This window comes from Oryza glaberrima, chromosome 6, assembly GCF_000147395.1.
Source record: "Oryza glaberrima chromosome 6, OglaRS2, whole genome shotgun sequence".
In the NCBI taxonomy this organism is placed as follows: domain Eukaryota; kingdom Viridiplantae; phylum Streptophyta; class Magnoliopsida; order Poales; family Poaceae; genus Oryza; species Oryza glaberrima.
In genome coordinates this window covers 17472539-17616103 of record NC_068331.1, presented here as the reverse complement: position 1 = coordinate 17616103, position 143565 = coordinate 17472539, and the positions used below count along the sequence as shown (strand labels likewise).

General features: G+C 42.7%; 11 protein-coding genes and 1 pseudogene across 12 annotated transcripts; 7 read left to right on the top strand and 5 right to left on the bottom strand.

The window, feature by feature from the left end:
* Positions 1 to 1658: 1658 nt before the first annotated feature.
* On the top strand, positions 1659 to 2504 carry LOC127775740 (probable CCR4-associated factor 1 homolog 11). Its single transcript, XM_052302029.1, has one exon. It carries the CDS (start codon positions 1659 to 1661, stop codon positions 2502 to 2504), a length of 846 nt encoding a protein of 281 aa, XP_052157989.1.
* Positions 2505 to 3489: 985 nt separating this feature from the next.
* On the top strand, positions 3490 to 4254 carry LOC127777999 (probable CCR4-associated factor 1 homolog 11; annotated as a pseudogene).
* An 18370-nt stretch (positions 4255 to 22624) lies between these two features.
* On the top strand, positions 22625 to 23437 carry LOC127776950 (probable CCR4-associated factor 1 homolog 11). The gene is made up of 2 exons (XM_052303500.1): positions 22625 to 22977; positions 23068 to 23437. Exons 1-2 carry the CDS (start codon positions 22625 to 22627, stop codon positions 23435 to 23437), a joined length of 723 nt encoding a protein of 240 aa, XP_052159460.1.
* Positions 23438 to 50167: 26730 nt separating this feature from the next.
* LOC127777686 (aluminum-activated malate transporter 10-like) lies at positions 50168 to 52413 on the top strand. Its single transcript, XM_052304295.1, has one exon. It carries the CDS (start codon positions 50225 to 50227, stop codon positions 52250 to 52252), a length of 2028 nt encoding a protein of 675 aa, XP_052160255.1. The 5' UTR covers positions 50168 to 50224; the 3' UTR covers positions 52253 to 52413.
* A 16167-nt stretch (positions 52414 to 68580) lies between these two features.
* Positions 68581 to 76692, top strand: LOC127776292 (TOM1-like protein 9). Its single transcript, XM_052302652.1, has 10 exons — positions 68581 to 68850; positions 69899 to 69977; positions 71431 to 71529; positions 71601 to 71714; positions 71991 to 72151; positions 72643 to 72724; positions 72869 to 72954; positions 74461 to 74640; positions 74811 to 75322; positions 75743 to 76692. The coding sequence occupies exons 1-10, from the start codon at positions 68747 to 68749 to the stop codon at positions 76375 to 76377; spliced, it is 2052 nt and encodes a 683-aa protein (XP_052158612.1). The 5' UTR covers positions 68581 to 68746; the 3' UTR covers positions 76378 to 76692.
* Positions 76693 to 77991: 1299 nt separating this feature from the next.
* Positions 77992 to 80827, bottom strand: LOC127776293 (uncharacterized). The gene is made up of 3 exons (XM_052302653.1): positions 80637 to 80827; positions 80430 to 80548; positions 77992 to 78311 (listed from the first exon to the last, which is right to left on the bottom strand). The coding sequence occupies exons 1-3, from the start codon at positions 80768 to 80770 to the stop codon at positions 78292 to 78294; spliced, it is 273 nt and encodes a 90-aa protein (XP_052158613.1). The 5' UTR covers positions 80771 to 80827; the 3' UTR covers positions 77992 to 78291.
* A 2305-nt stretch (positions 80828 to 83132) lies between these two features.
* Positions 83133 to 87369, top strand: LOC127777180 (protein FERTILITY RESTORER RF2, mitochondrial-like). Of its 2 annotated transcripts, none has more exons than XM_052303721.1 (5): positions 83133 to 83318; positions 83582 to 83673; positions 85484 to 85560; positions 86733 to 86814; positions 86918 to 87369. In XM_052303721.1, exons 2-5 carry the CDS (start codon positions 83604 to 83606, stop codon positions 87145 to 87147), a joined length of 459 nt encoding a protein of 152 aa, XP_052159681.1. In that variant the 5' UTR covers positions 83133 to 83318; positions 83582 to 83603; the 3' UTR covers positions 87148 to 87369. The 2 variants fall into 2 exon arrangements, with proteins under 2 accessions (XP_052159681.1, XP_052159680.1); XM_052303720.1 differs by having other exon boundaries at positions 83136 to 83318; positions 85484 to 85584.
* A 98-nt stretch (positions 87370 to 87467) lies between these two features.
* On the bottom strand, positions 87468 to 94915 carry LOC127777179 (protein tesmin/TSO1-like CXC 7). The gene is made up of 8 exons (XM_052303719.1): positions 94323 to 94915; positions 93502 to 93585; positions 92759 to 92936; positions 91241 to 91597; positions 90932 to 91023; positions 90219 to 90322; positions 89165 to 89479; positions 87468 to 88321 (listed from the first exon to the last, which is right to left on the bottom strand). The coding sequence occupies exons 1-8, from the start codon at positions 94517 to 94519 to the stop codon at positions 88146 to 88148; spliced, it is 1503 nt and encodes a 500-aa protein (XP_052159679.1). The 5' UTR covers positions 94520 to 94915; the 3' UTR covers positions 87468 to 88145.
* A 7148-nt stretch (positions 94916 to 102063) lies between these two features.
* LOC127775783 (protein BUNDLE SHEATH DEFECTIVE 2, chloroplastic) lies at positions 102064 to 104089 on the bottom strand. The gene is made up of 4 exons (XM_052302079.1): positions 103876 to 104089; positions 103124 to 103199; positions 102492 to 102588; positions 102064 to 102384 (listed from the first exon to the last, which is right to left on the bottom strand). The coding sequence occupies exons 1-4, from the start codon at positions 104008 to 104010 to the stop codon at positions 102297 to 102299; spliced, it is 396 nt and encodes a 131-aa protein (XP_052158039.1). The 5' UTR covers positions 104011 to 104089; the 3' UTR covers positions 102064 to 102296.
* A 2716-nt stretch (positions 104090 to 106805) lies between these two features.
* On the bottom strand, positions 106806 to 111565 carry LOC127776718 (uncharacterized). The gene is made up of 3 exons (XM_052303242.1): positions 111026 to 111565; positions 107799 to 108084; positions 106806 to 107693 (listed from the first exon to the last, which is right to left on the bottom strand). Exons 1-3 carry the CDS (start codon positions 111528 to 111530, stop codon positions 107006 to 107008), a joined length of 1479 nt encoding a protein of 492 aa, XP_052159202.1. The 5' UTR covers positions 111531 to 111565; the 3' UTR covers positions 106806 to 107005.
* A 9907-nt stretch (positions 111566 to 121472) lies between these two features.
* Positions 121473 to 123935, bottom strand: LOC127776949 (uncharacterized). The gene is made up of 5 exons (XM_052303499.1): positions 123349 to 123935; positions 122811 to 123064; positions 122476 to 122690; positions 122260 to 122403; positions 121473 to 122153 (listed from the first exon to the last, which is right to left on the bottom strand). The coding sequence occupies exons 1-5, from the start codon at positions 123933 to 123935 to the stop codon at positions 121473 to 121475; spliced, it is 1881 nt and encodes a 626-aa protein (XP_052159459.1).
* Positions 123936 to 136645: 12710 nt separating this feature from the next.
* LOC127775381 (agamous-like MADS-box protein AGL61) lies at positions 136646 to 137362 on the top strand. The gene has a single exon (XM_052301606.1). The coding sequence runs from the start codon at positions 136646 to 136648 to the stop codon at positions 137360 to 137362; it is 717 nt and encodes a 238-aa protein (XP_052157566.1).
* The last annotated feature ends 6203 nt before the right edge of the window (positions 137363 to 143565 follow it).

Genomic DNA, 143565 nt, shown 5'->3' with positions numbered 1-143565 from the left:
GATAGTATTTTTGCTAGTGGTTGTTTTAGCATGCTGCTTGCGAAACTCGATTTTCGCTGGCGGTCGACTAGCCGCTAGTGAATATGCATTATTTTCACTGGCCTTTGGTCGCTGGAGGCACCGCCGACCGCCAGCGAAAATATATTTTAATTTGGCCACGAGCAAAAATAATTTTTTAGTACTGCGTTCATAATTTCGTTGTGTTTACTAAGGAGCCCCTACTCATAAGTCATCATAATTTTTTCGCAAAAACTAATCGACAAGGCCTCTCGATATTGTCTTATCGTGCGACGCTGCTTAGATTTGTCAAATCACGCACGCTGCGTCATAGCCGTTCGATCATGGGAATGGTGGAGAAGCCAACTACACATGCATGCCTTTTTCTATTAGACATGCATATCTTTTTCCCCTTCTTGTAAAGTTTTCTTTCAAATTACTTTTCCGATCTACAATCTGATTACACTATTGTGTTCGTTGCAATTAAATCTTCACAACAAGATCTTACATGATTATATTACGATGAAAAATATTTATAAATTACTTTTATTATATATGTAAGTTACTTTTACCATATACTCTCTATATAAATTACTTTTAGATTTGATTAAATTACTTCTTATGCATTCATAATGCTCTAAGTTGATTATTTTTTATTATTGGTTTTAGTCAATTCTATAATTTATGGACTTTAAATTTAATTATTATATAGACCATATTTTTCTCCATACAAGGAATTCACTTCTAATGTTGTAACAATTTACTTCCATTTTGTGCTAAGTTACTTTTATGATTTATGTAAATTACCTTTAGACTTTATTGAATTTAATTTCATAAATATATTTACTTGAAAATCTTCTCTACACTTTGCTTATGAATTTACTTCACATAGTTTCTTATTTTAACTCAGTCACAATGTAATTACTTTTCATGCTATAGGGAAGTTACTTCTATAATTTAAATAAATTACTTTTAAACTAATATGTTTTTAATATATTCAACATGCATCTCATTTTGTCACATATTTTGAGCAGGGTACAATGATGCAAATAGATTTTAAAAATAATATATGATTTAAAAGATATAAGTCATTACATAGGTTAAAAAAGTAATGCACCATTGTATTTTTTTTAAGCTAAAGAGAGATTTATATGTGTATGAAGTGGTTGATGATTAAAACATAAATCAGCGAACGGCCGCTCCCTAGTCTAGTCGCGTCCTAATTTTTTAGTTCCTCACGTACATGTACAAAAACCATTTAATCCGACTGGTTCAGAGAGTGCAAAACGGACTACGAAACTTGGATCTAATTACAATCAAAGTCATCAACCATGTCAATTAACGAAATAAACGCGACTTCCGACCCGAGTCCGTTCCGGACAGGCGGCCGGCCGCGCACCACGTCACCTGAACACATCTTCCCTATATATATTCCCCACGTTACGTCCAGTAGCCTGCACGTACGACACAATCATTGCGCCCGTGCTCCATTAACTATTTTAGACGCCACGCTGCCACGCCGCCGCCGCCTGTCTTCGATCGATCGTGCGCCAAGCCTAGCTAGCTTTGTCTCCAACCTTTTTTGCAGACTTCGAGTAGCCAGCCCACCTGCAGGTGTCCCAACTCTTGCTGCCGCTTCGGTTTGTGCACGTGCGCTCGCCATGAACGCCGCCGCCGCAGCCCCAGCGCCGACCACGAACTTCGCCGACATCCACTCGGTATGGCACGGCAACTTTGACGCCGAATCAGCCCAGCTCCTCGCCGTCGCGCCGCGCGCTGTCCACGTCGCGGTGAGCGTCCAGTACCCCGGATGCGCCGTCGCCCAGGCGGGCACCGGTGGCCGGAAAAAGTACGGGAGTCTCACCGCCGAGGAGCGCTATGACATGGTCAAGGCTAACATCGACGAGCTCCACCCCATTCAGGTCGGTCTTGCCATCCGTGCCAACGACGACGACGGCGGCAGCGGCGAGCTCGTTGTATTCGAGTTCAATCTCCGGGGCTTCGACATCAACAACCCGGCTGACCTGAGGGACCCGGCCTCCATCGCACACCTCCGAGGCCGCGGCGTTGACTTCGGCAGGCTCCCGTGCGCCGGCGTCGAGCCGCACAGGCTCCGGTTGCTGCTCCTCGGCTCCGGCCTGCTCCAAGCGCGGCCGTCATGGGCGATGTTCACTGGCGCGTACCATGTCGGGTACCTGATGAAGATCCTGACGGGGGCCGAGCTCCCGTCCGGCCTCGACGCCTTCACGGCCATGGCGACCGGGACCCTCGGGGAGGGCGTCTACGACGTGAAGCGACTGGCGGCGGAGGTGAACACAGCGTGCGGGTTCTCGCTCAGGGAGATCGCTGCGTGCGTCGGCGTGGTGCCGGTGGCGGCCCAACATGGGATGGTCGCCGGTGCCGGCGCCGTCTCGACGCTGCAATGCTTCGAGGCGTTGAGGGAGCGCCTCGGTGAGGCCCGGGTGGCGATGCACGGCCACCAGCTATGTGGGTTCCGCGCTTATTGATCTTTTTTCAATTTCGATCATCTGCGGTGATTCGAGGCTTCTGCCCTTCGGTTTAACGGCCGATGTGATTAGGAGTTTTTTTTCTATGTAATATAATTCCATTCTTTTAGTTACTTAGTAGCAATGTTAGATGAATATATATGGATTATTTCTTTTAGACAATGCGACTTTGTATTAACACAAGTTATTCCATGTCTCGATTACACATCAATAATTGTAATGAATCGTATTTGCTGTGTTCTCTTTTATTAGCAATAGAAACTCTGCAATGCAAAAATGTTCTCATGGTGCTTGCTTTACTGCATAACTTTTTCTAAAGTGGTCTAGATAACTTGAGCAATTACCAAATGAGGTATGCTCATGAAATGTTTTTTTAAAAAAGATTGTAGTATTAGTTAGACGTGTTATAAACTTGGGTTTCCTGTGTTTAAAAAGGATTGAAATAATTTATACAGATTTCTTGTGTTTAAAAATAGTCGAATAAGTATGGCGAACAAATCATATGGCTCAAATGGGTAAACAACAAGCAAAACATTCTACCACGCTTAAAGCAGTCATTGTCCAAAATAGTTTGAAACTCAAAATTACAATGGATATAATTTCCCGTATTTAACTGATACTAGCGTAGTGTCCGGCTGTCCGCTCGGTACAATGGAAAAACTAAATTAGGAGAAAACTACACATCGGACGTCTGATAACTTAAAAAATTGGGCGGCCAAATGTTTCAGTTGATCAACGAATGAAACATTAAGTTATATATGATAGAAAAAATAATAATTGAAATATTTAAATACGCGGGAAAAGGGTTTTATGTAGTAGTGCGTTCATTATTTCTTTCTTGTTACTATAAAGGAGCCCTTACTCATAGCCCATCATAATTTCTTAGTTCTTCATGTACATGTACAAAAACCAATTAATCCGATTGGTTCAGATCAGAGTGCAAAACGGACTACGAAATTAACTTGGATCTAATTAACATCAATTAATGGACGCCGCCGCCGTGCAGTCGGTGTGGCAGGACAACTTCAAGGCCGAGTCCGACATCCTACGCTCCGTCGCGCGGCGCGCCCGCCACGTCGCGCTTATATTAACGTGCAATACCCCGGCTGCCCCGTCCCCGGCGGCGAGCCGAGGCCGTTCGAGCAGCTCACCGCCGAGCAGCGGTACGGGGTGCTCAAGGCGAACGTCGACGCGCTCAGGGCCATCCAGGTCGGCCTCGCCATCCGCACCGGCGATGGCGGCGGCGAGGCGTTCGTCTTCGAGTCCAACCTGAACGGCTTCGACGTCGGCAACCCGGACTTGCCACGCCAGAGGGACGCCAGGTCCATCGCGCACCTGCGATGCGAGCCCGCGGCGTCGACTTCGCCAGAGGCTGCCGCGCGGCGGCGTCGATTGGTACAGGCTACGGCGTGGCTGCTCTGGGACTCCGGCCTGATCCGGCGGGCGCGGCCGTCGTCGTAGGCGACGTTCGCTGGCGGCTACCACGTGGCCTACGCCGTCAAGTTGCTCACCGGAAGGGATCGAGCTCCCGGCCAGCTCGACGGCTTCACGCGGCTGGTGGCCTCCATCTTCGTGCGCCGCGTCTACGACGTCAAGAGGATCGCGAGGGAGCATGAGCCGGTGCACGTCGGCGCGCTCACCAGCCTTGCCGAGCGGCTCGGTGTTTTCATCGTATACCTATACGGCATATATATCCGACTGGGTATGGGGTGCCATGCATAGATAGAATATCTTTAAAGGGACTCGGGTTAAATTTCAAACATCTGCTCCGCAAGGAAATACCCGGGATCCTAGTCGGTTACGATTGTATCATATCTGTAACTACCTATTCCGTTAGGCATATGGGCTGTACTTTGTAATACGGACCCCTTCCCTTATATCAGGAGGGGTCCGGGTGCATCTTGGTACACGATTCCTAGATCATACGATCAATAATATACTCGACGGATTAATCCCTTAATCCCCGGACAGGAGTAGGTTATTAATTCTTATTAAGAAGGCCTGAACCTGTATAAAATTTCTTGTCTCTCAACCCATCCACTTTTCCAGCTTGATAGCCACCCCTTTTAGTATTGCCGAAATCTTGTTTCGACAGTTAGCGCGCCAGGTAGGGGTAGCGTCAAGTTCTTCGCCGACTAGTGTGATGGGTTTCGTCTCCGGCATCGACGACTTCGTCTTCCCTCCCGGGCAGGCGTTCCGGTTCGGCAGCCTCGACTTCATCACCAATGACTTTGGCAAGATTTCTCTCCTCGACTCGGATTCGAACCAGTCGGGGAGGGGTCAGGTCTCCGCCCCATTCGGTATCCCGAACTCGGCCGAGATCTACTCCAGGATCATCTCAACCGAGTCGGCTTCAAACCACTCGGGCGAGATCCCATCAACTCTAACACAACCCAATCAAGACGACGGGGCCTATCCCCCAATCCTGATGAAACTCCTCGACGATTTGGCTGCCGTATTCACCACAAGGGCGTCCTCTCCCCGTAGGCCTAGGCGGGATCCGGCCTCGGCCCTGATCCAGTCTAGCTCCAGGGAAGTCGACGTCATACTCCAACCTCTCGGGACGGTTTCGACGGAACAATTGGATGGCTACCTCAGCTCCCCCGGTGTCGACTCTCGACCGACGGAGATCGTAGAGTACGACGACTTCGGCTACCACTATGACTACCGCAACCTCGACGACTTCGACGAAGGCTACGAAGACAACTACACGCCTCTCTACTTCGGTGTTTTCATGGCCGACAACGAGACGGAAGAACAGCGTCAAGCCCGAGAAGCAGAAGAACAGCGCATACGACAAGAAGCCGAACGTCGCCGACTGGAGGAGGAGCGTCAAGCACAAGAGCAAGAACGGCTGCAGCGTGAGCAGCAGGAGCGCGAACGGGCTGCAAAGGGGGCTGAGGACCGGCGACAGCGCGTTTAGAGGTCGGGCGACGAGCACGAGAACTTATCGGGCAACAAGACGTGGAGGGGACGGCGGTTTTTTGCACCCCCCAGCAGAATGCGGTTGCAGCGATTACCCTTCTCGACACCCTCCTTAAGGAAGACGCACTCATTCAGGCTAATCACGCCGTCAACATCTTAAACCAGACCAAGATCATGATCGCCGCTTCGGTCCCGGTGAACTCCGCAAGCGTCCGCACGCCGACTGGTAGCCGAGTCCTGCCTCTTCGATCTCAAGACTATCACCAACCAAGCCTCAGTGTCATCGGCGTGGGATCTAGCCGCAGGAGCAGGGATCACGGCGAACGATCTGTCCACTCGCCTCCTGACCGACACAGGGAGTGTCGAGCCGAACAGCCTCGCTCCCCTCGTCGCAGGCATCCCGTCGATCTTCGCGAAACTATCAACCAGTGCCGCGCGGCGAGAGGCTACATCCCCCACCATTCTCCGGATCATTACGATGACGATGTGGATGGAGTTGCTACTTTCACAAATGACCTGCGTCGAGTGGATTGGCCGGCCGGCTTCAAATCGTCTGGAATCGAGAAGTATGATGGCACGACAAATCCCGAGTCTTGGCTCACCGTCTACAGTCTCGTGATCCGTGCAGCAGGAGGAGACAGCAAAGCCATGGCAAATTATCTGCCCGTGGCCCTAGCAGACTCTGCCCGGTCCTGGCTTCACGGGCTACCCCATGGCACAATTCGATCCTGGGCGGAGCTTCACGACCACTTCATCGCCAACTTCCAAGGCACTTTTGAACACCATGGTACTCAGTTTGATCTTTATAACGTTGTCCAGAAATCTGGGGAATCCCTCCGAGATTACATCCGACGTTTTTCCGAGCAACGTAACAAGATCTTCGATATCACCGATGACGTCACCATCGCCGCCTTCACCAAGGGCATTCGCCATGAACTCTTAATCGGCAAGTTTGGCCGCAAACCTCCCAGGACAGTCAAGCAGATATTTGAAAAAGCCAATGAGTACGCATAAGCCGAAGACGCCGTCACCGCATCCAAGCAGTCGGGCACCACCTGGAAGCCAAAGAAAGATACGCCGACCATAGGGGGGAGTGGAAGTACCAATCACAAGGATCGCAAGCGTAAGCCCGAGGAGCTTGTGGCAACTACTACACCGTCCTCCCGACAGTGCTCGCGTGTCAACACTTTCGACAAGATCATGAACTCCCAATGCCCGCATCATCCGAATTCAAATCACGCAGCCAAAAATTGCTTCGTGTACAAATAGTTCGTAGAGCAATACGCCAAGAACGCATGCAAGCCAACTGACGGAGATCAGAGCATGTCAAAGAAGAAGGATGATGAAGATGATGCCCCGACTGGTTTCCAAGACCCTCGCAAGGAACTCAACCATATCTTTGGCGGACCCCTGGCTTATGAATCTAAGTGAAAGCAAAAGCTGGCCGAGCGGGAGATCAATGCTGTTCAGCCCGATATGCCCCAATATCTTCAGTGGTCAGAGATAGCTATCAAGTTTGACCGCTCAGATCATCCTGACCGAGTGGTCCACCCGGGGCAGTACCCCCTAGTACTAGACCCAGTGGTTCGCAACGTTAAGCTCCGACGATCCCTCATCGATGGTGGCAGTTAGGGATGAAAATGGAGCGGATAGTTTCCGTTCGCTCCGGATAAAAATGGATACGGATACCTTTCGGATCGGATAATTCTCGGATATTTCGGATACGGATACGAATACGGATATTTTCTCCCGGATACGAATACGAATATGGTATCAGGGTTTCCGTCGGATACGGATAATAATTCGGATATCCGGTGAACAGTGCTATTCGGATATCCGCAGGACCCATGAGACATACCCCATTTCTTTCTAACTCTATAACCTTCAATATACCTTTATAGATTTTAATAGTAGTTTATCTCTTAACACTAGTCCATACTATTAATATTATTTAAATTTTAAAAAATATTTATAAATTATACCTCATTTTATATAAAATGAGCTAATTATATATGTTGATATTTATTTCTATTAGAAGTTGAGTTGGTTTTCGTGTTCCGAGAAAAAATTGTTTCCGTATTCGTGTCCGATCATATTCGATTCTTATTCGTATTCGAGATAATCCGTATTTGTTTCCGTATTCGAGCTATTCGTATTCGTTTTCGTATCCGGTAAAAAATATGAAAACGAATATGGTATGAGCATTATCCATCCGTATCCGCTCCGTTTTCATCCCTAGTGGCAGTGCACTCAATATCCTTTTTGCCAAGACTCTGGACGACATGCATATTCCTCGCACAGAATTGAAGCCGAGTAATGCGCCCTTCCATGGAGTCATCCTAGGGCTATCTTCTACCCCACTCGGCCAGATCACTTTGTCGGTTACTTTCAGCACTCGGGAGAACTTTTACACAGAGAACATTTGCTGTGAAGTTGCTGATTTCCAGACAGCGTATCATGCTATACTCGGACGCCCGACGTTAGCCAAGTTTATGGCCGTCCCGCACTATACCTACATGATGATGAAGATGCCAGGACCTCGGGGAGTCATATCCCTGCGGAGCGACATCAAGCAAGCCGTCACCTGCGACAAGGAAAGCTGCGAGATGGCCCAGACCCGCGAGATTACGCTCGCTCGAGAGGAAATCCGACTGGCTGCATCCATAGCAACCGAAGGAGAAGTGCCTGCAACCAAGATGCCAAAAAGCGGAGAAGGCGATGCCAAGACCAAGAAAATTCCTCTAGATCCCTCCGATCCCACTAAGACTGCTGTAATAGGTGCTGAGTTAGATTGTAAATAGGAAAGCACGCTCATCACCTTTCTTCAAAATAATAAAGATATCTTTGCGTGGAAACCATCTGATATGCCTGGTATTCCTAGAGAGGTGATTGAGCACTCTTTACATGTTAAGGAAGACACTAAACCCATTAAACAACGACTCCGCCGTTTCGCACAGGATAGGAAGGATGTGATCAAGGAGGAATTGACCAAGCTGTTAGCAGCAGGCTTCATCAAAGAAGTCTTACATCCCGACTGGCTGGCAAATCCGGTCCTGGTTCGGAAGAAGACGGTACAATGGTGTATGTGTGTTGATTACACCGATCTCAACAAATCTTGTCCCAAAGATCCCTTCGGGTTACCTCGCATTGACCAGGTAGTTGACTCAACGGCCGGCTGCGAGCTACTCAGCTTTTTGGATTGCTACTCAGGATATCATCAGATCCGTTTAAAGGAGTCCGACTGCTTGAAGACTTCATTCATCACGCCCTTTGGGGCCTACTGCTACATCACCATGCCTTTCGGACTAAAGAACGCAGGAGCAACTTATCAACGCATGATCCAGAGATGCTTTTCAACTCAGATTGGTCACAACGTTGAAGCTTATGTTGATGATGTAGTTGTCAAGACCAAGCAGAAGGATGATTTGATTGCGGATCTAGAAGAAACCTTTGCGAGCATCCGCGCCTTCAGGATGAAATTAAACCCTGAAAAGTGCATCTTCGGAGTACCATCAGGGAAGTTGCTTGGCTTTATGGTATCCCATAAGGGCATACAAGCCAACCCGGAGAAAATTAACGCCATCCTCAACATGAAACCGCCGAGCTCCCAAAAAGATGTTCAAAAGTTAACTAGATGCATGGTGGTGCTCAGCCGGTTCGTCTCACGACTCGGCGAGCGGGGATGCCCTTTTTCAAGTTGCTAAAGAAAACCGACAATTTCCAGTGGGGACCTGAAGCACAAAAAGCCTTTGAAGACTTCAAGAAACTTCTCACCACTCCACCGGTCTTAGCTTCACCATATCCGCAAGAACCGCTGTTGTTATACGTGTCGGCAACATCTCAGGTTGTGAGCACGGTCCTAGTTGTCGAGCGTGAAGAAGATGGCCATGTTCAAAAAGTCCAACGACCAATCTATTTCGTCAGCGAGGTTTTGGCCGACTCCAAGACGAGATATCCTCAGGTGCAAAAGCTGTTATGTGGTGTTTTAATTACCGTTAGGAAATTATCTCACTATTTTCAAGGTCACTCGGTCACGGTGGTCACATCGTTTCCACTCGGGGACATGCTTCATAACCGCGAGGCAAATGGGCGAATTGCAAAGTGGGCCTTAGAATTGATGTCTTTGGATCTATCCTTCAAGCCACGAACTTCGATCAAGTCCCAAGCTTTAGCAGACTTCGTCGCCGAGTGGACTGAGTGCCAAGAAGACACGCTTGTAGAGAAGATGGAGTATTGGACTATGCATTTTGATGGGTCAAAGAGGCTCTCAGGCACCGAAGCCGGAGTTGTCCTAATTTTCCCGACTGGAGAAAGGCTGAGCTACGTATTGTGGATACATTTTCCTGCGTCCCATAACGTGGCGGAATATGAGGCGCTCCTTCATGGATTAAGGATTGCGATATCTTTGGGAATTTGGCGTCTGATAGTTCGTGGAGATTCTCAGTTGGTTGTTAATCAGGTCATGAAAGAGTGGTCCTGCCTTGATGATAATATCACTGCTTATCGGCAGGAGGTATGCAAGCTAGAAGATAAGTTCGATGGCCTTGAGCTAACCCATGTTCTTCGACATAACAATGAGGCAGCCGACAGACTGGCCAATTTCGGTTCAAAACAAGAAGCAGCTCCTTCCGATGTGTTTGTTGAACATCTTTATGAACCAACCATACCAAGGAAAGAAACAGCCGAGGCTACAGACACTCAAGAAGTAAGCATGATCGAAGCCGACTGGAGAGAGCCCCTCATCAAATTTTTGACCAAGCAAGAACTCCCTCAAGATAAAGACGAAGCCGAGCGGATCTCTAGGCGCAGCAAACTTTACGTCATACATGAGACCGAGCTGTACAAGAAAAGTCCATCAGGGATTCTGCAACGTTGTGTGTCTTTGGAAGAAGGAAGGCAATTGCTAAGAGATATACACTCAGGCATCTGTGGCATTCACGCTGCCGCACGAACCATTGTTGGCAAGGCCTATCGGCAGGGTTTTTTCTGGCCTACTGCTGTATCCGATGCTGACAAAATTGTGCGAACATGTAAGGGTTGTCAGTTTTTTGCCTGACAGATTCATCTACCAGCTCAGGAGTTGCAAACCATCCCGTTATCCTGGCCGTTCGCGGTTTGGGGGATCGACATGGTTAGCCCATTCAAATAGGCTACCGGTGGTTATACTCATCTCTTTGTAGCTGTTGACAAATTCTCCAAGTGGATCGAAGCCAAACCAATCGTCACAGTTACAGCAGACAAGGTTAGAGATTTTTTCATCAACATTGTGCACAAGTTTGGAGTACCCAATCGGATCATCACTGATAATGGCACTCAGTTCACTGGCGGAGTATTTAAAGATTTCTGTGAAGACTTTGGCATCAAAATTTGTTATGCCTCCGTAGCGCATCCCATGAGCAATGGACAAGTCAAATGCGCCAATGGTATGGTACTTCAAGGAATAAAAGCACGAGTTTTCGACCGATTGCATCCCTATGCTGGCAAATGGGTAGATCAGCTGCCGTCTGTACTTTGATCCCTGCGCACTACACCCAGTCGGGCTACGGGCCAGTCACCGTTTTTCCTGGTCTATGGTGCGGAAGCAATGCTGCCAAGCAAGGTGGAATTTGAATCTTTGTGATTTCGCAACTTCAAGGAGGAGCACTACGGAGAAGACCGAGTGGATGATCTCAACCGACTGGAGGAAGCCCGTGAAGCAGTCTTAATCCAGTCGGCTCGGTATTTACAAGGGATGCGACGTTATCACAACCGCAATATTCGATCGCGAGCTTTCTTAGTCGGAGACCTGGTTTTGAGGAAAATCCAAACTACACGAGATCGGCACAAGTTATCTCCCTTATGGGAAGGACCGTTCATAATTTTTGAAATTACTCGGCCAGGTTCTTACCGACTCAAGCGTGAAGACGGTACTCATGTTAACAACTCTTGGAATATTGAGCACCTTCGTCGTTTTTATGCTTAGGCATTACTTTTGTACCTTCCTCTTTGACTGCTAACATCAAGTTACTCCTTGAGTTATCAGTCGGGGGCTACTATAATAATAATGGAGTGTGATTCTTATCAATTCAATTTGCTTACTGATTTATCATTGCTCTGTTCGATTTTTTGAACTGAAAGTTTTTAAGAACTTTTGCGGGTTTTAGGCTCAATAAGGTTTGACAAAAACTTTTAAGAAATCAGGAGCTGAGTTTAAATCATCAAGCACAGCATAAATGCATCAGTATTGTACAAATTGTGCCTCCATCATCATCAGAATACAATGTCAATCAGTTTCAGTTTTTTCATCATCAGAGTTATCAGACCCAGCCGGCTTGAGATTGTTGTCCTGGAACCTCTCAACTACATCAGCGTCTATCTTGTCAGCAACTTTTTGTGCATCATTGATGAGGCCAAGGGCGGCTTCTTCACTTGTCTCGTCTGCAAAGCCGTCAACATCATCAATATCAATCTTCGGGTACAAGGACTTGGTCATTGCCAATGCTAGACTCGCCCCCATACTTCCAGCTTCTTTGATGTTCTTAAAATATGTATCCGGAGCAGTTCTCAGCTTGTCGAAGATTTCAACAGCATCAATTGAACTTGGACCATTGTTATTGAAAAACATGGCTTGGATGAGTGGTGTAGCGGCATTGGTGATTTCATCCCTAGCTCCTTCAAGCTTCTTGATTTTGTTGACCAAGACGTCGAATTGAGCCTGAGATTTGATTTTGCGATCTGCACAAATGGTTCACATCAATGACTGGGCATGAAGACAAGAATGGTTTTGAAATTTCACCTACAAGTACCTTCGACGTCTTTTAGAGCCGAGTCCCTTTGTTTGGTCAATTCACTCTTGTCTTTTTCTAGAGCCTTGATTCGCTTTTCTAGCTCGGATATCTTGGCAGCTTGCACTGTATTATTCTCCATTGGTTAATGGCATATGGATAGTGGCTTTGAGTAAGTCAGACAAGAATAAGAATTACCTTTGGATGAACCGCTTAGCTCAAAGTTGGAATCTTGGAGCTCGGCGATTCGGTCCCTAAGATCATGCTCAGTTTTTCTGGCAAGCTCCTTGGCTTCACGTAGTTGGGCTCTGGTTGTTTCCAGGGTTCCAAGGTGAGGGACTAGTTTCTCAAGGGTTGCAGTTTTTGCCTCATTTCTAAGATGGATTCTCTGCATTACAAGTTCATCTCTATTCAGTAAAGTGGTCAACAGGATGATTAAGGCTATGTATAAAGAGACATACATTTACAAGATGAGTGGCTTGATTGAGTGTCTTCATCAGCAAAGAAACTTCCTCGTCCTCCTTCTGTTTATTTATCACAATTCCTAGTGACCGCATTTCATCATCCCACCATTTGACCAAGATGGGTAGACAAGAATCTTCAGCTGATCGTATCCGAAGGACTTCTTCTTCGTCACCAACCATTGGGCCTTATATATTCATGGACGATGATAAAGCAATTGAAGAAAGTTTGTTGGATCAAAACGGATATAGAAGAGTTGTTTACCTGTTATGACTTCTGGTCGAGGACGAGCAGTGTCGAGGGGAGACCCTCTCTAGTGGGAGATCGTGAGACCCCCCTTTCGTGAGTTCGGCTGGGGGCAGCGGGTGAGATCCGAGGTTTTTTCGAGGCAAAAGAGACACAAGGGATTTATACAGGTTCGGGCCGCTAAGAAGCGTAATACCCTACTCCTGTGCTATGCTCCTTGAGTGAAGGATTACAAGATCCCCTTGTTGAAGTAAAATGTGGTGTTGATCATCCGGGGCTAGAGACTGCTCTAGAGTGTCAAAATGGATCGTCCCAGATCCCTACTCCCTTCTACTAGGCCTGGACCTCCTTTTATACCTCACGGGGTTACCACATGGGCCCAAAAACCTAGCTCCGGTGGAGAAGTGTTTTTGCATTAAATGCCTGTCTTGTCTCTTGACTTGGGAAGCAAGCGCACGTCATCTTGATGATGGGGCCTGTCAAATCTTGCCGCCTGACACGAGGGGCGCCCATGTCAGCTGCTTTTAATGGGTGAAGACTTCTAGGCTCCTATTACACCGGGAAACGGGAGCCTAGCTTTGAGCAGGGCGGGAGGACCGACTCCGGCTAGGATAAGAGGATGAGAACCTCTCACCATCATTATTTGATGGGACATGTCAGGCTGCACGCTGCCTGACACACGAGTAGCGCACAGGCGCACTATCCAGTCCTATCGGTGATTCGACCGGTCACAGACCGGTTGAGTACACTGCACGCCACATTAAATGCGGCGTGGCGCGACCACTCGGGTCGCCATAAATGCGGGTAGGTGGGCACCTGTAGACGGACACCTAACCCACCGTACGTGGTGACCTAGAGAGGGGGTCGGGGGAGCCCGACCCCTAGTCACGGGAGGGGGCGGCCGCCGCCCGACCTCGGGCCTGATCCCCCCTCGGGGAGGGCCACGAGGCATTGGTGGGCAGCCTCCTCCGACTAGTCTTTGGGAAAGAGTGGCCGCCACCCCACCTCGGGCCTGACTCCCCTTGGGGGAGGGCCACGCGGCATTGGGGGGCAGCCTCCTCCGACTAAACATGATACCCCCGGGCCCATATCACCGACAAGCAGGCCCTTGCACCTTACCAGGAGAACTGGACTTCGGGTCGGTGTTGGTATCTTTTTAGGGAGGGCTGCTTGCTTGAGCCTCTACTTCTGGGATGTCTTCATTTTGTCCTGTACCCGACTGGTCTCCAATCGGGGGCTCCTGATCAGTGCCAACTTTAGCTTCGGCCGACTGGTTTCCAGTCGGAGGCTCGTTGCTGGCCTCTACATTGTCGTTTGCTTGTTGATTACTACTCGGGCGATCTTTGGCAGTCGGCCCGGTTTCTGTTGTAGTGCCAGTCTCCGCGCCAGTCGGTTCAGGATCTTTTCCAGAGGGATCAATGTCAGATGGCTTCCTGTAAATTTGAGATATGCTATCAACACTACTTCAATAGTGAGTGACCAGCGATACAGGGGAAATTGCTAAATGACTTGTACCTAGATGACTTCCTGATTTTTGGTATGGGACTATTGGATGTTTTCTTCTTCGGGTTAGCTTGTCTTGGCTGTTTTCCAGTCACCCCTTTGTTGCCAACCTTTTCAGCATCGTCACTCTCATCGTCACTAAGAACCAATTTCCTCTTACGAGAGTCTAACTAGTTAGTCGGCTTCGAGGTGTTTGGTTGAGCATCGGACCGGATTTTTGGCCCTCCACTAGCCTGACCAGCCTACCGACGGGGCGAGTGGCGTTGAGCGATCGGAGGATCAGACTTCATCAAGGCAAATTCCTGCGTATGATATTCCGAGTTTTCAATCAACCTTGCAGAAGATAAAAGCATGCTTTTAAGAGAGGCTGAGATGTTTGATACATACCGGTGGAGGAGGGTTGAAAGCATTATATGGCACCACTAGCAACAAGTGCGAATAGCTGACCACAATAGCGTTTGAAAAGATTTTGTACATTCTCTCATTCATGATTTTAAACTCAAGAGATTCTGGGTCTTCACGTTTAGGATCATGCTTGCCGTCAAATTCGAAGGCTGTGCGAGATCTCTCTTTAATCGGTGCCAGCCGGCTCTTAATAAAATGTCGGGTGATTTGTTCCCCTTGCAAACCCTGCTCTTTTAGCTTCAGCATGTGATCCATCAGAGAAAGTGCTTGGGCAGCCTCATCTCCAATTGGAAGCGAGTTCCAGGTTGTCTTGATATACTAAAGGAAGACAGGAGTACTCGGGAAGCGATGGTTCAGGATTCTGCACATAAAACCAATTCGCATGCCAGCCCTTGTTCGAGGTTTTGAAGGACATGGAGAAGTATTTCTGGCTCAAGGTTTCCCTTAGTTGAAAACCGGCTCCCCCGACAATGCACGGTTTGCTCTTGTTCGGCTGGGGCTTGAGGAAGAAGATGCGGCGGAATAGGGCAAAATGCGGTCTGATACCCAGGAAAGCTTCACAAGCATGGATGAAGTTGGCAATATGGACTATGGAATTGGGGTTTAGGTGATGCAAACTGATCCCATAAAACTCCAGAATCCCCCGGAAGAATCTTGAGGTTGGAAGAGAGAACCCACCATAAAAGAAATGAGAAAATACCACAACCTCGTGTGTGTCAGGGGTCGGAAATGTTTCGCCGCATACCGGACGCCACCCGATGATCTCCTTCGCCGGAAGAACACCATGCGCCACCATCTCCTTCAAGTTTTCCTCCGTAACGTCGGAGGGCGCCCACTGGCTTTTGAAGCTTTCTCTCTCCTATGCCATGGATGCGAATTGGATGATGCGATTTGATTTGGAAGTGGCTAGGAATGGATGGGAGATTGATGCGGTGGTTGCGCGGAAGACTTTTGCGGAAGCTGTGAAGCTCTAGAGAGATGGATTGGAGTGGATTTGTGAACCCTAGCTCTCACCGGTGTGGTTTCGCACTGTAGCAGAGAATGGGGAAAGTGGCGAGGGTTTCCGCGGGGAAGACGAAACGACGCCCTGTCTTCAGCGTTTATTTCGCTAGGGTATCGGGAGTGCTAATGGGCCTGGGCCTAAATAGTACTTTCAGCCCAATTTTGTTATCAGCGTGGCTAGTTATGATCCTTGAGGACTTAGACATTTGTTTTTGCTTTGGCAACACTTGCTCACGACAGAATAGCCCAATGCTGTTGAAATCCTTTTTGACGCAGTTAGATAATTCTGTGTTATAAAAAGGTGCCCAACAGAAAAGTGTTATACTAATTTTGTAAGCCTTTTTAGGCTACAAAGCTGTTCGGGTCTCATTGAGATGACTGATTTTGAATAGTCATTTTCTCGGCATGTTATATGCTTACTTTGGTAATGGCGTGAGTCATAGCTCAGGCTATATAGACTCGTCGTTTATCATGCTTTATACCACATTTGATGGATCTTTTTGAGAGTTTTTACTTGGATTTTTGTCATATGTGTTGATCTATAAACCTTTAGAGTGTTTCTCACTTGGGTCACTTCTATATCTCCTTTTTTGTGTGTTATGGCTAATGCAGTCGGCTGATATTTTATTAAACACCGTATATGCTTAGCTTTATGATCCCTTAGATGATTCGGTTGTAAAACCACTCGCATGGATGTTCAGATGCACTTTGACTATGTGTTTAGTTTTTATTTAACTAATCACATAGTTGGGGGCTACACCTAATTAGGTGCATCTAGTCGATGCACCTGATTTTTTCTATTTTCAGCCCTTTACAGTCTTTGATTTTAGTACTCGGAAGACCAAGGCAGAGGGAGTTGAAGCACTCGGATTATCGTTTTGAATTACAAGAGAAGACTATTTCATCGACTGTAAAGGTCTCAGGGGCTACTGTGGAGATTATGGATACCCCATACCTACACGGCATGTATATCCGACTGGGTATGGGGTGCCATGCATAGATAGAATATCTTTAAAGGGACTCGGGTTAAATTTCAAACTTGTATGTCAAGGAAATACCCGGGATCCTAGTCGGTTACGATTGTATCATATCTGTAACTACCTATTCCGTTAGGGATATGGGCTGTACTTTGTAATACGGACCCCTTCCCTTATATAAGGAGGGGTCCCGGTGTCTCTTGGGACACGATTTTTTCCCAGATCATACAATTAATAATACACTCGGCGGATTAATCCCCGGACAAGAGTAGGGTATTACTTTTTATTAAGAAGGCCTGAACCTGTATAAAATTCCTTGTCTCTTAACCCATCCACTTTTCCAGCTTGATAGCCACTCTTCTAGTATTGCCAAAATCTTGTTTCGACAAGGTGTATGGTGTGGTCGCCGGCGCCGGCGACGCGCTGGCCCTGGGAGCTTTCGAGGTGCTGAGGGAGAGGGTCGGCGAGAGCAACGTCGAGAGGCAATGCCTCCAGCTATGTGGGTTTCACGCCCGATGATCTCAGTGAGCTCTTCGTGTGTAGATCAGACAGCCACATCTACGTTAAAAAATAATTGGGCGGTCAGCGTTGCCTGAGGAAAAAATCTGCTCAAGAGCAAGCGATTATCGTCGTTATTAGTTCTTCTACGTTTCATTGGTTGTATAGTACTAGTAAGTTAGACGGATTAACGTGTACTACTATTCGTGTGGCTTTACGAGGGACTAGGATGATGTCTCCCCAAAACTGAGGTCTGTTAATTATATGTAGCAAACACATTGTTTGGGATACTTTATCAAATACTTCATCAGTTTTTTAATACATTCAGACCGTTACACGACGTATACTCATTTATCTTACTTGAAAAAAATAACCGTGCGTTACAACGGTTAAAGCAGTTTGATTTGTGTATGGGTTATATAGTGGATAAATAGTTGAATAGGGCCTTTGTTTCTCTTTTTCTTTACCCAACGTGTACGTATTGGTCATGTGCCTATTGGTAGAGGCCAAATATATAACCATTTTTAGTATCTGAAAAAAATAAAAGTGGGGTCAAATACAAACTCATAACCCTATCTCTACACATGTTCATCTTTTTTACCTCATGGCACCGTTTGGATATTGGGAAAGGGAAATGATTTCCTATCTATGAAGGAGTAATTTGAATCCTAGCCATTCATTTTCTTTACCTTATTTCATCCTAGCCCTTGATTCATTTTCCAATCCTAATCTCATCCTTCATTTCCTATTATCTAAACATAGCCCATCTATTTTGACCCACAGAACCACACGGCAAGCGACGTCATGAATGCAAATCAACTATTGGTATGCTCCGGAGAAAGGGCCCTCCTCTCATAAGTCATGAAAATGTTCGCACATAAAACGAATTTTCATAATCTAACTATATATCCATCTTCTTACACCTATGTTGATCGGGAAACTCCTATCAAATTATTTGTAAGATCTGGCAATTGATTAGATGAAATTGTAATATTGAGGTTTATCATATTAACTAAAACCCGGTGCTAAAAACATTATTAATTTTAGTTTTTCTCCAAATAACATGCTTTAAAAGATATTATTGACTATTTATCTTTATTTTTTAATTTTTTTAATAATTCTAAAATTCTGAATTAAAAATATAAAGTTGTACCATCGTGACTATCAAAATTTTTTTATTAATTAAATTCTGAATTTCGAAAATAATAATTGGTATGTTTTATTGAGTTAAGTCTTTTTAATCAAAGTCGCTATAATTCTAAGGCTACCGATGTAATTAACATCCAAATAAAATTTTAAATATTTATATGTGGGTGCATTACATGGGTTGGTGACTAGTACACATGCACTAACAAATTCTACTTTGTATTTGTTTCGACTGAGACTCTGATTGCAAAGATCTCCAAAACGGATGACTAGTAGTAGCACGGAATCTGATCCGACACGAACTCGCTCTGGAATTGCCTATATATCGATCTCTCGGACGCCGTATGTGCTTTGCGTAGTTCCACGTTTAACCAGGTGCATCACAATGTATCACCCACCGTATTTCTACGGCGGGATGCCCATGATGCTACCGGCTCCAGTCATGGCCGTTGCCGTCGTCGAGGTCCGCCCCGTGTGGGCCAACAAATCTCAACTCATGCACCGGTTCGCCGGCGACGTGGCCGCGTACAGGGGTTTGCTCCAAGGCCTGCAGGTCACGTAACGTAACCTATCTCATCCAGATCAGGATAGGTAGGGAGAGTTAGTATTATGGATTATAAGAGAAATCATGGCCAGATTGGATCTCTTAATCCCATAGTCGATTGAACCCATACCAACTCTCCTTAATTTCCTTAAGCATTTTTATTCTTTTTAATGAGGAAAAGCTTGTCAACAAAAAGAGTACAAATGTTTAGGGTAATTAAGGAGAATTTGTATGCCTTATTTTATGGGATTAAGAGACGTAAACTATTACAGTTTTGTATTGATTTTAGTTGGCTGGGAGAGATGAATGCTCGATTCCATTGTTCTTATTTTTCACGCAATTACTATGGCACATGTTTTTTTTAAAAAAAATTCAGCCTCCTCGCCTTGTCGTTAATTGTTGGCGTTAGTGGTTTAAAACACAAGACTGAAAAATATGTTATGATGCAAAATCCTCCAAAACAACTAGTATAAAATTAAGTTTCAAACTTTAAATTGAAAGAGTAAATTGTATTGGTGGTACACAATCTTAGGCTGTGTTCGGAAGGCACACGGAAAAAACACACGATTATAGTGAGATTAATTAAGTATTAGCCTAAAAAAAACTTGAAAAATAGATTAATATGATTTTTTAAAGCAGTTTCACATAGAAAACTTTTGCAAAAAAATATGTCGTTTAGAAGTTTGAAAAGCGTGCGTGCGAAAAACGAGAGAAACAAGTTGGGAAAGAGTGGAAAAGAACACAGCCTTAATGGATGAGTGCAACCTTATACACGAACGAGCAAAATACCCGTTTCGGTACATAAATTATTTGGTGCTTGCGAATGATGAGTTGGAAGCCTACTTGGAATGGCACGTGCTCATCCGTAGGTCACGAGGCATATGTTATTTGTGAATGACCTTTATTGATATTTATTTTTTCTATTACTAGAATAAATACCCGTACGTTGCGACGGGTAAACTAAAATTATAAAAAATATTAGCTGACTAGGGTTTATATTTTCATAATATGAGCCTTTAAGAAAATATATTCCTAAAGAAAGAAATTTCTAGAAAAAAGAAAGAAAACAATTTTCATAATTTCTCAGCAATTTTAAACAATTAAAATGATACTCCCTCCATCTATTTTTGTTAGGCATATTTCTAAATCTGAAAATTTTCTTTTTGATAGACATATTTCAATCCAACAACCTACCCTCTTAATGACTTTCTCGGATTTAATGCGTGACTCTCCATTCTTCCACACAAGATTGGCTACATGGACATAGAAAAATGTAAATATTAATGAAACGCTTGTTTACGAGGAATGACTACTAGCATATTTAAATAGATGATAAGTAGAATTACTTATTCTTAGTCTATGTGCCAAGATGAAATATGACTATTAAAAGTAGATGGAGGAAGTACTAATATTATTCCTAAAAGTAGAAAATACTTAAAAAGCAGAGAGAGAGAGAGAGATAAAATGATTTTAGCCCGGCCCACGAACTAGCGGCCCATGAGGTGGCCCAACCACGCGGCGGCCTGGGAATGTCGCCGGCCCAAGTCGGGATCGATCTGAACCATTTATTTTGATGGACGGCTTGGATCGGTTCTAAATTCCACAAAACCATGCGTACCTGGAATCCCTAACCCTAGTTCCCCCCTCACCCCCACACCGCAGGCCGCCACTCCCCTTCCCCTCCCCTCTCCCCACGGCGGCGCCGCTATGTCTCCCACGGTGGCACCACTGCCTCTCCCCACCAGCGACGCTGCTCCCTCTGCCCTCTCCCCACCAACATCGCCACTTTCCGTCCCTCTCCCCCACTGGTGCTGTCCCTTCCGCCACCAGTGGGTGGCGGCCCCTTTCCTCCTCGTCGGGGTGCATCCGCTGTTCCGCTCGTCGCCATATCCAGCAGGTCGACGGCACGGTGGATCGGAATCTGGCTCTTCTCTCTCTCCCTCTTAACATCTCCCCAACGCAGAGATGGTCGGCAACTTCCCGGAGCGGCGGTGACGCGGTAGATCCTGGTGCAGTGGCAGGTCGGCAGCGACCTCTCGCTCGCCCTTCCATCTCCTGTGTGATTTTTTTTGTGATCCGATTTGATTATCTCCTGTACTGTGATCAATTTTGGATGATTTTGTGATGATTCCTATTTGGATTGGGATTTGGTTTATGTGTTGGATAGTAATGATTTGGGATTTGGAGAGGGGGTGCGCGTGATGCGGCGATGGACCAAGCCAGACGAAAATCTTTACCGGAAGCCTTACGAATTTTTTTCTTAGGTATATAGATATATTAGGTATAGGTATATCGGTATATAGAAAGTTAGGTTAGATTAGATTAGAGATAGATAACGTACAAACGATGAAATCAGATAGAAATCGGACTTTTTTCTGCCCTTTTTACATACAATTGGACTTTTTTCACACTTTTTTTTATTTTAGAAGGACGATGAAAATGTTTTCAATTTTTTAAGTAGTAGAGATTTTCAATTCCCTACATACTTCATATTCTTTTTTATATTTGTATAATCAGCAACCTATTGAGCACATGTATGTCCTGATGATTTATCTTGATAAGTGTATTTAGCGAGAAATTTGTATCTATATAAATGGGCTTCGATAAAATACTATAGTCGAAGTGTTCACTAAAATGCCATCATGGATAATATTGCCCTTTAGCTTCTTCCTCATCCCTCCGACGCTCCCCTACGCGTCATGTCGTCACCGTCGGCTCCGGCTGCAGCTCCTGACGCTCCAGCAACATCTCCGTTGAACACACCCATGGGCTCCAGCAACAACGCTAGGAAGAAATGTTGGTGGAGCTCCTAGCGAACACCTCACAACTTCACCTATGGGATAGCTGGCAGACTGGCATTCTAATGAAGCCAGTTTTATGCTTTTAAATGAAACTGCTTTTAAGTGTTCTCCGTTGAACAATTAATTGACAGCCATTGTGAGAACAACTGACGGGGATAGCTGGTTGGCTGGCATTTTAGCAAAACCAGTTTTTCATGATGGCACATATACAAATTTCTCGTACCTTAGCTAGTATCCTGATTAAGATTAACCATGATATATGCATTTGACGCCCCAACAAGCTGACGATGAGATACTTAAAAGCATACATAAATCTCCAACAACATTAACTTCAATTTTTCAGTGCTAACCTTCTGCAAGAAACTAAGTGCGAACCAAAATTGATTTAAATCAAATATTTGAGTTGACGAAATTGTTTGTTTGCCAACTGTCTGCAAGGCTAACAACAAAGCGCGCGGGTTCTGTAGTTACATTTGCTGAACCGTACGGAAGATTAACATCCCAAATCAGCAAACCGTAAGTTTGGGCCTTTGCCCGCGTGCTGTCGTGCACTTGTTGGCTAGCTGTTGCCGGCTTGCTTTTAATCGAATCGCTCTGCAACTGTGTGCAGCAGTTGTGTTATGTAATTACATACGGACTCAATAATGCGACATATATATACTCCGACACGGACTAACTTGACATATACTCCGACACGGACTAACTTGACATATACTCCGACACGGACTCGCTCTTGAATTGGCTTGCCTATATATCGACCTCTCGGACGACGTACGTGCTTTGCGTAGTTTCACGTCTAACCAGGTACATCACAATGTATCACCACCCACCGTATTTCTACGGCGGGATGCCCATGATGCTACCGGCCGCTCCAGTCGTCACTGTCGCCGGCGTTGAGGTCCGCCCCGTGTGGGCCAACAATCTCAACTACGAGCTAGGCCTCATGCAGCACGTCGCGGCGGACGCCATCTGCGCCGCCGTCAACGTGCACTACCCCGGCGTCGTCCACGGCGCCGGCCGGGACCAGGCCAGCCTCACGGCGGAGCAGCGCTATGCCGACCTGAAGCGGAACGTCGACGAGCTCAAGCCGCTCCAGGTCGGCCTCGCCGTCCACAACGCCCGTGGCCACCGCGTCGCGTGGGAGTTCAACCTGCGCGACTTCGACCTCGCCGCCGGCGACGCCCACACGGCGCGCTCGCTGTCCTACCTCGCCGGCCGCGGCCTCGCCCTCGGCGCCCTCCGCCGCCACGGCCTCCCGGCGGCCGCGCTCGCCCGCGGCCTCGCCCGCAGCGGCCTCGTCGCGCGCCCGGGGCTGCGCTGGGTCGCCTACTCGGGCGCGTACCACGTCGCCTACCTGCTCAAGGTGATCACCGGCGGCGCGCCGCTCCCGCCCACCGTCGTCGGGTTCCTCGCCGCGGCGCGGCACCTGCTCGGGCCTGACATGTACGACGTGGCGCGCGTGGCGGCCGACTTCCACGGTGGCCCAGTCGGCCTCGACATGATCGCGAGCAGGCTCGGTATACCTCCGCCGCTGACGAGCCCCATGCTCGCCGGTGCCGCCGCCGTGCGCGCGATCGAGGCCTTTGTGGAACTCATGCACCGGTTCGGCGGCGACGTGGCCGCGTACAAGGGATTGCTCCAAGGCCTGCAGGTCACGTGATCGGACGGCTTGTAATGCTGCTAGCTGTCCTAGTAGTAGAAGTAGGATTTAGGATTAGCAGGGAGAGTTAGTATTTTTTGGATTATAATAGATATATATGGTTCATAATATCATGGCCAGTTTGGATTTCTTAATCCCAAAGGTGAACCCATACCAACTCTCCTTAATTTACTTAAGTATTTTTATTCTTTTTAATGAGGAAAAGCTTGTCAATAAAAAGAGTACAAATGTTTAGGGTAATTTAGGAGAATTTGTATGCCTTATTTTATGGGATTAAGAGATGTAAACTATTACAGTCTTGTATTGATTTTAGTTGGCTGGGAGAGATGAATGCTCGATGCCATTGTTCTTATTTTCATGCAATTACTATGACACATATTTTTTTTAAAAAAAAGGGATGAATAACCAACATGATCCTTAAACTTTCGCTTAAGGATCAATTTAGTCCTTGATATTTTGTGTTGTCCAAACAAGCCCCTAAAGTCCATTGTGTCATTTAATACAGTCCTTAGACCCTCTAAAAATGCCATATGTACATGCCACATCATCTATACATGCAAATTCAATATTTAATTGTCCATTCTACCCTTACGTTTTCATAGGAAATAAAGAAAAACTATTGAGAAAAAACAAAAAAAATGTTTTGGCCATTAGCAAAAAGATGTAGCATGGGTAACTAAAAAAATTTGGCATTTTCCTTTGTTTTATGATTGCTTCTTTTTGTTTTTCCCTTTGTTTTTTTATAAAAAATGAGAGGTTAAAATGGACATTTAAATGTTAACTTTACTTGCATGAATGATGTGGCATGTCCATGTGGTATTTTAAGTGGGTCCGAGGACTATATTAAGCCGCATGATAATTTTTAGGGACTTGTTTGGATATTATAAAACATCAAGGATTAATTCGACCTTTAAGCAAAAGTTGAAGGACTAAAATGGCTATTCACCCAAAAAAATCAGCGTCGCCTTGTTGTTAATTGATGGTGTTAGTGGTTTAAAACACAAGACTGAAAATATGTTATTCCCTCCATTTCACAATGTAAGTTATTCTAGCATTTTCCACATTCATATTCATGTTAATGAACCTAGACATATATATCTATCTAGATTCATTAATATTAATATGAATGTGGGAAATACTAGAATGACTTACATTGTGAAACGGAGGGAGTATGATGCAAAATCCTCCAAAACAACTATAAAATTAAGTTTCAAACTTTTAAATTTAGAGTAAATTGTATTAGTGGTACATAACCTTAACGTATGAGTGCAACCTAATACACGAATATGCAAAATACTTGTTTCGGAACATAAATTGTTTGGTGCATGCGAATCAAATCCAAAACAACATATCGTGACTAATAATGGTGAGTTGGAAACCTACTTGGAATGGCACGTGCACATCCGAAGGTCACGAGGCATACGTTATATGTGAATGACCTTTATTTCTATTTATTTTTTTCTATTATTACTAGAAAACATACCCGTGCGTTACAACGGGTAAACTAAAATTATAAAAAAATATAAAAATATTGATTAGGGTTTATTTTTTCATAATATGAGCCATTTAAGAAAATATATTCCTAAAGAAAGAAAGTTCTAGAAAAAAAGAACGAAAACAATTTTCATAATTTCTTAGCAATTTTAAACAATTAAAATGGTACTAATATTATTCCTAAAAATAGAAAATACTTAAAATAATGAGAGAGAGAGAAATAAAATGATATTTGCCTGGCCCACAAACTTGCGGCCCATGAGGTAGCCTAGCGACGCGGCGGCCTGGGAATGTTGCCGGCCCAAGTCAGGATCGACCTAAACCGTTCATTTTGATGGACGGCTCGGATCGTTTCCAGATTCCATCAAAACCGAGCGTACCCGGAATCCCTAACCCTAGTCCCCTCCTCGCCCCCACACCGCAGGCCGCCTCTCCCCTTTCCCTCCCCTCTCCCCACGGCAGCCCCACTACCTCTCCCACGGCGGCGCCACTGCCTCTCCCCACCGGCGACGCTGCTCCTTCTCCCCTCTCCCCACCAACATCACCGTTCCCCCTCCCTTTTCCCCCACTGGCGCTGTCTCTTCCCCCACCAGTGGGCGGTGGCCCCTTTCCTCCTCGTCGGGGTGCATCCACCGCTCCGCTCGTCGCCATATCCGGCAGGTCGGCGGCATGGTGGCTCGGGATCTGGCTCCTCTCTCTCCCTCTCAACATCTCCCCAGTGCAGCGATGGGTCGACGACTTCCCGGCACGGCGGTGACGCGGTGGATCCCGGTGCAGTGACAGGTCGGCAGCGACCTCTCACTCGCCCTTCCCTCTCCTGTGTGATTTATTTGTGATCTGATTTGATTATCTCCTGTCCTGTGATCTATTTTGGATGATTTTGTGATGATTCCTATTTGGATTGGGATTTTGTTTATGGGTTGGATGGTAATGATTTGGGATTTGGAGAGGGGCTGCGCGTGATACGGTGATGGACCAAGCCAGATGAAAATCTCTACCGGAAGCCTTACGGTTTTTTTAATTTGGTATAGGTATATATGAGTTAGATTAGATTCGATTAGAGATAGAGAACATATAAACAATGAAATCAGATAGAAATCGGATTTTTTTCAGCCCTTTTTACATACAATCGGACTTTTTTTCACTCTTTTTTTATTTTAGACGAATGATGGAAACGCTTTCAATTTTCAATACACTACACATAGTCTTCATATTCCTTTTCTTATATTTGTATAATCAGCAAACTATTGAGCACATGTATGTCTAGATGATTTATCCTGATAAGTGCATTTAGCGAGAAATTTGTATCTATGTCATCGAAGAAATTGGCTTCACTATAATGCCATCTTTTAAATGGGCTTCGATAAAATAGCATGGTCGAAGTGTTCGCTAAAATGCCATCGTGGATAATATTGCCCTTTAGCTTCTTCCTCATCCCTCCGACGCTCCCCTGCGCGTCATGTCGTCGCCGTCGGCCCCGGCTGCAGCTCACGATGCTCCAGCAACATCTCTGTTGAACACACCCATGGGCTCCAGCAACAAGGCTAGGAAGAAGGTGTAGCTAGAGCTCCTAGCGAACACCTCACAACTTCACCCATGGGATAGCTGGCAGGCATTTTAACGAAGCCAGTTTTATGCTTAGTGTTCTCCGCTGAACAATTGACGAGCCATTGTGAGAACAACTGACAGAGATAGCTGGTAGGCTCGCATTTTAGCGAAACCAACTTTTCATGATGGCACATATGTAAATTTCTCGTACCTAGCTAGCATCTTGATTAAGATTAACCATGGTATACGCATTTGGTGCCCCAACAAGCTGACGATGAGAACAGTACAAGCAAAATGTCAAAATCCCTTATATTAAGGGATGAAGGGAGTACAGATATCCCCAACAACATTGACTTCAAATTTTCAATGCGAACCCTCTGCAAGAAACTAAGTGTGAACCAAAATTGATTTAAATCAAATATTTGGGTTGACGAAAATGTTTGTTTGCCTACTGCCTGCAAGGCCAACAATTACAAAGCATGTGGGTTCTAAAGTTACATTTGCTGAACCGCGCGTACGGAAGATTAACATCCCATATCAGCATACCGTAAGTTTGGGCCTTTCCCTGCGTCTTGTTGGGAGAATGCTTGTAATCGGCCGTTCGACCGAGAAAAAAAATCGGACAATATGCCGATGCCTCCTTCGCTGGACATGCTAAGTCTCTCTCTCTTTTCTTCTCCTTCCTACTTACACGCCATCTTTAGAAGTTGGATGCCTACACGATGACATGCAGTCTATGCGAGAGCATGTACATGCATGAGGTTTTATTTATAAGCTATGGATACTTTTTTTTTCTTTCAAATTACTTATCCGATTTATAACAGTTGTATTCGTTGTAATTAAATCTTTATAGCAAGATCACATATGATTATATTCTGATAAAAAAATATATTTTTTTCAACCATTCAAGTTGGATGCTTCACCTGTGAGAAATAAATGTTGCAATTAGAATTTGACTATGCTGCATCTTTTAATTTTTGTGTTATAATGGATCTATTTTAAATGTTGCACTGGGTGCTTTTTTAATGTTTCAATAATTATTTTCTGATGTTTTAATAGTTTATTTGTAAATGGTGCACGTAGTGTCATTGGATGTTTCATTATTTTTTAATGTTTCACTAATTCATTTATAAATGTTACGCGCATTGTTCTTTGGATGTTTCACTAAGTATTTTATAATGTTCCAACATTTACATCCCGTTGTTTCTTGTATAATATAAAAATGTTTTAATTAGAACTGTAATCATATTATATATTTTCTCATAAATATAATCAAGCGATATCTATTTATAAAGATTTAGTTGTGATGAATATAATGATGAAATTGGATCATGGATCGAATAATTAATTTAGAAGGAAAAATAGAATAAAGTTTTTTAAAAAAGGTGGTTAAAAGAGAGATAAGATAAAGGAAAATAGAGCAGATAGCTAGCTACATGCAAATAGCAAGCATGCAGCAGTGGCAGCGTCACCCGCCTAAGAACCGTGTGAAAGCTCTACTTGGTACATGAGGAGGTAGCCGTCCGATATTTGTGTAAATATCGAACGTCCGATCGGTAGTCCTCCCCGTGTTGTTGTGCATTTGTTGGCTGTTGCCGGCTTGTTTTCAATCGAAGATCAAAAGAATCGCTCTGCAACCGTGTGCAGCAGGACAGCAGTTGTGTTTATGGGCTGAGTCCGTCTTTAATTATAGAAACCCTAGTCACGATCTCTTAGCCAGATCTGCTGCCGTCCCAAGCCCGTGGATCCACCGCTCTAGTGGCCATCAGCAATGGCAGATCTGCTTGTCGCAGTGCCACCTCTACTGGATCTGACCATTGTGGGGTACCTTCGCTAGATCTGGCTATCATGAGCTTAGCAACACCGGATCTACTCGCAAGGCCGTTGATAGCGGGGGAGGAGGAGTCGGGGCTAGGCCCAATTTAACTCTAGTAAATTCTATGAACCCACAATTAATCTTAAAGAATTAATATCACCTTGAAAACCAACATGGAGGGACCTCGACTTAAATAGGCTACTAATTGGGAGCACATGTTGGTGGGACTGCCACGCGTGCGCACGCCGAGCCGGCTAGGGCATGGCATGGCGAGCGGCGGGACAGGGCTGGCTGTTCTCCTCCCCTTCTGGACGTTACGTTTCAGATGGAGCAATTAAGCATGTCAATTGCACCCGAAACATCTCTCTCCTGGTTAGACAGATAGAATAACGTTTTCTTCTATTCATCCTCTCGGTTGTTCTCTTCTTCCTCTCTTGGTACACCTCCCAACCTTCTGCTCCTCCGCAGCTTATGCTTTCTATGCTTCTAAGCACTTGCACGCACGAGAGTGCTTAGAATGAGCAGACCTTAGGAACTTCGTCCACCTGAGAACCTACATGGGTAGCTAGGTGAGCAGTCAATATTTTGGGAACGTTTTTTTCGTGTGACTGCTCTCGGCACTGTCAAGGTCGCGTGACAAAAGTACTGCAACCTCTTCTTCAAGGACTTCTTTCTCTATATGAGCATAGTCTCTTAAATGCCATTGATCCAGGTTAACTTCAATCACATGCATACACGTAAACAAACGACCATTTTTTAGGCATAGATATCGTAACCTGACCCGTATTAGTCCATACACATTTCCTGCATTTCCACCACAAATATATCAAAAACCACGCTTGGTTTCACACCATCACTATTGGTTCAGTGTGAAGCAACAGTACAGTAGAGTAGCACTAGCGATTCAATTCGGTTTTCAGCTCAAACGAAACCAAAATGAACCATCGGTGTTTCTCTACATCATTATCGGTTCATGACTTGAATGGGCAGCCCAATCACTATCTGTTCAAGAAAGGAGTCGACAGTATTTGTAATACATGCGGCAGGCCTACTACCTTGCCCCCGCTGCTGTTATGGCAGTTTCATTTCAATCCTAGTCATATAAGCACAATACATTATCATCGCTATTTCTATTTTCTTTTCTTCAACCTACAGGCTACAGTTCAATGTTTTGAACGTTACAGGGGACAAATGCCAATGAGAGCAACACCAACACTGACAATGAGAATGGCGACGAGGGCATTGCCGCAGAGAATGAGGACTAGGGACCAACGCATCCCCTTACCTATTTAGGGCTTATGTGGTGTGAAGAATTTTTAATCCATAGGAATAGTACATACTAATTCATAGGAATTTTTCAAGAGGCTGGAGTAGATGAAAATTTTCCTATGTTTTCTCTCTACAACATGTAGAAAAGAAAATTTTTCTTTGGTTTTTCTATATTTCACTCTTAAAAACCGAATGATATTTATAGAGTACTAGTAAAAAAGGATTTTTACATATGGCCTGAGAGGGGTTTTCGCGTGTGGTAGAACTAGCCGCACACACCAAAGGATATGTGAAAATTGCTATTTTTTATATGGGTGCTTATGTCGTCTGTACACAAAAATAAAAAATAAAAAAATCATGAAACCCTAACCCTAAAATCCGCCGCTGCCGTCCTCGTCGTCGCCATCATTTTTCGAGACCGCTACCACCGTCCTCGTTGTCGTCATCGTCACCGCCGTCCTCATCCTCATCCTCCTTCTCGTCGTCGGGTGTAGGGGTAGCGGGATCCGTGCGGGAGAGGAAAGGGGTGCCAGCTCCACCCCTCACGTTACCACCACCGCTCGTCGTCGTCGCCGCCGCCAAGCCTCCCTACCGCTGGATTCACTGCCGCCACCGCCGCCCCTCCCGCCCACCACTGCCGAATCCACTTCCCCTAGCACCGCCGCTGCCCGATCCGCTCCTCTCGAGGCCAGCCGGTTGTGGATCCGCAAGGGAGGTGGAGAGGCCCCTTCATCGTCACCGTCGCTAACCTCCTCCACCGCCGTCGTCGTGCCTCCGGCCGCCACTGCTGCCGAGAGAGAGAGAGAGAGAGTGTGTGTGTGTGTATGTGTGTGTGTTGAGAGGAGAGGAGTTGGAGATCGAAGGAAATGAGTGGGGGAGAGAGAATGGAGGAGAGGAGACGAGTAGGGGAGAAGGCCCGTATAGATTTTTAAGGTGGAGGGAGACCGGCTGGACTTTTCGCAGGTGGGCCTCTTAACAAGCCCGCATGCGAAAATAGCAGACCCACCTATCAAAATCAATGTTTGCATACTAATCTATTAAGGAGCCGTATGCGAAAATGCTGGTCGATTTTTACAAACGTGACAAGTTACAGTCCGTCGGCAAACTAAAGGGGGTCTCATCCAGAATAATCTTTTTTACCGTGGAGATTAATTCTCCAAATTCTTTACTTTTTTCTCTCAACCGAATAGACCCTTGTGATATTCAACAACATATCAATAATCGTGAAGGGTAACCACAACCACAACATGCATCAGTCATGCGTGTGTACTGTAGCAATTAACATGGGGTGGATCCATAAACCGTGGAAGCAATTGCCTGTCGTGAGGGTATTCGGCTTGCAGCGGAGTAGATCCATAAACCGGTTGTTCTTCAGATTGATTGTGCCAGTGTGGAGGCTGCCCTCTTGAGCTCGGCACGTGATAGATCTCCAATTTGGCAGATAATCCAGGAAGCAAAAGCAACTTTTCCTATGTTGGCAGCGGTTCAGGTTAGAAGGGTTAGTAGGGGAGCAAATGCCGTTGCACATAGCTTAGGCCAGCTTGCGCTACGCCTGATGCAGTCGGCAGTTTGGCGCCTGCGTGCGCCGGAGTGTGTGTTGGAGTCTTTAGCAAAAGATTGTAATACACTTATTATTTAATAAATAAAGCTCCCTGTTTCCTCGCAAAAAAAAATTAACATGGGGTGGGGATGACAACTCGAATATAGCCTTTTCAGCCATGACGAGGCCACTCCCAGACATTGCTGCCAGTTCAGCCGTAAAATGTGTAACTGCTCGCTGTGGACAGCCTTATCAGTGATGAGACAACTTAATTCAAGCTCTAGAATTTCCAGAGGGCCGGATGTGATCGATGCCCCCGTAGGACTTCCATGATATAAAGGGTATTGAGTTTTTATTTGTATTGTTTGATCACTTGTCTTATTAAAAAAAATTAAAAGTATTATTTATTTTTTTATTTACTTTATTATCCAAAATATTTTAAACACAACTTTCGTTTTTTATATTTGCATAAATTTTTTTAATAAGACAAGTGGTCAAACAATATAAGCAAAATCTTAAAATCTCTTATATTATGGGACTGAGGGAGTACCATTTTACAATCGGAGGATCAATAAATTTTCTTTCTATTGCTCGCAGCACCATTATTCAACAGCACAAGCTCATAAATATATACCACAATATATCGTCTGGCACTACCACAAGTTCTCTCATAGACACCTTTAACCAATAAAACCGGTTTCGCTAAAAAAATGTAGACCCATATTTGTTTTCTTGAGTTAAGTTATTTTCTTACCAAGCCGTTGCTCGTTTCCTCTACTAGCACGAGATAAAATTTTGGATACTCGTGGCATGTTTTTTAAACTGCTAAACGGTACGTTTCGTGGGAAAACTTTCTATATGGAAGTTGCTCTAAAATACCATATTAATCTATTTTTTAAGTGTGTAATAATTAAAAATCAATTAATCACACGTTATTACCACCTCGTTTTACGTGAAACACTTAATCTTTCAAACACCACCTGAGTGTACATCTCTCATATGGCTGAGTTTTTATCTCTGCTTTCCCAACTCATCTCCCTCGTTTTCCGGGCATAAGTTTTTTAAACTGCTAAACATTACATTTTTTGCAAAAAGAAATTATATGAAAGCTACTTAAAAAATCATATTAATGCTTTTTAAAATTTATTTTAGCTAATGCTTAATTAATCATGCTAAACGCTGCTTTGTTTTGCGTGCTAGGGACCAACCATCACTTCTAAACACACCCTAAATTTATTTTAGCTAATAATTAATTAATCTCTCTCTTGACTTTTGTTTTCATCGTTTCTTACATATGTGTTAATTTGTACTGGCATTTTATTATTTAGGAATCAAGTAAGCAATAGCCATTTTTCTTATATCTCCTATACAGTGATATGTACTAGAAAATTTACATTGTGGGATTTTAAATTTACAGAAACATACACCTAAATGTTGAAAATAATGGTTGTTTTGTTATGAAAAATATTTGCTATAAATATGAATAGTAGCAAATAAAATAGTAGCCTAAAACCAAACTATATATATATATATATATATATATATATATACATAGTTATGATTATGAATAGATGAGATTTTGTTATTCAAATCGAATAAACTAAAGGAGGTGGGCATTGGCATTTTTTTAGTTTCCATTCCTCTCATCATCAATGCAGCAACTTTATGTCTTTTAGAAGAATTTCTTATAATACATTATTCATCACCATAAAGAAAACAACGGTTTATATATATATATTACTTCTGTTTTTAATAGACTAGAAAAAATCTAGTATTGTTATACAGTTTAGTTATAATAAAATTCACTACGGGAATTCGCGTGAAATTTTTTTTAAGAAAATCATAAGCTGCAATTAGGAGTCTAACTTTCATTTCAAGTTAGCATACGAGTTTTCTTAAAGAGATTTCTTATACGACTCCTTCTGTATCTCTAAAAGCAAACAAAGTTAAAATCCGACTCAACACAAATATGTATTTATAAAAGCGAACAACTTAAAAACCGACTCAAATACGGATGACGTATCAAAATACTGATAAAAACATCTTTAATTTTGAGTTTTCTTAAAGAGATTTCTTATACGACTCCTTCTGTATTTCTACAAACTTAAAATCCGACTCAAACACAGATATATATTTATAAAAGCGAATCAACTTAAAAACCGACTCAAATACGAATGACGTACCAAAATACCGGCAAAATCATCTTTAATTTTTATAATAGTAGAGATGATGTCATTAACTATTGAAAACAATAAAATAAGTCCTAACAAAATAAATAATATTTATATAAAAACTTTTTTTTTAAAAAAAAGATGAATGGTGAAACGTTATGTTATAAGTTAATGGTGTCATCTATGGACAAAACAGAGGGAGGATGTCATATGTGGATGTTTGTTAAAAATATTTTGGAGCAACATATCAGACGATTGGCCTAAGATAGCATCATCAACAACTCTAAACTGCTAAGTTGGACTCTTATGTATTAGTGGCGCACATCATCGCCCATTTTGTAGGAGTGGTAGCACATCTAATTTCTAAAGAAAGAAATGTTCCTTTCATCTGGGAATTATCAAAATATAATAGTAACAAAGAGCAGCACAATTTATCAAAAATAAAATTGAGCAAATGCGCGTTCGTACACCCAACACATAGAATCTGTGTTACAAAAAAAATATATATATTTCGGTAAATCCTGCGTCACCCTGGGGAGGATAGTTTATGATTTTTTATCAGGCCATGCACTAAAAAACAGAGCAAAAGCGGATCACATGATGGTGTAAAATAATAAAGCTGATGGGTAAGCAACAAGCTAAGATTCAACCACTCCATGTGTACGAGTATAAAACAATAGTGCTGCTGCAAGTCTGCACAACTGCTCGCACTCTGGTCTGTTTCATCAGGGAGGAAAGCGTGTGCGCCCACACACTGTTGCAGGACTGTAACAGTGTTTGCAGCTTAGCGGATCTCTCGTCAACCACAGATCGGAAACGAGATGCACGCTGTACAAGGAGATGATAATATTACAGGGGAAAAAAACGATATTCTGTGTCATATCATGTAGCTGGCTGACCACCAAATCCCACCCCTTCCATGCTGCCTCGATCACACATACATATTCTGATATTCGGTGGAATTTCAGCACATATAGCAATAGAAAAGGTGAAGAAATAAGAAGACATGTACACTTCAATCCATAATAATTTTTCAAGAGGTTTGAGTGGTTGGAAAATTGTATGCGCATTCCATGAACCAAATGGCACTCCTAGAAAATTAATCATTAGGAATTCAGATCCTTATATTTTTCTTTAAACCGAACAAGCCCTAAACATATGTCTTAAGTTTTATTAAGCCTAAAACTTTCATATATAGATATAGTGTAATAATAGCTTAATTATATTATGTTACCTCTATAATAATAGAATATGGAAATTTTTAGGAATGGTATGCGTATTTAAAAAAAATAGAGGGAATTAAATACGAGAAAGTTACGATTGGTTAAGAGTAGAAAGTGAGTATGGAATTTAAATATTAAAGATTGCGATTGGTTGAGAAGAAAATTTATTTAGAGAAATTGATGTATTTGAACAAACTTTAAATAGTAGAAATTATTGTATTTTGAGAAGGAAGTAGTAACTCACACGTAACTAACTTGTAACATACTCCCTCCGTTTCAAAAAAAAAAAAAAAAGACAATGTACGTGGTAATTTAATACCTCATGTCAGTGTCAAATCATCATTTAGGTTGTTTTCTCTTTTTTACGTAGGGAGTGCGTACATTTACGATGTAGTGGGTACATGGTTTAGTGGTAGAGTCGTGTTTGGCTCTTGTCCCGCATACGCTACACGTCTTCGAAAACCCAGGTCTTGCACGGGCTTTTAACACTTTTGATTTTGATTATTTCTTCATCCACGTACGAATTCCAAAGTGAATTAATCGACCGGCTGAAATTTTGAAAATTGTAAAGATTTCCCCTAATTTTTCTATCACGGGTAGTATACCAAATCCGCTTCTTATTATTATATAGCAACGTCTAAAAACGAGATCCCACGTATCGGTGAGCAGTACACTGTAGATACAGTACTGCAAAGAACTTGTCTCCAGCGACATTCTGAATAGTTGCTAACTTCTCTCGCTTATTACTGCCATCGACAACACACTTGATTGCCATTCCGACCTGTTTGGCTCGTCTTCACAATGGGGGAGAGAAAAATCAAACGAAGTGTGTATGCATGGAGAATATATAATGTCATATGATTTTCTTCTCTGAAAGTTAAGCACAATTCTTGACCGTAATTGCATCGTCACTAGTACATAACAGTATTTATGCGTGCATCAAAATAACCAGTAATACCTTATAGTACTTCTCATAAATCAAAGTTAAATGTATATAGGGCCTGTTTAGCTCGCGAAATGAAAATTTTTGGGTGTCACATCGGATGTTTGATCGGATGTCGGAAGGAATTTTCGGACACGAATGAAAAAACTAATTTCAACTCGCCAAGAAACCACGAGACGAATCTTTTGAGCCTAATTAATTCGTCATTAGCACATGTAGGTTACTGAAACTAATTAGACTCAAAAGATTCGTCTCGCGATTTCCCCCCTAACTGTGCAATTAGTTTTTCTTTTAATCTATATTTAATGCACCATGCATGTGTCAAAAAATTTGATGTGATGTTTTTGGAAAAATCTTTTGGGAAGCTAAACGGGGCCATAGTATCGATCTAGAAATGCCTTATTAATTAGGGGTAGTTGTATTTATGCTCTTCTTTTATACTGCAATTATGATTTTATCCGTTTTTTCTAGACTTTGTGATTTTGCCCTTACTTTTTTAAAACGAAGCTCTTGTTTGCCCTCGTTCTCTTATGTGATCTTAACGGTGTTAAGCATGTGGCTAAAAAGACAAATATGCCCTTGCAGCCACCAAAATCACACACACGGAACGTGCAGCTCAGGTGATGCACGAAAATACAAATCAACTCCTCCGCATTTGATCTGTCCTGATATCAGCAAGCAATTGGGAGTAGCAAGTTCATCTCACATCGACAAAAATCAAACCAACGCAACAAGCTAGTTCACGGCTCACGGTCTGCAGGTGCCTCGTAAGAGCATCTCAACAGCCTGTCAAATCGAACTCTCAAAACACTCATATAGTTAACTATCCATCTGATTTGGCTAGTCAAACTAGTTACTCACTCCAAAAATCTCTCCATCTACCCACTATATTTTAAGTCTATGACATTGGGTCCCCACATGTCAGTCATTGCTTCTTCTTCCTCCTCTCCCCTTCTTCCTCTTTCTCCCGTAGCTATCACCGAGCTCCTCTCTGGTGACGGTGAAGGTGGAACTGTGCGCACGCGAGGCAAAGGCAACGGCGGCGGCGAGGGGGGAGAAACCAACAATGGCAAATCCGTGTGCGCGTGCCGACGGCGACGGCGAAAGGGGAGAAGCCGGCGGCGGCAAATCCGTGCGTGCAAGTCGATGGCGATGGCGAGGGACGACCGTGGTGAAAGGGGAGAACCACTGGCGCGTGAGTCTCCCTTCTCCCGCCTCTCCTTCCACGGCTGGCTCGGCGGCCCCCTTCGTCTTCTCCTGGGGGCGAGGCCGCTGTCTCGCTCCTTGACGCCGCCCTGCTCGGCCGCCCGGTACTGGTGCCGCTGCTAAACCACTAGCGCCTCGATGAGGCCACACTCAATGCGGTGTGCCTCAGCTTCAACCACTCCACCTGTCTTGTCCACGAGAAGAGGAGAGAGCGCGTGAAGAGAGAGACAATGCGAGGGAGAGGATGGCGAGCACTCCTTACTGACCAGATTTGGCCAGCGCTCCAAGTCATTTAGCCAGCCGACTGTGATAGCCAGCGAGATAGCTACTCTGTTGGACCGTGTTTTCTCTCATCGATTTCCAAAATTTGGCTTGGCCAGCCAGATACCGATTCCGTTGGAGATGCTCTAACTGACTGAGCAAGCGAGGCAACGATAACTGACAGAGCAATCAATCGGGACCTCCCGAGACGACTCTCTCTCTCTCTAGCTCGTTATTCACCACCTCCTCCAGGATATTGTTAACGACCAAATTTGGTAATATCAGCATCGAAAAAGGAGATTAGATTAAGTTGGAGTCGAAGGCGGAGATTGATCCGGAGCAAGAATCGGTTGAAGTCCGGATCGGCCACGATTAGGATCGGCTGGGTCTGAGTCGGACTAGGTGAGCCGATGCAGCCGATTCTGACAGTATAATTTGGTGTATGACATTGGATTGAATTGAGGTGCTTCAAGATGATTGCCGCACATGGATAGAGTCCTGAGAAGGCAATTGTATCTATTAATTAGGATGTTTTATGTAACTTCCTAAGAGATATGTTTGGGCAAAAGTCTGCCGCAAAGACTTATGGTATCTTAAAGTTTGTTAGAGATAGTGGTCGTGTCCGGTATGGACATATCTTGTAATTCTCGAGTATAAATAGACCCCGAGCCCTATGTAATTTTTAACACACACATTCAATACAATTTCGGCGCATCGCCACCTTTTTGCTTTAGTTTTATTTCGACGAGTTCTTGCTTTTGGGTTGAGCTACATCGGTTTCGATCTTTAACAAGAGGTAAAACTTGTTATGACAGCTTGTGTTCTCAGGATTAGTGCTTCCATCTTTATGACACTCTAATCTTGTCTATATAATTCGTCAAGTTATCATATATCTTACATAATCTTCGGCAATATCGTCATCTAACCTACAATCGGCTAACATCTGTTAATGGAAGGCAGCCGATTAGGTTAAATAGCGACGTTGTCCTAGATTACATAAGATATCTACCACTTTATGAAACACCCAGCGGCTTAATTGTCTAGATATTGTTCTTCTTTTCACACTTAATGCTGCATCAGTTGAGTTTGATCTATTAAGTCGTGCTTAGAATATCAATCTCTAGCCTGTCCTCTGGTTGCCGATTAGGGTAGTATCGGAGTTTCAGCCGATCTTATCTGATTTAACCATATTCGATCTATATGCTTCAATGACATGTTAAATCCGCCCTTTATGTCAAGATCTTATTGCATTTAAGTATATTAAGCTTTTGTTTGGTATATTATATTTGTTTCGATATCTTTATATAAAGTAGTATCGGAGTATTAGCCGATACATGCTAGATCTATCTGATCGGCTATGCTATAAACATATATAATCATGTTATTAATATATATTTCAATCTAAGTGATTTATACTGTCTTGGCATGGTGACCGATCTATCTCAATCACTTGATTTAAGTATATATTAATATAAGAACTATATATCGTTAATATCTACAGCCGATCGAATAGATTTAGTTCCTTACTATCAATTTATAACCGCCGATCGATTCATATATGACATCGGCTCAAAGATAAATGATATGTCATCGGCACCTAGCCGATCGGCTATCATTTATAGATTTAACCACGAATTCTTTGTCTCTATTTCTTGTTGATTACAGGATCAAATCAACTGGCACGCTCATACATTCGAAGGTGAGCTTTGGACCTGCACTGGAGTTAAGCAGATCTCCAGGCCTTATGTTTTCTATCAACACGCTTTTGGAACTGATGAAGGAATTTCAGCTGGTTACTTTAAAGCATGTATCTCGAGAACAAAATATTGAAGCTAATGATTTGGCCCAAGGGGCATCGGGGTATAAGCCGATGATCAAAGATGTTAAGGTTGAAATTACAGCAATAACAGCCGATGATTGGAGGTATGATGTGCATCAATATTTACATAATCCATCTCAATCGGCTTCTAGGAAATTAAGATATAAGGCGTTGAAGTACACTCTATTGGATGATGAGCTTTATTATCGGACGATTGATGGAGTGTTACTTAAGTGCTTGAGTGCCGATCAGGCTAAAGTTGCAATCGGCGAAGTTCATGAAGGAATTTGTGGCACTCACCAATCGGCCCATAAGATGAAGTGGCTATTTCGGCGTGCAGGGTATTTTTGGCCGACAATGCTGGAGGATTGCTTCAGATATTATAAGGGGTGTCAAGATTGTCAGAAGTTTGGGGCAATTCAACGAGCGCCGGCATCGGCTATGAATCCTATTATTAAACCGTGGCCATTTAGAGGTTGGGGAATTGATATGATCGGTATGATAGACCCACCATCAAGTAAAGGGCATAAGTTTATATTGGTGGCGACTGATTATTTCACCAAGTGGGTGGAGGCCATTCCTTTGAAGAAAGTTGATTCTGGGGATGCAATTCAATTTGTTCAAGAACATATAATCTACCGATTTGGTATTCCTCAAACTATTACAACTTATCAAGGTTCAATCTTCGTGTCCGATGAATTTGTTCAGTTTGCCGATAGCGTGGGTATCAAATTGTTGGATTCTTCACCATATTATGCACAAGCTAATGGGCAGGCCGAGGCATCTAATAAGAGCTTGATCAAATTAATTAAGCGGAAGATTTCTGATTATCCTTGGCAATGGCATACCCGGTTGGCCGAAGCATTGTGGTCTTATCAGATGGTTTGTCATGGATCAATTCAAGTTCCTCCTTATAAGCTTGTTTATGGACATGAAGCTGTTTTGCCATGGGAAGTTAGAATCGGCTCTAGAAGGATAGAATTGCAAGACGGTTTGACAGCCGATGAGTATTATAACCTTATGGCCGATGAGAGGGAGGACTTGGTTCAATCGCGTTTACGAGCCCTTGCTAAGGTTACCAAAGATAAGGAACGAGTTGGTAGGCATTATAACAAGAAAGTAGTGCCTAAGGATTTTTCGGAAGGTGAACTTGTATGGAAGTTGATTTTGCCGATTGGAACTCGGGATAACAAGTTCAGCAAGTGGTCACCAAATTGGGAAGGACCGTTTCAAATCTATAAAGTTGTGTCTAAAGGGGCATATATGTTTTAGGGCTTGATGGTGAGGTTTATGGACGAGCGCTCAATGGCAAATACTTGAAGAAGTATTACCCAAGTGTTTGGGTTGACGCATGATCGGCTAGTGTTGCTGATGCATGACAGCCGATGTGTTTTACATCGTCTTGAGATGGCCGATATTGTTATATCGCCCTTAGTCGTTTTTCCAATTGTAATCGGTTATGGTTTGCTGATATATAACGGCCGATATTGTTATATCGCCGTTAGTTGTTTTTCTAATTTTATCAATGCTGTTGACATTATAAAATTGGGGGGCACATATATACAAAAAATGAAAAGTGAAAATTAGAAGTTATGTTAATCGGCACAAAGGATTGTTAAAACAGCAGGGTATAAGTTAAGGATTGTTAGAATTAGAATTTCTAAGTCCTATTACACAAAAGTTATTGAGACAAGTACTGCTGGATAACCGAAAGAGCTCTTTGCCTAATTTGTTCGACTTCTTCAATGGCTTGGGCATCTTGAGCATCAGTCCTAGAAATAATCTTCAGGGACTTGGTTAGGTCAGCAACATTCTTGATAGCCGATTTGAGCCTTGCTTTTTACTCTTCGACAGATTTTGGGAGATCGGCTAGCTTTTTGTGCTCCACATCCAATTCAGCATTGCATTCTTCAAGCTGTGCCAAGAGATCGATCTTGCGGGCTTCAAGCCGATCGATATTGGATTTGATCAGACCTTCGGATAGTTGATCGAGTTTGACTTTTTCTTCATGCACAAGCTGCCGATTGACTTGGATTGTAGCTTCAATCTCCTTGCGCTCACGGCGTTTGGCTAATCTTAGCTTGGCTTTTTCTAGTTTAAATTGATGTTGCTCAAGATAAGCGGCTGGAGTTAGGACATCGGCCAGTTCTTCAGGAATTAGAGTTTGAACTTCGTGCAATCGTGTCCTAATCGATCCACAGTCGACTACTAAGCTATCCAGAGAAGAGGCCTCTAGCCGACACGAGATATTTTCAAGTGTTTTCTTTGCATCGTCAGATAAGGGAGCTAGAGCTTTGCTTGAAGTATCTTCTTCTGCCTCATCAAGATAATCTTTAATATCAAAAGAAAAGAGATCGGCTAGAACTTGCAGGTATAAGTTCAGAAAGTTTGAAGAGCTAAGTCAATATAGCCGATCTAAATTATTGCATCAAAGGAAAACTTAATGGGATAGCAGGAGCAGCCGGTTGTTCTTCTTCCACAATATGATGACTCCCAACGGCTGATGGAGTTCAGTCACTCGATGATTGTTGTACAGGAGAAGAAGGAGGAGGAGGAGGCTATAAAAAGACAAGTGTTAGACAAAATCGGCTGAAATCAACTAGTAAAATTCAGAGTGTCTTACTAGTGGAGCTGGTTTGAGAATTAGTGCTGCCGATTTCTTCTTTATAGTAGTTTTCTTCTTTTGCAACTACAAAACCTATGAGTAGTCGGCTGAAAAATAATGATTACAAAAGGGTTTGCAAGGAAAGATGTTTTACTCTGAAGAAGTGAGTGGGGGCAGAAGGAGTTGAAGGTGTCTGCTTAGGCGAAGCCGATGATGTTTTTTCAGTATCACTTACTTCGGCTGCAGCCTGATCAACATCATCCTCAGTATCTTCTTCATCCAGAGCTTGTTCAATGGATGGATCCAAAGCAGGCAGGTCGTCGGTTGGCTTGGTTTTCTTAGACTTGGCCTTTTTCTTTGGAGCTAGAGTCAAGGTGCTCATAGCCGATGATCTAGTTTTTCTTTTCTTGGTTACATCGGTTGGTTCCCTGATGGCACCTTGGAGGAGGGTTGAGACCTTGGGGGCGTGATAGCCGATGACAGGGGGAGACAATCCGCCCCCATTAGGAATCGAACCTGGGGCATATTCAATGTTCCTACCTCTATTGCTCTGATGTGGAGGGGAGGATTCTGTTGTCTGCAAAACAGGAACAAAAGATTAGTCAAGTAATGAATCGGCTAACCGTTATGAAATTTAGTGATGACAAAGTTTACCTAGGGTATGACGTCAGGGAATAGATCTGTCATGTACATTGTGGCCGATTGATGAAATAGATGCAACTTCCATTCACCCCACCATCTGTCAAAGTTCCTGCTCCTGAATCCTGCTAACTCAATATTGTCAATACTGCCTAAGGGAGGTCCTTGGAGGTTAAGCAGTCGATCCATCATTAGAGTTGAAGAAATTTCTCCTCGGCATTGGATCTTGTCAGCAAAGAATAAGCCGATTGGGAGTTGGCCTAATCCAAGTTGTCTAGCTGAACTTATAGGGTGATAGAATTCGTAGGAGACTTGGATATTTCTTCCTTGGTGAATACCGACAGGTAGGATACATGAGCTGATTGCACCTGTAAAGATTTCCCTGGACGTTTGATATCTTTCATGATTGATGTCTTCAAATCTGAAGTCTAATGGGAGCTCAAGGTCTGTTGAGTCTTCATAAAGAAACCAAACCCGAGCATCTTTCTGGAAGCCTTCATAAAAGCTGCAGAACCAATCTTTGAGCAGCTCAGCCGATAGTTTTGCCCCAGCATCGGCTGGTGTGGATGCATATTCTCCATATGACATGCATCTGCGATGGGTGTGTTCTTCTCCATCGTCTTCTACAATTGACTCCAACCTCGGGAATTTAGCTTCTGTTACAGATGGCCGATTGACAACTTTCATGACTACCAGGTTTAGCCAGGTCTGCAGTAGCCACCATGGTCCACCTGCTCCAACTATTGAGCCGACGGCTATCTTAGCCGATGCATTGTTCAACATTTGGTATAGATAGCCGAGAAGGATTTTGCCCAAGGGAAATTGTTTCTTTGATTCTAAGGCTTCGGCTACAAATTGCCAATTGGTTGTGGGACCACAGCTGGATCCACAGAAGAGAAACTTTTCTAGCCACATTAGCAAGAAAGCTACGTGCTCCCGAGGAGTGGCAGGCCATTTGCCCATGTATGCTGCTACATAACCAGACCACCCTCCTATGCTTTTGGTCTTGAAGTCAAATTGGTTCTTGGTGTTCATACTCATAGGGTTAGCCGATGAAGTTACATCTAATCTAGTAATCATGATGATGTCAATCAAAGTTGGAGTCATCGGCCCTTGGTTAAATAAGAAGGCATTGATGGTGTTGGACCAGAAATAGGTGGCGGCAGCCATCAGAGGTTCATCCTTAGCAGAATTGGCTATGGTGAGAGCAAGCGCTTGGCCGATCCCAATCTCATCCCAGTGGGTTTTCTTACTAGCCGATATGCGTTGGTACTAGGTGGTCCAGCTCTTATCAGGGGTAGGCTTTTCGAGAGATGGCCAAGACTTGAAAGTATTCTTCCAGTGACCTAAGTTAGGGTTGGCCAGTCTAAAGGGGATTCTGTTGGTTTCACCAATGATGAAATCAGTGGGGTCAAGATTGCCGATTGGGCCAAGAAAATAGTGGTTTTTGTGCGATAGGCTGGGAATCGCAACTAGGTTGGAAAGGTGCTGCAAATCCAAAGGAATCGGGAAGCAGAAAACATAATGAGAGAAGGAGAAATCGATTTCATGCGAGGAAAAGGGATCTAGCCGGTGAGAACTTACCTCAGCGTACTCGGCCGATGGCGCAGTAGACAGGCTAGTGGAAGACGACATCGCCGCAGGCGGAGATCTGATCAAAAGTGAAATCGCCTGGGGATTGCTTTTGCGTCGGAGGAATCGCCGGAAAGAGAAAGGATAAAGTTTCGCTTGGGCGGTGAAAACGGAAGTCACGCCGTGAGATTTTTTGAGGGCAACGGTTGGTATTTAAAGCGATAGAATAACGGTCGAAAACGACAGAGTGCGAAACTTGCTCGGAGTCGGTACACGGCAAATCCAGAACATTATCAAATATCCCGGACTTGGGGGACATGTGTTAACGACCAAATTTGGTAATATTAGCATCGGAAAAGGAGATTAGATCAAGGTGGAGTCGAAGGCGGAGATTGATCCGAGAACAGAGCAAGAATCGGCTGAAGTCCAGATCGGCTACGATTAGGATCGGCTGGGTCTAATTCGGACTAGGTAAGCCAATGCAGCCGATTCTGACAGTATAATTTGGTGTATGACATTGGGTTGAATTGAGGTGCTTCAAGATGATTGCCGCACATGGATAGAGTCCTGAGAAGGCAATTGTATCTATTAATTAGGATGTTTTATATAACTTCCTTAGAGATATATTTGGGCAAAAGTCCGCCGCAAAGACTTATGGTATCTTAGAGTTTGTTAGAGATATAGGTCGTGTCCGGTATGGACATATCTTGTAATTCTTGGGTATAAATAGACCCCGAGCCCTATATAATTTTTAACACACACATTCAATACAATTTCGGCGCATCGCCACCTTTTTGCTTTAGTTTTATTTCGACGAGTTCTTACTTTCGGGTTGAGCTGCATCGGTTTCGATCTTCAACAAGAGGTAAAACTTGTTATGACGGCTTGTGTTCTCGGGATTAGTGCTTCCATCTCTACGACACTCTAATCTTGTCTATATAATTCGTTAAGTTATCATATATATTACATGATCTTCGACAATATCGTCATCTAACCTACAATCGGCTAACATCTGTTAATAGAAGGCAGCCGATTAGGTTAAATAGCGACGTTGTCCTAGATTACATAAGATACCTACCACTTTATGAAACACCCAGCGGCTTGATTGTCTAGATATTGTTCTTCTTTTCACACTTAATGCTGCATCAGTTGAGTTTGATCTATTAAGTCGTGCTTAGAATATCAATCTCTAGCCTGTCCTCTGGTTGCCGATTAGGGTAGTATCGGAGTTTCAGCCGATCTTATCTGATTTAACCATATTCGATCTATATGCTTCAATGACATGTTAAATCTGCCCTTTATGTCAAGATCTTATTGCATTTAAGTATATTAAGCTTTTGTTTGGTATATTATATTTGTTTTGATATCTTTATATAAAGTAGTATCGGAGTATTAGCCGATACATGCTAGATCTATCTGATCGGCTATGCTATAAACATATATAATCATGTTATTAATATATATTTCGATCTAAGTAATTTATACTGTGTCGGCATGGTGACCGATCTATCCCAATCACTTGATTTAAGTATATATTAATATAAGAACTATATATCGTTAATATCTATAGCCGATCGAATAGATTTAGTTCCTTACTATCTATTTATAATCACCGATCGATTCATATATGACGTCGGCTCAAAGATAAATGATATGTCATCGGCACCTAGCCGATCTGCTATCATTTATAGATTTAACCACGCTTTGTCTCTATTTCTTGTTGATTACAGGATCAAATCAACTGGCTCGCTCATACAATCGAAAGTGAGCTTTGGATCTGCACTAGAGTTAAGCAGATCCCCCAGGCCTCGTGTTTTCTATCAACAGAAATACAGAGGATCATCACTCCTCATTCATCTTTCTGACTCTCCATATACTCTCTCTCTCTAATATGTAACTGACGAAAGACTGGTTATTGCCATAACGGACGGAATTATCAATTAGGTTTGATCTAGGTTAGATCCCTCCCAAAACGACTCTCTCTCTCTCTCTTGTTATTCACCACCCCAGTATAGACAGAGGATCACTCAGTTCGCAAAACACTATGCTCTTCTGTTTCTACACTTGCTCCGGCTTTCCTCGGTCCTAAGCAGCTGTGCACACAAGTGTTTGGGATGAGTGGGCCTCCAGCCTCTGTCCGGGTAGGTGGGGTGATCAAGTTTTCAAGGAGCATATTTTTTGCGCGACAGCTCTCGGCACTGCTTCCTGTGCGTCACACTCTTCCTCTGCATCCACAACTCGGATCATGTCAACAAACAATGAAGGAAGAGACGACAACAGCAACACCAGCACCATTGCCTTTGGATCCGGAGCATTCTCCGGGTATGTCACTCTTGTCACTTAGGTGTTAAAAATGTTAATAGATGATGCTATTCTTGTTATTAATATATTCATGTTTAGCACTACCACTCGAGCATCCATTTATTCACATATTTTGTTTAGTATCTGTTTTTTTCTAAATTAAAATATAATGAACTATGATTATATTTCCAATTACTACTCTATTAATTTGACAACAAACATCGTGGAAGCTGATAATAACCAGTAATATAGCTACTACCAGCAAAAAGCAACTTAATTAATATATTGTTTGTATAGCATATGCACGTATGTGTAGGGTGCACTGGTTTAGGAGACTGGGGGATTTCTTTCCTCTTAGCGGCCCCATCTCATGTTCATATTTTGCGTTCACATATAATGGTACATGTATTACCTACTCCTTCCGTCCTATAATATAAGAGATTTTAAAAGAACGTGACACTTTATAGGACTGTAAATCTGAAGAAGCTGTTATGTCGCTCCAAAATCTTTTATATTTTGGAACGGAGGGAATACTATCCGGCCCACTGATTACCCTTACTATATATTATCAAGTTTGACTGTTTGACTATGGTTGTATTTAGTTCCCTTCAAACTTTAAACTTTTCCGTCCCATTAAATGTTTGGACACATGCATGGAGCATTAAATGTGGATGAAAAAAAACAATTGCACAGTTTTGCATATAAATTACGAGACGAATCTCTTGAGCCTAATTACGCCATAATTTGACAATGTGGTGATACAGTAAATATTTGCTAATAACGGATTAATTAGGTTTAATAGATTCGTCTCGCAGTTTACAGGCGGAATCTGTAATTTGTTTTATTATTAGTCTACGTTTAATACTTCAAATATGTGTCCATATATATCAAAAGAAATTTGCCAAAACAACTAAATACTGCCTATATATAACCATTGCTGTTGCCCTAAGAATGAATGACGAGTAGAATCAACTGGCACTGAAAAAGGAAGAAACATCAAAGCTATGATCCTCAATGACCCCATGTAACTACATAACCTTGGCATCAGTCAAAACTAACTAAACCTACTTTATCCATTGTTAGGAAACGATAGGCGAACAAACGATAAAGAACAATAGATCAATCACAAAAGACACGAGATTTAACGTGGAAAACCCTCCCAAAATAGGAGAGAAAAAACCACGGGCGCCAGCCAGCAAAATATCTTCACTATATCTGAGGTGAGGTTACATCGCCGCACGGCGGCTTACAAGAGGTATATATATAGTGGAACCCTAAAAAGGGATGATGATCCGTACCGCGGGGGCTCCGCCCCCGCACCCCCGGACGTCCCCAGGCGCACAGCCCAATGGGCCAGCTTCAGCCTTCGCTCCACTACGGCAAAAGTTGGCCTTTATTAAGTGTAAATGAATTTGGATCACAACTCAACAAACTCCACCTTGAGACAAATTCCTTCTTGTAACATGAATCAATCCTTCACCCTGAACACAACAAAGACAAAAAACCACTTTCGGCGCCAAATAGCCTCTCGGGCTAAACCACTATACCAACTAAGCTTGAGCAAAGCTCAAACTTAGCAACAGGAACAGGCTTTGTCATCATATCAGCAGGATTATCATGAGTACTTATCTTGCATACCTTTAGCTTACCTTGCGCGACTACATCACGAACATAATGGTACTTGATATCAATGTGCTTTGTCCTCTCATGAAACATCTGATCTTTGGTGAGGCATATAGCACTTTGACTGTCACAAAACAAGTTAATGCAAGAATCAACTCCACAAAGCTCAGCAAACAATCCTTTCAGCCAAACTGATTCTTTACATGCTTCAGCAATAGCCATGTATTCTGCTTCAGTGGTAGACTGGGCAACAACAGGCTGCAACGTTGCCTTCCAACTCACAGCACAACTACCAATGGTAAACACATAACCTGTGAGTGACCTTCTCTTATCCAAATCTGCAGCAAAATCAGAATCCACATATCCAACAAGCCCCTTATCAGTCCTGCCAAACTTCAAGCAAGCATCAGCTGTGCCTTTGAGGTACCTGAAAATCCACTGAACAGCTTTCCAGTGTTCTTTACCAGGATTAGCCATGTATCTACTAACCAAACTCATAGCATGAGATAAATCTGGCCGGGAGCAAACCATGGCATACATCAAAGAACCAACAGCACTAGAATATGGAACTCTAGACATGTATTCTACATTCTCATCAGTACTAGCACATTGTAAAGCTGATAATTTAAAATGTGGTGCAATAGGAGTGCTAACAGGCTTTGCATCATGCATGTTAAAACGCTGAAGAACCTTCTTAATGTAGCTTTGCTGACTAAGAAATAACAAACCAGAATTTCTGTCTCTAGTGATTTCCATACCTAGAATTTTCTTAGCAGCACCAAGATCCTTCATATCAAACTCACTACTCAACTGTTTCTTCAATGTAGTGATTTGTTCCTTGCTCTTGGCAGCAATCAGCATATCATCAACATATAACAGCAAGTATATAGGTGATCCATTAACAAATTTAATATACACACAGCTATCAAATTCAGACCTCTTAAAGCCATGTGACAACATAAATGAATCAAACCTTTTATACCATTGACGAGGAGACTGTTTCAAACCATACAAAGATCTTTTTAACTTGCAAACATAATCCTCCTTACCAGGTACTATGAACCCTTCTGGCTGGTCCATGTATATCTCCTCCTCAAGCTCTCCATGTAAAAATGCTGTCTTCACATCTAACTGCTCAAGCTCAAGATCATGCATAGCAACAATACTGAAGAATGTGCGAATTGAACTATGCTTTACAACCGGAGAGAACACATCATTATAATCAACACCAGCAATTTGACTGAAACCTTTTGCTACTAACCTTGCCTTAAACCTTGGAGGCTCGCTAGGAGATAAACCCTCCTTTCTCTTGAAGATCCATTTACAACGAACAGGCTTCTTCTGTTTTGGCAAGTGCACAAGCTCCCATGTGCCATTCTTCTCAAGAGACTGCATCTCCTCCTGCATAGCTGAGATCCACTTCTCACGGTCTCCAGAAACAACAGCTTCAGTGTATGTGGCTGGCTCAAAAGTATTCTCCACCTGTTCAGCACAACTAAAAGCATAATAAACCATATCACATTCCTCAATAAGACGGACTGGAGCTCCACAACTCCTCTTTGTTCTGCGATGGGCAATAGGTTCATCTTGAGGCTGCAAAACAGGAGGTGAGTGCTGAACAGTATCATTAACATCATTACCAACAATTTCAGTTTCCTGATCATCCACGTGCTCCACCTGCACGCTAACATATTGCTGCTCCTCATCTGAACCACCTGGTATGACATCTGTGGGCAAGCTGTCATTAAACATAACAGATTCATTGAAAACAACACTCCTGCTCATGAAGGTCTTGTTAGTTTCAGGATTCCATAACTTATATCCTTTTACTCCTGAACCATAACATAGAAATAGACACTTAATAGCTCTAGGCTCTAATTTTCCATTATCAACATGAGCATAAGCAGTGCATCCAAAAACTCTCAACTGTGAATAATCAGCAGGCATACCAGACCATACCTCAATGGGAGTTTTCTTATTAAGTGGGATAGAAGGCGACCTGTTGATCAAGTAGCAGGCGGTGTTAGCAGCCTCTGCCCAAAAACGCTTGTTCATGCGAGCGTTGGACAGCATGCAACGAGCCTTGGAGATGATGGTTCGGTTCATGCGCTCAGCTACACCATTCTGCTGTGGAGTGTACGGGATGGTGTGATGCCTAACGATGCCTTCCTTCCTGCAGTAATCATCAAAAGCATCCGAACAAAATTCAAAATCATCAAAATCATCAAAAGCTCCGCTACGGCAGAAGCTGGCCTTTATTAAGTGCAAATGAATTTGGATCACAACTCAACATCCATATGATCATGTCAGTTTGACCTCACAAAAATATGTACCGTCACAATCACTAATCACCTCACTTAAATTATGCTTAGCCGTTTAATATAATAAGCTCAGGTGATCAGTATCTTTGCCATTTGACCTACATTTGACCTATACGTACGTGCACTACTATACCAGTCAGCTTGCAGCTTCAACGCGCTTACACCACTCATCCCTAACGTGCTGTCAGGTGATGTACCCAGATTTTTTTTTAATCTTAAATTATATTAGTAAAAAAATATTTCTCCAAAAGCGTTGATGTCGCACGTGAGCCACGTCAGCTGCCACGCAATTTTTTAATCTCTGAACGACTGAACCTCACCTATATATACGATCTCCATGCGAGAGCATCGATCATTCCAAGGTGAGAGGTGAGCTTCATTGATCGAACAGAGGCAACCAACCACAGCAACACAAAGGTCATCGCCTAGCCCAGCAATGGTGGCCGCCAGCGAGGCAGGTCAGCACCACGAGTCCGGCGGCGCGGAGTGGAGGGTGACGGTGGCGGAGGCGCCGGAGGCGGAGGTGGAGCATGAGAACGCGAAAGGCGCGCGGCGGGGGTGCTGCTGCGCCCCGGCGGCGGCGGCGGCGTGGGTGCTGTGGTGGCTGGCCGCGCCGTGGAAGTGGGTGGCCAGGTTCGGGAGGACGGCGTGGAAGGTCGGCGCCGACGACCCGAGGAGGGTGGTGCACGGGTTCAAGGTGGCGCTGGCGCTTACCTTGTGCTCCGCCTTCTACTACGTCCGCCCGCTCTACGTCTTCACCGGCCAGACCGCCATGTGGGCCGTCCTCACCGTCGTCGTCGTCTTCGAGTACACCGTCGGCGGCTGCATGTACAAGGGGCTGAACAGGGCGATGGCGACGGTGGCCGGCGGCGCGCTGGCGCTCGGCGTCCACTGGGTCGCCGACAAGTCCGGCGACGACGCGGAGCCGTTCGTCCTCACCGCCTCGCTCTTCGTGCTGGCCGCGGCGGCGTCCTTCTCCCGCTTCATCCCCACGCTCAAGGCGCGGTTCGACTACGGCGTCACCATCTTCATCCTCACCTACAGCCTCGTCGCCGTGTCGGGGTACCGCGTCGACACGCTGGTCACCATGGCGCAGCAGCGCCTCATCACCATCGCCATCGGAGCGTTCATCTGCTTCGCCGTCTGCACGCTCGTCTTGCCGGTCTGGGCCGGGCAGGAGCTGCACGTCCTCGTCGCGCGCAACATGGACAAGCTCGCCGCCGCCATCGAGGCCTGCGTCGATGACTACTTCTCCTCCGCCGAGCACGCTGGCGGTGGCGGCGACGCCGCCACGGCGCTGTCGGAGAAGGCGCGCGGGTACAGGGCTGCGCTTAACGCCAAGGCGTCGGAGGACTCGCTGGCGAACCTGGCGAGGTGGGAGCCCGGCCATGGCAAGTTCGGCTTCCGCCACCCGTACGGCCAGTACCAGAATGTCGGCGCCGCCATGCGCTGCTGCGCCTACTGCATCGACGCCCTCGCGGCCTGCGTCGGCGCGGGCGGGCAAGCGCCGGCGCACGTCAAGAGGCACCTCGCCGGCGCCTGCGTCGCCCTGAGCCAGCACTGCGCCGCCGTGCTCCGCGAGGCGTCGGGCTCCGTCACGTCCATGACGCGGTCCGGCCGCCTCGCCCTCGTCGTCGGGGACATGAACGCCGCCGCCCAAGACCTGAGGAACGAGCTGAGATGCCTCGCCGAGATACTGGACGACGACGAAGAAGAAGAAGCCGCGTCATCAGAGGCAGAGCAGCACGAGCACAACACCGCGCCGCCGCCGCCGCCGCCGCTCATCGAGGCGCTGCCGCTCATCGAGGCGCTGCCGCTCTTCACCGCCGCCTCTCTCCTGCTTGAGATATCCACTAGAGCGGAGGGGGTCGTCGCCGCCGTGGACGCCCTGGCCACCACGGCGAAGTTCAAGAAAGCCGACCACGCCGAACCACCAGCAACCACAACGCTCGACGCCGAGGCGGCCATGCCCGTACCCATCTCCAACGCCATCGCCGCAGACGAGGCGCACGGCAATGCCACCGCCGGCGAGCATGACAAGAAGGAGACGGCGGAGCAGACGACGACGACGAGCGCGAGCACCGTGGGGCAGCAGCAAGAGGCGCGGGACCAGGTGGGGCAGCTGGTGAAGCTGCTGATGCGGAGGCGGAGCACCAAGAAGTGGGCGCGCGGCGAGCCCAAGGTGGGCCCGTGCCCGAGGCCGCCGCTGGACTTCCCGCCGGTCCACGCGCCCAGCCCGAGGAGCCGGTCCACGGAGCTCGCCGGCCACCCGCCGGTGGTGCCCAGCCCGAGGCACCGGTCCATGGACCTGGCGAGCCACGGGCTCGCGCTGCCGAGCTCGAGACACCGGTCCATGGACCTCGCAAGCCATGGGCCCGTGCTGCCGAGCCCAAGGAACAGGTCCATGGACTTCACGGCCCACGCGCCGAGCCCGAGAAACCGATCCATTCTTGGGATGGCTTGACGCATCGAACGGACGCATCGCATTGAAAGTGTGGCAAAGAGCCAAAGACAGCACGAGTGTGTGTTTTTTTTCTCTGTCTGACACGACTGACGGAGTTGAAGCAGTAGTTGTGATGTTTCGCACAGATGTAAACTTGCTGTTGATGATAATAATGAACATGACAAACTACACTACAAGAATTTTGGTGTCCTATAATGATTGGAAAACATACCAAATGTCCAATATTCGTGTTAAACATAACCAAAGGGATGAGAACTAATCACTTGACCATGCAAAACGAAACGACTCATTAGCGCACAATTAATTTAGTATTAGCTAAAATTTTTTATACAGGTGTTAAAAAAGGTGTAATCACCCGAAAATGGACTTAAAAACTAGATCTTAGCTAGTTAAAAAATTTGTATACATCCGATCGTCACACACGATTTTGGTCCATCGTCCGAGTTCGCACACAATCGGATGAAGCAGTGGCAATGTCCGCACGCCCGGCTGCGTCCGTTCCTCTTCTTCTTCCTCGGTTCAGGGCTTCAGGCCAAGCAGGAAGGGGAAGAGCGGGCACACGACGTCAGCATTCGGTGGCATAACAGCGACGATGGTGGTGCCTCGATGGAGGAAGTCGACAACCGGCGTGGGAAGCGAGAGAAGAATTGGGAACGCCGGTGGCAAGAACTCAGTCCATTAAGAGAGAGAACACCGGGGTGGCTTGATGTGAGGTGGGAGAGAAGTGGGAAATGAGGAAAATGGACTCGCCGGAGTGGAGAGATGCTGGTGGCGACATGGTACGGCGAGATGCGCTCTAGGGGAAGAGGAGATCGGTCAGTGTGGCGGCGATAGTGTGCCCCCTCCGGAAGGAAGGAGGCAGTTGGCTCCACTGGGCCTCGACTTAGTCAGGCCACGGCCTTGCTGGGCCGTGTGAGGGCGAGAAGGCTGGAAAGGCCCAGAGAGCAAGGGGATGGAATCAGCCTAGGAGGGAGATGACCGGTTGGAGGGACTTCAGCTCAAAAGAAACAGAAGAGTTTTCTGAATTTTTGGAGGGGATGATTTTAATAGAATCAAAAAGAGATGTTGTTAAAACAAAGAGATATGTAGTTTGGAGACTATTTGGGATTTGGAGATAAATTTTAGCAGGTACCTCATGGACTCTATGCATGTGGAGGTTTTTGGTTTATTTTTGGAAATGGAGTTTAAAGGGACTTTTATTTTGGGGTATTGGTTTAAAGGAGGAGTATTTGAATAAAGGAATAGATTTGAATTTGGAGTAGAATCTTTGGTAGGAAAACATTAGGATATCATTGGAGGTAAAAGTTATGGAATTTAGATAAAAATGAAAAAGGGCGATGGCTAAAAGAATATGTTTTAGCTAATAAAAATAATAAATTGGGACATTCATAAAAATAGGGAGTGACTTCAACAAAAGTATATAGATGTTTGGCTTTAAAATATTTTTGAGAATGGGACTTAACCAATGGTGAGTTTGGAAGAAAGAAACAAGAGCAAACAATGATTAAGGAATGAATGGTATATCGATAAAATTTTTATATAGGGAATATGGATTTGGAGCATATTCACAAGTAAAACAAAGGGATTTGAATGGATGGATTTAGGAATTTTCAGCTTCATGGATATAGGAATTTGAAATTTATGCGGAGATCGATAGGATCCGGAATTTGGGTAATGGGAATTTAATAGGAAATACATGTGCTAAAAAATAGGGTTTCGGGAAAAATAAATTGAAAGGTTTATAAAATTAAAAGGAATTTAAATGGGGTAAATTTCCAGATCCTCAATCCCTCCAGTGAAATTGGTTAAGATGTAATAAGTAATTTAGACTATTAAAATATTTATTTACAATTTGGTGGTAGGATGGTTTTTGGTTCTTTACATTTACATGATAATTTGGAAAATAGTCAGATCATCAATAACCTTATTTTTTAATGTTTATCATAAATTTAGTTTATCCCATTGAAATGCACGAACATCTTTTTTATAGTTAGAAAAAGGAATAAGTTCACTTTGGGTCCTTCAATTTGTTGCTGACTGAAATTCGTCCATAAACAGCAATAGCATATATAACGCGTCCCTCAATTTTTAAGACCAGTGCAAATAAAGTCCCAAGGCGGTTTGAATGGTGGTTTTGGCTGACATGGCACCTACGTGGCAATGATGTGGTACTTAAAGTCAGAAAAAACCGTGGGACCCACATGTCAGTGAGAGTTCACTTAAAATAAAAAAAATTGCAGTGGGTCCCACTTTCTATTTCTTTTCTTTCCTTCTTGTTTTCTATCTCTTTTCTCCTTTCTTGAGACTTCTCCTTCCTGGTATCAGGCAACCGGCCGTGGACCGCCGTCCTTCTCCACACCGATGAGCTACGGGGTGGAAGAGGGAAGGGGACCTCGGTCCGACGGGAGTCACCGCTGCCGGGATCTTGGGGCTGATGCTAAGGACCTCAGTGGTGCAGTAGCTACTGCCGGGGAAGAAGGAGCTCCTGAAGACGATCAAGCGGCGTTGGCCGCCGCCGTCGAGCCCGTCGTCGTCGTCGAAGTTGCCGTTGGCGGCGTGACTGGAGGTGGCGCAGTTCGGGCGCAATAGCGTGGGGAACAGCCTACAACACGATAAGAGCGTCCTGATCACGGAGGAGGTGAAGCTGCGGCAGGAGCAGCAAACGACACGCACACAGATGCAGGCGATGGAAGAGCGCATCTCGGCAGTGGAGCAGAAGCAACAGCAGATGCCAGTGTTCCTGATGCGCGGCATGAAAAATCTGGGCGTCCTCCACATGCTCAACGACCGGCAGAACCAGCATGGCGAAAACAGGGAGCTCGGGGACACCCTCTCCATGAAGTGTCTTCGAGTACCTCCTCGCTGCAATGGGCCGATGATGACACCCTCTCCAGATATTGACTCTAGGCCGATGATAACTTTAAGCTTACCAAATTTTGGCGTTAACGGTGTTATACAACCAAAATTTACATGACAAAGTCGTGAATGCCATATATTGGACTGATGTTCCTCCGCCTTCGCTAACATGATATACAGCTTGTCTTCTATGGACCAAAAGTGACGTGGTGAGATGGAAGTGGACTTGGAGAAGATCTTGGTTTGGTCCCCAATCAACTTCTTTAAGCATCCATGCTGTCGGGTCCCAAAACTATTTACTTAGATCCGACTAAGATTAATGTATCAATTCCTGGATTAGTAAATATTGATACATACAATATAGCTGGTTCTTCATTGCATACGTTAAAGTTTTACAATACTAAGGGTTTTTGTCGGAGCCCAAAACTAAAAACTTGTATCCGACTAGAATTAATGTATCAAACCCTGGATTAGTAAATATTGATACATACAATATAACTGGTTCTTCATTGCATACGTTAAAGTTTTACAATACTAAGGGTTTTACAATAATAGGTACTCACCTAACTAATTAATATACAACAGAAGTTTCTATACATTCTGACTAGAGAGGTATAACCTTTAGGGATTCTCTAAATTATCGGGGTCATCATAGTAATAGTCAGAAGGGTCCTCCTCTTGACCCAAATCTGAAAAAGGGGTTATAAGAGCAAGGATGAGTATTTACAATACTAAGCAAGTTATCATGGAAATATGTTATGCATTGACATATAGTAGGGTTCTTTGCAAAAAGCAATACTAGACAATCTGGAAGAGTTATAGCAAGAATTTATAAAACATATAGACTTTGGATTTCTAACCAGGTACCATATGAGTCCCGGTACTCAACTCCATGAGTACGGCTATTCGAATAGTTTCAAAGATATTCTACTGCAGTAGATGTACGCTTTACCCGCAGTCTACGACTTGCTGATAATCATTGGCTTTAGTATTAAGTCATTAACAATTGTGGCACCTGTTCCATGAACTTATATCCTCATATGCTCTGAACGTATTGTTAACAGCAGCAAGAGGAGTTCTGGCGTTCCCGAGGTATTTAAGGGGAACTGATCATATGACACCACGTCATCTCGATCAGAGTTTAGAAATATACCATATAGTTTATACTCGAGTATCACAAACTATTTACCTGTACATGGTAATGGTTAAAGTTGCCCTTCGCGGCTATAGTTGCCTCCTGCGCGAGGACTTAAAAATAAGAACCACTATACAGAGGTGCCATATTGCTAATTAACATAATAACTAGGTCTGTCCCCATTCTAGAAACTGCGGTCGTACTTGTTCGTTCGACATAAGTACCTGGTAAAACTTATATCAATCGAGACAGTACTAGCCACCCGGAAATCAACCAAATCTTACGTACTATCCCAATCTAAGTATAAGGTATTTTAACCAGATTGTAAGCAAACTAAGCAATACTAATTATCTGGGTTTCTATGATTAATGTATGCATAGAAAATAGAATATTGAATAGAAGGCTATAAATAAATAATTTGTAAAATATAGGCTTAAATGATCAAAAAGTATATGGTAACTTGCCTTGCTCGATGTCCTGAGATTGATTGATATTATTTATTGAGTCAGAAGAATCCTCGAGACCTAGGGTTAGACATATATAAAATTCAAATTCAAAAGGAATTCAAATAAAATCTAAAAATATGAAAAATAGAGAAAATAAAATAAAATGCAAAAATAGCAAAATGGGGCTCAAAAGATAGAGAATGATTTTAGAAGAATATTGGTCCAAGTTTCAATGGAATTGGATCTATATTTTAAAAGATATGGGCTTCTAAAGTTTGAAAATCAAATAAAAGTGAAATGTTACTGTGTGCGGGTCCCACCTGTCAGTCTCTCTCTCTCTTCTCTTCTTCTACCTTCGGCCGTTCCCCAAAATCGGCCGGCGGTGCTAGGGTTGGTGATTATGGTGGCGATGGAGGGGGAAAGTGGTTGCGGCCGAAGAGGGGAGGGAGTTACGGTTCTCCGGCGACGGCGAGCGGCGGCGAAGAGATTAATTTGATGTGTGGATGGGTTGGTGGCTAGGGTGGCGGTGGCACGGTTAGGCCGTGATGGTGATCAAGATGATAAGAGTTAGACATGGTTAGGGGAGGGGTTCTAGAGCATCTACGAGGTACCTAGATGAATTCCGACAGCTTGCCGTCCTTTCGCAAGGCGCGGAGAATAGTTGCCGACGAGCGCCTCCATTGGCGGCGGCCGTGCTCACGTCGGCAGCTCAGGGGGTGGCATGACAGTGTAAAAGGACTGTTAAAATGGAATCTAGGTAGTATGTAGATGGTTGAAATGGAAGAACTCACCAAGATATGCCGAGATGAAGGATTGCGGGCGGAAAAACTTCTCGGTGGCAAAGAACAGAGCAGCGCGGGGGCGACGGTGCTCGGCTTGGCGCGGCGAGATAAAACTCGACGCAGAGCTTCAGTTAGGGCTTAGTATACTAGAACATAGTTGATATAAGGTGTTCTAAGGGATATTTAGGGCGGAGGATGGATGGAGGGGTGTGGAGTCGATCGCGCACAAGGTGTTCGACCGATGGGCGATGGTGGTTGATGGGATGGATTGGTGAAGCAGAGCTTTGGGGTTGTGGGGTTATGGTTGTTGATGATCGATGATGGACAAGGAAGGGATTGGGGTCCTATTTATAGGGCTAGAAGAAGTGGATGAGCTCGGGCACCGTCATCGCCATGAATGAGCTCGGTCTTTGGATAGGGCTGGGGCGGCAGAGGCTGTGAGAGGGCGGCCAAGATCAATTTGAGTGGCGGGAGGCCACGTTTGAATACTTACCGGCGAAGGTTTGGCTTGACCGCGTGCAAATTCAGCTAGCGACATGTTGGCGCCAATCCGGGCGCAACGCGCGGCGGCGGTGAGGGTGAAAACGGCCGATTCAGGGGTGAATGGTTTGAATTGTGAGAGGGGATACCATCGTCTATCTTCAATCCAACCGTGCGGCAAGAATTGGCGCGATTCACCCCGGGTAGAATCAAAATCGGACTCGGCGGCGGCTTTGGATGAGCGCGCACAGCGTCAAGCGGCGATTTCTTGCGGCGGTCGTCGTCCCAGCTTTGTCGTCGTCAAGATTGGTGCAGCGATGATGGTCTGAGGGCGTCGGACGGGCGACGGCGTGCCAAGGCGGTCGGGCACGCGCGGCAGCTCGGCGTGCGGCAAAGTCGGACGCTAGGGCGGCGTGCGCAAGGGGAGGAAAAGGCCAACTAAACCACGGTTTTTGAGTGGGATGTGGTCCCCTAGGATCAAACCTAAACTTTGCACAAGATTGGGTAGTGGTTGGGCTGCTCTAGCTGGGCTGGGCATTTCATCGAGCACCTTGTGTGCGATGAACAGTGAATTTCAGAATTTTTGAATATTTCCCTAGAAAATATTTGAATTTAAACTATCAATTTGGATAGGTTTCACTAGGGTTTGGAGTAAAGCAAATCCTCACTAATATTAGGGTAAGCTAAGGAAATAATCTATAGTTTGAAATTTGAGAGAATTTGCTCAAATTCACTAAGGTTTGGAATAAAGGGAATAATTAGAGTAAATCAATAGGGCTCTAAGGAAGTAACACTTGAACCAATTTAAGAATCAAATAGATTTTTAAAACACACTAATTTAATCAAAAGCCAGCATGATGCAGTCAAATTTTAGTTTAAAATTTGAGGATGCTACAGTTTTACAATAATAGATACTCACCTAATTAATCATAAGTAGAACTAATACACAACGGAAGTTTCTATACATTCTGACTAGGGAGGTATAACCTCTAGGAATTCTCTAAGTTATCGGGGTCATCGTAGTAATAGTCATAGGGGGTCCTCCTCTTGACCCAAATCTGAAAAAGGGTTTATAAGAGCAAGGATGAGTATTCACAATACTCAGCAAGTTATCATGGAAGTATGTTATGCATTGGCATATAGTAGGGTTCTTTGCAAAAAGCAGTAATAACCAATCTAGAAGAATTATAGCAAGAATTTATAAATATTTAGACTTTAAATTTCAAACCAGGGTACCATATGAGTCCCGGTACTCAATTCCATGAGTACGGCTATTCGAATAGTTTCAAAGATATTCTACTGCAGCAAATGTACGCTTTACCCGCAGTCCACGACTTGTTGATAATCATCAGCTTTAGTCATGGCCCAGTATTAGGTTATTAACAATTGTGGCACCTGTTCCACGAACTAATATCCTCATATGCTCTGAACGTAATGTTAACAGCAGCAAGAGGAGTTTTGGCATTCCCAAGGTATTTAAGGGGAACTGATCGTATGACACCACGTCATCTCGATCAGGATTTAGAAATATACCATATAATTTATACTCGAGTATCACAAATCATTTACATGTACATGGTAATGGTTTAATTTTCCCTTCGCGGCTATAGTTACCTCCTGCGCGAGGACTTAAAAATAAGAACCACTATACATAGGTGCCATATTGCTAATTAACATAATGACTAGGTCTGTCTCCATTCTAGAAACTGCGGTCATACCGTTCGTTCGACATAAGTACCTGGTAATAACTATATCGATCGAGACAGTACTAGCCACCCGGAAATCATCCAATTCTAACATACTGTCCCAATCTAAGTATAAAATATTTTAACCAGACTGTAAGCAAAATAAGCAATACTAAATTATCTGGGTTTCTATGGTTAAATTGTGCATAAAAAAATAGAGTATTGAATATAAGGCTATTAATAAATAATTTGTAAAATATAGGCTTAAATGATCAAAAGGGTATATAGTAACTTGCCTTGCTCAATGTCCTAAGATTGACTGATATTTTCTAGTATGTCAGAAGAATCCTCAAGACCTAGGGTTAGACATATAAAATTCAAATTCAAAAGGAATTCAAATAAAATCCAAAAATATGAAAAATAGAGAAAATAGAATAAAATAGAAAAATAGCAAAAGGGGTCTCAAAAGATAGAGAATGATTTTAGGAGAATATTGGTCCAAGTTTCACTGGAATTGGATCTATATTTTAAAAGATATGGGCTTCTAAAGTTTGAAAATCAATTAAAAGTGAAATGTTACTATGTGCGGGTCCCACCTGTCAGTCTCTCTCTCTTCTCTTCTTCAACCTCCAGCCGATCCCCAAATGCGGCCGGCGGCGATAGAGGAGAAAAGGGGTTACGGCTGAGGAGGGGAGGGAGCTAGGGTTCTCCAGCGACGGCGAGCGGCGGCGGAGGGGTTAATTTGGTATGTGGTTGGGCTAGCGGCTAGGGCGGCGGTGACATGGTTAAGCCGTGAAGGTGATCGGGGTAGTGAGAGTTAGACAAGGCTCGGGGAGGGCTCCTAGAGCATCTACAAGGTACCTAGAGGGATTTAGGTAGCTTGCCGACCTTTGGCAAGGTGTGGAAAATACTTGCCGACGAGCGCCTCCATTGGCGGTGGCCGTGCTCACGTCGGCAGCCTAGAGAGTGGCATGGTAGTGCAAACTAATTGCTAAAATGGAATCTAGGGAGTATATAGATGGTTAAACGGAAGGATTGCGGCCGGAAAAACTTCTCGGCAGCGCCAAACAGAGCAGAGCGAGGGCGACGGTGCTCGGCTCGGTACGGCGAGGTAAAGCTCGACGCAGGGCTTCGGTTAGGACTTAGTATGCTAGAACATAGCTGATATAAGGTGTTCTAAGAGTTATTTAGGGTGGAGGATGGATGGAGGGGCGTGAAGTCGATTGTGCACAAGGTGTTCGACCGACGAGCGAAAATGGTTGATGAGATGGATTGGTGAAGCAAAGCTTCGGGGTTGTGAGGCTATGGTTGTTGATGATCAATGATGGACAAGGAAGGGATTGGGGACCTATTTATAGGGCCAGGGGTAATGGATGAACTCGGGAATTGGATGTGGCAAAGGTGGCAGAGGGCTATGAGAGGGTGGGCAAGGTCAATTTAAGTGGCGGGAGGCCACGTTTGAATACTTACCGGTGAAGGATTGGCTTGACCGCGGGTAGAATCAGCTGGCGACGTGTTAGCGCCAATCCAGGCGCGACGCGTGGCTGCGGTGAGGGTTAAAACGGCCGGCTCGGTGGTGATTGTTTTGAATTGTGAGAGGGGAAACCACCGTCTATCTTCAATTCAACTGTGCGGCAAGAATTGGCGTGATTCACCCCGTGTAGAATCAAAATCAGACTCGGCGGCAGCTTTGGACGGGCGTGCACGGCGTCGAGCGGCGATTCCTTGCGGCGGAGGTCGTCCCAGCTTTGTCGTCGTCAAGATTGGTGTGGCAGCGGTGGTTTGAGAGCGTCGTGTGGCTGGCAGCGCGCCAAGGCGGTCGGGCACGCGCGAGCGGTCCCGAGGCCGACGCGCGGCGGCTCGGCGCGCGGCTAAGTCAGACGCCAGGCAGCACGCGTGAAGGGGAGGAAGAGGCAAAGAAAACCACGGCTTTGAGTGGATTGTGGTCCCCAAGGATCAAACCTAAACTTTGCAAAGGATTGCATGGGTGTTGGGCTGCTCTAGTTGGGCTGGGCATTTCATCGAGCACCTTGAGTACGATAAACAGTGTTTTTCAGAATTTTTGAATATTTCCCTACAAAAGAATGAATTTAATCTATGAATTTGAAATGGATTCACTAGGGTTTGAAGTGTAGTAAATTCTCATTAATATTAGGGTAAACTAGGGAAATAATCTATAGTTTGAAATTTGAGAGAATTTGCTCAAATTCACTAAGGTTTGGAATAAAGGGAATAATTAGGGTAAATTTGTAGGGTTCTAAGAAGTAACACTTGAACCAATTAAGAATCAAATAATTTTTTAAATTACCCTAATCTAGTCAAAAGCCAGCATGATGCAACCAAATTTTAGTTTAAAATTTGAGGATGTTACACATGCATTCCTTACGCACGGTCTCTTTTCTTTCGCCCAAGCAAAGTCCTCTGCAAACGAAAACACATAAAACTCATTGACTCATTGTGTAGCAACGTTTGTTTAAATATATAACAAGTAAATCTAATATAGAACATATGCACATTTGGTTGATTAATATATAAGGTAGTCATGGTTATATATATTCGAGCTAGTTGTGTCCTCATCACAGTTCGCTGCTGACATCGGAGACTCCGAACTTGACCTTAAGAGCATCCCACATGTCCTTCCTTGAAGGCATATGCATGTACACGTCCACTATGTTGTCGGCTAGTACACTGATCAATGCTCCACGGAACAGGCAATCCGCAGCCTCGAACTTAGCCTCCTCCTCAGGAGAGAGAGAGAGAGGCGGTTCGCTCAGTTTGCCCTGTGAAACAAGGAAGCACTACATAGCCATCAACCACATAGTGCACGTGCTTTCCATCCTTTATAATTTGAACCATCAAAAGGATGTGGTTTTAGTGATGCCGCAAAGCCAACTACCGAAAAATACCTATCAAGTTTTTGGATTGTTGAAAATTTGGTCATAAATCGGCATATTTTAATCTAGAAAATTAAGATACTACACATGACATGTATATAGTTGAATGATCTAGTGAAGGTATTAAACATGAGCATGCTTTTGATATATAAGCATAAACATCAAGTATATTCACATAGGATAGAGATCCTAAGGATAGCATGGTGATAAACATGAATATACTAACATGAACTAAAGCATCAAACAACAAGTTTAAAACGAAGATGAAAATAGTAAAATACCCAGAGAACGCTCCAGAACTAGATGAGGCATTGTTGGTGTTGTTGCCTCCATTGGTGTTGCCATTCTCACCTTCTCCAGTGCCGGTGTAGGTGTTGTTGTCGGTGCTGACAGCCGACATGGTGTAGCAATGGAAGAAGAGCCCGATGAAGAGGTTGCAATGCAGTCGACAGGAGTGGTCACGCCGAGACGCTCTCCAAAAACTTGATTGCCCACCTACCTGTGCAGGTACGCAAGCGGATGGAGTTTCGGAGGCACCTGCTCGTCCCGTGCACTTGTGCGCGCAGGTGAACAGGATCGAGGAGGCAGTGGCTAGCGCATCGGGTGGGATTTTATAGTGCGCGAGGGAGTAACGTTCAGGAGTAATCAAATCAAAATCAAGATGAACCAGTGAGGAAGAAGAACAGTGCGAGAGGAGGGACAGAGCAATCCCATTGGTACCCGTCGGGTGGGATTTTATTCTGTGCGAGGGAGTAACGTTCAGGAGTAATCAAATCGAAAACAACACAAACCACCGTGGAAGAAGAACAGGAGGCAGCGGCTAGCGCATCGGGTGGGATTTTATAGTGCGCAAGGGAGTAACGTTCAGGAGTAATTAAATCTAAATAAACACGAACCAGTGAGGAAGAAGAGCAGGAGTGCGCGAGGGAGTAACGTTCAGGAGTAATCATCATATTGGAATTCACTCGAGGAAGAAGAACAGGAGTGAGCGAGGGAGTAAAGTTCAGAGTAATCATCGGATTGGAATTCATTCGAGGAAGAAGAACAGGAGTGCGCGAGGGAGTAACGTTTCACTTGTTAATACAGAATTGAACATTCAGGAGTAATCATCGGATTGGAATTCATTCACCTGTTAATACAGAATTGATCGGTGATGATTACATCGGTCAAGAGTAATCATCAGATAGGAATTCATTCAGAGGAGTAATCATCGGATTGGAATTCATTCACCTGTTAATACAGAATTGATCAGTTAGGAGTAATCATCGGATTGGAATTCATTCACCTGTTAATACAGAATTGATCAGCCGAACCGTTACAAAATAATGAGAGAGAAGCCGCATGCCACACCCTCGGCCCGCGCGCACGTGTGGCAATCCTACCACCACCTCAACCGGTTAACAAGGGCTCTCTAATGGCTCCCTATTTAAGTTGAGATCTCTCCACTTAAATTTCTAAGGTGGTTTTAATCCCCATAGCATTAATTGTGGGCCATGAAATTTATTAAGAATAAATTGGGCCTAGCCCATTTATTCCAACATAAGCTGTATTGTCGTCCAACACCTCAAGTCAATTCCACGAACAAAAAATATCATCCATCTTTGACTTTTGCGTATGGCAACCCCATTGTGGAATCAAGGTCCATGTAGCTCATATCATCGGTTAGACCATCCTCATGTAGCTTGTACATTGTTATTGTAGTCATCTATGCATTTTAGTCTATGCAGTTGACACTCACATGTGTCGGCTACCATGTCATAAACACGGATATTTGTTATAAATCCGAGACACCATACAATTAGGGATGAAAATGGAGCGAATACGATCAGATAATGCTCATACCATATTTGTTTTCATATTTTTTACCGGATACGAAAACGAATACGAATAGCTCGAATACGGATTATCTCGAATACGAATAAGAATCAAATATGATCGGACACGAATACGGCAACAATTTTTTCTCGGAGACGAAAACCAACTCAACTTCTAATAGAAACAAATATCAACATATATAATTAGCTCATTTTATATAAAATGAAGTATAATTTATAAATATTTTAAAAAATTTAAATAATATTAATAGTATGGACTAGTGTTAAGAGATAAACTACTATTAAAATCTATAAAGGTATAATAAAGGTTATAGAGTTAGAAAGAAATGGGGTATGTCTCATGGCTTCTGCGGATATTCGAATAGCACTGTTCACCAGATATCCGAATTATTATCCGTATCCAACGGAAACCCCGATACCATATCCGTATTCGTATCCGAACTATCCGATTCAAAAGGTATTTGTATCCTTTTTGTCCAGAGCGGACGGAAACTATCCGCTCCGCTTTCATCCCTACCTACAACATTTATAGGGTACGCCTACACGTCGGACGTCCTACAACAAAAGGCATGTGAAACATATGTACAATATATTCACAATAATAATTAAAATTGCTAAAACATTTTGTAGACAGTACGAAACAATTTTTTTTGCGTGCAACATTTATAATTGAAATAGTGAAATAGTAAGAAATACTTATTGAAACATTTAAATAATATTGTGCGCAACAACATTAAAAAATATGCTGTAAAAAATAATCAGAACATAATCAAGTAAAATCTTGTTGTAACGATTTACTTATAACAAATGCAGTGGTATGATTAGATCGTTGATCGGATAAATAAAATATAAGAAAAGGTTGTTTAAAATGTGAAAACGAAGTTGTTATATGCATATACGTCATTACTAAGCATCCGAGCACCAAAAAAGAAGAATCGCAACGTCATCACACATAAGAGCATTTTAGCACCAGACAAGCGTGTACTCCTAGCATGGAGTGGGCATGTCCGATATTTGTGATTGCATTGGACGTCTGATGTAAGTATTTTCCACATTTATATGGTCATTGTTGTGGAGCGCTGGTTTTTATAATAAATCTATAACTCAATTAATTACCAAAACTCTATCTTTCTATATTGTATAACTCTATTTTTTAAGTTTGGCTCTAATCCCATGGCTGTGGGAATCGCGTGAACCAAAACAGAAAATACTATAGAACAGTATTCCGTCAGTACGGGACAACTTATAACCATACTATCTTATCCACACCAGTACACCATCCGTTCTTATCCTCCCCCCCATCACTCTCTCTCCTTCTCCCTCTCTCTTTCCCCTCTCCCTCTCCCTCTCCCTCTCCCCATGGATCAGCAGCCGACAGCGCCATCTCCACTCTCTCATTCTCCCTCTCTCTTTCACCTCTCCCTCTTCGTCATGGATCAGCAGCTGAGAGCGCCATGCAGCCATTGGTTCGTGAGGTCAACAGCGACCGGCTCCATGCTGTTGTGGAAGGCCACCTCCACTCAAAGTGGAAGGATTTTAGGGGAGATTCATGAGGCTTCTTCTATTCGAGAAGGTAAATCGAATCAACAAGATTTTTGTTAGTTTTTGTGTGGCTTTGAAGCATATTAGGAGGTGATTTCTTAGGCTAGTTTTCCTCGTTGATTTGAGCTAAATATATTGAAGGTTTTTGTGCACTTTTTCCTACAAATTGCTACTTGTTTTAGGGCAATGGGAACGTGGAGTAACTTTTCTAGCCATGGTGTAGTTTGTTGTTGATTAGATTTTTTTTTCCTTCAATTGATTTTTTACTGATTTTTCTTGAGTTTTCCCTTGATATACTGATGTTTTTTTGGATATCTTAGTGATACTCCATTGATATCATGATACTCTAACGTATCACATCGATGGTATCATGATATTTAGGTATCAGGTCTGATACCTAGTGGTATCAGGTATGATACCTAGCGATATCACAACTGATACCTATCAGGTACCATGGTTTGGTACCAGGTATCTGATACCCGACACCTAGGTACCAAGGTTTGGTACAACGTACGTATCTCATACTCGACACCCTAGTACCAAAGTTTGGTACCATGGTACGCGGTACCCGATACCGATGTACCAGGTATTGGATCTGGTACCTCTAGGCAAGTCTGGTACCACTACTATGGAAATCATCTTTCGTGGCAGCCATTTTAGATTTTCCCTGGCAGAAATTGCAGCCGCCATAAAGCAAAGGCCAAGGAAGATGTCAATCTTCGCTAGCGGTTATCGGCCGCCAGCGATAATCGCTTTTCGCTGGCGGTTAGCAGTAGTGTTATACCGGCCGCCAGCGATAATCAATTTTCACTGGCGGTTATGTTATACCGGCCGCCAGTGAAAATCTATTTTGGGCCAAAAAAAAAAACCCATGCAGTTGCCCTAGCCGCCAGCGAAGATGAAATTTGAAAAGCGAATATGCCCACAAGCTGTTGCCCTGCATTCCAAATCCATTTCACCAAATCCCAAATCTACACCAACAAGCAAAAATTTGACAAAAATGAATTGATCATCATCATAGAGCACAAAAATATTCCACATTCACATCACAGAGAAATTCCACATCACACACATCGAGCACAAAAATTTAACATCACACATCACACGGTAAGAGGTGAGCATGGAGGGAGGGCGTGGATGGCAGTTGGCGGATCTGCTCCCCGCCGCCGCCCCCTTCGTCGTTGTCGTCGCCCGCTGCCTCCCACATCGTCGAGGAGGCGGATCCGGCCTCCCCCGTCGTCGCGGCGGCCGGATCCGACCCCGAGCTCACGGCGGCCCGCAGCGGAGAGGAGGAGGCCGCGCCCTGCCACCGCTCTCGAGGCCCTTCCCGTTGGCTGATGCGACGGTGGAGCTGAGGCAACGGCAGCCGGCGGTGGTGGGGTGGCGACGAGTTAGCGGCAGTGGAGAAGGGAGGGAGGAGAGAAGGAGAAGGGAGAGAGGCGGAGAGAGACCGCGATAAGGGAGAGGAAGAGAGACCGTGAGAAGGGATAAGGATGGACTGGGCGGTGGGCGCGCTGTCTCAAAAGTTTTTTTGTATCGGTCTTTATTACCCACCACTAGCAAAAAATGTGATTTTCGCTGGCAGTCACTTAAGAGGTCCGCCTCGAAAAATAGAGTTTTTTTTATGGCGGACCTCTTAGCGTGGCCGCCAGCGAAAATCGGTTTTCGCTGGCGGTCCATTGCCCCCCACCCCTCGATATGTTTTTGCTGGCGGTTTTCGCGTATGGCCGCCAGCGAAAATTATAGGGTAACGCCATGAAAAATTATTTTATAGTGTACCTTAACTATTTGGTACCAAATCACGGAGAAGGAGGCACGTATAGTTGCCTCTTGGGCGATCGTGGAGCGACCAGTCATCGACTCCTCTTCTCCCTTCCTCTCCTCAACGCCTCCCTCTTTCTTTGTTGTTGCTATGGCTGAGCGAGGGAGCCAATGGGGGAGCCCTTCTATTTCATAGTGTTTTTGCACGAGGGAGCTTATGTCACGATATGGGCCTATCGAGTGGGCTCTTGGGCTGAAGCAAACATTGGCCCACTCAACTAGGAAGTTGCCTACTATAAAAACGCTGGAAGGGGATCGATGAACAGAAATGCAACCTGCTTTGCCATGGCTCTCTTCCTCCTCCAACTCTGCCTCCCATGATTTCTATTTCTCTAATCCTAATCTCATGCTTCTGCCTTCTCTATGTTGCTCTTCCCAATCCCTGATTCTACTCTCTTGATTGTAACCTTAGGCACTTTGTATATTCTCGAGTGGATTTGCAATATATTGGTGGCACTGTGTGTGAGAGATTTGATGTGAATATGTTGGATCGTGACAGCTTAAGCATGAGAGAAAAAGAAAACGATTTAGTAAAGTGTACCGTTCGAACGGTATCAGGTGCTGTAGCCGTCCTTGAACCAAAACGCCTTTTTAACTTGTGCGACCGGTGTTTCGGGATTTTGGGTTCGTCCTCCTCGTACATCACGTTGTGACAGCGCATTTGCCTGCCCTGGGGGTGGGGACAAAACGCATATGATCCAGCTAGTCTCGACTCAGCTCGCGTGTGGCGTGACCGCGTGAGGCGAGGCGATAGATCGCTCACCGACCGGAATCAAAACTGAACCCAAATTTGGAAAACCCAACCCCGTAGGGCCCACTCTATTCCAGCCCAAGAACCACAAAAAAAGAAAAAAAGGAAAACCACAAGAGAATTAGAATTTTCCTCCTCCCTTCCCTTCCTCTCGCCGAACCAACGCGGAAGAAGGAGCTCGCCCGCCGGCTAGGGTTTGCCGCACACCCGCCGCCGAGCAGCCAGCACCGGAGTGTTGGGAGGGGAGGCTCGCCCGCCGCCGCCGCCATGCCGCAGTCGGTGCTCGTCGACCGCGCGACGAGCGAGTCGCTCATCGGGCCCGACTGGTCCCTCAACCTCGAGATCTGCGACATCCTCAACCACGACCCCTCGTGAGCGTCTCCTCCTCCCCTCCTCTCTTCAGTTTCCGCGTATAATTTTTTGGTTGAGCGGCCGCCGCGCTGGTGGGCGGCGGCGGGGGTGCGAGTTGGTCGGTCGCGCGGCCCATTGCTTGGGCGGGTGGTTCCCCGCGCCGCGAATTTTAGTGCTTGCTGGTCTTGCAGTCGTTTCTACTGTAGTTTGTTGTGGGAAATAATGGAATGGTAGTGGGTGGCTGACTGGCTGCGATGTACTGGTTTTCGCTGCCGGGGAATTGAAAGTTGAGGTTTCAGACAAAGATGGTGTGGCTCGATGCGCGTGCGAGCAATGGGGGGATTTTTGGGCTAGTAATTGAGGGATTTTTTTTTTTTTTTTTTTTGCAATGACGGGGAAAGGGAGAAAGTGAAGCGGGCAGCTTTCTACCCTCGCTATATCACTATTATAGGTTGTGTGTATTTAGTGAGTTGGTCATCTTTCTGCTCTCGCGGTACCACTAGTATAGGTGATATTTGGGTTCCATGGATGGACTGATGGCGAATTTGCATCCTACCTTGCAAATATGACACTTTACACCCTTAAACAGGTCAGGTGGTATAATCTGTCATCAAAAAATAAATTAAGTTACAGTGAGTCAGTTACTAACACTCTTAACAACCATTGTAAAACGAGAAGAAAAATGAATGTGAAATTTCAGTGGTTGTAAAGTTTAAGTCACAGGTAAGGGATAATAGCTGGGAGAGGTTATTTAAGATTTGTGCAGACTTGCCATTTGTTTCCTTTGATATCATACAATTGGTACTCTTGACCTGCTGGTGAATTTTGCACTTAAGTTTATTCTTCAGGAACTAATATACAATGAGTAAACGTGTTGATTTTCTCTCTAGCACCGCCAAAGGTGTTAGACGAATCATGATGTTATCTGCTTCCATCTTTATTGTGCTTTTATTTTAATTGGTGTGTTGCTCTTCTTTTTGTTAGATTGCTTCCTGATAACATTCTTCAATTATATCGTATGGTGTTGTCACTTCTAGTATATTTACTCATACTTCAATATTCACGTAGCCAAGCCAAAGATGTAGTGAAGTCTATCAAGAAACGCATTGGGCACAAGAACTCAAAGATCCAGCTTCTCGCACTAACAGTAAGTGTCATTCTGTATATTTGGTTTTTCATTGAATAAACGTCAACCATCAATTGTCAATTTGCCATTGACATAGGATAGGATCCTGCATTGTGGTGTTCCCGCACATAATGATAGCGCCAGATGGTATTAAAGTTTTATCATTACATGGTGTGATTTGATCTATTACATAATGATTATACACATTTCATCAAAACGACATGGTTCTGTATTGGTTTTCAGTTAGTTTAGTTGGCTAACTTAAAAATCATCATTCCACCACAATTATGTTGGATCCCTATTGGCTGTTATAATCAGGTTTCAGTCAATTCTGTCTCTTGCCAGTGACCATAAATTGGTTACCAACAAAAACCAGTTAAATCTTGGATAATTTTGTACCTACAGCATTTGAATTGAAAATTGAACATGAGATGGTTACCAAAATAAAACATATAATAACTGTTTGATGGGTGTTACAGCAGTTGCTTCATATGTTGGATTGATTGAATGTAAATTGCTTATGTACACTACATGCAATGGATTCTGTACAGCCACACACTAGCAACACTGTGAGCAAAGGAATCTGAACCATTGATGTCATCAAGGCACACGCACAGTCAACAATGCATGCCTCTACTCCCTCTGTATTTTCTGTGCGCGCATTCACATATACAGAGTCCATGTTTCTGTACCATAACATAATAAAATGCATAGTGCATGTCTTGCAATTTTCATTGATTCCCTCATTTATCTGCTGTTATTCTTTGGCACACATATACCATGTAGTTGTAACCAGATATAGCAATGTGATAGATTGAGCAATATACAGTGCAGTAATGCAATAATGCATATTATCTCTTGCCTAGTTATTCCATAAAATCTAACATATCCAGTTTGTTTTTATGTTAACATGGGATTGTTACGGCTGGTAATGATTCCATCTTGTTCCCAGTGGCCAGTGGTAAATTGAGCTCTGGTTATAACAGCTTAGACCTCGTTTTAAATGGATGAACAGGCCAAATTATCTGATTAGCTGGGGTGCTTAAATATTACTTTAGGAGGTACCATGATTAGATATGCCAAGTTGATAGGATGGTCATGGTCCATCTTATGGAATTTTTTTTTAGGAAAACAGCTGGAGGATATTGGGGTATTAAGTAATGGGATTGTGTACATACATTGCATGTCCAGCAGGATTTGCTTGATCAAGATATGGAGTTGACAAGGAATAGTCCTAGAGGAGAGCATATAGGAATGCAACCTTTTTTTGCCCTTCCTTATAATGGGCAGTTTTACTGCATTTATCTTTTTTTACTGTGTTTATCTGTCGTGTCATATTTATATTATGAATTTTTGAATGTTTTGGTTGCTTTATAATTTAATTTAATGGCTTGTGGAAGGCTTTTACTTGAAAATGGGCACCCAAATAAGCATGTGGTGAATTATGGTGTTTATTTTGTCTTTTTTTTTCTAGTTGCTGGAGACGCTGATTAAAAATTGTGGAGACTTCGTTCATATGCACGTTGCTGAGAGGGATATACTCCATGAAATGGTGAAGATAGCTAAGAAAAAGGTCTGCTAACACTGTTTGATGTCCTTCCATGCTGAAAGATTAAGATATTGATTTATTGTTTTGTTTTCTAGCCTGATTATCATGTAAAAGAGAAGATACTAATTCTGATAGACACTTGGCAAGAAGCTTTTGGTGGTTCCCGTGCAAGATATCCGCAATATTATGTAGCATATCAAGAGCTCCTGGTACTATTTCTTGTGCTATTTACTTGCTATATTAACTATCCTATTCCTCACTATTATTTTTCATCTTCTGTAAAATTCCACGTCATGTAATACTATTCACAAAACGTAATAAGTACTTAACAGACCAAGCGGCATTTGTTCCACCTTTTATTCTTACTAAAAGACAGTAAGAAAATAAACAGAATGCTTTTTTTTTAAGCTGATTATTTGGAAATATCTTTTTGTTGCTATACAGCTGTCCAGAAATTATCTTAATTTCATAATTTGATTTGTCAGCGCGCTGGAGCTGTATTTCCTCAAAGACCAGACAGCTCTGTGCCAATCTATACTCCTCCACAGACTCAACCTCTACGGAATCTTCCTCCAGCTCTGCGTAATACTGAGCGTCAACAAGAAACACCTGAATCTTCTTCAACACCAGAAGTACCTACACTGAGGTAAATGGTTTTGAAAGCTGCTTTACCATGCAGCCATGGAATTAATATTGTTCATAACTAACATGGAAGTCGGGCTTTATCTTGTGATTTTAAGTTCAGGAAAAAAACTGAGGGTTATCGTATTATTTGTCTTTTCACCTTTTATGCTTTTTACTTGTTCCCTAAAAGTAAGTTTGGATGATTTAAACTAGGACTGAAGCACTTGTATAATTTCATTTCTGTTAAGATCAATTTGTGGGAGATTGATAGGATGCTACCTAACGAAACACCTATAACATTTTGTATGGATTTACGACAAAGTATGGATGTATAAAAAGATTAAGATCAATTGCATCCCTTTCCATATCTTGACTTCATTTACCTTCAAAAACTCAGAGCTTATCCTTTCCGTGGCCTTGTCAAGCAACTGCATGTAATTCCCTCTTTAATATTAAAGTTGCCTTTTCTAAGGAAGGTATAAATCACATTATCTTGTATCTACTCCCCACCAGTTTGACAGAAATCCAGAATGCACGTGGTGTCATGGATGTTCTTTCAGAGATGTTGAATGCTATTGATCCTGGCAACAGAGAGGTAATTTTCCTGTACATTGCAGTTCATATAATGTTCAGAAAGGTACTGCAGAGAAAAAAGATCCATTCCATTTCTAGTGTAGGATCTTTTTGATAAAATTGGATATTTTTGCTGCCAAGATGCTAAAATGTAATGAATACACAGGGTCTAAGACAGGAGGTTATTGTGGACCTTGTGGATCAATGTCGTTCTTACAAGCAGAGGGTGGTACAGCTTGTCAACTCAACCACGTAAGTTCCTTTTTTATGTCTTTGCCTTTCCAACCGTCATATGAATTGCAGGGAATCAGGTAGTGGGAAACATGACATACATATTTCTGACTTCCTTGTTTTATAATAAACAAAGCAGAACTTTGCTGCCAAGTTTGTTATCTTTCCCAAATTGTTCAATTATTTGAAGGCCATATGATGCTTCAAATCACCCTGCTAAAGACTGCCCATTGATTTTCTCAGAATTTTTTTTCTAAGTTTGTTATCATGCCCATTTTCTTCAATTATTTGAAGGCCATGTGATGCTTCAAGTTTCCCTGCTAATGCTGTCCATTTATTTTCTTTAATCCATTTGTCTAAATCAACTTGGGTTCGCTCTTTAAGCATTTTCTGGAAATATCACTAATCCTAACAAATTCCTAGTTTGTGAATAGCATGTAATTGACCTGTTAATCCTAATGTAGATTTTAGACATGTCTTAAAAAGCATCCTATTCCTGATGGCATTTCCAGATCACAAGTGGGTTTTAGTGTAGTGGATTTCTTCCTTGAATGTATGCATTCCTATACTTGGACCAGTAGGTCAGAGAATCAGATATAAGAGACAGTTGAACGATGATTCTGGGGGTGACCCACATCTCATAGCCAATCATGAGGGGAGGGGTGGACAAAAGCTAGTTAACAGAGCAGGAAATTCTTGTAAAAGTACCACTCTACCTTTATTTTGTTTCACACATTGGAAAAATACAGCAGCATGTTTTGAAAACCTGAGTAATAACTTCTTACTACACGTGCTTCAGTTACTAACCAAAATGTGATATAGTGCATTCTGTCTGATATCACCCTTCATTTAGTGGTGGTACCAATCTACCGTTCACCTGTTAGTCTCCTTTCTGTGCACAGTTGGTTGAAAACCTGGTACAATATTCGAAAGTAAATGCTAGGTTCCTTAAACTTGTTGGGTGCCATCCAGGAGCCAGCACCGCACACAACATGGAGGCCACCTGTGGCATGCGGTCTCACATGTATATGTTTGACCCAGGGTGCACAGGAGATACCTATGCACAAGACCCTCAAATCAGTCTCACTCTCACCCTGGCAGTTTTTAGGGGCTTATGCATGAATACCTCATCCAGGGGTCATGTACAGTGCATGTGAGACCTCATGCCTGGCAGTCTCCATTCTCCACATTGGCATGCCATGTTGGCTCCTGGAGGGCCTATGGGCATTTTGGACTTCTAGATGTATGTCAAACAAGATTATGGGTCTAAATATGCATTGTCAAAGTTCAGGTAACCTGGATGACACTTGACCGTAAGTTAAGGACGACTATTGTATTTTACTATGTGTTCTTAGAACTCTGTGAGAATTGATGTAATACAGGATACCTGTGGTTGAATTTTTTTTTTCCTTAAACTTCTTTTGACGACATTTTTTTAATCACCTTTTGAATTGCTGTCTTTCCATTGGCTTCATAGGAGTATGGAATGGTCCTCTTAAATTCTTTTTGTGCATTGAACTGTGACAGGGACGAGGAGCTGCTAAGCCAGGGTCTTTCATTGAATGATGATTTACAGCGTGTTCTTGCAAAACACGATGCAATTGCTGCAGGCATAGCAGTTCGTGTAGAAAAACCAAAATCAGTCCAGGCCCGAGGGGACAAGTCTCCATCAATCAAACCAGAAGGGGCAAAACAGCCAGATCAGAGGTGGTTACTTTTATCTCATAATCAAGCGTTTTGTTTCTATGAGCTTATGTTCAGTTCTTGGAAAATAATTCTTTATCTGTTTAGGGTTAAGTAACCTATGAAATAACGCCCAAATAATAGAGTAACACATCATTACTTGCTGACTTCTGTATACGTTGTGTACTTTTCAGGTCTTCTGAAGCTGCCAGTACCGTGACTCCATTTGAGCAATTAGCGCTTCCAGCACCTGCATCATCCAGCAGTTCCAAACCTCCTGTAGAACCAGCTGTTGGCCCTAGTATTGACCTACTTAGTGGTGATGACTACTTCAAGCCAGAACCTGTTAATTCCCAGGCCCTTGTTTCTGTAGGCAATCCACCTGCTGCTTCAGCCAACAATACCTTGGACCTGGTAGACATGTTTGCACAAAGCAATGTTGGCAACAACCCGAACCCTGCTGTCACCTCTTCTATGTTGAATTCAAATCCTAGTCTCTCTGAGCCACAGCTGTATCCCTCACAGCAGACTGTGCCACCACAACAGCCTTCTCCATACTCTAATGGGTTAACTTCAAATACAATGGCACCGTATGATCAACCCTCTGACATAAACGCCACAGGTTCATGGAATAGTCAATTTGCTCATGGAATGCTTCCTCCACAGCTTCCTCCACAACTTCCTCCACAGCAACCACCAAATTACGGTACTAACATTTCTTCTTAATGGGTTTCATGTATTAGATTTGTACTCCCTCCGTTTCAGGTTATAAGACTTTCTAGCATTGCCTATATTCATATAGATGTTTATGAATCTAGGCACACATATATGTCTAGATTCATTAACATATATATGAATGTGGGCAATGCTAGAAAGTCTTATAATATGAAATGGAGGAAGTAGCATTTACTGTTTTATTTCTATTAACTCAGAAAGCTCTAGTAGAGGCATTTTGCTAGATAAGGTATTTATGCACTAGCATTTTTGGAGAGCACATCATTATTGTAAATGTTCATATAGAACATGGTGAAACTTTTCATTTTATTTTTTTCTTGTAGCTTTGCCTTTTTATCTTTCCATGTATAAGTGGCTGCCATTATTTATGGATGTGCTGTGTCCCTTACAGGTCAAGGTCAAGATCAGAATGGTGATCTCCCACCACCACCCTGGGAAACTCAACCTGCAGAAAGTGATCAATTCCAGCCTGGGCAACCTCGTGGGCTAGCAATGCCATCAGGGCAAATTGGAGGCATTCAATCCCAACCTGTTCAAGTTCAGCCCGGGCAAGTTGCACCATCACAACCAATGCTGACCGGGCAACCCACAGGAATGCAGTTTCAGCAAGGGTTTGGGGATCAGCTTGGGGCTCAACAAACACAACCCTTGCACGCACAATATGGTGGAATGTATCCTACAATGCAAGGTAACCAATCAGCTGGCATGTATCCCCAGCAGATGGCTGGAGATTTCTACCAGCAACAGATGTATGGTGGTCAGATGGCTGGTTATGGATACGGTCAGCAGTCTGGAGGATACTATGCTCCAAACGCTGCGTATGGGTATGGCGGTGCAAACGAGCTTTCTCAGGGAATGAATGGCCTTGCAGTGCAAGATAACAGTTTGTATGGAACTTCTGCATCCTCTTCCTTCCAGCAGCCAATGAGGCCATCCAGACCCGAGGATTCCCTCTTTGGTGATCTTGTTAGCATTGCTAAAACAAAGCCTAGCAAAACTGCAGCTAATAAGGCTGGTGGCTTGTAAAGATGAGTGGATGCTTATTAACACTTGTGGCCGCGGAGATAGCTTTTCCTCATAGTACATAAGTTCTTTGAATTTTTTCTCTATTGGAAAGTAGTAGGTGAGCGTTATAGATTCTGAAATTCATAGCGAGTGCGGTTCAGTAAATTTTTCTCTGTCAACTTGCAAGCAATTATAGTGTGTTTGCTTCTTGCAAGCTCTTAATTTCCTGCGCCATCAGGAGTTTTCTGTCGTCTGTAAACCTTGGTAAGAAAAAACCATTGAACATTCTTTAATGTTTCCTGTAAAGAATTGATATCGTCAAGTATTATACTGGTAGCTACAATCTTGTTCACAGATTTAGAAGATTTTTGAGGCAGAACAGGGCGTACATGTTAGGCCCTTCACCTTTTGTTGCAGGTTCCGGGAGGTAGGCTAGACGCAGGAGCGTTGGGCTTGTCTGTCAAACAAGATGCACGCCTTGAGCTGAATGACCTTCAAAACCGGGAAGGGAAACCCAGGCGATCAGGATCAGGGCTTTTCTTTTTTTTTTTTAATGCATTTGTTATGCTTCATGCCAATTGGCAAACGTGGACCTCATCTAAATAGGAATGCCTATGTTAATAGGATAAAACCCCAAAAAGGAAAATCCACACTCGAACTACCAGAATGCCTATGTTAATAGGATAAAACCATCATTCCAATTTGTAGCTTCGACTTCAATTCCCAAAAGATGAAACTTGTCCTCTCAAAGACAAAGCCTAATGAGCGAACATACGTGAGATGGACATGTCATGAACACGTTCTGTTCCGATAGTGTAATGACAATCGCCAAGTTAGGGTTAGAGAGGGAAAAGTGAGGAATCAGGTTTAGAGGGATGTCCTGGGAGGAGGCGGACTGGCGGTGGGCGGTTAACAAGGGTGGCAAGACATTGTCGGCAACACCATTGGGGCCATGGGGTTAGCAGCAAGTGGGGGCAAAGCTAGATGAAAGGCAGCAGGAGGAGGCCGACCAGGCGGGGCTTTACTGGCACATTGATACCTTCCTACGCCGGCATGATCGGGCAGTGGCGGCGAGGGAGTTTCTCTGGCCTCCGTCGCGAAAGCCAGAGGGGGCTCGTCGAAGGTTGAAAGAGAGGCTTAGCAGAGGAAGCTAGACATCGCTCAGCTTCAACTCCCGGTCGCGCACACGGATGAGTGGACAGAAAGAACGAGATAAGCTGAAGAGAAAGGTTGTTTAAGGTGAAGAGAGGATCGCTGCGCCAGCTGGGACGCGTTCGAGGTAGACGTGTTAGCAGCCATACCAGCCTACCAGAGACGTGTACAGAGCCTGATTGCCAACTTTCAGACATTTAATTAAAAAAAACAAATCTAATGATGACCTATCCTAACGAGAAGTCTGGTTTCTTGCTGGTAACAACTGTTACAAGCACAAAATACCTGAACCAAATCGATTTGGCAACATCGCCATCTCAATGCTTTTGTATGCAGACACACTGGAGCTTCACGTCAAGAAGAGCATACTGAAGTGCATTCTCACTTGTTACCAAGCCTCCTAACGCTAAAAGTTAGCAGCTTACAGCGATGTAGAGATCATAAGCACCAAAATTCTTGATATCACTTCCAGCAGTGAGCTAATTGGTGCAATCAAAATGAAAGAAAATTCTTATCAAATGCTCACATTTGCTCAAGGATGCTCAAGGATCCTCCAGAATCATTTAAATCAAATGCACATGTCTAAAATGAGCATCGGCAACATAACCAATAGCATGGACATGTGAAACTGAATGTAGCAGCACCCAAAAAAGCGATGCCTTTTAATGGTTAAACAGTTTATGGCTTCTTGTAAGCTCTTCTATGGTTTGTGCTAAAAGGCATCAATAGTTTCAAAAAGCTTCTGAACCAAGTTACAATGGCTAGGGCAGGAAAAGTATGTTGTCATAAAGGCATAGAATTCCCTGCAAAACACGATAAGGAGCTTATGTCAGAAAATACTGCTGTAGCTTCACATGGTGTTCAATACAAAAGATCCATGTTCACGAACAATGCTCCAACAATAGTGACATTCACACAATTCATGAAACAAAAAAACTAAAGAGAGATGGAGTTCTATCCTGATAGGGCTCTAGGTTCCTAACGAATTTTGGCATATGGTAAAAACCGAAAACATCCCTATGATTTTGTTTGACACAAACATAAAAGAAAGATGCCACAGTAGTTTGAAATCAACAGATATAACAGATATGAATTAATGAATTAACACCAGATAGGAGGTAATCCCTCCTATTCCAAAGTCATTGTCCTCTCAACTCTTTCCTAAATGTTAAGTCATTTGGAACTTCTAGGCACTTCTGCAACTGTTTTTCCTCGTTTACCATTGCTAAATGAATGCTAGCACTCTCACCAATAGATGGTTTATCTTTTCCAATGCAATACAAATAAAGGGCAACTAAGTATAGCTTTTTCCTTAATTTGTCTGCATAGTCTAAAGCAACTTACATTTGGAATCAGAGTAGTAGTAGATAGGAAAGGTAATGAATGGATTTGAAGAAAAATTGTGTGAAAACTTACAGTCTGTAAGGAAAAATATGACAAACAGAAAAATGGTCATAGATATATGTTAAAAAAGAATTCATCATACACTGTTACCTTCCAGTGGCACTTAGAACGTAAAACATATGATAACATAAGTCATTCCTACATCTATCTCTAAAATAAAATGCATGTGATTAAAGAAATATAATATTTTCACATCCCAAATTTCACACGTCTAAGTGAATGGCCTACTTTTGGTTCCTCAATTTAACATTGTCTTGGGTATTAAGGTGCAAAGGGTGTTTGCAAGCATGTGCATATAGTTTGAAAAATGACACATTGATTTAATTATTTCACATGTGATTTAGATTTTATTGAGATATACCAGATATTGGTTGCAGTAACCATAATATTTCATTTTGGACAACTAAGGGTCAACTAGTAAAAACATATGGATCTAAGCTAATAGGTCAAATTTGTTGTAATGTGAAATGTAAGCAAACAAATTGTACATGGGTAAGAAAAGTGTAAAGGAATAATTTATACACATATAAACACCAAATATTTGGTTGTAACTTACTCCCTCCGTACTCACAAAGTAAGTCGTTTAGGACAACGTTTAAGTCAAACCTTGGAAACATAAATCATGAATAACTCTCAAGTTGTTGAGTTTAAAAATGTAAAAATTATATGAATAGATTTGTCTTGAAAAATACTTTCATAAAAGTATACATATATCACTTTTCAATAAATATTTTTATAGAAACAAGAAGTCAGAGTAATGTTTTGGAGACCGTGTTGCTGTCCTAAACGACTTCCTTTATGAGTATGGAGGGAGTATAAGTCAACATAAAAAATTTCTCCTGTCTATACAAATGTTCTCATACTCGACTATTCCATTTAGATTCGAAAGCTAGAAAGATCAGATAAAAAATCCCAGATCAAACAAAACTAATCTGATGAGTCCATAGTTTAAAGAGAACACTGACTACATGCATATTTGCAGCAAAACATTAGGTTAAAACGAATAGAAGATGCTCTTATCTATCTGTCATAGAACAAATCTGTCACATGTCATTAGCAAGGCTATTAAAAAAACATAAAAACAATCTAATAAAGAGCTGTTGAATCCAAAAATATAACTATCCCTTCAATAAAAGAAACAAAATGCAGGTGTCCTATTAATCAAATATTCACCTCCTGAGTAAGGCGTGGGTGAGTCGCCTTACCGCCTTTACAATCATGATACAATCTCAAGAGCGATAACTATGCAAGATGCAAATTAACGTTCCTAGGTCTAAGGAAAGTACCATCGTCATTTATACTTCAATAATAGCAACAGGAGCTAATGATCTATTGTCACAGGGGATCCAATCACAAGCCAAATTAAAGGAGGCTTGTCGCCAAGCAGCGTTTTCTCATAGTCTAGCCATTGCATTGAGCTTTGCACATCCCAAAGTATAACTCATGGAGCTTGCACAACTGGATTCCAGCAAGACCAAAACAAAACAACAAAAAAAAATCGGGGGAAAGAACCGCACCTTGAGGGACGATGCCCCAGCTCTGGGACTCGGGCGAGATGGCCGACCGGAGCCTGGCCGACGCGACGGCGCTGTGGAGCGGCATCACGGACAACAAGCCCCCGCACACCGAGGGTAACCTGTCCACCCCACAACCGGAGCAATGTGAGCGGAGAAGGGAGGGACCGAAGCAGGGAGCGGGGGAGGAGGAGGAGGAGGAGAGTTAACCTGTGGAGGGAGGAGGCGCGGCGCGAGGAGGCGGCGAGGAGGGGAGAGGGAGGAGCGGCGAGGGTGCGGCGGAGGGAGGAGGAGACGGCGCGGGCTAAAACCCTAGATCGGATCACCATGGGCGACGCCGCCATTCCGTCTCGCGGCGATGGAGGTTCCCAGGATAACAAGACGACAGAAGTGCTGCCTTCACTAGTAGTAGTGGTTTGGGGCTTTTCGCCCACGCATACGGGCACCGGATCAAATCTAATGTTTTTTCTTTTCTAAAAAAACTGATTTGTTGATTTGTTTTTTTAACGATTTTGCTATACAAAATTTTTCCACTATAAATACAGTATAATTGTTTTTTTCTAGAATTATATAGTACAACGCACGCACATTCACCCCTATAAACGCATGCACACTCACCCCTATGAACGCACGCACGCAAAACCTACCCTATGAGCATTTTTGAAGACTGGGCCGGTAAATCCTAGGGATTGACGAAGTCACCACAAACGCCTCGCTGTCAAAAGAGCATGTAGCCTAGTGGTTACAAGTGTATCAGTAACACCTTAGCTCCGTGAGTTTTTCATTTTTCAGGATTTAAATACAGTATAATTATAATATAATTATATTGTACTAACTCTATTTTTTAATAGTTAAATTTTTAACGTATCATTCCCCTTATTCAATTTTTTTAACAAATATAAAAGAATTAAGTCACGATTGAAGAAAACATTTGATGATAACTTACAATAAAATAAATGATAATTACCCTTTTTAATAACATAAATGATCAAACGTGTCTAAAAAGCCTCAAAAAGTTAATGATATCACATAACTATAATATCTTGTATTTAACTTTCACATTATTCTGTAATATAACTTGTATTTAACTTTCACATTATTCTAAATAGTTAGATTTACTTTAAGATTTATGCAAGTTGGGTAGATAAAAATCATAGTGCATGTATGAATGATGAGATTTGATCATGCAACCTCCGTAGCTCTGTTTCACGAAAGGAGAATGTTACCGTGGAATTTTTAAAAGTTACGTATAAATTATAAATTATATTATATATAGCTAATGTAATCACACTATGATTACACTACATTTACATTTGATAATTTTTTTGGAGGAATTTTATTGACAAATGTATAGCCAGTCTCTTTTTTAATATATCCTATCATGTGATAACACGATGAGTCTCCTCTGCAATACTGCTCTCTAACGTGTATCATTGACATGTGACCATTACATATATCAGCCACTTAAAGAACAATACGGCAGATAATTTGTTTCCGTGATATTGATGGGACAAAAGAATGCACACAAAGTAAGATAAACATCTTTTTTTCTTAAATACTAAAGTTAAGAATGTTATGTTTATATATATATTTAAGACACAATACACATCTTTATAGGTTTGTAAATAGTTTCCAAAAAGACAAGTAATCAAACCGTGGAAGTGAATAGTGCCCTATTTGTTATTTCAAAACGATGGGACTAATTCATATTAAATTTAGAATAGGGGAATTATGTTCTTTGCCCCTATTTTTAGTTACAGTTTGTGATTCTCCCCTCTCTATTTGTTTAGGATTGTGCCCTTGTTTTTTTTTTAACGAAGCAAGTGTTTGTGCCTAGTTTGGATGGTATTGGTATGGATTAGCAATTGTGCACTTGCATCACACACAGGCAGTGGTCGACGGGAGACGATTTGGGCATCCCCATCGATCTTCTTGGCAACTGACGAAGGGGAGAAGGGTCGGCGCGCGCAGCAGGAGAGGAGCGCGGCGGTGGCTCCCGGTCGCTCCTACCCCCGCTCCCTCGCGAGCTTGCCGGTGGCGTCGAGCTCCCGATTCACCCGCGTAACACACTCCTGTGCCAACGAGATCACACGAGCTAGTTCTCGGCGATGACTTCCTGCAGAGAGGATGGGTGATGATGGTGCAGCGCGTCGGCTTTTATAGCCGCGGCAAGGGAGGACGAGGATAGCGTCGGACCACGGGGCCTCCCAGCTTCCTCCGCTAACTAGTCGTGCTCGGTGACGTCGCCGACACTAATGTACATCTCCTCTCCGCCGGCCACCAGTCTTCTCCCCACTCGTCTTTTCCAGTGAGCGCTGCCGCCACTAGTGAGGGCCACCGCCAGTCGCCGCGCGCCTTCGGTTCTCCCCATCGCCGGTCGGCAAGAAGGGGAGGACTAGAGGAAGAGAGGTGGAGAGAGGGTAAGTAGTCACTTACACATGGAGCCCACGCTAACTTAGCTGTCACATCGGACAAAACCGAGGATAAAAACCGTATAAGAATCTATAACGATCTAGTTTTGTAAGTTGAGGAATAACATATATCTGTTTTTTTTTAATTTAGGGACAATTTCTTAACTATTCGACAAGACAAGGGACCTTATATGTATGAATATAGGCGTTATAAAATATGCAGCCGTAAATTATGACAAAGTCAGTCCGTTCGCGACCCAACCGGCTTAACCGGCTGGCCTCGGCTACTCGGCCCAATATCCCCGCCGGCCCACCAATCTGGCCAACAACTCAGTCCCTAACGCCGCCGCCAATCTCGCCGCCTCCGCCCTGAGCCCCGGCAGCTTTGTTTTGGCCTCTCCGTCGCCGGCGGCCATCCTCGCTTCTTGGCAGCTCGCGCGACGCGCCGGACCAGCCGACTCGGCCTCCCTCCAGGTTCCACGTATGTGATTCATTCTTCTGAAGTTTTTCAGTTCGGGAATTCAGCCCTTATCCGACTATGTAATTCCGAATGCATCGAAGTATATAAATGCTAGCTTAGCTTAGGGGAACTGAGGTGGATAGTTAGTTCCTCCATTCCATGTGTAATCGTTCTGAGCCGTGGATTACTGGAAAAATCTGTGTGTATTTCTATTTTCTGTGCTGATTTATGCATTGTTGGATGAGTGTGTTTTTTATGGGCTTGTGAACTGTTGCAAACTGCAGGCCTTGAGGTTATTTTCTGCCAATGCCAGCATCAACTATGTGCTCATTGCCACAAACTGTCGTTGCCTCTGCTGCAACCGCGCAATTCACAGGTAACTAATCTCTTTCTGAGGTCCAGCATTTTGCGTGATAATCTAATTAGGCTCAGCAATTAGCATTTAGACGGCTTTTTTTTTGTTGATTCCTCGCTTAACGCTCCCACTAGTAAAAGAAAAATGTAAGTGATACATTGAGATTCACATAAGCACATATTTTATTATCTAAAAAGAAAACATAAGCACACATTTTATATGTTGGTTACTGATATCTCTATGAGTATGAACATTGGACAAATGAAAAGGATATTTGTTTATTTTATATTTTGAGTTGAAAATTAGTTTTGCATTTAGTTTGGATTACAATAAAAAGTTAGTAGTCAAAGTTATGGGTTTGAGATAATGTCAACATCCTAAACATCATTTATATGTGACAGCAGGATGAGGTCAATTGTTTAAATTTTCAAGTAGCCGATTAGTTGTATTTATATCCGAATTGTTTTTAGTTGATGATATGTGTTGATGCCTTTATTTTGGGTGTCAATAATATATTGAGTTTCCTCAATCATCATGCAGATATTATAGTTGATAATGTTTGTTATCGTCTTTATTTTCAAAATGGTCCAATATAAATCCCTCATTTGATTTCACTATAACTATACATATAAAATTTGTGCCTGTTGTGCATTTATATTTTCTTTTAAATTCTGTGTACTTTGTGTATTTCTTTAGAGGCATGCAATTGTTCAATACTTGAAATATGGATAGAACACCTAATCAGGGGCTGACCTTCCCTTGTGGCAAGTGGTGGCATGTCATACCTAACTTCTGGCGTGAACAACCCCTGAAAATAGACACTGAATGTTCCATTAGTTGTGGCTACGAGGGAGGCAAGGGGCAAACGAGCTTGGCTATAAAAATGTCATTTGATTGCCTGACACACCTAGGCAGAGCAGTTGCTAGTTCGGGGGCCTCCTGTGGGCAGAGGAGACATGGCTACGATGGTCCAATGAGAGATTAGCAGAGTGCTGGCATCAAGCCAATCAGTTTCTTCATTTTTCTTTGTTTGTGCACTTTATGGTTAAACTGCTAATCTATTTGTACAAGCTAGCACTGATCAATGACAATGCTATTGGCTGCATCTGTTGGATTATTGCTTGAGGAATTGACCAAAAAGTGTCATAACTGATTTTGAGACAGTAGCAGCAAATATTTGGAGAATATATTGGAACATTGGATGATCCATTGTACACAACTTCACTTATAATGATTTATCCCAACAGTATCAATTCTCTTGTTCTAATAAGAGATCAGCTATTTCTATACTTTTTAATTACTTTAATTGGGCATTTGGATGTGCACACTGTCTTTTTTACATGAGAACAGCATTAACGTTTTGCCGTGTCAATATTTTTGGAAACAGCATGCTACAGCATACCAACATATTGTGTGTCGGTATTGCTATGTCCAACAAGTCTGCCGGTATTCATATGTCTAACAAGTCCACCATACCGATAATTTTGTGCTGTGTCCGCCACTGCACCTAATCAGTTGGGATTGGGTGAATGAACTTTTGGTTTCTGATCCTGGATAAAACTGGCAGCATTTTTTTTGTGCAGATTCTGCCAGTAGTGTCAGTTTGTCCTTGTATATGGTTTGTGAATTTTGAATTTGTAACCTAATACCACTTGCTACTGACAGTATGTCACTATATATTTTTTTACTTACATATAGTAGTACTGCAATTGTAGCATAGCTATGAGATATTCCCTGTTAGCACTTTACACTGATAATAGAAGTTTATCAATTAGAAAAGTTTTTTCACTTAAGTGTATTGCAGAAATTAATTCATGTCGTTTTGATGCAGAAAGATGCAATGACTTGCCTATGCCATGTTCACAAATTCTGAGGGCTAAAGTCAATTCCCTATCATTTTCAAGGAAGGTGCCCACTAAACCAACATTGCATGTATGCTTTCTTTTACTCAGTAGCTGTGTTTCTTTAGTCCAATGAAATGCTTCATTAACTTGTTCTGTGGAAGAGTGCTCTGTGAATTGACATATTGACAAAGTACAATAATTTATCAAACAAGACATTTCCTATCATACTTACAAACTGTGTATCTTATCCTTTTGCATTTGCACATAGTATATCCCATGCCACTGCTGCTATGTTGGCAATTGCACACAACCTGGAAGGTTCTACAGATATCTACTAAATGCATAGATCTCAGAAAATTCAGAACAGAATGCATCAGAATATACTCATTACGTCTTCCTGATGTTACCTTGTTATAGTATGATTAAGTTGATTGTATAAGCCATCAAAAGTTCAGTATGCGGTGATACTATGATTGTTTTACATTGTACTCCTTCAGATAATTGTGAGGGCAGAGTTACATTGTTACTGGCAAATTTGAAATAGCAATATGGAGATAAATATGAGTTTTAGAATGAGACAGATCCATTTTTCAACATTAGCTTTTAGTAAAAGATTATATAGCATCTAATGAATGTGCATTTGTTTGTTATGTGCCTTATGGATATAATTAAAAAATGTAAAAATATAGTACTCCCTCTGTCCCATAATATAAGGGATTTTAAGTTTTTGCTTGCACTGTTTAACCACTCGTCTTATTCAAAAAATTTGTGCAAATATAAAAAACGAAAAGTTGTGCTTAAAGTACTTTGGATAATAAAGTAAGTCAAAAAAAATAAATAATAATTCTAATTTTTTTTGAATAAGACGAGTGATCAAACAGTGCAAGCAAAAACTCAAAATCTATTATATTATGGGACGGAGGGAGTACTGAGCTAGTCAACGGTTATGCACTCCAGCTTTAGGCAGAAGAAAAAATCAGTCAAATTTAGACAGATCCTTCTGCTATAAACAGATGTGAAAATCACAGTCAAACTCAGTAGTTCCATGTTGCTACTTAGACTAAAAGAGGAGGTGCCTTCTTTATTTTTTGACTATGACCAAACACGATGATGCATTAATGTAGCTGCAGTTATTTCCTTGTTGAACTTTGAATTGAGGAAGCAATCCATTTTGTTCTCTTGTGAGTTATGATCACTAAGCATGAATTCTACCTTTAATTAACATATTGACTTCAGAATTTAAGATGCCATGCGACTCAAACCCAAAGCACACAACGGAAATCTGCGACTGCAACCATCCAACGCTCTGATCCCAAAGGTAAAAAAAGTTCTGGATGCATTACCTCAATTGAATCTACTGATGGTGTGCTAACTTATGTAAACATGTATTTGATCTCATATGGCTCATCTATGGATTTCAGGGAAACTTAAAGGTCCTAAACTTGATGATGGAAGTGGAGGCTTCCCACCATTCCGCTTTGGTAAAGGCGGTGGAGGTGGCGGAGGTGGCGGTGGGGGCAGTAACTACTTCGGCGGGTTCCTCCTGTTCACCTGCGTTTTGCTTATGGATTACTTGAAGGAATTCGAGAAGAACTTGCTTTTGCAAAGGCATCGTATAGGAGATGAAGCAACCCTTGGCCTTGCACAATAATTTTCGTCATCATTAGTTGCTGGTGTTTGATGTAAATTACTTGATCAATTGCTGATGGTTGCCATCAAGCATGTTCGTGATTCACCATGTGTTGTTACATCAGAGATCAGACTAGCTTCCATTAACTCTACAAGAAATTGCCGTTATCTGCACCAGAAATTACATATTCAGGCTATTATTTATTGGCTGATAATAACACTCAATTTCCCTCCTCCTTGGATATATTTTATTGGCTGAGATATTTATATCACAAAAATATCACCAAGATGGTGATATGTATCAATATACTCCCTTTGTTTTTTAATAGATGACGCCGTTAACTTTTCGATACACGTTTGACCATTTGTCTTATTCAAAAATTTTGTGCAAATGCATAAAATATAAATCATGCTTGAAGTACTTTTACTGATAAAACAACTCAACAAAATAATTACAAATTTTTTTAATAAGACCATTGGTCAAACGTATATCCAAGTCAACGGTGTTATCTATTAAAAAAACAGATGTGATATCATACAATAAATTTCTGAACAACAGACTAGAGAAATCATATAAGTAAAGAAATTGCGTGTTAAATTAATTACACAATCAGAGGGGAAAAATTGTTGCCTGCTCTGCTTTACACCTCATGAATGGCTGATGCTACATTGCCGATTGCCTGAAATGGCAACAAAAAAATTACATAATTTTTTTAATAAGCTGATTGGTCAAACGTATATCAAAATCAATAGTCATCTATTAAAAAAACAGAGGTGGTATCATATAATATATTTCTGAACAGACTAGAGAAATCATATAAATAAAGAAATTGTGTGTTAAATTAATTACACAATCAGAGGGGAAAAATTGTTGCCTGCTCTGCTTTACACCTCATGAATGGCTGATGCTACATTGCCGGTTGCCTGAAATGGCAACAAGGACTACACTATTCCATATGTACACCGTGGTGTGCTTTTTGTGCTACAGACTTTTGACATGAAACAGGCTAAAAATCTACATCAACTAGCTTGACCACCGCAATTCGATGCTGATGGACTTGCTTTAGGACTTTCAGGGCCATCAGGAACTTTGAGTTTTTCTTTTTCCACAGCATTTAGTGGGGGTAAAATTGTGGCTGATTCATCATGTTTTCGAGTATCCAACTGCATTGCCGCCTCTGATGACCTGTTGGCTTCTGCTATCCCAGTAAAGCAACCATTGAAAATTAAAGAAACAAACAATAAAAAAAGTTAGTGCTGCAATAAGCAACAACTCATTTCGCATATATAAATGAATATTTGAATAAAAGCTATAGCATTTTAGAATATCCATGCAGCTAAACAATGTTGTGTCAACAAATCAATTTTAAATCTTCGTAATGTGGTAGTATCACAAATATTTCACTGAGGTTCTATAGGAATTGGGCTAGGAACTTATGAATTACTCCCTCTTTCCCAAATTGATCATCATATAATGGAATTCAAAATTTCTCAAATTGATGATTATATAACCGCATGGACACGGATTTCATTAGAATACAATTAATGCAGCATGGGAGAATGTGTGCATGCTAAGGTGTAATTGGCATGGTGTTTTAAACGATGAATGCATTGTGGAAGAATGTGTGCATGGTGTCTTGATTGATGTGATTTAAATTGTCCTTGGTAATGCATAAACTTATATGATGATCAATTTGGGAAGGAGGGAGTAATCAACTTCAAAATCTCCACAAGAAGGCTAACAAGAGTTGTTTTTTTTGGAACCACTATATATATCCTAGATATGATCTAACTTGTGTATAGTTCTAACCACATTGCTGAAATTTAAATTTTCTGAATTTAACTCACCATGTTAACTTTCCTATACAAATACGACAATTCCTGCTACTTCCAATAGGTTAACTTGAAAACTAAGTGCACTAGCAGGGGTTTATTCACTTGCACAATAACCAACTCTAGTGAGCTCAATATGTCAAATCACCCTCTGTCAATTTATCAACATCGTTTAAGGGATAGAAATATCTTAGCAAATTCCGTACCATTTATTTTTCCACGTGTGATGACTGTCCGGAGGTAGTCTCGAAACCCTGTCAACACTGCTTTTTCTTGCTGAGCATTTAGTTCTGAAGTGTCTTGATCACGCAATGCCACTGGAAATGAAATTCTATAATCCGTTCCAAATGTACTACCTTGCTCATCACACATCAATGCTTGTGTTCCTGGAGAGGCTGGCCTAGAATCCTCTAGGCTGTTACAGCAAGGACCAAAATCACCTCCATTTTGCTGATCCATATTGGTTGCACCATCAGAATCTGTGTGGATTTCCCTTTCTACTTCCATCTCCCCTTTGTTTTCTGCAAAATCGAAAATATTTTTTTAATAAAAATACAGTAACAGTACTCCATCAGCATTTGGTGCTCAAACTATATAAATAAATTAATGTATACTAAAGTTTGCACCAAATTGATAGTTTGCAATGGACACGCAACTTAATGAGACAAAGCTATCTTCTGTAGGCACATAATTTTCAAATTGAAAATAGCAAACAGAATGTCTATTGACACACTCATACTAATTGTATTGCAAAACACTCATGCAAGACATATTCCATTTTTCTTATTAATAGTTTATAAAAATATATGCAGGCATCTGGAGTCCTCCATCCATGTTCAGTTAACATTTTGACCAGCCAAGTAACATGCAACTAAAAACACAGGAAGGATAATGTCTTTCTGATCACCGAGGTAGTCCACCTTTCCATCATGAATGTATTTTTCTTATATGATGCTTCGACTATGACTTGGTCAAACTTTTGAAACTTAACCATCAATAGTTCTCAAAATATTTAGTTTGAAAACATAGAAATCATATGGGTAGATTATTTTTTTCATTATATGTACTTTTGCAATATTATATTATTTAGGCATTATCGTTATATTCTAATAGAAAATAGTGGTCAAAATTGCGCACCATAGACCGAATAAAGTTAACAGCCTCATATATTTAAATACAGAGTAATTTATCTATTTTGCATGTTCATTCATGGAAGTTCTGAAATTAGATCAGTTAAAGGAGAACAATAAAATCGTGTACCAGCTGTCATCAGGAATGCGTCTGCCGCCTTTCTGCATACAATCACCAAATGCTTGGCTAGACCAGTAGCATCCGTAGGGCTGATAGTGTTTGCTAACGCAGACCTAAAAAATATTTGATAAGTAAACAAAATAAGTATCAAGGTACACAACTGCAGCAATTTCTGTTAACAAGCATGTCCAGGAAGTAGTGCCTATATTTGTTAGCATGCAGCCAAACTGTTCAAATTTTGGCTACTGACATAGGTAAACGAACATTTTCTTAATATTAATATATTCAATACAGCAAATCAGAATACTTCCATGATGATATATTTTTGCAGTATGTTATTATCATGCTTCAAATTAGTAGTCCAAATGATATTTTTAAGATCAGTTGATTTCCAAACATGTTTTCATGAACAGATAAAATCAACGCTTCAGTATTTTAACATTAACTGTGTGGCTAGTAGAACCTCTAGATGGCAAAACCATAAGAAGTTGATGCCAAAGGGGTACTTTTTTTAAAATCACAAGCCTTGTGAGTTGCCATTCCTGACCACTTGATGACTTGAACACAGGAGGTCAGTGCCACAAAGAAGCTGAGATGGTGCTGGCCATCCTTTCTTTATAATCCTTTGGCCATCAATTTATTCTGGATATAATTTGGCTATGGAGTTCATATCTGTTTTGTTCGGTTTATCTAGTACAACAATCCAACATGGTTTTACTTACCTATAGACCACGTTAGATCTACTCTGGTAGTTACTATAACACCCTTCGAGTCCAGTCGAAGAAGTAATTTCTGAAGAGTCCACATGGTTAGCCTGTAGAAAACAAGAAACAGTTACGATTCCAGGAAATTCACAGCTAAAGTTACACAAAATCATAGCAGCGTGAAGTTGATGAACAGCCAACTATGTTTTGAGTTTAAAGAACTATCCAGAAGCAAAACTATACTACCGAGAAACAAAATGTGTTACACTATACCAGAATTTAATCTAACAGGTTATTTATCATGGAACCAGCCCAAGTGGACAATACCTCTTGAAACTGTGTTTGCATCGTGCTTCCTTCACCATTTAGTTTCTGATAAAGATGATCTTCCGGAGGCCTTTTCCTACGCACTGGAGAATATCTATACCCTGAGGATCCAATTGCACCATTCAAAGCAACATTGGCAGCATGTTGAATGTTATTTCGATCTGATGAGTTGTCCCCTTGAGTTATAAGCCGTAGCTCCTCGCTTCCTTCAAAATTCTTGCAATCCTGGCATTTACAATTCTTGGAGCAAAGGATATTTGCTTGAAAGCATTCACAGTACTTCTTGAGACATCCTGACTTCTTGCAATGGCAACCTTTATTATGCTTTGGAAGTGAGGCTGGTGCTCCAGCATCATCCTGGTGTGCAGTTAAGATTAATCAAATGCATAAAAATATCACATGAAGAGAATGTTGTATATAAATCTACCAAACAAAATGAGTTTGAAAATTCAAAAGAAACACTAAGCAAAATATAACTGGTTTAACATGGTGGGCAGTGCAGAAGAGTTTAGTTTATAAACAACATAGATTGCAAAATAAAAAATGTGAGCTATTAGCCATTTGGTCTATAGTGGTTGATACCATGAAATCTTTCTATTAGTCACCTACACACATTCTAGAATGTGCAGGAACTGATCAAATAGTTTGCTACAATTGAGGAACAAGTATAATACGCTGTGCAGAGAGTCCTAAACAAGATCAGCGAGTCCTTCAGCAATCATTTTGTAAATAAACTACTGTTTAGTGTAAAAAATGTGCAAAAGCAAGATTTCAGATTACATGGTATGATATATTTCAAGTCATTCCATTTATTAAAAAACTAAATTTCACTTGATAAAGCAAAAGTGGAATTTTTAACTATAGGCTGTTGCTGTTATGTATCTCTGGTTCAATGTGTGGTGTTTCTAGATACAGATAGAACGTTCATTTTCTGCAAACTATTGGTCAAATGCGGAAATTCCGTCCAGGACTTGCAAACTTATAGATGACCATTTTATTATTAGTTTAGTTTTGTTTAATAGGTAATATTAATTGACTAGCTTTTATTATTAGCATAGAAACACATAAATATAAATATTATTGCATCAAATGATATGTTTTAATGCAACCGATGAGATGTTTAGTTGCTACATAGCTTTTCCTTTTCCAATTATTTTTGCCAGCCTGGCAAGAAAGGCTGTAGATGAAAATTTATTGAGGTTACAAAAGAGGCTAGCAGCCATTATAGGGCTATTCGTGAGATTCTAGCTTCATCTTAGAAGGTTCAGAAAGCAGACTGTCCTCGTACACTTGCTCTAGGATTTCTTCCAACTTATAGCTGGCTTCATTAGCATCATCTTGTAGGGTACATAATAAATATGAAAGCAGAAATGTAGAACTAATATGTTGTATAAGTTTTATTACCTACTTTATCTAACTTAGAGGGTATCTACTGTTGTGTGTAAGCTATTCCCCTATTGGATGTTGCAAAAATACATGATGCACATTAACATTCTATTAGAGGAAAGCATGTAGTACCTTTCTAAGATTAAGTGCATTTGAACCATTTTCAATCTTAGGTTGGAAGGCTTTTGGATTCCGTTGCTTCGTACTGTTAATGGCCTCCTGCCTAGCACTTTCATTCCCAACATAGTTTCCACATTGTTTACAATGGCAGCCATCACAATAAAGACCTGCTGCAAAACACTCGCAGTACCTAACAGATAAAACACCGTTAGTGATCTATTCACATGATGAACTGTTTGAAAATAAATGACCTTATTTTATACATTAAACCAGATCCATCAACTCACCCTATGAAACAAGAAACCTTGAATATATGATAGTATAAACCAAAGAGATAAATCTGCAATTTTTGTTTCAAAATGATATATTAAAATTTTATTGATATTCTTACTACCAAAGCATGAGATACTTTTTATAATTCAAATTAACCAAGGACTCTAAAGCACCATTTTGGATCAGAAGGCGCTGGCTACTTGGGCATGGCACAAGCCCGGGGCTAGCTTTATTAGAAAGTGCACATATAATGGATCTTACCCATACAATTGATCTATTTGTCCAGTAAAAAGGTCAAGGATGCTGGAGCAAGCTCTAACATTAATTGATCGTGATAATCAACTTAATTTTTATTCAAACAGAAGTCATTGAAATTAATCTTGACGCAATGACAACATTCTTTCCATGCTATTAACCTACATGTTTTCTTTTCAATATTTCATAGGAATGGCTAAGTAAACTTTCATGTGCTAGTAACTCACAGCTTTAGACATTGTGAATTTTTGCAATTACAATGTTTCTTTCTCTTTGTTGAAGGAGTACTCTTAATTTCAGCCACCGGCTTCCTGAAAGAAAACAAAAGGAACATCAGTAAATGGAGTTGTTTAAAAATGTAATATTGTGCTTGCTCTTGTTATCTCCAAACAGGAGGTAACATGACATATGAATCAAGAAATAAAATGGTTTTCACAAGCAACTAGTATACCATGGAAGTTCATTTCCAGTAAATTTGGAGAATATACATATGTCTCTATTGTAGCATAGTGAGATTTTCTCCATATGCACTTTGAGGTGTAAGAGCCACAAAGATAACTCTGTACAACAAAGACCCATGCTCTCAAAATGAAATGCAGTAGATAACTAGATATAGCGGTAGCAAATACATCAAGGTGAATGACATATAGCATACTTACACTGACATTCATAGGAATTCAAATTTGAAAATGCTGAAACATCTAACAGCACTAAAAACAGAACAGCGAGACCATGATAATAGTACATGACAAACTCGATAGTAACAAGCAAAGCACTGTCAAGAAGTAATGCGTCTAATCCTACACTTCCACAGGACTATCTAGTCCCTCCCAAAAAAGAAACTATCTGATTTTGACCTCGATTCTTCTCCTCCTACTTGGGTTCCTACTATATTATATATATCTATGAAACCACATAAAAAAAACTTTTGAAAGAAGTTCACTAGACAGATAGATAAAACTCAAAGCTCCTCGATTGAGCTACCAACACAAGACAAATCGCAGCAAGTGGATTCAAAACTCAAAAAAACGAAACGAAATTTACTCACGGAGGGATGAAGGCCACTGGCCACGGCCTCGGCGTGGGCATCTGAGGCTGCACTGGGGCCGCCGGTTTCTGCTGCGGCTGCGGCTGCGGCGGTGTCGCCTTCGCCTCCGCTGCTGCTGCTGCAGGCGCGGGCGCCGCTGGCTCTGGCTCTGACTCCGGCTGCTGCGGCTGCTGTTGCATCTGCTTCTTCTCCATCATCAACCAAACCAAAATAGGTCACGAGGAAACCAAAAATCCACCAGCCGGGTTCACCGATTCAGCCACATGAACCACTCCGCCCGCCCCAAATACCGAATCTTTGAGCGGCCCTCGCCGGAATTGGCGCGGCTCCGGATCAAAGCAAGCCCCCAAGAACTCCTGGATGGCCTCTCCCAACTCGAAAAAAGAAAAAAGAAAAAGCAAACAAGGGGCAACAAAAAGGGAGGGACCGCCAGGCGGGAGGGGGGATCAAATCCAGCGAGTCGAATTCGGCGTGGGGATGGATGGGAGGAGGAGGTCGGAGAAGCGGAATCGGAGAGGAAAATTTGCGCCTTTTTTTTGGATTTGGGAGGAGAAAAGAAGAAGCTGATGGGCGAACGCAGGGAGGTTTGGTTTGGTCTGTGTCTTCCAAGTTTTTGAATCTCCCCAGTGTTTATATTCCCCTCTGTTTCCTTTTTTATCCACCTCTTCTTCCGACTTTTTCTTTTTTTTAAAAAAAAATTGTTTTTGGGTTCCTTAGCTGATGATGGATTTAATTTGGCAGGTTTTTTTGATGAATCTGTTGCGGATTTGAACGGCAGGTTTTTTTGAAGAATCTTGTTGAGTATTTCACGGGTTTTGAAAATTTTTTTTCTTTCGGACAGATTTGAGCTGTTGATTTGTCATCGGACGGGTGATTACATTTACAGCAATGCTCCTAAGGACAGGATACATATGGCCCACGTACTGGTTGGGTATCACTTCGACTGTCCGACATGGATAAAAATGTCCTTTTTAAATGAGAAAAATTCATAAAATCCAGGATAATTTTACACATGACATGTACCACGCCGTTATCCTTATTAACTTGTTATACCGTAGCAAAATAAAAGGCGTCTAGCTTGATATCTGATTATACCATTATATTCGTTGTAATTAAAATCTTTATGAAAAGATATATTATAATTATATCTTAATAAAAGAAAAATATATGTTTCAGTTGTTAAAGAAATCAATGTTTCATACATTATAGCGACATGTTTCAAAATGTATTTTTACCGTGTTTCACAAAATTTACACAAATACATGCTCCAACTCTCTCTCTCCCCCCTACCGTACTATTTTATCTCTCTATTCCATTCATACATGCATCTTCAAAATAATATCTCTTCTAAACTACTTATCTGATCTACGATTCAATCACACTGTTATATTCATTGTAATTAAATCTTTACAATAAGATATCTCATGATTATATTTTTCATAAAATAAAATATATGTTTTGAACAGTTAAAACTCATTGTTTCGTTCTTGATAACGATATGTTTCAACGTGTATTTTTATTATGTTTCTCAAAATATTTAAATGTTACAATTTCTGACTTTTTACTTCACTATATATAATTTAATATTTCACTCATTATTCAACTCACGACCGTCCGATTTTTTTCAAGGAATCGCCCGATTTGTAATTTCTCCAACAATTAATTGCATATTATTTCCCCCCTCCATCTTACCTTGTTGTCACCCAAAGACCAAGAGTACTCCATCTACAAAAGAAAAAAGGCCTTCGACAATGTGAATTAACCAATGGATTAAGCAATTTACAGTAAAGCAATAAATTTAAGTAGCTGGCGGTGAATATGGAGGAACAAAAATGATAGGGTCACAAATACATGTAAGGACGTAATACGTATATATGCACCCGATACGATAGATCGGATGGTTCATATGAAATCTCCACATGACAGGTGCGCTACAAATCGCTCAGGAGGCAGCAACGAATCTATAAACTTTCACTAGTTTTGCTATACCAACAACAAATTTGCTATGCACATTGTCGACGTTTGATGTCACGATTTCGGTATTTACATAATATGTGGATCGTTGGTACTAGGATATATGCGAGATTTTAATAAAAGAGATAGGGACGAGGATTTTTATACAGGTTCAGGCCCCTGAATTGTTAGTTAATAACCCTACTCCTGTTGGCCGAAGCTGGTCGTTGTTCTTATTCAGCATAATCACACCAGTACAATATTTGGGGTAGTCTATCTAACTGTTGTCGACTTGACGGTATGAAGTGTTGACTCGTAGTCGACAACAGGGTAGCATTCCTTCTCGAATCCGCATCCGGCGAGATCAAAAACATCGCTATGTCTCTCCTGACAGTATCCGTAGACACCGTAGGGGACTAGCCATGCTTATATCTAAAGTCGATATCCGACGTCTTATCTTGGCGCATGTTGGCTTGTATGTTGACCTTGTGTCTTGATCTATTGTTCTGTCTCCCCTCTCCTTCTAGGGGGCCTTCTTTTTATACACATAGGTGTCCCCTTGTCCAAGCAGAACTAGGGAAACCAATATGGATACAATCCGAGTAGTTCTTATCGTTTCCATGTAGAACTCTATTCATCCTTCCTTATGCGGAACTCCTCCTATATCCGAAAGTTGTTTTCGTATAAGACATGGTATGTGGTGGGTCCTGCCGAGATTTAGTCAACTACTATTAAGTATATGGTATCCATAACCCTAACAGTAGCTTCCGACTTCAATGCAAATGAACAAATTCATATCCTCAACCGCAGACCTTGGAGTAACTGTTATCGAGCTCACGTGACCGTTCTCAGTGAGTTCAGAGATAACGTTAGACTTCCCTTATCAGCCTCGTGCGGGCACCGTATAGGGTTTGTCTGAGTCAATCTCCGATGTCAACCAAGAAAGTACAGAGCATGCGACTAAGTCTCCCGTTTTGCTGTAATCGAGAATTTGGATTGAAGTCAAGAAATTTTATCTCAGCGAGTATACCATCTCTTCATTCCGTATTCCTTGTCAAGATCCACCAACCGTTCTCGAGTGATCGAGAAGGCGGAGAGTCTGCGACGGAACCTTGTCAACATTTTCCGTACTCGCCTTAATCGATCTTGATATAGAACCATAGAGACATAGAGTCCTCGACAATGTCGAATAGAATTTTCCTGAAATCAATACTTAAAAAAGAATATTAGATAGAAATAGCCCCCGAGCGGACGCTCAAAGGGTGATATGTTATAATATGTATGGAAAACTAAAAATGAATTAAATTTACAAACCAATGTTTTATATATGAGCGTCTTCTCTTTTACCGACTTAGATCAGTCAGTATGTTGAGTCATACACTCTCCCTAGCCCCCAACCTTGTCATCGGAGAATCGTTCTCAGAGGATAAGGCTCTTGGACCCTTGACTTGCCTTGGTTGAAAAAGCGCTTACCCTAGCCCCAAGCCGTGAAGTTGGAAAACTCAATTTCCGACTACACGGCTTGGTTAATACGCACGGTGAGAACTCTTACATGACCAGATCTTACATGGTGGTTTGTCTCTGCATGATCCGACAAGGCCTTATCCGCTCTGGGCGTCCCTAGCCGAAGTTCCCTTAGGTTCCTCAGAGGCCTTGCCAGGATGGCGTAAAGGGATAGTAGGATTGGTTTCAACTCTAGGTGTCGTTATGGTAAGGGATCTCTGGGTAAAATACTTGGCAATATTGCGTACCTAATATCAACTTTGTTGGAGTAAAGGTAGTGGGAGAATCGCTACACCTCTAGTCGGGGACCAGGTAGTAGTCGTAACTCGACCACTTGAAGTAGAAATAGTGGGAGAAACGCTACACCGCTGGTCGAGGACCAGGTAGTAGCCGTAACTCGACCACTTAAAGTGGAAATAGTGGGAGAATCACTACACTGCTGGTTGAGAACCAAGTGCAGCCTTAACTCGATCACCTAAAGTGGAAGTAGTGGGAGAATCACTACACCGCTGGTCGAGAACCAGGTGTAGTCTTCACTCGACCACTATAATTGAAGGTAGTGGGAGTATCGCTACGCCTCTGGTCGAGAACCAGGTGTAGCCTTAACTCGACCACTAGAAGTAAATGTACGAGAGATCGCTACGATTGACTGGTTGAGAACCAGTGAGTAGGTATCTCTCGACCATTTGGAATTGGTACGAGGACCGCTACGCTGCCGGTCGAAGACCAGTCGTAGCTGTCCCTCAACCATCTGAATTCATCTGAAGTCGTGGTGCGAGGACTGCTACGCTATTGCCGTTGTCGTAGGAGTTAAGGCGCGAGAGATCGCTACGTCCTACTGGTTTGAGAACCAGGAGTAGAAGCCTCTCAATCACCTATAGGGGTGCTAAAGTTGGTTTGTTACATGTGCATCTCATGTGGCCAGCATGACTCACATACCCAACTTATAGCATATCCGGATGTCCGCTCGCAATCATGTCGGGTGATCAAGTCGACAACGTTCACGAGAAGTAAAGCTAGTGGAAGTATCGCTACACCGCTTGGTCGAAAACCAGGTGTAGCCTCAACTCGACCATGAGAAGTAGAGGTGCGAGAGATCGCTAGAGCCTACTGGTCCGAGAACCAGGAGTAGCCTCATCTCTCAGCCGATTGATGTCGTGGTGCGAGGACCACTAAGCTGCTGGTCAAAGACCATTTGTAGTCGTACCTCGACCATTTGAAGTCGTGGTGCGAGGACCGCTACACTATTGCCGTAGTCATACCTCGACCATCTGAAGTTAAGGCGCGAGAGTTGGTTTATTACATGTGCATCTCATGTGGCCAGTATGACTCACATACCCAACTTGTAGCATATCCGGATGTCCGTCCGCAATCATGTCGGGTGATCAAGCCGACATCGTTCACGAGCAATTATCCGTTAACAACCCTTTTCTCAAATAGCCCAGCCATAGCCGGTGCTATGAGATAGGTCGTCGGTCTTCGTTGGTAGGTTGGGCGCGACAACTCTGCGTTTGTCAAGAACGTTCTCGATAATGGGGTGTGCTCGACCACAACCTACTCGAGTGCTCAAATGTTCCTGAAATATATTTTTCTAGAAGGCAAGGCATATGGCAGAGAATATCGAGTATGTACTCAAAAAACTGCATGGATCTTCTAGTATTATCAGTATATAACGAGCAGATGTAAATATCAGACATTACGTAAACCGTAAACAAGCATGATTATACAGAAGAGAACAAAGCGAGCCCCCAGCGTTAGACCGTAGTTGGCCTAATATCAGAAACGCTCGCACAACACATACTATATAAAAAACATGCTCTAGGTAAACATAATAAATTATTGATCTAACAATATTGTATGATCTTGAAAAATAGGTACGATAAATTTTATATAAAATATTGCGTACCTTTGTAGATACATGCCGGATGTATCTACTAAATTAGTAGATTAATTTACGAAATCAATCTACTAAATACCTTACCGTGCTTCTGCGTGCATGGTACTGTCCCCCGTGTAAGCACCTTGTATTTTGGTCCTTTAATTGATCCATTTGCCATGTCGTCGGAACAAACAACCAGGGTGCTGCCTAGAGATTGGATCCTATAGCAAACATGAGAAGTCCTCCAATCCGACTTAGAATTTACACCAATGATCGAACAGATCCACGCCGGATTGGATCTAGCTCCCCGGTGCTCGTTTTGCTTGGTGGAGATTGATGCCGAGTTCTCCTCGACTCAGCCAGCCGATTCTTCACACAAGTCGATGCCGCACACGTGGAGGAATCGGTGTCGTATTGCTCTTGGATGCTGCCGACACAGTAGCTCTCCTCGACGACGATGGTTCCGATTCCGTCGGGGGGACGTACTCTGGTCGGGTTAGATCTCCCCACAGCCGAAGTCGTCGAGTAGCTTGTTGTTGGAGAATCCATCTCTTAAACCCATCTCGTCGAAACCTTGAAGCACCAAAAGATCCCCTACCTGACGCGCCACTGTCGACGTTTTATGTCGCGATTCCGGTATTTGCATAGTATGGGGATCGTTGGTACTAGGATATATGCGAGATTGTAATAAAAAGATGGGGACGAGGATTTTTATACAGGTTCGGGCCCCTGAATTGTCAGGTAATAACCATACTCCTGTTGGCCAAAGCCGGTCGTTGCTCTTATTCAGCATAATCACACCAGTACAATATTTGGGGTAGCTTATCTAACTGTTGTCGACTTGGCAGTATGAAGTGTTGACTCGTAGTCGACAACAGGGTAGCTTTCCTTCTCGAATCCGCATCCGGCGAGATCAAAGACAGCGCTATGTCTCTCCTGGCAGTATCCGTAGACACCGTAGGGGACTAGCCATGCTTATCTCTGAAGTCGATATCCGGCGTCTTGTCTTGGCGCATGTTGGCTTGTATGTTGACCTTGTGTCTTGATCTATTGTTCTGTCTCCCCTCTCCTTCTAGGGGGCCTTCTTTTTATACCCATAGGTGTCCTCTTGTCCAAGTAGAACTAGGGAAACCAATATGGATACAATCCGAGTAGTCCTTGTCGTTTCCATGTAGAACTCTATTCATCCTTCCTTATGCGGAACTTCTCCTATATCCGAAGGTTGTTTCCGTATAAGACATGGTATGTGGTGGGTCCTACCGAGATTTAGTCAACTACTATTAAGTATATGGTATCCATAACCCTGACACACATGCTATATTTTAATTGGATGTTAGAGAACCTAGGAATTTGTCATATTTATTGTAATGAAAGATTACCTTTTTTAATTGTTATCCTTTAATGAAAGGAAAAAGTCCAAATAATCCCCTAAACTTTGGGTGGAAGTTCATCTGACACCCTGAACTTTAAAACCGGACATTCAACCCCCTAAACTTTATAATATCGTTTATATAATAAGATGGTTTTGCATAGTGATTTTTATCTAATTTATATATAAGTTGGATGAGTTTGATCACATGTCACACACTTTGGACTTAAATCTTGACTTAAATCTTTCTTTTTTTTTTGCTCCTCATTAGCTCTCACTTACAAATAAGTACCAACATAATAACAATATGATATCACTGTATAATAATAAATTGATGACTTATAACTGATGATATGCAAATATGCTATTTTAGTTTTTTTGAAATTGTTAGTTTAAGCTTCTAAAATATGCAAAACCATCATCCATAACCACCTTAGGGGGTAGTATAGATGGCATGGGAAAGTTCAGGGGGTTGGACATCCAGTTTTAAAGTTTAGCGTGCTAGACAAACTTCCATCTAAAGTTTAGGATGGTATTTGGACTTTTTTCTTGATAAAATTTAATTCTTGGGGTCCGGATTACCGGCTTGCTCAATTGCGCCGGTTTGCTGTTTCGTCAGGGAATGAAGATTGAAAGTAGTGTCCGATGTTATTTCATTTACTTTACATGTGCTAGAGTAAACCCTAGATAAACTTTTGTAGTAATTCAAAGTGGTGGTGTGGGATTTACTTTACATGTTGATCCTTTTTTTTTTTACATATCTTTTGTTTCCTCTAATCGTAAGAAAGGGTTATAATGTCATCTTTAATATAATCAGTCATGTCCCACAGAGAGAGAGAGAGAGAGAGAGAGAGAGAGAGAGAGAGAGAGAGAGAGAGATCAAGTTTTAGTATGCATGACATGTAAATATTATACTTAATTGCATAAACAAATTTTAAGAGCTTTCAATGTCATAAAGGAATTTGCACAATCCAAATTGTGGCTGGGTTCCCAACTTCCCATGTTTACGCCACATGAAAACACAGTACAAATTAATATTCATCATAATAAGTTCCCAAACTAATTTTCTTTCGTTATGAGAGGCTGAGAGCAATAAGATACTTCTAGTAGTGACATAATACAGAGTTATACGCTTTGGTGCCTGAAATTGCCCCAATCCTGGAGCACAAAGTGTTCAAGATGACACAAAGTGGAAATATTACAGATTCCTCAAAATTGCTCAAATACAAAATACAAACACAAACCAAAAGAAGAATATAAACCATTCACACTACTCTGCAGTTGAATCGGAAGTACTCATGAATCCACCTAAGAAGCCAGCACCATTGCAGCTACCGCACAAGATTTCCCGCTTTCCTCTGTATAATTTTGAATGAATTTGCATAAGAAAACATAAATATGACGTAATTCTAATTGAGACGTATGCTTAATCAACTACTTGTAATGGGCCAAGATTTCTTTCTACCTGCAAAGCCAGCATAATGCTCCAGCTTTAAATCGGCCGTTGAAGTGATCGACAGAATTTACCCCATCTCCCTTGCACTGGTTGCACACTATTGCACCTGTTATTTTACCATGAGAGTTACAAGTTACAACCAAAACATGGCTGACACAAATTGACACAATGTAAGGAAGCACATAACTATTTTAGCAAGTGCCCCAACAAAATACAATGGCCAACCTCTCTGTCGACACGTAGAGTTGAATTCTAGATCACAAATTATCAAATTTCAAACAAAATCCAAATTTTTTTATGGTAAGAGTATAAAAAAATCGGTGCTATAAGTATTGTGGGAACAAGTAACAGAACACACAATCAACCCTTTTGTGTAACACCTACAGGGTTTTCTTGACAGTTTCTGCACTGAGGAAATCCACTGTGAAAAGAGTCCAAACCCAATCAGGAAACAATAGAACGGTCCGGAGGGTTTCAAACTAATTTCCACTACAGTTATATTGTCTCCACTTTCAATAATTCAGATAATGAGCTAACAGACTTAGAACAGTACATGCATATAGTGGACACAAAATGAAAATTAAAACATGTAACTTTGAAGAACCTCTACTTCTACTAATTTTAGACAAAAGGAAACTCACCGTTTCCTTCGCAGTCCTGGCAGACAAGGCTGCTTCCCTTCGGAGGACTCTTTTCGGTCTGATCATTTTCTGTGGCCTGTGTAGATGAACACTTTAAAACATTAGAAGATAAAACAAAGAAAGAGAACTAAAAACTTGTAAACATATTGCTCGCTCATTCCATATGTAAAATAAGGGGGGATATAAATGAGAAGTTTATGCGACAACTTAATCATGCGATCATATTTCTCTGTGGCAGACTAAAATGTTGTTCTTGTATACTACATATTGTTGTGCAGAAGATGGATATTATCAACGTCAAGTTGTACTATTTATACTGTCAAAATCGAAGAAAGTTTTGCAATTGTCACATAAATTTCTCTTTGCAATGAAGAAAAATATATGGAATCTGTTCCACTGTCAAAATATTTTTGCCTTTACTCTACATGACAGAAAACGAAGGATAAAAGTGAAAAAAATCATCCATGTTCTGCACAAAGTTTTAATATGTGAATACAGAGAAAACATCAGATACACCTAGACAAGGATTCCTCTCCAAATCCATCAATTCCTACTACAACCTGTGGGCAATTCATCAGCCACATGCTCAACCAAGTTCAACTGAATCATCACCACCCTATTATGTGGTCAATCAGTGTACTAGTGCTAGTACTCAATTAAAAAAAGGAAAATCAACAGAGGAGGAGATATGATATGAGCCAAAACGTTTACAGAGACGAAAGGGCAAAGAGGCAGAGTAGGAGTTTGCAGACCTTGGTCTTGACGGACTGGAACCTGGAGAAGCGAGAGACGGGCCGGAGAAAGGAGGCAGCGAGCGGGGAAGGGGCGGGTTTGAGGAGGAGCGGAGGGGAGGCGGCGGTCGCCGTGAGGCTCGAGGTGGCCGCCATTTGGGAGCAGCGAGCGAGAGACCGAGCGAGCGAGAGCGAGGAGAGGAGAGATGGACGGCCAAAAGGGAAGTGGAGGCCAATCCACTCTGATAAGGAGACGCAAAACAAAAGGAGGCAAAAACCTTTCTTGCAGACTCACCCCTTCGGAAGTGCGGTTTTGCAGGAAGATCCATCACAGGCAACGGGGCTGCACCCGTCGGGTGGTAGCATCCCGTCCCCGTCCCCGTCCCCGGTGTGAAGAAAACCTTCCGCCCCCATCCCCATCCACGTTGCCGCCCTCCTCTGCGCCGCTGCCGTTCGCGTCACCGGCCGCCGCGCACTCGTCTTCCTCTGCGTCGGCCTCCTGCTCCAGCTCCTCCCTCTCCCCTCCCCCAGCGCCACGTCGCCCATAGCCGCCATCACCGCCGCCCACCGCCTAAGCACTGCGGGCCTTGCAGAGCAGAGAAGGGAGAGAGAGATGATGAAGGGAGAGAAGAGGTGAAAAAGAGAGATGATGTGGCCACACTAACATGTGGGGCCCACGCCGACTCAGCCGCCACGTCGGTTGAAATCGGTTTCAAAACTAAAGGACCTAAAATGAAAAAAATGAACGGTTTTGTAAGTTGAGGGTTGTCATATATATGAGTTTTGTGGTTTGGGGATGATTTTGTAACTCAATGACAAGTTGAGGGACCTTCGGTATACATATTGCTGTTGGGCTATTATTTCTGAGTATATGGCATGGTACTTTCTCATGACCCAACATATCTCGGGGGGCCCATGGGGATATGGGGCCGGGATTAGTGGAAAGCTTCCGACCCCGGCCCACCCGATGGACCTTGATTCTAGCTGTTTCCGGCCCCAAGGGGGATGAATTCACCCCGTTAGCTCACCCTAATAGAGGAATTCCCCGCCGGGGAATAGGGATCGGGGGCCATGCCACCCGTCTGGAGGGTTTGTACTTTGTGGTAGGAGAGTGAAAAATCAAAGCAAAAGTTCTTTTGTCAACTCACTCAGTAGTACTAGGCACTGCTTGATTGCCACCTCTGAAATTGTCTTCCCCTGTGATAAAAATACACCTGTAATACTCTCTTGTTGTCCATAATTTCCATGGTAATCAAGTGCTTTGTGCACAAAACATTTAAATAAAGACAACAACAAAGAAGAGAAGACGTAATAAATCACAATGATTTGCTACGCCATCGCAAGGGGGCACAGCGCAAGTACAGCGGCGTCGTGACTTGCGCACTTGCTCACGTACAGGAAGTGCACACCCCCACCTATATGTGGAACGATGCCAGGCAGCCGTCCTCATCCTCATGGATTGACACATCGGTGCAGGCACACACATTTTAATGTCATGAAGCTTTCTCTTTTGGCACGATCTTTTGGTGAGAGGATAAATCTCGTTTTGATCAAATGTGATGTTTGGAAAGTGGCTATTAACTAAAACAAGTCCAAGACTACAAGACACCATGCAATCGCTACACTGAAAATGACGTTGTACCAACCATGACATGCATTTGATGATTTCTAAAGTGCAAACAAGAGAACATTACAATAGTGAGCTAAGATATAATCTGAATATTGTGATTAGTAATAAAGCACAAATAAATAGATGTGATTGAAGTGATACATCTAACCAACCAGATAAATCTACACAACAATTATTGGGGGTTCTAAATTACTCCTCAACTAAACAACCGAGGACTAGAGATAAGGTGTATCGCACACAAAATTCAACTAGACAAAATCCAATTGTTTTAGATGATGTATATTTATAGAGGAAACATAAGGCTAAGGCTACATATGTGTTCAAGTTCATGGAGGTGGAGAGAAGCACTTCCGGTATGAGCCTTATCTATTACAAGGTCTAAGGCCTAAGCCTTATTTCGATGATTCTCGTCGATCTAGAATCAAGTTTGATGTGTTTGAAAGGTGACGATATAAAATTTCCCAAATCAGAGTCGAAATGAAGGTGTAATGTTCGTTTAAAGTCACTGCTGTCCTAGTAGACTAAACCAGGTTAAAAAAACTCACAATACTAAACCAGGTTAAAAAAAACTCACTATGTTTAATATCATACTTCCTCTGTCTTAATATAAGTGTAACATAATACAGATGTAATATATTTTAGAACTCTAAACAACCGATTCATAATCTTAGGATATATCACATCTGCACTAGGTTGCATTTATATTAGGACCAAGACAACCTGTCCAGATTCACTGTACTATATTATGTCCCATCCAAATATTAGGTTGAGTATTTTTTATTTTTTTTGAGACGGAGGGGTACCAAATTGCTGCCTGACAAGGTCGCAGCTAGTACCATGTGATGACCTTTTTGACATGTTTTTTAGGACGCACTATTATGAGATAGTTGCTGGATCATTTTGAATGAGGTTAATGAGAGATAGTTGCTGGATCATTGAGGCAAGTCCTTACTAGCTGCTAAAGCAATAATGCGCCTCAGCAATGCTTGACAAATATTGCTCTCCCATTTGATGTTTGGTCCCATCCAAATATCCAGCGAGCGCACTTCATTGCTATCTTCCAGTACCTGACAATACCATGCCAAACAGATTAAAAAAAAAAGGTGGGCATCTGAGATACTGATACTACAATTTGGCTGCCAGCAAAATGTTATACCACCAGGAATTGTAACCGAGAAACAAGGTTAGCCTTCAGGTAATAAATTGTGATGCTCAAGAAGAATCGGCAGTCCAACATGGCCAAACAACCCAAGCAGCTCATGGGAACTCAATGATCCGAAGCATGAATAATCAAATGAATTGGTCATCTCTACAGAACCGATTAATGTCAAACGCATCAACATTTACGTCGAGCAGCAAAATGTTGACCAAGTGACCGTACCTTCACTGTATGTCCATACAAGATGCAAATGTAATATCATAGTTCAAGACAGTACGGGAAATCTTAATATTACAAGCTACATCTTGCTTCAACAGCCACCTTAACTAGATTGTTTGATGGTCATGCAATAAGACTATGATCTAATAGCTTCCATCATTCCTACTACTGGGAGCAGCACGCCTGTCACCTCGACCCTTGCCTAGGTATGTAGCACCTCCAGGTATGTAACCACGGCCACGGCCACGGCCACGGCCACGACCACGGACATCATCTAAATTGTTGGGTCGCCCCCTCCCTGCATAGGGATCAGCATACAAGTCTGGTCGACCTCCACCTGTGAAAGAACCCTTCAGCCTGCCTCCTGCAGGGGATCTGCTCCGGTCCCGCATATTGTGCCCCCAGTTATCCCGAGGAGACACTGATCGCCGCCGACTCCTCTCAAGATACATATCATCATGTGGGCGCTCCCTTGGGTTGTAGTCTTCAGCTGAAGACCAGTCATGCTTTACACGGTCCCTCAACTGACGATCACCACGGAAGCCCATTCTTTCCCTTTGCACTGGATCTGCATACCGTCCTGCATGATCTGGAGGTGATCGAGCTGGATAACCCTTAGGGTCACTTCCCCGACCACGGGGTGGTAACCCGTACCTGGCCATCTCTCTTGGAGGGGCCCGATCACTTGGACCAAGATTCCTTGCAGGTCCACGTGGAGGATTGATGTAATCTCTGTGAGGACTGTGGCCAGGCTCACATACTTCTCGTGAATAGCGATACTTGTTGCAGTTGTTACAGTGAGTTCGCCGAGCAAAATTAAGATTTCCACAGCTGAAATAAAAAGCAACAACAAATTTCAAAGAAGATTTAAGAAACTAGAGAAGACATTCAGAAGAAAACATTTACAAAAATGATAAGATAAAAAAAATGACATACTTGGGATTCTGGCATATCCAATCGCCTTCTCTTGGCGAAAGATTTGGATCATTCCTGTGAACATATTCTCCATCAATATTAATGAACTCCTTTCCAGGAGCACCAGAGCCCCTCCCATATGATCTGCCTCCTCTTCCATATGGTGGAGAACCATCTCGGAACCTCGCGACTCCTCTACCACCACCTTGATATCCATGAGCATAACGTGGACCAAAAGTATCATCAAAACTTCTGTTTTCTGGTCTGTGTTGGCGCTGAGGTGAAAGGCCTGCATGCATGCCATATCCTGAAAAGGAAGTAATAACAGTTCAAAATAAGTATTAGTGGACATTAAAGAGTACTATCAAGCAAAGAAATTCTTACACCAGCCACATTGGATTGAAATAGGCAACCCCTTCCGGAGAACCACTTTCAAGTTTCAACATAGTTACTATCCACACACCAAAAGTTTATTGATGAGGCAAGCATTTCTTAAGATTAGCTCATACCCTTGTAACTGCAGCTCAACCCAAAAAACAAAATAACCTCTCCATGGTTCAGAACATGTAGTTAATAACTATACATCCAGGGGCTGGAATTTGATGCTTCTAAGGAAAATATTATTTCCTTGTGTCATAATAAAATCCCCAGTGTCATGTAAGGTCAAAAGGCATCTCAAACATTCAACCGGTCAATTCTTATGCCCAAAGAACTCAATCGGTGTAGGTTGCGAATAGTATCTCAATTGGTAAAACCATGCTGTCACACAATAAGGTAGCTTCTCCCTTGACATCGATTCAGATAAGGTTGTGTGACCTTATCATGTTTTACTTAGCTAAATCCTCCACAAAGAGCTAAAGGAAAGATCCTATGTGAAGAGTAAAAAAGTAGCATTGCAACAAACATCCTATGCTACTCTTTACCAAATCTTTTCCTCAAAGGTTACTTAGTTGCCTATCCATTTCAATTTTCTCCTGACCATACTTAAACATAAGGTCCTGGAGAAAAGTTGTCTTTAGACAATGAAATACCAATTCCCCACAAAGAGAAATGAGATGGTTCATCCAGGCAATATGGAAATCCCTTATGCCAGATAATCTTTTCAGTTCAAGAAATCGACAGTACTTCTCACTGATTTGTTCAAAACTATTCTTTGCATCATCCAGGTACCTTCTTTCTCAACAACTGTGCCCCATCCCCACAACATGTTGGGAAGATGATCAGCAAAAGCCTGTACTGATCCAATCCTACATCCAAAACAGACCCTGTCACTTATCATCATTATGCAACCACAAGGTCAACTCACAAGCACTCAAACAAGGAGCTGGCCTGTACTGACAATTGTTTGCAGCAAGGGATAACTTCTCCTGTTCACATCGTAAGTCTCTCCATATCCATTACCCAAATTAACTTACAAGGCAATCCCAAAACACTAGCATTTAAACCACAGCTTCCCCAATCTATGTCAAGTCAATCTCAACTCCTTTATCTAGAGAAGCTCATATGGAGTTGGTCAAGACTAACAATCCGATAGCAGCAAGGTACAATTTTTCATGTTTATGCCAACAACGTTACTTGATATCCCTGTTTCAAGTTAACTTCATCAAACTTGTACTCATAGTTATTGGATAACTCTGAATCTGGAGACTGTAAACCACAACTGCATAGATACACCTCAAGTCCATCTCAGCCCTTCATTGTCTTGCTACCATTATACCTCCAACATATCCAGGATTTACTAATTGCAGATAGTTGCTTTTCACATATAAAATTGCATCAGCGCACAAGCAGAATAGATGCCAAAAACAAAACTAAATCATCAAGCAGCCAATATTGTATTTCAACAAGAAAGCATCATCACTAATATCCCATCTTGAAAAGTAACGTCACCCTAGCCAGCCAAGTTGGATACTGTTAAAGAACAGCAAATTCCACACTCCCTTTGATATTTAGTGGAGCTTGCAGTGCTTGGCCATTACACTGAACATCCAAGCCAGCAAACAATTAGAAAATATCTATAATTTCTTGAAGCATGTCAGGAAGGTTTATACATCCACATTCTGTTCATTATTTTTCTAGATAAGAGGATTCAAAGATGAAAACAAAATATTTCCAACATAATAGGCCTATATGTAACAAAACTATTTAGCTAGTACATCAAAGGAGGAGACAGAATTGAACTTCAGGAAGTGCGGTGAAATGTTGGTTATGTCATACTGAACATACCACTTGATTTAAAAATGAAAGAAAAGAAAACAAGGATATGATAAAGTAGAAAAAAAATCACACATTATATTTGGTGATGAGTGATGACAACGTCACAACGAATAAAAACCTAAATCAATCAAATGCAGACAAAAATATCTGAACATAGTGATTTAACTCCTGTTGAATGATCACAAAAAGAAGCATTTTATGCAATCAACTGCTCAAACCCAACAATATATATCTGTGGTGATATAGGGAAAACAATACAAAGCGAATAAATTAATGCTAAAGAGATCTTTGCCCAAGTTATATATGGCACTTGTCAATGAGGAATCATCTGTGATATTGCAAGTGAGACACAGATACCAGAAAGAGAATTTCTTTCAGCTACAACAACTATCGTCGAATTGGAGCGCACATAAGAAAATTACAGTTTACAACAACTAATTGCTTGAAATAAATAAGTGATAAATTGATAACATATCTAGGGCACACATAAGTTGTGTAATTGATCAATGAATAGGTAGCTCCAGACTTGCACACTGTCTGAGGCATATTTTCAATAGACATAGTTTTTTTTGAAGGAATGCACAAAAGATGTATTAAGAAGGAGATAGTTTTGACAGTTTGACAACCAGCCATGAAACATGCCAGCCCAAGATCCCAACTACTTTACGACCTAGGCGGAAACAACCGCACCTAGATGACCAACCAGGGGAGCTCAATAGACAGTTCATATGCTAAAATCAAGCTTTCTGGTACCTAACACAAAGAAACTCTTTCATCGAAACAAGAAACTAGTAAATCCAATAAACAAGTCAGATTATACATGCATCATCATACATATAATCAGATAGCTCTCAATGGTCGAGATCTTGGATAGGGAATCATAAATATCTCGTGTACCAGCATTTGAGTTTATATTAAATCATCTAGTCCACAAACAGAAATAAACCATGGCATGTAAATTGCGGTAGCAGCAGAGAACGCTAAAAAAATAATTTAAAAAATAAATGGGGAATCTAGGGTTTTGAACAGACCTTGCAGCTCGTGGTAGGGGCGCGGGTGCCGAGGCTGGAAATCAGGCGGCGTCAGGCGGCGCGTGGGTGGCGGGCTCAAGCGGCGACGCTGTGGCGGCGGACTCCCAGGAGGACGCCTCCTAGCCAGCAGCGGCGGCGGGGGCGAGCGGCGCCTCTCCCTCTCCGGCGGCGAGAGGTCGCGCCGTCGGCGGGGGAGCGAGGACCCGCGATGGCGGCCCGGCGCACCGGCGGCGGGGGTCGGGGACGAGCGCGCCGCTGCCGCGGCGGCATCCGGGGAGGAGGAGGAGGCGCCATCCCCCTCGCGCGGCGAGGGCTTGACGACGAGGCTGCTGAGGGGGGCCCGAGCGGGGGGAGGCGGCGGCGGCTGCAGCGCGGCGTCGGCGTCGGCGTCGGTCTCGGACTCCGGCTCCGGCTCCGGCTCCAGCTCGCTCCGGTGTGGAGAGTAGTCCACCGCCTCCTCCTCCTCCTCGTCGTCGACGTCGTCTCCTCTGCCGCGGGGCCGCATCTTCTCTGAGACTCTGACTCTCGGAATGGAATGCGATGGGTGTTGCGGCGTTTCTAGGGTTCGACTAGCCGAAAGCCCAATAGGCCCGAGAGAAAATTGGAAATTTAACTATTTGCCATTGCTAGGTTTGGAAAATACCTTTTTTTAAAAAAAATTGGATTCACAAAAATGACATTGGAGAGAGAATTTCTTAAGGCTATTCAGAGTACCATAGTTATGGGCTCAAAAGCACCCAAGAACCATGGTAGAAACATGCTTCACAATGCATCTTACTTTATAGTGGGTCCCACCAATGTCTTCCCCCTCACTTTTCATCTCCCCTCTTCTCTCTCATGCGTCTCACATTGGCGAAGGAACCGGGACCAAGCGGAGCAGTGGCAACAGCGCGGGGCAGTGGGGCGGCGGGACGACACGAGCGGCAACGGTACCGGGCAACGGCAGCCTGACCAGCAATGATATTAGGCGGCGAGACGCCACGAGTGGCGATGGCGTTGAGTGGTCCGAGCGGTGGCGACGGCATCAAGCGGTGGGGCGGCCCAAGCGGCAACAGCGCTGGGCGGCGGGGCGTCATGAGCGGCGACGGCGCTGGCTGCTGATCGAGCTCGGCGGCTCCGAATCAACGACGAGCTCCTCCATGTGGCCAACCCCTTCTCTTCTCCTCTGTCGGGCTAGATCCGGCTCGACTGCTGATCTGTCCTCGTCTTCCTCGTGTTCTCCACTCCCCTGCCCTCTCCGCAACGCGGTTGGGGCGGCGAGCTCCTTCGCTTCCCCACTGACTTTTGCTAGTCAAGGGGCTCCTCGGCGGCGGCGCGGAGTGGAAGGCTTCAGAGCCACCGTCAATCTTCCATAGCTTCCACACTCACACTCTCTCTCCTTTTCCCAACAGTATAGCGGTTGCACCTGTGCTTTTTACATGCTTTCCAAGCCAAGAACGAGTGACCAATTTAGCTATGCGGTTTTCACAGGGCTTCGCATGTGGAGGATCTGACACCGAATATGCAGTTCCTCACACTTAGGTTGAACGCCATGGAGGCTCATTGTGAACACCCTAAGAGCAAGGACGAGAGAGGATTTGAAAAATAAAGAGGGTTGGCTCTTATACAAGAGCTAATTATTTACATACTTTAAGATTAATACATTAAATACATAGGTGAAAGATAGAGAGAGGAGAAGAAAAATAGAGATAACCTTATAGCTCATTTATTAATATTATATATGTTAACTCTAATATGAGATATAAGTTCATAATTGACTCTACTATTAAACTTGCGCTAACTATTTGCCACTTTTACCTTGTTGGCGTGCTAGCGTGGCTGCTAGCGTGGAAAAGCAACGTTGACCGCACAAGTTAGTCTCTCAATCTGACCCTCACCTTCAACCTCCGGATGTAGCCGACCATCAGGTGGCGGCTGCGGGGTGCGGCGGAGCCGGAACAAGCGTCGGTGGTACCAGATCGAGAGGTGGAGGAAGGGTATAGCACCCTGCGAGAAGCAACACTCATCAATGGAAAAAAAAAAGAAGCTGAGCTGGAGGCCGGAGCCAGGAGGTTCTTAAGGAGCACACCTGCATTTTAATTTCCTTCTTTATTCTATATGAAAGAACACACTAGCTAGTGACGCAACCAATACGGCAATACTAATCAATCCACTTCTTCCTTGATAGTACTCCATACTATTTCTTCCCGGCAAGAGAAGGCCAAGCATCCGGCCAACGCCCTCGCTGGCAGCAGCTGTCTCCTGAGGCCCTCCAGTAGCGAGGAAGATCTCGTCACCACCACGTATGGCTCCTCGGTTTGCAGCCGAGCACAACGATGGCATGACCGATTTGGTCATGCTCCTTCCGTGTCTTCAACTCTAGCAAGGTCAAGATCTCCGACGCCGATGTGGCACCACCAATGCTCTTTACGGCTACGGTGCACCCCCACTGCCATCGTCCGATGGTTGCGTGGACCCCGAACGTTTCCCTGCCAACAACCACCACACCCGAGGAGCCTTTAACATAAGTTAGACGGACATGTGTCGCTGACATGCGGGTTCATGAGGGTGGGCTCCACTTGTCAGGGACTCATGTCCCTCTAACTTAAAGTTAGAAGAGCTCCTTCCCTAGGTGCATCCACAAGCTAGCAACCAGAGGTTGAACTTGTGGGGTCCGCGGTGCTTTTCCACATTAGCACGCCACCGAAACAAAAGTGACAAAAGTTAAGAATTTCTCTCTTTCCAGTGGCAATTTTTAAGTCTAAATCTAATAAGGGTATTTGACTATTTGCCAAACCTAATTGTGGCAAATAGTTAAATTTCCCGGGAAAACTAGTGCTTAATACTACCCCGTATATGTGGAAAGCAAATCATTCGCCCATATGTCAGTGCCTTGTTAGGACACTCATAGTGCAGGATATAGTTCTTAAGTGCCACATAGGCTAAACCTTCGGGTCTAAACTCTAGGTTCTCACTCACAGTAGATGACACTCATATGAGAGGTCTTACGGTCCCATATTGGCTAAGGCTACAGGTCCATAATCCGGGTTCTTTATAGTGCAAGTGTTTTTAGTTTTATATTTCATTCCCTGGTACTTTTTTGTTTCATTCTTTTCCAATGTAAAAGTACAAAATTTCCGCTGAATACCCTAAAATCCAAAAAAGAATATCAAATCCCCCTCCCCCTCTCTTCCTTAACCCCTTCCTCACTCTCGATTCCCACGGCGATGCCCACGTTCCTCCCTGTCCACTCACCGCTGGTGCACCACCCCTCCTCTCCTCCTTTCCCAACGAGCGGCCCTCCTTCCTTGGCTGGTGTGCCGCCGAACTCCGTGGCATAGAGCATGGGGACTATGAGAAGGAGACAACAAGGTTGGTTGTTGAGCTCGTGGTAGCAAAACGATATCGGCGGCACGGATCGAGGGAGGCGTCTAGGGATCAAGCTCACCAGCTCCAGATTGACATTGATGGGGTGGCTCTGAACGTGCAGAGATGTAGCCTAGAGGGGGGGGTGAATAGGCTTTCCTGAAATTTTCTCAACAACCGCAGCGGTTAAATTGACAGGGACCGGAACCTCCTGGTGATGAACACCGGAACTTCCAGGCAGGATGAGTAGCCCAGAACTTCCGGAGTTTTTGAGCCAGAAACTTCTGGGCAGCAGAGATAATTTGAAAACTGAGAAGAAAAACATGTCCTAGCTAGGAAGATCAGGCACACAGATGCACAAGATGAAGATCACATGATATCAGCAGATTCAAACAAATAACATGCACAAGAGAGACAAAGACAATTTTTTTCCCCGAAGTTCGGATCACACGGATCCTACTCTCCGTTGAGGTGCTCCAAAGAGCCGGGTCTCGATTAACCCCTTGCCTCACTTATGCAAAGATCCCAGAAGAGGTCCACAACCTTCAACTCAACACTTCTAGGTCATTTTCTAGAATTGAGTGACCACCAAGATCCAACTCAAAATTCCTTCTAGAAAAGACCACAAGTGCAAGTTGCTCTACCTAGTACAACCTCTGAAAACTCAGCACAAGAATCTTTACTCACTTACCTCGTTTCCTTGCGGAGATGAGGAAAACCTTCACAAACTTTCCCGGGGCATCCACAAGATCTTTGGAAGCTCACAGGCGACACCTAACCGTCTAGGAGAAGATCTCCAAGAGTAATAAGCCCAAGTGACAGCCCACAAGGTATCCAAAGTGCTCAAACAAACCTAATCGTCAAGCCATCTCCAAAACACTCCTACACTCTCATCTAATCTCTCAATCTCACAAGATAGGCTCTAGATTTGAGTGGAGGATGCAAAGGAAGCTTAGGAGTGGCTAGAAAACCCTAGAACATGAATGAACTGAAGTGGAATGGCCAAAGGGTGACCTAGGGACGAAATCCATATATATAACGGCTAAGTGAAGTCATCTAGCCGTTACTCACAAGTTTGAACTGGAAACCTGCCAGGAGGTTCCGAGCAAAAGTGCCAAGAACTTCTGGGCAGCATTTAGGAAAAATTTTGCTTTGAAATGGCGCCCGGAAGTTCCGGCCAGAACCTCCGGGTAGCCCTCTCTGTCCCGGGGAGAAAATCATTTTTCAAAAATGATTCCAAAAATCTTTTGACTCATGGATATGACTAAGAGCACTTTGTATACCCTAGAACCACACTTGAAACCCCTCTTAATAGTACGGTTTTTCCTAAACTCAATTTCGAAAGTGAATAACCTAGTCTAATCACTTTCGGTGTTTTTCGCACTTAGGAACATTCAAATTGGGGGGTCTCCTTGAATTCTTAGCCATCACAACTTGCTTTGGGACTAAACTCCTGTGAATAAACTTGATAAACACGTTAGTCTCCTTTAACCACCTTGTCATTAATCACCAAAACTCACTAGGGGGTTTAAGTGCACCTTCAATCTCCCCCTTTTTGGTGATTGATGACAACATGGTTAAAGCACACAAAAAGATAATAGAATTTAAATTTGGAATGATGAGAGAAGTGTGAAGCTCCCCCTAAAGATATGCATATAATGAAATGAAATGAATACAATATGCATAAAAATGAAGGAAAGCTCAAAAGAAACTTCACACTACCCTCAATCAAAATAAGATGCAGATGTGAGAGTTTGAATGATGAGTGATGCAAGAAGAAAGACTAGATGACATGGCAATCACTCAAAAAGATGAAAAGAACACTACATCACATCAAAATGCAACATCCATATGATCTAACTTACTGACATAAAGGATAATAAAGCATCTAACAGTCATTATATCCAACCATAAAAGAATACGATTACATGTCCATATAGAGAAAGATAATAGAGAGGAAATTTGCCTGGCCGGAACCTCCGGATCACAGGACCCGAAACTTCCGGCCAAATGACCAGACAACAATCAAGGTAGCAAAAAGAATTTAATGACCCCCTTCAATTCACAATTTCTCCCCCTTTGGCATCAAGGCATCAAAAAGCGAGAAACCATGAAGAGAAGAAGAGGATCACTCATCTCCATCTCCATCAGAGGGAACGATCTCAGTATCGCTGGAGAGATGAGACTCATCGGACTGTGCAGCGGTGTCGCCCTCATCAACATTAGTGGGAGCATCCTCAGCAGCTGCCTCTGTGTCACCCTCATCATCATCATCAACATCATCATCGGAATTGGAAGATTCTTCATTGAAGTAGGTGGATGGACCTTCACCGACAATGTTGCGGGCTGCCTCATAAGCCTCAAATGGATCAACAAAGACCTCATCTTCAGAATCATCTGACACTTCTTTCCCAGCCTCTCTTCTATCTTCCTTCTGATGCCTTTCGATCTTCTTCACTTTCTTGGCAGTCTTAGCACACATACAGAAAATTGCCTGAAGTGCCTTCTTGATGGGAGAAGAACTCGAGGAACTTGGTGTGGCACTAGAAGAAGGACTAGCTGAAGTAGAAGGAACGGATCGAGGTACCACTGGAGAAGAGGAAGGTGGAGCACGAGGGCGAAAAGGATTGTGGCGCCCATCTTTGATGTAGAACACCCCGGTGATTGACTCAATCATCTTCATAATGAAAGGAGCTTAAATGCAACCCCGCTTAGGCTCAAGAATGGTGTTAGCTATCTCATACCAAATCAACTTCATCACACTGAAGGGAGGCTGATGGTAGCGCATGCGACTGAGAAGATGAGCATGCTTGGATGGCAAAGCAGTAACATCTCCAACCTTTGGAAGCAAAGACCAACGAAAGATGGAGTACAACACCTTATAGTTAGGATGCAAACCATGAGTAGATCCCATGCAAGTCCTAGAGCATCCTTTGCATACATAAACTTGGTCTTGATCATAGGGAGGGGTGCTTTACTATGAATGTTGGGCCTATTGAGATCCTCATCATCTAAACCCAACATCTCAGCAAACTGTGCCATGGAAATCTTGTGCCTAACACCCTCAGTCAACCACTTCACATATGGGGTTCCCTTCCTTGTAGTACCAAAGAGTGCTGTCGCATAGAACTGTGCAATGACCTCCTCATTCCAATCATACTCCAAGGCAAGAATATCTCCAAGATTCTTGTTGTGGCACACTTGCATCACTTGGTTGAATACTTCATTGTTCTTCTTCCTCATGTAAGCCCAATCAATCCACTTCATCTCAACCACTGGATTTTCTCTAGCCATAATCACTGAATTATATCAATCCAATTGAGTGAAAGTCCTGAAGCGAGGATCCTGTGACTCCTCAGGCTGTGTCTCTGGATCAATCAAACGATCTCTTCTACACTTGGCAAGCTGATGAAGGTAGTTGGACTTGGGTCTTCCAATGTGGTGCATAGGAGTGGTGTCAAATCCAAGAGACTTATAGAGCCGAACTGGATTCTCACGAGATCCTACAGGGAAATCATGAGATGCCCTTCCAGCTAAAGAACTGCGACCACCACCTCTCCCACGACCTCTTGTATTAGGAGCATCACTTCCTAGACCACTGTCAACATCTCGGATCTGAACAGGACGGTTGCTGGATTGCCTTGTAAACCTGGGAGAAGTACGAGTGCCACTGCCACTGCCGCCCTCAACCACTTTCTCTTTACCCAAACAACCACGAGGAAACCGAATAGGAGGACTCTCATCATCGGACACATCCTGAGAGGCTTTCTGTCTTTTCTCACGAGTCATAGTGCTTACTGCAACAGGAATCAATAAATTGGAGTGCAGTAGTTAGGCCAAAATTGAGAGAATCAAGAATTGCAGGCTGACTGGACAGCGCCCGGAGGTTCTGGGTGCAAGAACACCGGAACTTCCGGCCGGCAAAAATGAAGAACAGAGGTCTCAAAAATAGCCAGTGCATGTGAACAAATCCTATAGATCGGTGATCTACAAGGTAGCAAAAACAAGACTATCCAAGTGGTTTTCTCCCTAGGTTCACAGATTTAGAGATTGGGATAAAAACTCAATGAACCGTGAGAGGGAATCAAAAAGTGCTACCTTGAGAGAAGAAACTGCGAATCGATCACAGGAAGAAGCTCCCAGCCACCAATGTGGATGAATCCACGGAGAAGAAACGAATTTGATTGGAGGAAAGTGAAAATCGCCTCTTGGGGCACTGTAGCGGCGACTAGGGCTGGCGTCGGGGAGGGAGAAGAATGAGGAGAGAGACTAGGGTTTCTAACTCCCCCTGAGAATATATACTCCCTGACACCCGGAGGTTCCCGACAGGGAGGCCTGGAACTTCTGGCCTGACAGATAAAGGGCAGTCAGGCCCAAAAACAAGGAAGAGACGAGAATTCAACGAGGGGAAAAAGGGAACTATGGACATGCAGAGACTTATGATGCATATGACCAGCCAACAATCAATAGTACATAACAATGGTCAATATACATCACAAGAAGGGGATAAAAACCAAATTTTCGCAACAAAAGCACACAAAGGATTTTGCAAAAATTTTCACAAAAGGGTTTTTGGATAAAGGGGGAATGTATGAGCTTTATTCCTGGTATCAAGACCATCTTCTACCAAGAAGTGATCTCAAGACACAAAAGCTCAATCTTTTTTTTTTAATTTACATTTTAGTGATACATGTTTGGCTATAAATTAGCCAACCACCCATCATCTAATGTTGCGAGAATCTAAGATATTGAGCTCACTCCTAAGCTCGCAAAATCTTTTCTCATCTAAAGGTTTCGTGAAAATGTCGGCTAATTGGCTCTCGGTTCTCACATGGGTAAGGCATATGTCTCCTTTGGTCTCATGATCTCTCAAAAAGTGGTGGCGAATATCTATGTGCTTGGTTCTTGAGTGTTGAACGGGATTATTGGCTATTTTGATGGCACTCTCATTGTCACATAGGAGTGGGATCTTGGTGAAGTTGTAGCCAAAATCTTTTAGGGTTTGTTTCATCCAAAGGAGTTGGGCACAACAAGAACCGGCGGCGACATATTCGGCTTCGGCGGTGGATAAGGCAATGGAATTTTGCTTCTTGGAGGACCAAGAAACAAGGGACCGCCCAAGGAATTGACAAGTCCCGGTTGTGCTTTTTCTATCAACCTTACACCCGGCATAATCCGGATCGGAATAGCCCAAAAGCTCAAAGTCACAACCCTTAGGATACCACAAGCCAAGATTAGGAGTATGAACTGAATATCTTAGAATTCTCTTGACGGCAATCAAATGGCACTCTTTAGGCTCCGCTTGAAAGCGAGCACACATGCAAACACTAAGCATGATATTGGGACGAGATGCACATAAGTAAAGCAAGGATCCTATCATGGAGCGGTATACTTTTTGATCCACACATTTACCATTTTCATCAAGATCAAGGTGACCATTGGTAGGCATAGGAGTCTTGATGGGTTTGGCATCTTCCATCCCAAACTTCTTGAGAATGTCGTTCACGTACTTTGTTTGAGAGATGAAAGTGCCATCTTGTGCTTGCTTGACTTGTAGCTCGAGGAAGAAGGTTAGCTCACCCATCATAGACATCTCGAACCTTTTAGTCATGATACTACTAAATTCTTCACAAAAAGAGGCATTAGTAGAACCAAATATTATGTCATCGACATAAATTTGGCAAATGAATAAATCATTTTCAAACTTTTTAGTGAAGAGAGTAGTGTCCGCCTTCCCAATTTCAAAACCATTTTTCAAAAGAAAATCTCGGAGACATTCATACCAAGCTCTAGGGGCTTGTTTGAGCCTGTAGAGCGCCTTGTGGAGCTTGTACACATGGTTTGGCAACTTTGGATCCTCGAACCCCGGTGGTTGCTCCACATAGACCAACTCCGAGATGGGTCCATTGAGAAAGGCGCTCTTGACATCCATTTGGTATAACCTGAAATCATGGTGAGCGGCATAGGCTAAAAGCATTCGGATTGACTCAAGGCGAGCAACGGGTGTGAAGGTTTCACCAAAATCGAGACCCTCAACTTGGGTGAACCCTTGCGCAACTAACCGGGCTTTGTTCCTTACAACCACTCCATGTTCGTCTTGCTTGTTGCGGAAGATCCACTTGGTGCCGATGACATTTTGGTCGGGTCTCTCCACCAATGTCCATACTTGGTTGCGAGTGAAGTTATTCAACTCCTCTTGCATAGCCATCACCCAATCCGGATCACCAAGTGCATCTTCAACCCTGGTTGGTTCCAAAGAAGAGACAAATGAATAGTGTTGACAAAAGTTAGCGACACGAGAACGAGTAGTTACCCCCTTTCTTATGTCACCAAGTATGTTGTCGACGGGATGATCTCTTTAGACAGTGTGATGTATTCTTGGATGGTGCACCAAGGGGACCTGAGCCTGATCAGGATGCTCTTTAGTGCCCTCGGCATCAATCCCATCCACTTGTGTTATAGGCACGCCTTGATTGTCCTCTGCCCAGAACTTCCTGGCAGATGGACCCGGAACTTCCTGGCCTGGGGAGGTCCGGAGGTTCTGATCATCTGGTCCCGGAACTTCCGGGTCAACTGACTCTTGACTTGTTGTAGGGCTATTGGATGTCGATGACGAAGGTTGATCCCTATCTTCTTGGTCATCCTACATCTCGACTAGTCGTATGTCTCCAATAGCCTTAGAACCAATTGCTTGTCTAGGATCCGCATCATCTACAACATGTACAACAACTTGCTCTCCTTGGGAGCCATTAGATTCGTCAAATGTCACATCCCTTGTAACTTCAACAATACCGGAGATTTTGTTGAAGACATGGTAGGCATGTGCATTTGACTCATAGCCAAGTAAGAATCCCTCGTCCACCTTAGGTGAGAACTTAGATAAACGAGTCCTCTTACTCAAAATGAAGCATTTACTCCCAAAGACACGAAAATAGGAAACATTTGGCTTCTTACCACTCAAGAGCTCATATGAAGTTTTCTTTAGGATTTTGTGGAGGTAGAGGCGATTGATGGCATGACATGCGGTGCTCACGGTCTCCGCACAAAAGATATCCGAAGTCTTGTACTCATCAAGCATTGCTCTTGCGGCTTCAATAAGAGTTCAGTTCTTCCTCTCAACAATGCCATTTTGAGGAGGATCATAGGGGGCGGAGAACTCGTGCTTGATTCCCTCTTCATCAAGGAATTCCTCCACTTGAGTGTTCTTGAATTCTCCTCCATTGTCACTTCGCACCTTCTTGATAGTGAGATCATAGAGGTTTTGGGCTTGCTTGGCGAAGCGCTTGAAGACATCTTGAGCCTCACTCTTGTCATGGAGAAAATACACCCAAGTGAAGCGGGAAAAATCATCAACAATGACAAAACCAAACTTGTTACCTCCAATACTTATGTAGGCCACGAGCTCGAATAAATCCATATGTAGAAGCTCAAGAGGGCGTGTTGAAGTCATGATGTTCTTGATAGGATGTGGATTCCCAACTTGTTTCCCGGCTTGGCAAGCACTACACACACGATCTTTCTCAAATGTGACATTAGTGAGCCCGAGGATGTATTCCCCCTCTAGAAGAGTTGCCAAATTCCGCATTCCAACATGGGCTAGTCTACGATGCCATAGCCAACCCATGGAGGATTTAGCAATCAAACAATCTTCCGGATTCACTCTATCCACATCGAAATCGACAAGATAGAAATCATCCTTCAACTTGCCTTTGAATGCAACGGAGGAGTCATCCCTTCTAAAGATGGTCACATCCTCATCGGTAAACAAGCAATTGTAACCCAACTTACACAATTGAGAAACGGATAATAAATTGTAGCTTAAAGAATTGACGAGAAGAACATTAGAGAGATTGATTATTGGAGATGACAATTATACCTAGACCAATTACCTTTCCTTTACCATCATCTCCAAACACAATATTCTCCCGAGTTCCGTTCTCCTCATCAAGGCTTGTAAACATACTCCTCTCTCCAATCATATAATTGGTGCAACCACTGTCCACAACCCAACTTGAACCACCGGAGGAGTATGCCTACAAAAGCAATCAAGTTTGGGATTTAGGAACCCAAACTTGTCTAAGTTTGGGTCCCTTGATGTTAGTTACCAAAGCCTTTGGCACCCACACACAAGTGCGGTACTCATCATTGTAATTCCCATTAAAATAGGCAACCACTTTGCCCTCTGAATTTGTGGAAATTACATATGTATCATAGTAAAGACCCTTTGGCCGGAACCTTCTGGCATTATGCCCGGAACTTCCGGTCATGTCTTGTGCACGGCAATTGGCCCGGAACTTCCTGGCAAAACGGCTGGAACTTCCTGGTGGGAATTTTTTAGAGACAGAGACTCCCACCCAGAGGTTTCTCCCGGTTTGTCCGGATGTTCCGGGTCCCTGGCAGCTCACAAGACTAGTCACCTCACTTGCTTTTGGTGCTTTACCTTCTCTCACAAACATCAAGCATTCTTTCCCATTTACCATCACACGCTTAGACACAGGACTTCCACCCGAAAACCCGAACCCGTGTCCATCCTTGTTAGGATGAGCGGTGATGGTCTTGTAAAGGACATCTTTTGAATGGTATGTCTTCATGCATCCATATTTCACCAATGTGCCCAACCTTTCATTCTCTTTCTTAAGAACTTGCATAGCATCAATATTAGTAGCATAAGAGTTCAAATCAATATTGTAACACCTACACAACCATTGCTAGCAGAAGGGTTAGAAGAATTAGAAACCACATTTGGTTGAGAGGTGCTATTCCAAAGAGTGTCAAATTGAACTTCAAGATCTTTATGACTTTTGTCTAAATTAGCAAATTTTTCTTGAAGAGTTTCATTGACATCCCTAAGGCTAGCTAAAGAACCATTAGCCAAATTAAGCTCATTAGCTAGTTGTTCATTTTTAGCACATTCTTTAGCTAAGCTCTCCTCTAAGGCAAGGTTTCTTTTCTTCTCAAGAATAAGCAATTCTTCTTGCCTTTCGAGTGATTGTTCTTTACTACCCAAAGCTCTCATTAATTTAGCCAAGTGTTGTGTTGCGGGTTTGCTAAAGCTCTTAAGCACATCATCTAATTCATTATCACTTTCTTCATCACTAGAATCATCATCAAGAGAAGTGTGAGAGGGTCTTTGAGTCATCACCTTGCGGCCTTGGGCCATGAAGCAAGAGTAGTGGTAGGAGTCGTCGTCGTCATCACTTAAGTTCTTGAAGAGACGCTCCTTGCTTGAAGAGGATGTCTTGAAGGCAACGGTAGCAACACCACCTTCTCCTTCAATCTTGTCTTTTGGCTTGGGCTTGGGTTTAACCTCGGAGGCTTCTTCATCTTCGGAATACCACACTTCTGCCATGTGTGCCTCCGCTACATGAGCACGCTCCAGCTTCTTCTTGCCTCCCTTAGCCTTAGCTTTATTTGTCTTGGGGCAATCGGCAATGAAGTGGCCATATTCCCCACAATTGAAGCAAGCTCTCTTTGATTGCCTCTTTCCCTTGTCATCATCCTTCCTACCTTTGCCATAGCCACTCTTGTGAAGAAAATGCTTGAATCTCTTAACAATAAGAGCCATTTCTTCATCTTCACTTTCTTCACAACTTGACTCTTCTTCTTGTTTTGCCTTCAAAGCCACTTCTTGATTTTTGATCATGGCGACATTCTTCACCACTTGCCTCACTTCACGAGCTTCCTCTTCTTGCATCTCATGAGACACAATTCTTTCAAGAATGTTACTTGGGGTGAGCCTCTTGTAGTCTTTTCTCTCACGTATCATTGATACAAGAGTGGGATTTCTTGGACCAAAAGCACGGAGAAGTCTCTTGACCACAAAGTGATTTGTCATGTCCTCACTCCCAAGTCCTTTAATCTTGTTGACAAGGATCATCATCCTATCATACATCTCTTGAGGTGTCTCTTTGTCATCCATCACAAATCTTCCAAGCCTTCCTTCCAATAATTCAATCTTGGCCTCACGAACGGTGGGTGATCCCTCATGAGCCAATTGCAACGTGTCCCATACTCCTTGGCCTCCTCAAGTCCATCAACCTTGTTGAACTCCTCCGGACTCAAGGCGGAGAGAATAGCATTGGAGGCTTGAGCATTGCGGTGGATGAGTTGATCTTGCTCCGTAGTGAGATCCATATCTTCAAGGGGTACATCAATACCTGTACAAACAACTTTCCAAATACTTGGACGCAAAGAGATTAGATGCAACTTCATCTTATGCTTCCAAGCGGCATAATGTGTCCCATCAAAATGAGGCGCACGCCCGGAAGGTACGGAGACAAAGTTATGAGGAGGAACATTAAGTTTGCTGTAATCAAAGTGAATAGTAGCTCCCTTTGATCCAGTCTCCTTGGTGCTAGAAGCGTCTCCCTTGTCGTCCAACCCTTCATCTCCCTCTAGATGCGACATCGTGGATCACTCCAAGTAGTGAAGCTTGAATCAAGAGCACCAGGCTCTGATACCAATTGAACGTGTAGAGATGTAGCCTAGAGGGGGGGGGGGTGAATAGGCTTTCCTGAAATTTTCTCAACAATCGCAGCGATTAAATTGACAGGGACCGGAACCTCCTGGTGATGAACACCGGAACTTCCCGGGCAGGATGAGTAGCCCGAAACTTCCGGAGTTCTTGAGCCAGGAACTTCCGGGCAGCAGAGATAATTTGAAAACTAAGAAGAAAAATAGGTCCTAGCTAGGAAGATCAGGCAGACATATGCACAAGATGAAGATCACATGATATTAGCAGATTCAAACAAAGAACATGCACAAGATAGACAAAGACGATTTTTTTCCTGAAGTTCGGATCACACGGATCCTACTCTTCGTTGAGGTGATCCAAAGAGACGGGTCTCGATTAACCCCTTGCCTCACTTATGCAAGGATCCCAGAAGAGGTCCACAGATTTCAACTCAACACTTCTAGGTCATTTTCTAGAATTGAGTGACCACCAAGATCCAACTCAAAATTCCTTCTAGAAAAGACCACAAGTGCAAGTTGCTCTACCTAGGACAACCTCTGAAAATTCAGCACAAGAATCTTTACTCACTTACCTCGTTTCCTTGCGGAGGTGAGGAAAACCTTCACAAACTTTCCCAGGACATCCACAAGATCTTTGGAAGCTCACAGGCGACACCTAACCATCTAGGAGAAGATCTCCAAGAGTAATAAGCCCAAGTGACAGCCTACAAGGTATCCAAAGTGCTCAAACAAACCTAATCGTCAAGCCATCTCCAAAACACTCCTACACTCTCATCTAATCTCTCAATCTCACAAGATAGGCTCTAGATTTGAGTGGAGGATGCAAAGGAAGCTTAGGAGTGGCTAGAAAACCCTAGAACATGAATGAACTGAAGTGGAATGGCCAAAGGGTGACCTAGGGACGAAATCCATATATATAACGGCTAAGTGACGTCATCTAGCCGTTACTCACAAGTTTGAACTGGAAACCTGCCAGGAGGTTCCAGGCAAAAGTGCCAGGAACTTCCGGGCAGCACTTAGGAAAAATTTTGCTTTGAAATGGCGCCCGGAAGTTCCGGCCAGAACCTCCGGGTAGCCCTCTCTGTCCCGGGGAGAAAATCATTTTTCAAAAATGATTCCAAAAATCTTTTGACTCATGGATATGACTAAGAGCACTTTGTATACCCTAGAACCACACTTGAAACCCCTCTTAATAGTACGGTTTTTCCTAAACTCAATTTCGAAAGTGAAAAACCTAGTCTAATCACCTTCGGTGTTTTTCGCACTTAGGAACATTCAAATTGGGGAGGGGGGGGTCTACTTGCATTCTTAGCCATCACAACTTGCTTTGGGATTAAAATTGGGGAGGGGGGGTCTACTTGCATTCTTAGCCATCACAACTTGCTTTGGGATTAAACTCCTGCGAATAAACTTGACAAACACGTTAGTCCCCTTTAACCACCTTGTCATTAATCACCAAAACCCACTAGGGGGTTTAAGTGCACCTTCAGGCTCGACCTCGGCTGCAGCGGATCCGGCGAGGTAGCTGCGGATCAAGTTTGCGGCGACGAATTGAGCTTGCCAGCTCCAAATCGACCTAGGTGGGGTAGATTGTGGGAGGTGGCTACATATCGAGTGAGACGGTTGCGGATCGAGCTCGCTGGCTACGGACCAACATCGGCGGTATTGTTGAAGCCTCCCCACTTTCTAGTGACGATATCGTCCCTTTCCAAGGAACAGAGAAGACGCGGACGACGACACGGCCGAGCTCGCCCAATCTGCCCTAGGGATCGCCGGATCTGGCCTCTGGCGGTGGCCACATCTCAACCACCGCCATCTTCCCTTCCTACCCCACCACCATTTTCCCTTCTCCTCATTTGCATCTCTCCCCAGGCCGCCGACGCCGCCTCATCAAGCTCGGGTTTTGGCCTTGCCGACGATGACCACAGCCACCTTACACAGGGTGTGGGGGCATCACACGAGGCCATGCCTTCTCCCAACGCGCTACTTGAGCTGTGCCACACCCCGCCCTGACAAACTCTGATGAGGAACTAGAACGTGGGTCTCCATTTGGCTCCCCGTTCTTCACTTGGTAACGAGAGAAGCAGACGTGGTGTGGAATCTCCGATGTGGGATGCTGGGGCTGAATGATAGCTAAATGTACTGTGAAAGCCCTTATGACGGAGGATACCGCTTCCCATGGAGGGAGTACCATTTGCATGGTTGTGTTGTAAGTGCCTCACTAGGCTTGGCCCGCACCTATGACCAATCCATATAAAATTGTGGTGTTTGGTTGTTTAAGTAGGCTTCCAGTTTGTCCACAAGTCCTCAACCAGGCCCAGCGGAAATGGTCAATTCTCACTTTGTTGCTCGGTTAGGCTCGAGGGATTCCTAGACTGTATACCCCTAAGTCAAACCAAACATAGTCTGGACGAGAGAAATGGACTAGGTTAGAGAGATATGAGTAACCAAACACACCTATATGTGTGTGGAGTTTTCCTACCATTAGTGACTATATAGTTTCCATTTTGTTTTTTATGATGAAATTCATTTTGGCCTTTTCTTCGAAAAAGCTACAACTAATTATTATAGAGTTCGTGGATCAGAAAATTACGACTTATAACATCGTAACTTGATTAAAAACATTAAAACTACTTAATACCAATTACCAAATCAAAGATAGAGAAAGCACTATCAGTATAATACCGTTTGATACGATAGATCATTTTTATTCTTATTTCATATCGCTCGGAAAAGGTAGACGATTTTTCCCGGTCGTTTTACTGGTATGCCATTGTTGACGGTCATTATCAACCAGTTTCGACCGTCAATATTACCCAATTAATGAAGACTAGCTATGCTTGTGACGCATAATTCCCGAATAAAATATCTACTTCCACTATATACTATGCTACTAACATCTATGTAGGAGAAGCACATATAAATGGAGGAGAATCGACAGAAAATAGACGAACGATCAATCAGACATTGTCGAGGATTAGACTTATGGATAGATGGTTTGAAAACTCAGAAATGACATGATCAAATAAGTCCAAAATTCCCTGTTTTGGATTGAGTAGCAAACGAGGAGTCAGCCTGCCAAAAATTGGGCCGTTTGGGCCAGATCATGATTCGGCCGAACTGGCCGAACCCCCATCAACGCCGTTCAACCTGTGGTTTTGCATGGATGTCCAGGATGCAGCCTCAATGATGGTTGCAGGGCAGTTAGGACATTTCCAACTGCCATAACCGTCATTAGCAGCTATAAAAGGAGCTTCTCTCATTCCATTCTGCACACACCTCAAGAAGAAGATCAAGAGCTCTCCCAAGTTTAGTTTAGTAGTTCTATTGCTAGTTGGAGTAGGAAATAGAATAGTCTTCATAGTCCTCGAGTCTTCAGGAGATTACGGGTATGGCTCTAGTAGCTTTCCTCTTTTCTTTTATAAGACTTATTGAATTAATAGAATATTCTTCTTTATACATTTTCTATATTTTATTCCATTCATATTATTTAAGTACCGACTTTACTTTATACTTGAATCAATATAGTCGTGTAATTAGCTTTCCAGATACGTGTATTGGTGTGTGTATAATGTCCGTGTATTCGGTTGCTCTATGTCGGTTGCAAGGATGTAGAGTAGTATTTAGTAATGTAAGCGCGGTGCTTAGATTATTAGATACCATTATTTGGGGTAATATGCAGCGGTTCAGAGGCTGGCCGCTGATGGTGACAGCTCAGTACGGGTGTTCCTCTGCATGTGTACATTATCCTAAGTACAATTTCCTGGGGAGGGTACTTCTCCGTATTTAGCCTTGGTTGGATGACCATGACTGGTTGTCATAAGGAGCTCGGCAACCAGGGATGGTTTCTCGAAACACCAGGAGGACACTGGATACGGGGTATTGGTTGCATGGCTGTATACTAGCAAGTATAGAATAAAGATGTATGTATACTAGAAGTACAAGAATGATACTTTTCTTATTCTTTCTCCACTTAGCTTAGACTATATTTTAGTGATAGTAGTTCTTAGTTCTTCCTTCTGTGTGTCAACCTACCCTTTGAACTGAATAAACCCCTGCATAGACTTTGATGTATATAAGTAATATACGAATTGTTAGCATAGTTCTCTCTTATCATATCTTCCCTTGGGATAAAATAAATACGATACCTTGGAATACTTCCGGGTGAAATGCTATAATGGTATAACCGTGTACTTGCGGATCATATCTGTAACCATAATATATCAGGATTATTTCTTGCTGGGAATTATATTTCCAGTAGTGTCGCTAAGAAATATCAACATCCATTTTCATGTGGTATTTTCAAAGAAGTTATGAAGCAACAGAATAAAGGAAACTTAATCCGACCTTCATATGTTGTCAGCATTTATGCTATAATATCGTTATTTAGTATTCAATTTGCTTTAAATTTTCCCTAATAAGTGTATATGTGTAAGTATGACTGTGACTTGTACTTGTAATGCATATCTTTATGAGGCTCTATTTCGATAGTATTTCGATATTTTAGTTAGTACCTATATGTAACATACCCGAATTCTAGGATTAAGGAATTTCCATCAAAACTAGTTAAAAGGAAAGTTCTTCAATTTTGTGACAAAAAATTTCCATTTTTAAATCTAGGTGAAGTAGATCTATCTCTTGCATAAATAAAATTTGAGGGCAAATTAAAACCTTTTCATTTATAATATAGGACAAAAATGCAAATACAAGTGTAGACATGCATACACACATATGACATGGTTCAACTTGAGTCTTCTTTGTGCATTTGGATCTTTGGTTGGCACTGCATATTAAGACTCATGAGCATAAATAAAAGATAAAGTTTCACTAAGCGAACCTATAACCACACTTGAGCAATAATTATAAAGACATGAAAATGAGGTTAAATAGTATCATTTTAGGTCAAGAATAGTCTAAATAAATTTCTTACAACTATTTAGATGCATCTAAAATTAGGAAATGTACATATAAAGATAAGTCTAATTAATTATCTGAAATAATTCGTGCATGTTAAAATCATATGAAAATTCATGTAGACTCTACTCAACACATACATCTCACTGTAATTTTGGTATAATTTAATAACTAAATTTGATACCTAAAATAAATCAGTCAAACCAGTTAAATAATAGGATAATTATAATCCTTAATCGGCTAAAACCTACCCTCACCAAATGTGCATTAAACTGCATGGAAGTGTATAGGGGACATAATTTATTCAAACACTAGGTTAATTATCATGAATAAATATTATTTTTTTCAGAATTTATCTTCTCTGTCTAGGTCTCCTAAAAATCCCAATGAGCCTATCTTCTTTTAATTATTTGTGTGAGTAATCTATCCATAATTTTTAAGTGCAACCAAAGAAAATAGAATCTAGGTATCTCCATCTATCTCCAGTAAAATCCACAAGAATTTATGATGCCCACAAATTAAATTAGAACTACAAAGTGAAATAAAGAGAAATAATCCTAAAAATTCGTCCAAAATCACTTACACCCAATCATCTACCCATCCCTCTCTTCTCCACCTAGTTTGCCAGGACCTGGGCCCACCTGGCAGCCACTTGGGCTTTCCCACTCCTTATCCATCTCCTCCAACTAACCAGAGACAGCCGAGAGAGAGATCGGTGCCGGCAGAGTTCGACGCGTGCCATAGACGTGTCGCCGGCCTTAACTCCCTCCTTCTCGCTTTCTTCTCCTTCCATACGCATCGTCCTCTCCTCCACTCCACACCCACACAGAGAAAACCGAGGGGGAGCACCCTTGCTGCCGTTCTCCACTGTTTCTCCATTGCCGGCCGTGAGACGATGGCCTCCTCATTCGTTGATGAGCAGCAGTCGTTTCCTCCTATTTTGAGTTCCTCAATCTACTCTCGATACCATCTCTATTTCATCTAATTTCGTCCCATTCTATATAGCGGTTAAGCGGGAACGCCACCGTGCCCACGAACGCCCTGGAGCGCACACCGACGACCGCCATGGGGTTCTCGTCGTCGTTCCGACCGAACCGAACCACCCCAAGCCGAACCCTTGCGCCACCAGGATTGCCTCGACGTCCTCTTCAAGATGCCTCAAGAACCACAAGAATCGGTGAATCAAGGAGGGAGATCGGCGTCATCTTCTCCAACTCCGGCTACCGGCGTTGGTCTTCGATTCCTGCCGCTCCGGTGAGCCTCGCGTCGATTCCTCACATATACACCATCCTTGAGACCTCTCTAACCACCTGTACACCTTCTCTTAACTCCCCAATCCCCATCTACCGGACCAAGCTGTCACCGTGAAGCCGACATCATCCTCCGCCGCCGCGCTGTTCCGCGAGCCACCGCCGACGATCAAGCTGCGCCGATCCTTTCAGACTGCTCGGTAAGCACCCAGGGACCTGTAAGACTCACATGCATGCATCCTTCTAGTCCTACTCAAGCTCTAGCTCCACATGCACCATCATCCCGAGACCCACCGCCGCTTCCACCGCCGTCGCCATCGATTCCGGCTACCTAAGTTTGCAAGAAGATCACCAACGGTTTCGCCTTTAGTTCCTCTTCATTTTCTCTTTTAGTCGCCACCTTAGACAAGCTGCCGTTCGCCGCCGGTGCCGGCGAGAAACTCACTGAGCCACCGCTGCTCTGTCCACGGGTCACCGTCCCACTGACGAGTGGGCCCCACATCATCAGGCGCTGAGGACTTCACTTAGCAAATAGTTTAAAACATGAAAGACTTGTTAGTAACAAAAACTCTCAATGACATGTGAGACCAAAGACTTAATCGTAATAACCTAAATCTTAAAGAACTCCTAGCAAATCTTCAATTAACACGTGCTTAGGGACTGCGGGATCTATTTTGTGGAAATATAGGGGCCTTTTTACATATTGGCAGAGACTGACATGCGGACCCTCTTTAATAAAAATCTAGAAAAATCTAAATGAAATGCCTAAAGCTTTATATTTTTAATAGAAAAGCATGTAAATTTGTAAAATCCATAACAAATTGAAAACAACTCATTTTAGAGTAAATAAAATTTCTGTGAACTCACCAAATCATGAAATTTAAATTTATGGCATAAAAATTTGCACTCACTGTACAAACTTTTCCTCAAAAATTCATCTAAGTAAAATCACAGATAAAACTCACACAAATTTATAAAATGCATGCAAAATTCATTTCAACTCTTTTTAGAGCAAACTCAGTTTCTACATACCCACCAACTTATGTTATTACATAAAGTAAAATGAAATAGTATACATACTTTACATCAAATACCTATAAAAATATTAACTACAAAATGATTAGTTTTAGATAAGCTGAACTTTAGAAATTCATATAAAATTTATCTTAACTCCAATTTGAGTAAACTCAAGTTCCGTAGAATTTCTACAATAGATTTGTGCACTTCAATATTATAAAATAAAAAGACATACTTACTGTGTAATAAAAGCCTCTAAACATTAATGTAAGGAATAACCAACATAGAACAGCCTTTAATTTGTAAAATTTGTAGAAAATTCTTCTTTAGTCCAAATGGAGTGAACCGAGTTTCTATAGAACCAGCAAATAGTGAACTTCAACATAATAAAATAAAATATGGCATCTTCTGTACAAGTTATAGCTCTAATATTTAAATAGATAACCTAGGAGCTAATCACATAGTAATGGTTAAACAAAAAATATATGTGTAGAGCTATATAAAATGCATTCTAACTATGAATAAACCAAAATAAAACTTGTTAGACCAGAGAAGTCATAGCTCCAGCCTTAATTCCCAAAAACTTAGCATACTTAACTCATGTAACAATTTCTAGGTTGGTTGGTTAAGTAACTAACATTGAACATCCCTATTTATAAAATGTGTAGTAAAATAATATAAACTCTAAAATTTATGAACTAAGATTAGATTAGTTAACTAAAATACTCATTTTAAATATCACTAGCAAGATGGATCAAGTTCTGGACCTAAATCTCCAAAGCCATGTACACATAGAGACTATACGCCTACAATACTTTATAACTTGTAAAATACATAAAGAATTCATGTTAACTCCAAATATTTTGAAACCAAATGTGTTAGTCTTAGAAAACACTTCTCTACACCTCTGTGAAGTCAAACTTAATAAACATCACTTTATAAAAATATTTTATAACACTGCATAAGTAAATACTACTTCTAAAATTCATAACTCCCATATAAAAAGAGATAAAATAGAAATACTTTCACCTAAATTCATCTTAGACTAGTAACTATCCATTGTGCACAAATCATGTGTTTTAGAGCATTTTGGATTTTTCGCATATTTCGGTGTTTAATTGCATAATGTGTACTTTATTTAGATAATTGCTTAATCGGTGAAGAAGTGAATTAGGTGCTGACATTTTCCAGTTACAAGGCAAGTCCCACCTCCCTCTCTCTTTGATCACATTGGTCCTATGTTTTGGAGGTTATTGAAAATGTTTGCAAATCTTGGATGTCATTTGTACACTAATACATTAAAATTTTGTAAAAACTTGTTAGAATAACACCTATTGATTGCATTATCACTTGAACTCCACATATAGCCATAACCTTCATTCCTAGCCCTAGAAACAATATGACTACTCACTTCATATGTGAGTTATGATGCTACTATGATGCCATGATGCTTAGCCATGCTTAGTATGTGTAATACTTGTCATTTGGGCTCTTATTAACTTGAAAAATGATTTTATATAAGTTCTGGGCAGAAATGAATAAATGAGGAATTTGACAAACAAAATGATGAAAAACTTGAATTTTAAGTTTGGGCCTCATGTGGTATACATATGTTGACTAGTTGTATACCGATAGGGGGAGTGTGTGCCCAGACTGATCTACGGACATCACTCAATGTTATGTTTACTGTACATCCACATGTGTTATTATGGGGTGACCTTGGCCTATTAAGATAAGCACTTGTCTGACCTTGTATTTGGGAGACCGTTGTAGTATAGGTAGGGGCCACGAGTGTACTGTGGGCTACCTAGAGGAACTACCCATGTGTGTGTGTGATCGTAGGACGATAAATTCCCTATGTGTGTGCCTTCCGTGAAGGGACGAGTGTACTGTTCCGCCTCACGGCATGGGCGTCTAAGTATGTCCAATACAATGATATTGTGCCATGTGGTGGGTTCCCGTTGTGTCCGTCATCACGGCGTTAAGTTTAAGGCGTGGGCCCACCACTTAACGGTTCTAGGTCATATATCGAGTATGGTCTAGGATGGAGGAATATGTATCATGCTCATGCAAGGTTAGACAATACTTAATGTAAAAGCCTCGTTGTGACCTCTAGACCCACTCGATGTGTAGAGTGTGGTGGTACCGACGGGTACCGGACAAACTAGAGCGATTCACATCACGTGGGTAAAGCTGTACAAACTCTCCAAAGTCTAAAAACTAATCGATTAGCCGTGCTTGCGGTTATGAGCAGCATGTGGATATGTGTTGAGTATAGACTTGTGTTTATTCTTCTAAATGCTGAATGTTATCTTCAAATTATGATGAGATTTGAGAATGATCTCCTTGCTGCATGGATGGCAATGAGGTGTATATTTATACATGATTAATGCCTACTTTGATGCCCATATGCTAAGTACTAGCTTGCTGAAATTTATTTAAAAACAAATCTGATTTGAAAGTGTTTTATGCAAATAAAATTTGCTTTATGCTAAAAAGAAACATAATATGCCTTTCTTGATTATATGCCTTGCAAGTAGAGTGTTAGGCTTGTCTTGGTGCTTGCCAGTACATTATTTCTAATAGTGTACTGACTGTTGCTATTGAATTAACTATTTGCTTGCAGGTTTTAGACTTAGTCTTTTGAGTGATGCGGGTGATAGTCTGCTTCTTCTAGGACTTTGAACTTAATGGGGTAAACCCCTAGTCAATGTGCTTGAGGATTGGGTAGTCAAGCTTCCACTGTTCTAATATTTATATTCAGCCGGTCGGCCTATGTAACTATGAAGTAGTTGTAATTTAGATCATTTTTGTCTTAAGTGTATTTTGCTATGTATTTCCATGTTTAAGATGAAAGTGTGAATCTAGTGCACATCCTGGGAACTAGATTCACATGAGTATGTGTTAAGAATATTTGAGATGCTAAAGTCCTGTCAATGTCGACATACTCGATGTTAGCTTATGTTGCCATGTGGATTCGATGCACATGAATGCCTTGTATTTATACACATGAATGCCTCCTTTTTTTTGCGGGGACATGAATGCCTCCTTATCCAAGTTGAACTCTAGAGGCATACTAGGATCCGAGTAGTCCTAGTCATTCCTTACACTACTGGAAAACTCATCTTTAATCCCGGTTTGCAACCCCCTTTAGTCCCGAGTTGCAAAACAGGACGCCCAATCCGGGACTAAAAATGTCCATCTTGGGACTAAGGGTTTTTTTTTCTTTTTTTCATTGTTTTTTGCTGTTTGCATGTTGATTTCAAACCAAACTCAACAACAAAATCATCCACATTCACAAAAATATCACAAAATCATTCACAAATTCAACAACAAGAACATCCACATTCAAAAAACCATCCACAAATTTATATCACAAAATCATCCACAAATTCATAAAAACATCTAAAAATCATCTACAAATTTACATCACAAAATCATCCAAAATCATCACAAATTTACATCCCTTCTTTCTTTCGCTCAAAATCAATGGAAACGCCAGCGCTCGCCGCCGCCGTCCGCGATGGCCGCGCCGAGCACCGCTGTCGCCTGCCGTAGCCCGCCGGCCACCGCCGCGGAGGGGAGGGTGCCTTAGCCCGCCACCTGCCACCCGCCGCCTGCCGCCCGCCACCCGCTGCCGACAGCCAACAGAGAGGGGGAGGAAAGGAGGGGGAGGAGGAGGAGGAGGAGGGGAGGATAAGAAGATAAGAATGAGTAAAAGAAGATAAGGATGAGGGAGAGAAAGATAGATTTTGGCTCTCTCTCCCTCCCATGCACGCTTTTTTTTCTTAATCTTTAGTCCTGGTTGGTATAAACAATCGGGACTAAAATGATCTTTAGTCCCGGTTGGTAACACCAACCAGGACTAAAGACCAAAAGTTTCGTTGGGCTTTTGAACCAGGACTAAAAATATTCTTTAGTCCAGGGTTTCTATTGGAACCAGGACTAATGTGATTTTTGGCCGACCTACGAAAGATCAGCTCTCCAGTAATGTTACTTCTCATTGTTTGTTCTTTACCTGCTCAGGGATCTATCCCGTACTTAGGGATATCTTTCTTTAAATAATCGGATATGTAGTATTTGTGGTGAGTAAGTGCACGTCTATAGGGTATTCCGTACTTACTACACGAATACCTCTTGTATGACACTAACACTAGTCACTCTATCAACAATTGTTCTGGGGGGCATAGTCCATAATCTTTTCACCATATACATACATTAGTTTTATAAAGTAAATATATCATTTTTGGTCAAGTTTTATCTTAATAACCTAAAAATGTTTCCTGACAACAGATTTACTACCATATTCATCACTATTAATGACATTGGTATCCAGCTTCGGTCCACCAATATAACATGAGTACACACCTATCATTCCCAACATGCTTCGTGGATATCCAATGCCAATATGGCATGCATAGACGTGTACACATCTATATATATTCCCAACATATTTCCTTTGTTTCTAGCTCTAATATGCCAGGACGCATCCACACCTATATATTCTCAACACGGTTCCTATTTTCTGTCCTTTTATCACTATAAAACCACATATATGCCAACACCTTGTCACATCCAATTCTCTACACATTGTCCTAAGACATCATAGAGGTGAAGAACAATGATGAAGCGGAAGATTGAGATCAAGCGCATCAAGAATGAGGAAGCACGCCAAGTGTGTTTCTCTAAGCGTCGTCCTAGTGTGTTCAAGAAGGCCAGCGAGCTCTATACCGTCTGTGGTGCAGAGGTTGCTATGCTCGTCAAATCTCCTGCTGGTAAATTTTTCTCCTTTGGTGCCCCCTCTGTCGGATTTGTTCTTAGCCGCTTCCATGCTACTACTACTTCTAGAAAACACTCCAGTATGGGTGTTACGATCCAACATGATAATAGTGCAACAATCAAACTACATGAGTTGAATCAACAACACATAGAGTTGCAAAACCAACTGCAAGCTCAAAATGAGAAAATGAAAGCGCTACAAGAGGTTGCTAAGAAGGAAAGTGGGGAAAAAGTGATGGGTTGGTTGAATAGCAAGGTTGAAGATATATGCCAAGAAGATTTGGAAGAGTTCAAGATGGTGCTTGAGTCTCTAAAGTACTTGACGAGGGGGATAATTAATCAACTCTTTCAGAATTATGCTATGTTCTCTAATATGATGCGTGTGCAGCATTGTGTGACCGCTTTGCCCAATCAACAATTCCTTCCGAGCAGTGAAGATGTCAAACCGATGATTCACCATGTTCCTAGTTCAAGTTATGGATGGAACACAAGCATAGATAGCAAACCTAATTCAAGTGATGCTCATGTTGTTGGGGCCAGGAGGTACTTTCCGAAGTGATGGATACAAGTTGCAACAAGATAAACCACAATGATTTACGAGTATTTCCCTATTTTGCAATGATTTAATGTTGTTCTTTTTTTAAGTTACTTCTTCTATCCTTTGGAAACATTACCATGTTTAAGTTGAGCAAGTATGATAAATTCTATTTTCTATTCCAAAGCATGTTTTGGTAGTTACTATTTAAATTCCATGCAAACAGTATTGTGTGCAACTCGAACAACTATCATGCACAACAATTTCTTGTGTAATCATATGGTGTGCTATGTTCATATATTAATTTGTCCTTGGATTGTGGACCGTGAATCATAGGAATATATGTTCACACACACATATATATATGGTGCACAACGTGCCATGCAGCTGCCTAGCGCACACCGCAGGAAGCGCCTTCCCCTATCACCGGTTTTTCCATTTTTCCCCTCCTATCATGCACCTTTTTGTTTTTTTTTGTCTGGCTTGCTTCTGATTTTGTTTTAATTCCTCACGATCGTCTATCTAACAACATAGCACCCCTTACAACAACCCCTGTCCTACCACATACAGCCACATACAGGCGCACCCCCACCCACCCACCCTTCCCCAACACAACCTCAATAAATTTTCACTCACGGACGAAATCACTAAGACCGCAGCTCACCTATCCCCCCTCCTAGCGATCTCAGAATTTTTTTTACTCTGCGGAAACATTAATATCGTGCCTTATAGGTGAAAGTATTTTCTTTACCTCTGTGGTAAGCCCCTACCACCAATGCGCACAAACAGATGGTAGCAGTAATTTATTTACAAAAATAAAGTACTAGTATTTATACCATCGGTAACCAGTCATACCACCGTATCCAAATATTCCTCACATCCTCACTCCGTTTTTTTCTAGATCCAGAGCAGCCTCAGCCGAGGTGATTTCCGGTGATGGCGATTGTCACTGGCTACGGGAGAAAGCGACCACCTGCTCCTCTGGCCCCTTCTCTGCGTGCTCGCCTGCCATGTCTCAACTTGCAGCCCTCCTCGGCCGAACTTGTTTTGCATCACCCCCTCCATGGATACATCACTATTTCCTCCCTCTAGGAACAACCTTCGCGATGATGTGAAAGGCGATGGTAGCGGATCCGGGCCTGCTACCGTCAACCTCCATCCTTGTCCTCACTAGCCGAAGGCGGGAGCAAAGGATGCATGTGCCAGATTGGGCACGAGCATCACCACTGGAAACAGACCCAGATGGGAGGAACCACATGGGCAACTTGCGCTCGAAGGCGACGGCAGCGGTGACGATGCTGTCTTGTGGTCTCTTTCTTCATGCCCGTGGTCCTAGGGAGGGGCTTGGTCTCTATGGACGGTGAGAGCCACCACAACCCATGCTAGTGATGGGTGGCATCAGCGGAACTTCCTCGTACCAGTGGTGGGCAGCACGCGGTCGTCACCCAACCTCAACCACTTCCTCACGACCTCTATGGTGCTTGCACGGAAGAGGGGCGCCCCCAGCTTGACTTCCGCCATCACCTTGCTGCTGGCGCTAGGCCGGACTCCGTAATATGTGTTCTTCGTACACACACTACATGAAACTCACGGTGCTATGTAGGTTCGTAGAATGTCTCACAAACGCCCCTCCGATCCCCTGCCTATTGGACCCTCACTTGATGCAGTTAGTAATATTTTACTACCATCTAACCACCACCATCACTAATGGAGTAACATTTTTTACCCTAATTTTTTTTATCCCCAATCGAACTACATATATATAGTTATGTAGTCATATATATATAGCATGTTTACTCCAATCCAAAAGCTAATTTTAGTTGCATATGCAGCTAAGTTGAACACACAACATATCTGTTGATCCATAAGAAGCAATTAAGTTGGATGAACATTCCTATGAACACGTATTTGTCCTTCCCCATACTCGTTGACCCATGTTTGGTGAATCTATAATCTATAATCTATAATTTCTATATAGTTGGTATCCGCTAACTTCTAAAGCTCAACATGCAAGTGTGCCACATCATCACACACACTACCAATTATTATCTAGAGTATTTTAAATCTCATGAAAACATGGGATAGCATTTGTAATTTTGTTGTATTTTTTAGAATTCAGCATGCAAGCAATGTCAAATCACCATCTTCACATCATTTTCACATTATTTAAACATATATGTCCATCATTTTTATAATGTATAACATGCATTCATCCACATATCCCGAAACAAAGCGCGGGGTATGAACTAGTTATAACATGCAAAAGAAGGCAACTAGCTCGCACAATGTGCATGGATGGTTTTCCTTGTACGATTAAAATATGTTCTAATTGTCCTTACTAATTATCAAATAAGGAGTGTGTTGCTTTTAATTTCTTTCCTCCCAAATTAAGGTGGTTTCTCGGTAACGAAAACCATAGGAGGCTGTATTGGCGAGATCCAAGGGTTCCCAGCAGCCCAAAAGAAAAACCGCCTGGAAGTCCGAGGACCTTTAGTACCGTACCGAACCAGCAGCCTTCGCGCCAAGCGACGACCTTTGCTCTCTTGTTTCAGAAAAACATGTAAAGCATCAATATACATTATAGTATCCTTGGAAATATCAATTTCCGTGGTTCCAGTGCTCCCACCATTGGTTGTTTCTGTCATGTGTTGCTATTATATTGCTGCTCGCTGCTCAGCCTTGATTTGCCAGTGATGGTAGTGTCTAGAAGAGGATGATAAGGGAAATATAATAAGAAAAATGGGATTTTCATGGATTTTATAATTTGATAACAAATTCTTCACTATCAGGATAAACCTTAATTATTCTAGATAGGTCAGAAATTACCAAGGCTTAAAGCTCAACTAATGGGTTAATGATTTTCTAAAGAAGTTCTTGGTGATTTAGGAACATCTAAGCTGATCATGGAGGCTAGTCTATGGCTCAAGCACTAACTAACTAGGCCTATGCCTCTGTCCCTACCTAAATATAAAATTTGATCACTAGTGGTTTAAATTTAGAATACCGACTCATAGGTTAAACATTGTTTTAAGGCAAAAATTGTAACAAAACACCCAAGTTTGTGCTTTTACCATGGGACACCCAAAGGACATGACACAGTTGTTTCACATCCTGAAAGACTGGTAATTAGCTATGGGACGTCTTGACCATTATTTTATTACTTCTGATCCAAATGGAGAGAGAAAGCATATGCAAAAGACAATTTTGCCCCTAGCGCTAAAAATGCATGTAACTAAACTAGATCCAAGCCACCCTCCCACTCCCGTCCCCCCTCTTCAAAACACTAGAATTTGGGGGTGGTGACAACAGTGTCCATGGCAGCCCTAGGGGCAAAATTATCTTTCTTAAATGGTTCTCCGATCCCTCTATTAGGACATGAAACAATAAAATAGTGGACACAATATATCACAGCATATTACAAGTTTTTCATTGTGTCCAACAGTTGTTTCACCTTTTTGGGTGTTGTGCAACAAAGATCGCAAACTTTAGGTGTCCTACAAAAAAATTTGCATTATTTTAAAATCTTCTACTTATTCGCAAGGATTAGAATGTTAATCTAAACAAAAGTTATAGGTATTTTACATATCTTTCTAGTGGCGTTGGTCTCTTTTAATTTGGATTAACGGTTTAAATGTTGTTACCAAAATACTACTACTGACCAAGGCTGAAATATGTGAACATAGATAGATTTAGATCTTTTGAATAACATGAATTGAAGCTTGAGATACACTTAGTTTATATATTTAGTTCAAAAGTTTAAAGCTTATGGCTAGTATAACAAGGCAACTTGCTTTAGCTAGTTGTTTGTTTTGGATTTTTTTTTTTGCAGTTTATATCAAGAATTTGGTTGTGGTGTTCAACAAGTAGCTTGGCATTTGTTTACAAATAAATTTGGACATGACTACAAATCGGTTCCCAATTTTTCCAAAAAAATGAGCATTGTTTGCCCACTTGTAGAAAAAATGCTTCAACACTAGATCAAATATGTTTCAAACTACTAGAATAGTGAAACACTATCGAATAATGATCAAAACATATTGATGTTACACATGAAACATAAAGCTTCAACTGTGGAAACATTAACTAATCTACAAGAATCAAAGAGAAAAAAATATGAAACACCATCAATATACCCAGTGCAACATTTTGATCAAACACAACAAATATCAAGATATATTGGTTGAAACATCGGACAATCACAAAATATACCGGTCTACACATTGCTTCTTCCTCCTCTTCGATGGCTGGATGTCCAAATTCTCCTTCCAAGCTGACCACCCAATGATGAAGATGGGTCAGCCTTATCCGCATGACGAAACTCATGGTCATTACTACAGCCATGACGAGCAGACCATTTTCCTCATGACTTGATTCTCAATACATTGTTGCTCCTACTTGTTCCTCCTCTTGGTAGAGAATATCGAGGGCACGATTCTCGGTATGGATGTTTTCAGAGCAGCAAGCAAGGTGGCTTCCATGACCGTGAGAGGAGAGTGAGGAAGAGGAAGTAGCAGAGTGATTTGCCTGTCAGTGGGATTGAGGGACATGGAGAGAGTGGATGAGGATAAAGATTAGGTTGTGGGTTCCGATAGTTAGTGCATGGGGTATGGAGCAGGTGGGAGAGGGGATGGAGGAAATGGAGCACTGTGTACAATGTTTTCTTAGGCATTGATCATCTGAGGGGGATCATTCTCCAATAAATTTTGAGTATTTGTTTTTTTTCATGTTTGCATGTTTCTTCTCCACCTTGCTTGATACCAATTTATTGTCAATGTGAAGGCAAAGACAAGTGCATGATAATCTTATTTGATGTGTACCTTTTGAACTGGTTTGCTCTATTTACTTTAGTCTCTGTCGACGGGGGATACCCGTAGACCGGATAAATTGGGTATTGGGGTACGTTAGTACGAGGATCTAGACGATACGACATCAAAGCTGACAAGGGACAAGGATTATACTGGTTCAGGCCCCTCATGAGGTAATAGCCCTAATCCAGTTTATATGAGGTTGATATGGAAAACCACAAAGTACAAAGGGAACAAATGAATCCGGCAATACCGGCGGGATCCTTGTCGAGATTGATCGATGAGATCTCCCGGCGACTTCGGCTTAAGTTCTTCAGCTTCGTAAACTATGGTGGGTGTGTTGGCGCTATGATTCGATGATCCTGAGCACCTACGTGTTGTCCCTTTTATACCGTGAATTGTCTTAGTCTCCAAGTAGAACTCGAAGACAACGAACCCTACACGATATAGAATAGTCCCTATCCTCTCCGAGTAGGACTCTAATAATCTCCAGCCCGTGAGGATATTTTCCATAATATCTTGTATATTTCCTTTACCGCTTACAGAAACGTATCGTAGGATATGAGGTATACCAATCCGGTATATTTGGTAAATCGTAGGATAGGAGGTATGCCTTATCCGTAACCCTGATAGTCTCATGTATCATTAGTCATATGATTCATGGAGTGGGAAGGAGCAAGGTGCTTTGGCCAAATCATGGGCTTTGCAAGAGATAAAGGGAGAGCAAGTGAGCCAAAAGGACTCACAAGAGGCGAAATTGATTACATCTTGCTTGTTTTTTTGCATATCCGAAAGCACATTTGGACATTGAAAACTTAATAGCGATAAAACAAAATTCGAATAGAAAACTATAAGTTGAGGAAAACAAAAGTTCAGAGCAGTTGGTTCAATCTTCAGTTTCTAATTTATGCCTTATTGGTAAAAGAGACTGCCCCTCAAAACGGAGACCTCGAAGTCCCCATAGAGGTTACACCTCTCCTTGAAGGGTTCCGAGACATCATTTCAGCCAATTCAAACACCTACTAAGTAATTAATATGTAAATTCTTGAGGAGGTTTTCCCCTTACTTTGTTTGTTTCAACAAATAATTCGAATACCTCGACTTTTTCAAAACAAGTCCGAGTCAAATATCATTAATTATTGGAAACACTTCTTTTTTCATTACACTATTTCAGAAACCTAATGACTACAATTGACATACGATGATAATAAGCTACCCTTCCTACATAGGTAGTACTATAATTGCTTGGGCTGATTTAGGCCCACATAGGCCCAATTCAAGAATATAGACCGAACTAACTGGTCAAGAAAAGTCAAAGGAAAGAGGACCAAAGCGTTTATACTCGGTTCGGTTGGTACTTGGTACACACGTTTGTAGTGCGAGAGGCTAGTCGTGGGTTCAACTAACAAGTCATCATTAGTA

Coding starts and splice junctions, on each gene's coding strand:
- LOC127776718 (XM_052303242.1), bottom strand. CDS start 111,530: ATGCGGCCCCGCGGCAGAGGAGACGACGTCGACGACGAGGAGGAGGAG. Junction 108,085..111,025: donor CCCCTACCACGAGCTGCAAG/GTCTGTTCAAAA, acceptor CTTCCTTTTCAG/GATATGGCATGCATGCAGGC. Junction 107,694..107,798: donor TGGATATGCCAGAATCCCAA/GTATGTCATTTT, acceptor TTTTTATTTCAG/CTGTGGAAATCTTAATTTTG.
- LOC127777686 (XM_052304295.1), top strand. CDS start 50,225: ATGGTGGCCGCCAGCGAGGCAGGTCAGCACCACGAGTCCGGCGGCGCG.
- LOC127776949 (XM_052303499.1), bottom strand. CDS start 123,935: ATGGCTCTTATTGTTAAGAGATTCAAGCATTTTCTTCACAAGAGTGGC. Junction 122,691..122,810: donor CTTGATGTTTGTGAGAGAAG/GTAAAGCACCAA, acceptor AATTCCCACCAG/GAAGTTCCAGCCGTTTTGCC. Junction 122,154..122,259: donor GAGATGATGGTAAAGGAAAG/GTAATTGGTCTA, acceptor CAATTGTGTAAG/TTGGGTTACAATTGCTTGTT.
- LOC127775381 (XM_052301606.1), top strand. CDS start 136,646: ATGATGAAGCGGAAGATTGAGATCAAGCGCATCAAGAATGAGGAAGCA.
- LOC127775783 (XM_052302079.1), bottom strand. CDS start 104,010: ATGGCGGCCACCTCGAGCCTCACGGCGACCGCCGCCTCCCCTCCGCTC. Junction 102,589..103,123: donor CCAGGACTGCGAAGGAAACG/GTGAGTTTCCTT, acceptor GTAAAATAACAG/GTGCAATAGTGTGCAACCAG. Junction 102,385..102,491: donor GCATTATGCTGGCTTTGCAG/GTAGAAAGAAAT, acceptor AAAATTATACAG/AGGAAAGCGGGAAATCTTGT.
- LOC127777179 (XM_052303719.1), bottom strand. CDS start 94,519: ATGATGGAGAAGAAGCAGATGCAACAGCAGCCGCAGCAGCCGGAGTCA. Junction 91,598..92,758: donor ATGCACTTAATCTTAGAAAG/GTACTACATGCT, acceptor ACTGCACACCAG/GATGATGCTGGAGCACCAGC. Junction 88,322..89,164: donor CACACGTGGAAAAATAAATG/GTACGGAATTTG, acceptor CTGGGATAGCAG/AAGCCAACAGGTCATCAGAG.
- LOC127776292 (XM_052302652.1), top strand. CDS start 68,747: ATGCCGCAGTCGGTGCTCGTCGACCGCGCGACGAGCGAGTCGCTCATC. Junction 72,152..72,642: donor CCAGAAGTACCTACACTGAG/GTAAATGGTTTT, acceptor ACTCCCCACCAG/TTTGACAGAAATCCAGAATG. Junction 75,323..75,742: donor ACAGCAACCACCAAATTACG/GTACTAACATTT, acceptor TGTCCCTTACAG/GTCAAGGTCAAGATCAGAAT.
- LOC127775740 (XM_052302029.1), top strand. CDS start 1,659: ATGAACGCCGCCGCCGCAGCCCCAGCGCCGACCACGAACTTCGCCGAC.
- LOC127777180 (XM_052303720.1), top strand. CDS start 83,604: ATGCCAGCATCAACTATGTGCTCATTGCCACAAACTGTCGTTGCCTCT. Junction 83,674..85,483: donor TGCAACCGCGCAATTCACAG/GTAACTAATCTC, acceptor GTTTTGATGCAG/AAAGATGCAATGACTTGCCT. Junction 85,585..86,732: donor CCACTAAACCAACATTGCAT/GTATGCTTTCTT, acceptor TATTGACTTCAG/AATTTAAGATGCCATGCGAC.
- LOC127776293 (XM_052302653.1), bottom strand. CDS start 80,770: ATGGCGGCGTCGCCCATGGTGATCCGATCTAGGGTTTTAGCCCGCGCC. Junction 80,549..80,636: donor CGCGCCTCCTCCCTCCACAG/GTTAACTCTCCT, acceptor TGGGGTGGACAG/GTTACCCTCGGTGTGCGGGG. Junction 78,312..80,429: donor CTGGGGCATCGTCCCTCAAG/GTGCGGTTCTTT, acceptor CGTGTTTTGCAG/GGAATTCTATGCCTTTATGA.
- LOC127776950 (XM_052303500.1), top strand. CDS start 22,625: ATGCCCATGATGCTACCGGCCGCTCCAGTCGTCACTGTCGCCGGCGTT. Junction 22,978..23,067: donor GCCCACACGGCGCGCTCGCT/GTCCTACCTCGC, acceptor CCTCGCCCGCAG/CGGCCTCGTCGCGCGCCCGG.